This window comes from Tenrec ecaudatus, chromosome 11 (genome assembly GCF_050624435.1).
Source record: "Tenrec ecaudatus isolate mTenEca1 chromosome 11, mTenEca1.hap1, whole genome shotgun sequence".
NCBI lineage: Eukaryota > Metazoa > Chordata > Mammalia > Afrosoricida > Tenrecidae > Tenrec > Tenrec ecaudatus.
The window spans coordinates 64,078,307-64,222,485 of NC_134540.1; the positions used below are offsets into that span (position 1 = coordinate 64,078,307).

Consider the following 144,179-nt stretch of genomic DNA (forward strand, 5'->3'; position numbering starts at 1 on the left):
GAGTATTAATTTAAAACCCAAGTACTCTATGCAGTCCTTTCTCTGACATTAAAAACAACAGTGACAATTCACATGGACAGCTATTAATATGGATACCTAGCACTTATGCGGTGCATTATATAGGCTATCCCAATGATGCTGCCCTTCCAGAGGAGCAACACTGGGCTGGGGAGGTAGTGATTAGCTCAGGGCCTCACATCCAGGGAGCGAAGCATGTTGGACTAGAACTTGGATTTGCTACTCTGACCCTCAGTGGCCTTTGTGCTTGTAGACTTGGGTTTCTGAGGTTTGACTTTCAGGATCCTGGTAAACAGACTCACGTTCCCTGTGGACAGAAGCACCCTTGTCTGCCAGCCACTTCAGTGACCCGTAGAAACGAGGGTTGTCTGAGTCCTAGATCTAACCCCAAAGTACCATTTGTGAGACCACTCTGTTTATGTCCTACATTTTAATATCAACTAAGGCCTTGTGGCCCATGACAGATGGAAACTTTGGAAGGCAGGCACAGTTTCCACTTGATGATTACATGCATTATTGTACCTGTCTCCTCTCTCCCTCACCCTCATCTTCACTGCAACAATCTGTTCTTGAGGTAGTTCCTACACCCAAGCCAGATATGCTCCACACCCAACTTTGGCTCTTGTGTGCTTGTTTGGATTTTCTTCAGCTTCAATGCAAATATACTTTAAGGAGAATGTTTATTCAGTCTTGAGAGGGGCAAAGCCATCACCTGGGTGAGGGCGGCCCTCAGCACGAGGCCTGCGTGGCCTCTGCGGACTCAGTCAGGACAGCAGTGAAAGGTCTGGAGCCATGGTTGGAGGCAGATCAGGACATCACAAGTACAGGTGCTTCCAAAGAATCGGGAACAGGACCACGTTTAGGACACATGCAGCATGTGAGACAGAAGAGCTTACAAGACTGGTCCAGAGCCTCCCGACCACGGCAGTGAGGGCACCACTGATAGGGCGTGGTGCCTGCCGATGGGACCCCGAGTACTGGCCACCAAGGATACACCCAGACCAGCCCCAAAGAGCTTGCCCCTCCCTGGCTGCCAGGAAGGAGCCCTGGTAGCCAAAAGGGTGACTGGTTGGTCTGCCAACTAATTGGTTGGTCTGCCAACTAATTGTGGCAAGGTCTGCCATTTGAAGCCAGCAGCTGCTCCAAGGGAGAAAGAGGAGGTTTTCTGCTCCAGTAAAGAGGTGCCGTCTCGACAAGCCACAGGACACGTCTACTCTGTCTTTACAGGGTTATTATCCCTCAAAACTGCCTGCACACCAAGGAGTTTGGTTTGACTTGGGCAGGGAGTGGGCGGTCTGCCGCAGGAGGGGCAGGGGAATCCACTTTCCAAGGCACTCTGCCTGAAAGGATAATGATCTACGCGTTGGGGTAATGGCAGAGCGAATTCAGTGGAGGCTTAATCTAAGTAGGGACTTTGCAGGCAGATATTGATGTGATTTTAAAAAAAAATCATTTTATTGGGGGCTCGTACAATTCTTATCACAATGCATATATCCATCCATTGCGTCAAGCACATTTGTACATTTGTTGCCATCATCATTCTCAAAACATTTGCCTTCTACTTGAGCCCTTAATATCTGCTGCTCATTTTCCCCCTCCCTCCCCACTCTCCTCCACCTCATGAACCCTTCATCAATCATAAATTATTACTATTTTGTCATATGTTACACTGTCCGAAGCCTCCCCCCGCCTTCTTCTCTGCTGTCTCTCCCCCAGGGAGGAGGCTATACGTAGATTCTTGTAATCAGTTCCCCCTTTCTACCCCACATTCTCTCCACACTCCAGGCATCGCCACTCTCACCACTGGTCCTGAAGGAATCATCTGTCCTGGATTCCCTGTGTTTCCAGTTGCTATTTGTACCTATGTACATCCTCTGGTCTAGCCAGATTTGTAAGGTAGAATTGGGATCATAATAGTGGGGAGAGGGGGTGGGAGCATTAAAGAATTAGAGGAAAGTTGTATGTTTCATTGTTGCTCCCCTGCACCCTGACTGGCTCATCTCCTTGCCACAATGCTTCAGTAAGGGGGTGTCCAATTGCCTACAGATGAGCTTTGGGTTTCCACTCTGCACTCACCCTCATTTACAATGATATGATTTTTTTTTGTTCTTTGATGCCTGATACCTGATCCCTTTGACACCTCGTGGTCACACAGGATGGTGTGCTTCTTCCATGTGGGCTTTGTTGCTTCTGAGCTAGATGGCCGCTTGTTTACCTTCAAGCCTTTAAGACCCCAGACGCTGTATCTTTTGATAGCTGAGCACCATCAGCTTTTTTCACCACATTTGCTTATGCACACATTTGTCTTCAGTGATATCGGGAAGGTGGGCACCCACTGATATGATTTTTTGTTCTTTGATGTCTGATACCTGGTCCCTTCTACACCTCGTGGTCACACAGGCTGGTGGGCATTGATGCTTCTGAGCTAGATGGCTACTTGTTTATCTGAAAGCCTTTAGGATCCCAGATGCTATATCTTTTGATAGCCGGGCACCATCAACTTTCTTCACCACACTTGCTTATGCACCAAACTTTGTCTTTAGCGATCATGTCAGGAAGGTGTGCATCATGGAATGCCAATTTAGTAGAACAAAGTGTTCTTGCATTGAGTAACTCCTTGAGTGGAGGTCCAATGTCCATCTGCTGCCTTACTATTAAACCTATAAATATATGCATGTAGATCTATTTCCCCACCACCCTATATAAATATATTTACATATGCACATGCCTTTATTTAGACCTCTATAAATACCCTTTGTCTCCTAGTTCTTTCTATTTCCTTTTACTTTCCTCTTGTCTCACCATCATGCTCAGCCTTCATTTGGGTTTCAGTAATTTCTCTTGGTTACATGGCCCTTGCTGAATCCCTACCAGGCCTCTCACACCCTTCTTGCCACTAATATTGCATCACTTATTTCTCCCCTGTCCCTGGGTTGGTCAACACTACTTCCTTACCCCCGCCTCCCCATCTCCCATGTCCCCCCAGAACCATCAGTCCCATCGTTTTTCCTCCAGACTGTTCATCCAGCCTATCTTATCTAGATAGATCTGTAGAGACAATAATATGCACCCAAAAAAAAGGCATAGCAAGAAAAACCAACAAAAGAGAACACAATGATGACAACAAAAAAGAAAACCAATGGCCCATAAAAGAATGAATTAATTTTTTAAAAAGATTTTTTTTTAATTTTTAAAAAGAAAGAAAAACCTGTAAATAGATCAAGGTCTGATTTTTGACCTCTAGGCATGTCCTCCAGTCAAGTTTGATGGGGCGCCATGTTCTGGCCCCAGAGTCTGTCCTTTGTACTCCCTCAGGGGCTCCCTGCTCTGCTTCCATGGTTGCTCTGCCACACGCCTTTAGTGGTTTGCCTCGGTGTCTCAGGGTCAGTCTGGACCAGTCCTGATACTGAGTCTCCAGTGTTGTCCCTCTAAGGGCCCTGGGCCAGCAATGGATGGTGTGTCTCATAGTGGGACCAGCTGTATGGTCCACTCTGTACATTGGCTGTTTGGAGTGGGGATATCGTCCTCCAGGTCTGGTGGGCCAGGATGTGCTCCACTCTCTCTTCCTCCCCCTTCATTTGCTCCCGTGTGCAGATATTGAGTTTTTACTGTCATCCATAGCCTTCTCAAACGAGGTGTTCGGCGTTCCAGCTACAATATAAGTTTCAGTGATCACTTTGGGAAAGTGAATCCCCATCTGTGTGGCCTTTTTCCCTCTGGGGAACTTTTGTTTAACACTCAGCGGATCAACCTGCCTCTATCTGAGATACTGGCAAGTTAACACGCGTTTCTAGCCTTGGTGGCCTGAGGGTTAGGCACTGGGACGCTAACTGCAAAGCCAGCAGTTCAAACTCAGCCTCTGCAGGAGAAGACAGGAACTTCCTACTCCCCTTAAGAGCTACAGTCTCGGAAACTCTCAGAGTAAACTCCCGGAAAATCTATAGGGTCACTATGAGTTGGCATCAACTCCATGGTAGTGACTTTGGGTTGTTTTTTTTTTTTTTGCGGGGGGGAGGTGGCGGGGGAGGTGGGTAAAAAATGACCAATTATTCTTTGAACTTGAAAAGAAACATGAAAGGTTAAGACAATGAATGAGACAGAAGTAGAAAGACAAATGTAAGACTTAAAATAACAGAAAGTAAGTAGCTAAAGGGCCACGGAATAAGAAGGTCTATGTAAGTCAAGAAAAGAAAATATTATAGCCAGCTCACTCACTGCCACCAAATCCAAGGCCATTTATAGCAACTGGTCCCATGAGTTGCTGACACTAGAACTCTTTATGGGAATAGAAAGACCTGTCTTCAGAGCGACTGGGAGTTTTGAACTGCTGACCTTGCAGTTCGAAGCCCGATACCGAACCACTCTGTCACCAGTGCTGTCGAAATTATAGTCAAAGTGAGAGTCACAGAAAATAGTTAAAGTAGATAAAGATGTAGATAACGTAGATAAAGAACAATAGGACCCTAGTGAGAAAGGAAGATTACCAAAAAACCCCAAAATACCTAATGGTATTTTCAATTACCTCATATGCATGTGAAAGTTTGACATTGAATAAGGAAGGCTGGAGAAGAATCAATGCATTTGGATCATGGTGCTGACAACGTTGATTGAACAAAAAGATCAGTCTTGGAAGAAGTACGGCCAAAATGCTCCTCAGAAGCAAGGATGGCGAGGCTTTGTCTCCTGTCCTTTGGACATGTCCTCAGGAGAGACCAGTCCCTGGAGGAGGACATCGTGTTGGTGAAGTCGAGGGGTGGCGGCTCTAAAGAGGAAGACCCTCAAAGAGATGGACGGACACAGTCGCTGCAACCACGGACTGAAACGTAACAGCTGTGAGGCGGGACCAGGCAGTGTTTCCTTCTGTTGCACATAGGGTCGTTATGAGTTAGAACCGACCGGACAGAACCTAACCGCAACCCAACAGAGAAATGGGCCGTGCATCGCAGACTGTGTGCCACGTAAGTCCGCAGCAGCTCCTTTCATAGCCACCGCCGCACCTTAGCATCCCAGTCAGCCAGCAGAAACAAGAAGGCATCGTAACCACCCTCCTGACCAGAAGCGAGGAAGCTCTAAAGTGCATCACTAATTCCAGGATTTCATGCAAGCTGCCCAAAGTGTTGGACTTTGAGTTAAAATTGTCCAAACTCTATGTTATTAACTGGGCTTTCCCCCTATTAGTTCATCACAGATGATTCTTTCTACTTATCCTTCTCAATTCCTTTCGATGCTTTGAGAGAAAATACAGTTAAGCCTGTCTAATCAGTAGCCAAGGCCAGAAATTTAATCGAACATGAAGTCTGTCAACCACATCCTGGGTCTGGACATAACAATTCAGACCCTTTAGCATTTCCTGGTTTTACACTGCAGCCTCATACCCAATCCTCCTAACTCAAAGTGTTGGTTCTTGGCTGCAGTCCAAATTCAGACTAAATGGATTCTTCCAATCATTATAATAATTGTCGTAGAGTTAATGAAATGTTTTATGAAGTGTATGCCAAATGCTGTACTCACCATGCGATGCCAAAGACTGCAGACGCTCACAGACATTCACAAAAGCACTATTCCTTAGAAAAGCGTTCCGCTCTGCACTGGTGCAGTGGTCTTCTCCTAAACCGACCCTGCGCTTACATCCCTTTGACCCCAAAGACCACAGACATGGAGGCCTGAGCGATGGCCCAGTGAAGACCGGACACATGGTGCCCAGCTGCCTTCCACGAACAGCGTCTGGCGCCTGAAAAACCTCTCTTGAAAAACAGCAACTGTCTGAAGAACACAAAAAAGATAAGTCTGCTCAGAAGAAGGCATTCTTTTATTGATGAGCCCATTTCAACAGAGTGCATGATCAAAAGTGGGGAGAAGATGGTGGAAGGTCCCCAAGAATCTAAGTGCTTAACAGGACAGAGGCTTCTGTCCAGGGTGCTGACAGAACTCTGGTTTGCATTGCACAAGCGGACTTCAAACATATGTGAAAAGAATAGAATTAAAAGACAAAGGAATTTCCCCATGAACTCTTTGAAACCCATCCCTGTACTTCAAGATCTGAAAAACCAGAGGCACTCCAGTGGAGCTTCCAGGAATGGGCTGATGTGCGCCGGTGGAGGGAGGACACGAGGAGGGGAGGTGGACCTGCGGCTGTTCTCAGAAAGCGTGTTTGCACAATCTGACCTTCTGCTGGAAAAAGAAGCAAGGTCATGTCTGTGAAACACCTGCGCAGGCTATCCCCAGGATAGCGCGTCCATCGGTCAAATGGTGACTCCTGGCCCCTGTGCCACTAACCTTCTCCCACAGAGAAATCCTCCACACTTGTCTGTGTTTGGGAGCAATTTGTAACCCCTTTCAGTTGTGCTATAGCCCTCAAGGATATTGCTTTATAAATCTTTCTGCTGACACTTTCTTGCTCTTTGATTATTTTAATTTTTTTAAGGAGCAGATCAGAATGCATAGAAAGAAGTGCTATTGCTTGAGGACCACCCGGAGTGGCATTGGCATATTTTAAATTTACATATTACAAAAATAAACACATCACTTATTAGATGTCCCGTTATCTGACATTTCACATTTACAACAATAGTCAAGACTCTCCTATCCCAGCATTTTGTGCTTTAGAAAATGGCATCTGGCAGTAACACATGTCCAGGCGCCAAGAGAGATGCAGGCTGTGACGGTGAAAGATGTGTGTCATTTTGGCTGGGCCACAATTCTCACGGGGTTGGCAATTGTGCAGTAATGTCATCATTCTCCACTTGGTTATAATGTGCTTATCCTCTACTTCCACATGATGCTATTTTTTTTTTTGCATAAAAACCTGGTCATTGGAACCTAACCCTGAGTGATAGTTAGGCTTTATGTCAACTTGGCTGGACCGGGAGTCTCAGTGGTTTGACCTCGTTCAATGCCTTCCTGCCCCACCCCCCATGATGTAACCTATCATAATATAATAAACTCCATGCTAGGAATCTGCAGTGAACAGCCAAGGGGAAGTGAGAGGATTCAACCCCCTTCATCAGATCATAGCTCTGATGAAACTTCTTTGGGGGTGTGGTCTAATTATTATATAAGTAGATACTATAGAAAGTTTGTGTTGGGCTGAGATCCACATGGTTGGCAGTTTAAAACCACCAGCTGCTCCAAGGGAGAAAGACTGGACTTTCTATTTCCATAAACAGTTACAGTCTTGGAAACCCCGCGGGGCGGGGGTGGGTGGGGGGGTTGGGTACATGTCACTATGAGTCAGCATCGACTCAGTAGTGATGAGTTTGGGGTTTTGGTGGTAGAGAACTTGGTTGATCTGGCTCCTGCATCTGGCTCATCTGGCTCTGGTTCTTTGGGCTGAGCCAATGGTTCGCCACATTCCCTGTCAATCTTGGGAGCCATCAGCAACCCATCATCAGACCTGCCACTTGCCCTGCTTACTTGGAATTCATTGGCTTCTGCAGTCACAGGCCTGACCTTCTGACCTTGGAATCATCCATCGGTGCATTGACGAGTCTGTGCTTCTCCTACTTTGTCCTCCTGGTTAGTCGGCCCCTGCAGCTGCATGAGTTGACAGAAGCCTCCAGCTTCACACCTGACCCATGGACTTCTTGCTACAAGTCCAGAATGGACTTAGCCATTTTACAATTTCTTGAGTCATTTTAAAATGATAAACCAGTGGTCCGTGAGTGCATATAATATGTATATACACACATAATATATAACATGTATTTTATTCATATCTACATATGTATACATACATGCATACATGATATGTCTGTGTGTGTGTCTCACAATGGTTTTGCCTTTCTAGAGAACTCAGCCTAACACAGTCTATCGGGTAACAAGTGGATACACGTCACACACTGCCTTCCTCAGCACAATGCTATGTGTACATAGCTAATCTTGGTATGCATGACTGATGATACATTGTAATTAAAGCCACTTCTTAAGCTATAGAATAAATTAATTTGCTCAGAACTCATTCCCTAAGGGTTTTTGAAGAAGTACTGTACCTTTTCTATTATTAAGGGGACTTCAAAGAGTTTGTGGGAAGATTCCATTCTTTTAAGGCCATTTTTCCATGAACTTTTTCAACTCCCCTCGTCCATATCGGCAGATTTTCCTGCCCTGATGCACCTTCCTCTCTGGAATCCTCTTGACCGTAAACCATCGCTGCAGCGAACATGCACGAGGGCATGTGTGCTGCGGATTATGCCAGGCTCTGGTGATGCCATCCCAACAAGATGCAACATATCCCTGGAGTGTAGCTGCGGCCATCCAAACATTAAATAATGCCGGGTCCTCTTTGAGAAGAAAATCAAAACTACAAATATGTACTAAAGAAAACCAACCCACTGCCATGGTGCATTCTGTCTCCTAGAGACATGGATAGAATTGCTCCCAGGCTTTTCGAGTCTGTAAGTCTCTATGGAGGCAAACTGCCACACCTCTCTCCCACGGGGACTGGGGAGTTCTGACCACCACCCTGTCAATGAGCAGCCAAGCACCTCACCACTGCCATAGTCCAGGGCTCCTGCAAAAGTCCGTATGTATTTACCTTGATAAAGCAAATCCTAATAAAAATGCAGTACTAACCTGAAACAGCTCAGTCGATACAGAGCATGTCCAGGCTCCTGAGGGAATCAGAAGTGGAGGAGACCGTGAGCACTGTTTCCTAAACACCTCTATTAGGAGACAGTTCACAGAGCCTACAACTTAGCCTCTGGGAGGGTACAGCTCACTGGCTTGGAGTGCATTCAGAGAGCTGTGCATCCGTCTCCACAATCAACTTCAGAACGTGTTCATTACTCTGAAAAGGAAAACCCTGATGGTGTCGTGGCTACACAATGGACTGAGATCCCCATGGTCTACAGATACAAGCCACCAGCAGCTCTCTTATTGTATATTGCTTTCCCCTTCGCCCAAGTTAGTATGTGTCTACCCCGAGAAGTACCATATGATCAAGAACAGTGGCACCAAAGGAAGAAGTCCAATTTGCGCTGAAAGCCTTAGTCAAAAACAACCCTTCAGGAATTGCTGGAATGCCATTGAAATGTTTCAGCAAGCTATTAAGTACTGGAAGCACTTGCTTGTCTGTGCCAGGGAATTTGGAAGATGATTATTTGGCCAACCGGCTGGAAGGCATTCACATTTGTATTCATGCCAAAGAAAGGTGACTTAGCAGAGGACAGAAATTATTTCTAAAAATCAATATCGCATGCAAGACAAATTGTGCTGAAGGCAATCCAGCAACAGTTGCAGCAGCACGCTGACTGAGGATTCTGGCCGGATTCAGAAGATGATGCGGAACAAGGGATCTCATTGTTGACATCAGATGGCTCTTGGCTGGAAGCAGAAAATATCAGAAAGATGTTTCCTTGTCCTTTTTGACTAGGCAAAAGCATTCGACTGTGTGGATCATAACAAACTATGAATAGTATTATGAAGAACAGGAATTCCAGAACACGTCGTTGTGTTGATGCGGAACCTGTCCATAGACCAAGAGACAGAACGAGGCTTTAAAATCAAGGAAAGTGGCATCAGGTTTGTGTGCTTTCTTCATACTTACTCCATCTGTCTGCTCCCCTGCAGTTCAAGAACCTGGACTAGATGAACAAGAAGGCATCAGGATTCGAAGGAGGCTTAATCAGCAGCTTGCAATAGGCAGATGACACAACCTGACTTGCTGAAGTCAAGGAGGGCTTGAAGTACTTGCAGATGAAGATCAAGGACTGTCCTTGGTGCTGGTGAAGAATGTTGAAAGTACCCTGGGCTGCCAGAGACTGAACAAATCTGTCTTGGAAAACGTACAGCCAGAATGCGCCTTCGAATTGAGGATGGCAGTACTGGATCTCACACTCACATACATTGAACTTGTGGTTAGGAGAGACCAACACCTGGAAAAGAACACCGTGACATGGATCCACACGGCGGCTATAAGAATAGGCTCCATGATTGGGAGGGTGGGGGAGGGCCAGTCAGTGCCTCACGGGGCCACTAGGCGTCAGTTGATTTGACGGTACCTGCAGGCATTCCCATCCCAACACCACCTCCAGTTAGTAATGTGCCTTTTCTTCCCCTCCCACCCTCTCCTTGCCATGAAGCGGATTTCTACTCATAACAACCCTATGGGACAGGTTAGAACCTCCCTGTGAGTTTCCCAGACAGTAAAGTTTACGGGGGTAGAAAGGCTCGTTTTTCTCTCTTGGAATGCCTGGTGGATTTGAACTGCAGACCCTGCAGTTAGCAGCCCAACACGTAACCCATGGTGCCACCAGGCTCCTCCCTGCACCTCATTTCATTGGGGGAGTATACCACAAGTTATCCACTCCACCTTAGATGGGTGTTTGGGGGGTGGTTACCAGTTTGGGGCTATGAATATTCTTGTTCTTACATTCGATGAATTTATGTATCTATTTAAAAACACTGCTATTGAGTCGATCCCAACTCAGCATCGACCGGTCAGAATAGAACTGCCCTGTGGTTTTCCGATACTGTAAGTCTCTATGGAAGCAGACTGCCTTACTTTTCTCCCATGGAGTGGGGCAGCTGGTGGGTTTGAACTGCCAACCTTGTGGTTAGCAGCTGACCGTATCCCCCACTAGGTCACCACGGCTCAAACACCTACTGGTACCTCACAAAGATTCCCAAACCTCAGTGGCATAAGACAATCACCATTTTATAATACTCACGGAGTCCGTGAGCTAGGAATTTGCCCAGGGCACGGGGGTATGGTTTGTCTCTGCTCAGCTGCGGGCGATTTGAATATCGGGGACCTGGGAGAATGTGGAGAATTTTCCACTCACGTATCTGGTGTCTAGGTTGGAGTGCCTGACTCATGGTGCCCCTCTGTACAACGGAAGGAAACACACTCCCTGGTCCCGCGCCATCCTCACCACTGTTGTTAGGCTTGAACCCATTGCAGCAGCCACAGTGTTAATCCATCGTGTCAAGGGGCTCCATCAAGTGTCTGCAATAGGCGTGTATTCTTTGTCTAGGACTCACCACACTAGCCTACCCTCAGGAAGAAATGAAACATGTGCTTTTGTGTTTTTCTATAATGGTACAAATGATACCTGTACATACATCCCCAATAATACTGCCGCCGGGTTGATTCTGACTCACAGTGACCCTATGAGACAGAACAGAACTGCCCCTGTGCGTTTTAGAGACTATGACTCTTACGGGACTAGAAAGCTCTGGGAGCTTTGGCCCGTGGAGCTCTGGGATGCCGGGTTCTGGTGAACTAGTGACTCTCAGAGTTGAGTCCTTTCATCCCCTTACAGACGGGTCACAAGGAAGAGACGAGCCGGGTCTTTAATGAGCCAACTCCTCTAGTTCTTTAATGCTTTCCCCCTGCCCCTCACTATCATGACCCCAATTCTGTCTTAAAAATCCAGCTAAGATAAGAGCTGGAAACACAGAGAATCCAGGACAGATAAACCACTCAAGACCAGTAATGAGAATAGACATACCAGGAGGAGAAAGGGAAGGTGGGGGGCAGGCGGGGGGAAAAGGAGGAACCGATCATAATGATCTACATATAACCCTTTCCTAGGGGGACAGACAACAGAAGAGTGGGTGAAGGGAGGCATTGGTTAATGTAAGACATGAAATAATAATAATTTATAAATTATCAAGGATTTCATGAGGGAGGAAGGGAAAATTAAATGAAAAGCTGATACCAAGGCCTCAAGTAGAAAGAAAATATTCTGAAAGTGATGATGGCAACAGGTGTACAAATGTGTTTGACACAATGGATGGATGGGTGGGTTGTGATAAGAGATGTATAAGTCCCCAAAAAATGATAAGAGAGATCAAACATTACCAATTTAAAAAAAGAAATTGAGTCCTTCAGAGGAAGAGCTGTGTCAACTCGGGCGGGTGGTGGACCCCATTTCAGCCACTGCAGTGTGAGGTCCAGGCCAGCCGGAGGAGGCAGTGTCTCTAAGCACCAGCTGGATCTCTGGAGACGTGGTGGGAGGAGTCTCTGCAGCAAGGACGTGGGACTGAAAAGGGTCATTAGAGGTGAGTGGATGGTGTGGATGACCCCCAAGGAAGATTGTACAGTGAGCAGAAGGGAGGATGGTCGATGGTAGAAATTGGGGGAAGAAGGGGGGGCGGAGAAGTGGTCTGAGAAAAGGGTGTGGGAGGCAGCTGGGGGCTCAGAATGGGTCAGATTCAGGGAAGGGATGGCTGGTGGGAGACGCTGGGTGCTACAAATCTGGTGGGCACTAGGTGTCGCCCTGACCAGTCTAATGCTAACCCAAACTCCTATTTCTAGAGGGTTTATCTATTTTGGATTTCATGCGTCGAATGAACTTAATTTTACAAATGAGCACACTCAGGTCTACAAGGTGAGTGAGATAAACTAAGACCGTAATAGTAAGGGGCGGAAAGATGGAACACAGTGCACGGGTCCTGGAATACAGGCGTGGGGCGAAGCGTGGGGGCCCTCGGAGGAGTACTGAGCTCTGCTTCTGACTCAGTCTGCAGCTGTGCTGAGCGGGCTGGGCCCTTCTGTTCAGGCTGACAGCGGTGGCTGTTCAGCCCACTTCCTGTCGGGCGCTCTTGGCTGTACCTTGGCACCCAGTGAGGGTTCTCAAACACATTGCTCTAGCAGTTGGCACAAATCTCCTCTACGGCTTGGTTACCGAGGCTGCTTTTGGAATCTGTGGCCTTCAGAGAAGCATCCAACTAGGCAGGCGGCAGACAAAATGACCTTGTCCCTGGAGTTGCAGTGTAAATGTTGATTAAAGGGGCCACCCTGGGAGAGTGTCCGGGGATGTCCGCGAAGTCTATCTGTGACTTTAAGGGATGGCTGGAGTCCACTCGGTGATGCCATCAGTTAATGAGCTTGACTGCCAACCCAAACGTCTGCAGTTCAAGTCCACCTAGAGAGAGGCTCCTCAGAGCAAAGGCCTGGTGATCTACTCCCCCTAACATCCATTAAATCCCTGAATGGCTGGGAGTCAGAATTGACTTTACAACCATGGTGGGGTGTTTGGGGTTTGGTTTGGAGACGAAAACATGCAACAAGCCATATGAAACCAACTCCTCCTCCTGCAGGCTCAGGATATGGTTGCTTTGTGGGGTGAACCCACAGGCCGAGCAGATGCAGGGAGGTGAACGCCAGGGAAAAGGGCAATTTGGAGCTCCTGGAGGGTGCTAAGGCACCCCAGGGGGCACCACGGTTAAAGCGCTCCGCTGTTAAGAGAGAAAGAAGAGGCAATCTCCTCCCACCGATATTTACAGGCTTGGAGACCCGGGGGAAGGCTCTACTCTGCTCTACAGTCCCTGTGATCAGAATAGACCACACACACACACACACACACACACACACGGTGCCAAGGTACAGCCAAGAGCGCCCGACAGGAAGTGGGCTGAACAGCCACCGCTGTCAGCCTGAACAGAAGGGCCCAGCCCGCTCAGCACAGCTGCAGACTGAGTCAGAAGCAGAGCTCAGTACTCCTCCGAGGGCCCCCACGCTTCGCCCCACGCCTGTATTCCAGGACCCGTGCACTGTGTTCCATCTTTCCGCCCCTTACTATTACGGTCTTAGTTTATCTCACTCACCTTGTAGACCTGAGTGTGCTCATTTGTAAAATTAAGTTCATTCGACGCATGAAATCCAAAATAGATAAACCCTTCAGAAATAGGAATGGGAGTACGGATTCTCTAAGGGTTTGGGAAGAGAGTGGGGTGAAAGAGAGAACTGAGAGCCATGATGACTGTATAACCCCACTGGAGGGGAATGAATAACAGACCTCTAGGTGAACCGATACACTGGATGGGATAAGATATGGACATATATAATAGATATTTATATAATAATAAGAAGAAGCTATGGTAATAAGGGTCCCTGGGAGGTAGGGTGGTAGAGGGAGGGGTGAAAGGGGAGCGAATATCAAGGGGTTCAAGAAGAAAGAAAACGTTTTGGAAAAATGGTGGCATCCATTGTGCAATGATGCTTAATCTAATAGAAATAGGGATTGTTATCATAATGATAAGGGCCCTCCATAAAATGACTTCATTAAAAACAATAACATCAAAGCTGTCGTTGGATTTGATCTCGGTTCCAGGTTTGGGGAGGTGTGGGGATGCTCCTGGAGCACGTAGGTCACAGGGATGCCTGGACTGGCGCAGTCAGCAGTGGGAGCACACATAGGTCCCTGAGCCAGATGGTGGCGGCCACACGAGGACACCCACGGGCGTGAGGGTGGGCAGGAGCTCTGCTTACCACACCGGTCAGGTTGGGTCGGTTGGCCCACAGCGCCGTCTCAACAGCCCACATGTCGAAAATCGTTTCTTTCACTGCTTACCACAAAGTTGCACCTGTGGGTGTGAACCCATGCAATCGTTCCTGTTTTGGTGAGTCTGAATCACAGCGAGGAGGCCTGGGCCCCAGAGGGGTGGGTTTCCGTGGCTGATCTGCCAGAGTAGATTGCCAGTGCTTTCTTCTGAGATTCCTCTGCGTGAACTCGAACTGCCAGTCAAGTAGGCAAGTGCCTGAACTGTGTGCAAGCCCCCAGGGACACTGTTTCAGTAACGACTATTAAATTAAAATGTAAATATGTGACATACTTCACATATCATACCATGCCATCGCTCAGACGCTTTAAGATTTGTGCAATCACCACCATAATCCATCTCAGAACATTTTCTTCACGAACTCATTCTGGTTAGCTCCTCATTGCCCCCCTGCCTCCCCTAGGCAATTATCAGTCTAGTTACTGCCTCAATAGAGTCACCTACCCTGTATTTCATATACGGAAAATCACACAGAACACACACAAGATGCAAACAACACAAATAACAATGACAGGACAAAACAGAAACATCTCCATCGAAAAGCAGAAAATGTTAAAAACAGAAACAATTCTAAAATGAGTCAAAAAGGGCATCAACTGATATTACCTTTTAACCTACTTGCATTGGCCATGATCGACTTCGCAGCGCTCCCTGTCTGATAACCAGGCTATCCACATCCCCTGCCCATGTTCAGAGGGGATTCTCCAGAGGCTTAAACCATGTGGGGACCCAGCAGGTGGATTTGGGGCTTCACTGTCATTCATAGACTTCTGCAAACCAAGGGTTCACAATTTAAGCTCAGACACCATTTCCTCTTTTGGATTTGGATGTTATTTACAACCCTTGGATCACGCTTGCTGGTGTGCTTCTTCCATGTGACCTGAGTTGATACACTATTAAATCTTTTTAATCAAAAAGCATTTTGGATTTCTCCTGCACAGGCTGGTCAGCTGTGGGGCTATGCCAAGGCAAGTTTGTTACATAAAAGAGACCACGCATAGACTTTGAAAGGAGATTGTGTGACTAGTCACCCATGACTTGGAAAGGGTTACAGAGTGAACACCTCTAAATAAATGCTTCTTCCATTTAACATTTAAATATTTTTTCAGGAGCACCCAAAAACAAGACAATAAGGACGGCCCTTTGTTTTCCAGAAGCGTGAACCTGAGTTACACAGTCACACGGCCTTTTTCTTTGATCTTCAGCTGAGCCAGCCAGTCTCCTGCTGCTGTCAGCCCAGCTCTGCCTTCTTCCTGTCAAGGACAGCGCAGGAAGCGGGCGGGGCTGGGGGCGGGCAGAGAAAAGGAGAGGGAAAGAATGAATCATGTGACTCTTCATGAAAAGGACCCTGTTTGGAGAGAAACCCAAATGTAGCATTTCCCAAGCTCTAGTCTTTTTCTTTTTGCAACATTGTTTACGAGTTTATTTTTCTAGGTTCTTTGAACATAGTCTCGGTAAATTAGGCAGTTTAAGGGACAAGGCACAAGGATAATTGGATTTAATGGTATGATTCTTTTAAAGTTTTATTGTGAATTAAGCGACGCTTCACAGAGCAGGTCATAGATTACATGCAACAGTTAGCATACGTGTTGTTTCCATTCCCCAGTGCAATCTTGTGAAAGGACCGCTTGCTCTTTTTTCTGACTCCTTTCCAGCCCCCAGCCCTTCGTGCCTGGGGAAATGCTTCTCCTCTGATCTTAAACGGCTGATTATTCTATATTCTAACGCCGACATGACTTCAGCCCCAGACCTGAAGGGTGAGGGCCCTCGTCTTGGGGGTCCCGTGTATGACCAGTCATGGGTGACCAGTGAGCCCAGTCTTCATGATCTTGATTCTACTCCACATTCCCCCCCACTCCACCCAGGACCTTGAACGTGCTCCTTTTCCGAGCAGGCGGTCGTGGGTGCCAGCCCCCATCTAGCTCTTCTGGCCTCAGAGTCACGGAGTGCGATGTCTGCGTGCACCGTCAGACTGATTGTTTCCATGTCCTTTGATTCTCCGCACTCCTGCTTCCCCCTCTGGACAGGGAGAAATTAATAGCTGCACCTGAGAGGGCTGCGTGCGGAGTTTTGAGACCCTCGGCACTAGTCAGCAAAGTAGGATGCAGGACATTGTCTGTGTGATGCCTAGGTGATGCCCGGGGACCTTGGTGTCCCCCAGACGATGGTGCTGGTTCTGGAGGCCCATCAGCTCCTTCCCTCAAGGTACTTGGTTGTCTGAGAAGTTTTCATGGCTGTGTCCTCTGTACGCTCCTCCACATCCGTGGGCATGTCTGCAGCAGAAGTGGACACCCATGCAGAATAATCCTCTGGCAAACCTGTACATCTGCGTGGCTATGCCCCCACTCTGTCGTCGCACCTGTTCAGCCTGGGTGTCTAGTCAAGCAGCTACTCGGAGCGCGGCCCTGCTAGAGGGTTTTGTGTGACACAGTATTTGCCTCGGTTGCCAAGGCTGCAATCTTCACGGAAGCCGACTGCACCTCTTTCTCTTGGGTTTGGACCATTGGCCTTTTAGTTGGCAGCTGCGCACGTGACCCTCCCCCACCCCACCCCCGGGCTCCTCTGTGCAGAAAAGTCTGGGGGAACCTATAAGGAGACTTTGAAGTGGCTGCAGGCTGAGATGGAAGTGGTTGAGAAGCGGTCTAAACGCGATGGCAAAGTCTCGGGACATTCTTTAAAACGTGGGCCACTCGGAATGAAGACATAAGGCAGTCACGTCCAAACGTCAGGATACGGATCTGCTGTGCACACCGATCGTTGGAGCCAGGCTGACGCCTGCGACCCCTGGAGGAAGTACCTGGCTGTGTAGCCAGGGGCGTGACTCGTGGCTTCTCTAGTGGTTCTACATTGCCCATGTGACTGATGGTGGCCCTGCGCGCGAGAATGAGGAGACAGAGGGTCTGTCCCCGCACCCCAGGGGCCACAGGAAAACCACACTCTTCCACCAAGCCAAGCCATGCGTCGGCATGAAGGTGGACAAAAGTGGAAAGAGGGAAGCCATTGAGTAATATTCCACTCCGTGTTTCATTTTGAGACAAGACTCTCGGTTTAGGCCAGAGGTTCCCACTTAGTTGGCCTACTTCCCCTTTCTCAGAAAGAAAAATTACTCAGCATACCCCCCTGGGAATGAAACCCTTTTGCACTATATAGCCGGCAATCCTGGGTAAAGTGTAGACACCTGCTTTGTTGTTCCAGTACCCCACCAGGGGGCTGCATCACTCACGCTGGGAAACTGGGCTAGGCGGACATCCACAATTTGGCTTTTGGGGAGAAAGTGTGTAGATTCTGCTGTCCACACAGTCTTCACACTTAACACACTGGAAGAGCAAGCACCTTCAGCATAGAACTCCACAGTCAACAGGCCTTCTGTACGTCATGATCTCAAAGACCAACCCCTCCACCCCCAGCCCCAAACCAAACCCAGTTACCGAATCAGTCCTAGCTCAGAGCGACCCCTATGCCTTCCAGCCGGGCATGAGAAGTTCATGACCGGCTATTTTAGAGACTGCTATGCTTGACAGCCACCACCTAGAGACCTTTGTCATCTCGGGTACGCTGGATCAAGCGCCGTATTGGCCAGTTGACCTCCCTAAAGGCACGATCCTGCTCTGGGTGCAAATATCTCTGAGATATTTCATGACAGAAGTTTCTCCCTGGGTTTTGAGTGTTGGTGGGGATGGGGGGCCTTCTCCCTCTCACACATTATTTATACTTTTGTCTTTAACATGATCTCATCCTTACCACCTCAGTGCGCGACAAAGCACGGGAGGAGGGGATGTGCGATGATATAACTGATGCATGGTGTTACAGGGAATGCGGGAGGGGGGCGAGGGGATGTCGGGGGTGGATCATGAGGGCGGGTGCAGGGAGGAGCACTAGAACTGACTGTGATGGCACAACTCACGTGCAAGCCCATTTAACCCTGGGGGAGGGTGCTCTGAGATAACGTGGTGGTGACTGCAATTCCCCTTGGCATAACTGAATGGCTGAACTACTCAGGCAGATGGTATGTAAAGTACACGCCAATAAAACTGTTGAAAAAAGCAAAACAAAACAAAAACCACCACTGCTTAGAGGTCCGGAGACGTGAAACCAGCTTCTTTCTCCTCCGCTGTACAAGGCCTTCCTGGTACGTGGCCCGAACCTCACGCCTCTGACCTGTTCATAACACTGTCTAGAAATGTGCTGTCTTCACATCAGGGGTCTAACTGATGTGTTGAGAGTTAAGGTTTATTGTGCCAACCTGGCCGATAAACACATGTGGGGCTAATTGAAAGGTGGAGAGATAAAAGGCTCGGTGAGCCTCGTCTGTCTAGTTCTCGGGTCTCGTTTTCTGATGGTTGGACCATGGTGCAGCTGCCAGTTCACTGCTTCAGCTTGCAAGGCTCACTTCCTGCAAGACATCCTTGAGAAGCCACATGGACCTACCCTGATGCAACCCTGGGTGCTGGAGCAGCTGTGTGGAGACCTCTGCTAGTGCTGAAATGCTTACACATTCACCGATTTAGCTTTCCTCCTGCAGTCGGCATCATTGCGTGTGTTTTGTGAGATGGAGGAGGACTTTGTAGATCGGTGTCAGACATATGGGCTAATGTTGGACTTGTGGACTTGGGTGGCACTGAGTTGGGATGTTTTCTTCATATGCGCTTAACCTTTATATAAAACTCTATCCATGAGTTTCTGTGGATTTGTTTCCCTAGTTTACCCAGACTAACACAGTGGGCCACGACTTCACCTTCAATGTCAGTATTTCTTGGACCTGATTTTCATCTGAGTCAAAGAACAAAGTTTACGGAGGATGGAGTGGAAGTCCGGGGCTTTTTCAGAGTTCCAAGTCCCTGGGGACAGTTAGTTATTAGTGTTGCCACTATGAAGTATCTGCTGGGTCAGCGGCCTCGTGCGTGCTTGGCTTCTGAAAACCCACACAGCCGCGTTCCCTCTGACACCGTGGCTCCCCACCGGCGTCATTGGGTGGACACGTGATTCTCAAAACGTGACAGAGCGGCAGGTTGTGCAGCACACCAGTGACCCTTTGTGGCTCTGACTTCATGCTGATGTGGACGTTTCCCTTCCCTGATAAAATCGAATGCCCAGGCGTCGGCTCTCTTGGGAAACCATGTGTGCGCTCGATGGCTCTGGGGGGGAAGGGGCTCCGAAGCGTTCCTGGGTCCAGATGGAATGAGAAGGTAAGCAGATCTCCCCACAAACCTTTTGCAGTCCCTTATAGTGCAGAAGGAGGTTGTCTGGCCTTGCCTCTGTGTGCGCTTGGCTCACCCGCCAGCTTTCCGGGGAGCTCCCAGGTTTGCTCAGCAGGGACTCGGCTGCGTTTACTCCTGGGAGTCACTTCAGATCCAAGCACTCGTGATGAAAGCCGAACTACCACACTTATGGCTTTATTTGGGGAGATGTTAATTCCTAGCCCATAAAATTTGTGGATATGTGTATTTAAAGGCGCTCTGGTGGCACAAGGGCTAAAGTGCTCAGGTGCAGCCTGAACCTACCAGCAGCTCCGGAAGTCGAGCAACATGGCAGTCTGCTTCCGCAAACATTACAAACCCAAACTCCACCACTTCAATGCGGACTCACAGCAAAACCCTACAGGGCAGGGCAGAACTGCCCCTGTGAGTTTCTGAACGGTTTACCGGGGGCTCTCCCATGGGGCAGCTGGTGGATTTGAACTGCTGACCTTGTGTGCAGCCCAGTGTGTAACCACTACACCGCCAGGGCTCCCCACTGTGCATGACAGACTTGGAAACCCCCTGGGCCAGTTCTACTCTGTGCTACAGGGCGTCTCTACGTCCAGATGGACCCCGGTAATGGGCGCGTGTGATGCTATTGAATGACAAGATCGCCTCCTGGTTGACTCAGTCTTGTACTGAGTGTCCGCTGGAGGGAGGGTTAGCCAGCCCCGACAAATACCGTGTTTTGTGGATACAAACCCAGGTGGACCTTGGGTTGTGGGAAAGATACGTGGGGCAAGCCAGAGGTTGGGCCAGCTGTCGGCTATCCGGGGCAGGGGCAGAGAGTGAGGTGTCTTTTGGGTGTGCGGATGTACTGAAATGCCCAGCTCGCTCCGATGTTTGTGTTCTAGTCTGAGTGAGCGGAGGGTTGTCACCCGGGTGTCCCTAGGTGGAGGGCCACTGCCTGACAAGTGGGCAGAGCTCTCACTGGCGGCAAACACAGGGCCCTTGGTTGGCGGAAGCATTCCGTCACCCTGCGGGTATGAGATAAAGATGGCCCGGGTGGCCTGCACGTCTTGCCCGCTGCACCAGGGCGCTCAGCTCTCGCTGCACCCCACAGGAAGCCAGCTAAGTGACAGCATCATTCCCTTTCCTCGGTGAAGTGCCCCATTGACAGGCTGCAGAGGACCCCCATCCCTGGACAACAGGCGAGCAAGCCACTCTAGGCAACACCAGCCTAAGAGGCCCTCTCGAGACGGCACTGAGGCAAACTCAACAATAATCCCTTTACACCTAGGAAACTCCAAAGTGCTGGGCGTAGAACGCAGCACCCTTTGTCTCAGGGACCATAAAAAGCTGGGCAGAATATGTCCCATCGCTGCTCTTTCTCCCTTTGGAGTGAAGGTTCTTGGCGACCAGGAAGGCCTCTTTCCAACAAAAGCCGATCAAAAAGGGGTGCTTTTCTATGCGGGGAGGCCAGGAGGGACGGGTGGGGGGTTGGGGGGGGACGAGAGCCATGTGCACAGGAAGAAAATGTCCCCAGGTGGATGGTGGCGAGGACTGCATAGCCCTTCCTAATGTGATTGAGCGAGGGGATTGTAGCACACGGTCGTTACAGCTGGTCTGACAACGCCCGTTTTAACTCAGGGGTCAAATGACGAGACCTTCCTGACCCGCTGAAACCGGTGTTGCCAGGCTTCTTAACAGTCATATCCTGGGAACTGCAGCCAGCATGTTACACTCAGGGAGCAACAGAGGCAGGGAGCAGAATGCGCATACGGGAAGTGCTTTGGTAAAGCACGTCTCAGCCCCACTCTTTTCCTAGAGACATTTAGGGGATATAGTCACCCCACTTCCGGAAGCTTTTGTTTCAAGCGCAACCTAGGTTTTTGGAGAGAAAACACTCGCTGCATTTTTTAATGTAAGAAACGGGGTAAAAAACAAAACCTCACAGAATTTCTCTGTGGCCCAACATTCCAGTGATTAGCATGTTCAAATGCACAGTATGTTTCAGTGCTCCGGGATTGCCTCTCCCAAACCACAGATTACATCTCTTGTCACAGTCTGGGAAGGTACACAGGATTCTAAAAGTGACAGACAGGAAAACCTGTGATCAGAGACCCACTTCTTGAGCACCCTGAGGCGCCTCGAGATCTAGTGACAGCAAACCCAAACCAAACTCACTGCCATGGAGTCGATTCTCTCTCAGCGACCCCTATAGGACAGAGGTGCACTATCCCTGTGGGTTTCCAGGACCACGAGTCTTTACAGGAGCAGAAAGCCTCATCTTTGCCCTGACAAGCAGCTGGTGGTTTTGAACTATGGTCAACCGTCCAAGAGACAGAGACAGTGGGCTGAGGGAGGCCCGTCTCTGACAGGAAACCGCTGACGCTCACCATTTGCCCAGGGGCGTTCTCGGCCGAGAGTGGATCCAGGTGCTTGTTGGGAACCAGTAACCAGTGGTCATGGAGTGAACTCCAAAATGCGGGGCTGCTGTGCTCCAGGTTCCGATGGTTCGGAGTGCCGGTGGGTGGTCTCGAGCCTCCAGCCTTTTGATCGGCGGAGCACTCTGGACGCTGCCCTGCTCAGGGACTCTCTCCAAGATAGGGAGCCTTCCCTCTCCACCACTCCCGACTGGGTGCTGTCTCGTCAGGTTTACATCAACTAGCAGCAGCCACCAGGGAGCGGATTTTAAACGAACTGTATTCTCTTCCCCCAATTAAAAACAAAAACACACTCAAATTAACGAGGCTGAAAGAGCTCCCCCCAAAACCTTTATTCTTTTTCTGACCAGTACACTGCCTGGTACACACACTGCCAGGCAGGCATTCAGAGGGAGAAAAAAAATTAAAACAAAACCAGGCAATTTTAAAGAGTGAAAGGATTTCCTCTCAGTGTTTTTTTTTTTTTTTTAAAAACAAAACAGGATTATTCTTGGAAAAGACTTATTGACCAGCGACTGGACAGTGGAAGTTTTATGTGCCACGTCTGAACAGGGAAATACCTTAGGGTAAACACTCAAGTGCTTTGGAAGGGCAGGAAAAAACTCTCCATCAAGACTTGTTCTACCAGCTGAGACGACCTTGGGGCTCCTGCAGCCCAGGGCAGATACTTCTGTGCAGCTGCCCTGGGTCATTCCTGCAGAACTCCGGGCAGGGCAAATCCCCCTGGACAGGGAACATCTCTGCGTGGGCCTGGCTTTGTCGGACCTATCCCAGTCTTCATGTTACCGATCACACTATCTTCTAAGTGCCTCCAATATCTGCCTCCCCACACAGATCCCTGGAGAACCTGAGCCAGGGACCTGGGCTGTCATCAAGGTGCCACCTTCCCCTCCTCCCCCTGAGTGACCCACCATTCTCTGTGCAGGGCACAGGGCAGGGAGGTGTCACAAATTAAATTAGTTTCTTCAAATACAATAAAACATCAGACCATAAAATTCTCCTTAGAAAATCTGTCCCACACAATTCAGCTGGCAAAGCCAACTTACAAAGGGACTGTGCAAACCGCTGGCCCCCAATAAATAGAAAACAAAAGAATGAAACAAAACCAAAAAAATGTGGGGAGAGCGAACACTTTTTAAAAATTGAGCTTTTTAAAATGAACGGCTAGAAACACTAGCTGCTCGTCCAGGTGTGCTTAGGATGAAATGCACCGGGAAGGCCATTCCCTGGCCCTTGGCGCCAGAGTGGCACTTCCTGCAGGTCTCCTGGGTTCAGAATTCACAGTGGATGCCGCCGCTGAGGTCCCGCACCACGCCCTCCTTGACCAGTCTGAGGAGGAGCCTTGTCTCCGTGGTCACGTTGTGCATGGTCTGGAAGGTCATGGCCGCCATGCACTGGCTGTCGAAGTAGTGCAGAGGTGTTCTGGGCTGAGTGAGGTCATATCCAAAACCCGCCAGGCTGACTTCATCGCACAGGTGTGTGGCCAAGATGACAGCGATGACGCCAATCGTGGGGACGTTCTGAAGAAGGGACAGAAGACAAATACCGCCCACCCCCCCGAAAGAAAAAATTAAGAACACAATCCACAGATTTCCAAGTACTGTGCATGCGACGCAAAGAAATGGAAGCGGCTGTGCTTATAAGCGGCTATGCTTATTATTTTAACGCCACAGACAGGATTGCAGAATGTTACAGGCTGACTCTTAGCCCAACAAGAGGCAGTCTGAGGACACTTCCTGTGCCTAACCCGAGTTGGTCGTTCTAACACCTCTCCCCAACGGGCCCTAAATAGGATGTCTAGAGTCACAAAGCCAGCCCGTTTCCTCTTTCACCTGCTACGAGGGAACTGCCTTCATTCCACACCAAAATGCCTTGTTAGTGACTGTTGTAAGAATAAACTGCTACTCAGTTCCAAAAACCAGTCAATGCCCTGTCAGGTAGAACTTAAACTCACCCTCCTGAGAAGGGCATTCTTCACAGTGCTGCTCGATCCAAAGGGTCATGGAAAACTCCCATCATCATTTAATGCCATTTTACCACAAACTTTTTGAAGCCCCTTTGTATGTACGCACATTGGTTTTTAAAATGAAAAATAGGATCGTATGAGTTTTTTGCTTAATATACTCATCCTGTGGATAAGTTTTCATATCCATGGTTCTTAGTGTGTCCTCACCCTACTTGTGGCAGTTACAGAACCTGGTGTCAATTTGAGGATTAAGAGTATAGGGGTGGAGGGTAGCCTGTCAATCAGGATATAGCCCATGAGGCCTCTGTGTGGGCATAGCCATCTCCTGAGGATTCTGGGAACTCCTTGTATTTCCTCCTCGGAGGAGGGAGACACACACTCTCTCTACTCCCTGCGAGACATCCCTGTGGAGCAGATACATGGAGAGAGGCTGATGGAGCCAGACCTTGGGAGCCGGAGGAGCCATGTGGAGACCCTGCCAGCGCTGAGATGCTTTCACTGCCACTGGATCCACAAGACTTCCCACCCACTGGCCTGTGATCTTCCTGCATTCTGTGTCATTGCATGTGTTTTGTGAATCTGAAGAGGACCTTATAGATTGGAATCGGACACAGGGACTAATATCAGACTTCTGGACTTGATCTGGACTGAGCTGGGCTGTTTTCTCAACATTCAATTGCTGTTATATATATATATATAACTCTTTCTTATACACATATGCATGTCTATGAATTTGTTTCTCTGGTCTACCTGGACTAACACACTAATTAAACCATCATGGTATAGTTAACAATGGTTAAGTATGCGGCTGCTAACCAAATGGTCCCTGGTTTGAACCCACTAGCCGCTGAGCAGGAGAAAGAAGAGGCAGCCAGCTCCCATGAAGATTACAGCCCTTTCCTTTATACTACGCTGTATTCACACAAAGGTGCCCACGTGGCACAGTGGATTACGACCTTGCTGAGCTGCTAACCATAGGGTCAGGGGTTTGAAACCACCAGCCCCTTCAGGGAACAAAGACAAGGCTGTCTGCTGCCCTCACGATTTCAAACCTTGGAAACCCAAAAGGGCAAGACTACTCGGCCCTATAGGTCCCATTGAGTCCATATGACTCAGTGGCAGGGAGTGAGTGATGTTCAAACAGTGCCCCAGGATGAACACGTGGCTGGTTCCAGGTCTTTGTGGCCCCTGCTGTGGCAGAAGTTCTAGAGCACAACTGCTGGAGCCCAGTCCACCCTCATTTAAAACGGAGGCCTGTCTTCAGTCTGTCCTCTAGCTGGATCCAGTGCCAGCTTATCCAGTGCCCCCATGGCCCTGAGGACCCTGGACATTGTCACGCCTGACTCCCTCTGCTGAGAACGTGGGAGCAGGATGCTAGCGGGCCTACGCCCTGCCTTCCTTGTTTTCTGGTTTGGGCTCAAAGAAGGGGACCCTTTCATCATGCGCTCCGTGGGCTCACCTTCTCGGACCCGTTTTGGGAGAAATCGTGGCTCCTTTGATTCCTGTGCCCGTTAACTGGTCCTTTTGTGACATCACCTCACGCGCATGAGAGGTGCACACCGAATAAAGGAGACTGGGCCAGAGTGGACACCTTTGAATTGAGGTTGGGCAAAGAATCCTGAAAGTACCGTGGCCTCGAGGAGGAGCAAACAAACCTGTCTCAGACATGTCCTGAGACGTGAGGGTAGTGAGCCTGTCTCACGTACACCAGGCATGCTATCAGTAGACCAGTCCCGAGAGGAAGACACCGTGCTCGGGGAAGTACAGGGTCAGCGGAAAGGAAGAAGTCCTTCCGCCAGATGGACGGACACTGGTTCATAGGAATGATTCCGAGGATGGCGGAGGCCCCGGCAGAGTGGCATTCTGTTGTGTACGGGGTCCCTAAGCTCTCTAACGGACTCGGTGGCGCCTAACAACAACGAGAAAATTAAAAGAGGTGCTTGCTTCCCGTAAAACACACAGCATGCTTACTTTAATAGCTGAAGCCCAAACCGACCTACATACCGTGGGTTCCTGAGACTCGGGAGCCGCTTGTCCCTGCTTTCTCCCACAGAGCAGCCGGTGGGTTTAAACTGCTGGCTGCCTGGCCCACAGTGCCACCAGCTGCTTTAAACCACATTCCTATGGGAAACTTGAGGCGTAGGGGGAATTGAAGAAACCACCCATCTGACTCTCGGTTGACTCCACAGAAGGATCTAGCTCTGTGTCTGCAGCCTTGACCTGCACCTCTCTCTCAGCTCAGGCTGCTGAACCCACAGTGTGAAAATACCTTGATTTTCTTTATATTTTCGAGTTCTACTTACATTTTAAAGACAGATTTCTGCCTTTTAAAAAGTTTGCAAGACACAGGTCTAGCTATTCAAGCCAAAGTCACCCTCAGCCACATGGTGGCAACACATGCTAATTGCAGGCCAAGGACCTGTAAATTATATCGAGGCAATTCTGTCCCAGAGTAACCCCGTAGGAGAGCTCAGAACTGCCTCTGTGGGAGCTCAGAATGGCAACTCTTCACAGGAGGAGAGCCTTATCTTCCTCTTCACAGTTGACACCACCAGGGCTACAAAATAAAATCACCCAAGAAACCGGAACCTCAATCCACAGACCACAGACCGAATGAGGCAAAAATCTGGGGGCTGGGCCCAGGCACCGACTGAAAAGCACTGCTGTAGGGGTTGTCCATGGACCATCATTTACGAAGTAAGGACAAACATCGATTCTGCCTGCTCACCTGAGCACATGGCCCACACAATTACACTGATGGACCTTGTTTAACGCCCCAGGTGCCTTTCAAAGCCCTGCAGTCTTAGGCACTGTCGAGCCCACGACAGGAATGCCTTAAAATACCATGTCTGTGGTCTAAGTGCTTATGTGCTTAACACAGTGAAGAGATGAGTCACAGGGGAGAAGGCCAATGACAATTAAGAACCCTCCAGCTGAGGTAGACAGGAGCCCTGGTGGCATAGTGGTTATGCACTGAGCTCCTAACCACAAGGCCAAGAGTTTGAAACCACCAGCCGGCTCCAAAGGAGAAAGATGAGGCTCTTTACTCCTGTAAAGAATTAGTCTCAGACACTCACAGGTGCAGTTCTACCCTGTCGCTATGAGTCAGAATTTGGAGTCAAAATAGAGAATTGAGCAGCCAATGGGTGGCTAGCTGTCCCCCTGGGGTATGTCCGGACGTTCCTTTCAAACACAGAGAACGGTTATCTTTCAAGAGCAAAACAGTACCTTCTCTAGGCCCCAGAATGTTGACCGTGGCTCTGAGTACTGGAGGATGTCAAAGGCAGTCTCTTTGATGATCAGCGGGTTCAAAATCCTGAAGTGTTTCGGATGCAGTGGGATTTTTTCTGCCACTTGCTTCCAAAAGAACAATCGTACCCAGAATGGCTGAGGAGAGAGAGCAAATGGTGATCAGGGTGGTGGACATGCTACCCTTGCAGCAGAGGGTGAGAAGGTGGGCCCGCTAATCAGGCCACAGCGTGGGTAGGCCCTACGTGGGCTTGGGGGCTGTAGCTCCCAAAGGTAATTCTTAAGGATCTGGTGCTTGGCATCATCGAAAGAGAGCGGCTGTGGGAACAGTTCTTGCTTGGGAAAACCATTACTCCAGACAGTCTGCTTCCTTGGGCCTCCAGAGGCACCATTTCACGCCGAGAAGAGCCAGGGAAGAGGCCCGATTCCCAGGGCACTCACTCAGGGCTGCAGGCCCCCGCTATGGTCAGGCCCTTCTCCTGTCTCCTCTCTCCACTTACTCCGCTTCCTACTCGCAGGATGCCTCCTAGTAATGGAATGCACGTCACTTCATAGCAACACGAACTACCTCCCAGAGAGGGTCCAGAGACCCAGGTAACCTGTCCCGAATGCAGACTTGGGGATACAGAGTCTCAAGGCAAGTGCCCGTCTATGCTTTTTGCAGACAACTCGGGTACCACAGGGGCACTGGTGGTATAGCGGTTACTTGTTGGGCTGCTAACTGCAAGGCTGGTTTGTTTGTTGAGTGTGTGCCACATGAGTATGGATGCCCACGTATTCCTGAACGGTTCATCTGACTCTGACCTCAGAGCACTGGGCAGGATCGTAAAGCCGCGTGGTCCCTGATCGCAGGATCAATGGAGAGCACTCGTCTTCACAGAGGCCCACTTATCCCAACCAGGGAGCCACCACCACAGGATCTGTGGTCTCTCTCGGAACAGTCCTCAGACAGTATGCCTATTCATCCTGTGTGTGTGTGTATGTGCGCGCACACTATGTTGCCTATTCATCTTGTGTGTGTGTGTATGTGCGCGCACACTATGTTTAATGGCTGTGAAAACATACTTCCAGTGGCACCTGAGAGAGCTGGAACTCAACGGCGCTGCCTTGTCTTTCCAGCTCTGGCAAGTTTTCCAACTTTGATAGGGGGCAGCCTTACTATGCCCCCGCCACTCCCTGTTGGGAAATATTTGCGTTTCCTTCTTGGACATGTTTCCATCATCACACGTCTCAGCTCACACAGGTTTTATAGCACCCGGCAATTTACTGTACATGGACAATTGAGTGACGGGGACTGCTTCAATCAAGTTATGCAACTAGCACCAATGTGTGTGTGCGTGTGTGTGTGTGTGTGTGTGTGTGTGTTATTATGCTTCCACTCATCCGAGAAATCAACTGTCTGCAAATGGCCCCAACCATGTCTGCTTTCGTTTGGTGAATGTGGTGGGGTGATCGGCCTTGGTAATGCAGGTGAATGTGGCGGGGTGATCGGCAGCCTTGGTAATGCAGCAAGTTTGGTCCCAAACCAGACACTCTGTTAACTCAGGATTACAAGATTTACACCTGGCTGGCAGCCGGGCTCTGCAGGCCTCTCTTGGCCAGGCTCTGCAGGGCTTCTGCATGGGCAGGTGGTGGTGGTGGTATTGGGGCGAGGGTTTACCCAGGAGCATCAGACAGCAGCCTGGAGGGCTTACCAGTGTTTCATTCTTTATCATTGCTTGCAGCCAGTTGAAGTCAACGCTCTTAAACAAAACAGCAACAAACAAGTCATTGGAATAATACTCAAGGTCAGACAGCGGTGCACCCTCTGGGTAGGTCATCCTTATTGTGGTTTTATTTCCAACGTGCTCTGAGTATCCCTGAACCGGTGCATGGTTTAACCTAGTGAAATAAAAACAAACAGACGCTGAGGAAGCGAACCTTGGTGCCAACCCCCTGCCCGGCCCCCCCCCCCCCCCTGGCTGTGTTCTCCAGGTCTCAAGGGCTGGGGATGAGGCTCCTGGCTGTGAGTCATCCTTTCCCAGGCCCTCCTGCAGGAAGGTGCCCCTCCGAGCAGCCTCCCCACCCTGCCTTGTCCTCAAACTCAAACACACTGCCAGTCAGTGCTGACTCACAGTGACCCCAGGGGACAGGGTAGAACTGCCCTTGTGGGTTCCAAAAACTGTTAAGGTTTTTTTTAAAAAATTGTTTTTATTGGGAGCTCTTACAGCTCTTACAACATTCCATACATCAATTGTATCAGTATATTTGTACATATGTTGCTATCATTTCCAAAACATTTTCTACTTGAGCCCTTCGTATAAGCTCCTTTTTTCTTCTTAAAATCATTTCATTGGCCCGTCTCCTCCTCACGACCCGTCTGTAAGGGGGTATATAAATGGGTTTGGGGTCCCCAGTCCGCACTCCCCCTCATTCGCAATGATATGATTTTTGTTCTTTGATGTAAGCTCCTCTTTTATCCTCTCCTTTCCGCCTTTGTGAATCCTTGATGAATTATTTTTACTTTGTATTTTATACTGTCTGTTGCCTCCCTTCACCCACATTGTTATTATTCATTCCCTTGGGGGTGGGGGCTGCTATGTATTCAACTTAGTGATGGGTTCCCCCTTTCTCTCCCTTCCCCCTACCCTCATGATATCGCTACTCCCACTACTGTTCCTGAGGGGTTTATCTGTCCTGAATTCCATGTGTCGAGAGCTCTTATCTGTACCAATGTGTGTTCTCTGGTCTAGCCGGACTTGTAAGTTAGAACTGGGTCATGGTAGTAAGAGGAGGAAACATTCGGGAACTAGAGGAATGATGTGCTATACCACACCTTGATTGAATCATCACTAACTTATAACCCTTCTGTGAGGGGATATTCAATTGCCTACAGATGGACTTTGGGTCTCCACTCCAACCCCCTCATTTGCATGAATATAGTTGTTTGTTTGGGATCTTTTGATACCTGATACTATAGACACCTCATGATCACACAGGCTGGTGTGCTTCGTTGCTTCCCTGCTAGATGGCCGCTTGTTTAACCTCAAGCCTTGAAGACCCCAGATGCTGTATCTTATGATAGCTGGGCACCATCCGCTCTCCTCACCACATTTACTTATGCACCCATTTTGGATTCAGTGACTGTGTCAGGAAGCTGAGAATCAGAGTGCCAGGTTATCAGGACAGTGTTCCTGTGCTAAGGGAGGCCTTGAGTAGAGGCCCAAAGTCTACTGCTATCTTAATACTTAACGTATAAATATACGCGCATTGGTCTCTATTCCTTTCATCTTAAATTTATATATATGTATATACATACCTATAGCTATACCTCTATAAGTAGTTTTTGCCTCCTATTTCTTTCCTCTATTTCCTTTCACCTTCCTCCTGTCCCAACATCATGCTCACCCTCCATTCGGCTCTCAGTAATTCCTCTCGGATACATTGCACTTGATTAAACCCCACCAGGCATTACATGCTCTCCTCACTGTCAATTTTAGATCTTGTTCCCTTATCTGAGTTTGTTAGCTCCCCACTCCCTCTGCCTGTCCCCTCCTCTCCCATGTCCCTTCCCACCCAATTGCCAGTCCCACTGTTTTCTCCTTGGGATTGTTCATCTTGCCTATCTTATATAGACAGACATAGGGCAAAACAAAAACAAAACAAAAAAGCAAGTACAAACAAAGGAAAAAACCCAATAGATAGTTCCAGGCAACACTTATGTATGTTTTAACAGGAGAAAGCCTCATTTTTCTTCCACTAAGTGGCTGGTGGGTTTGAACTGCTGACCTTGTGGTGAGCAGCCCAATGAATAATCTACTCTGCCAACAAGTCTCCTGTCCTTTCCTAGCTCCTGACAAATGCAGCTGTCAGTCCACTGGGGATGCCACATCTAATCCTGAAATGTCATGCTATTGCATCTAGTCCTGCTGTTTTAAGCCAATCCAAGCACATGACATCTGGGGCTTTCTCTGGGCACCGGTCAAGGTTCCTTGAAAGCTTCCCACTGTGCTCAGACATCCAGAGGCCTTGCCGCAATTTCAAAAAGGTAATTTGAAAGGGAAGCCTGGACCCAAAAGGCAGTTAGACAGGGTGGGGGTGGGGTGCTAGGAGGATAGTGAGCCCCATATGGACTCTTGTCCTCTCTTTTTGTAGCTTTTCCTTGTGATGTGGGTGAAAAGTTCACAGAGCAAGTTGGTTTTCCGTTCAACAACCCATACACACTGAATTCCATGCCCTCTCTTGGAACCCCCACCACATCATTACACCTTCATCTCCCTCCCTCGGCGTGGTTCCTGTTTCTACCCCTCCCCCTTCCATGGCGCTCAGTGCTTTCAGTGCAGACGCTGCCTTTCTGATCTGGATGGCCAACGGTGGGGCGAGCTCACCTCCTTGGTGCTGCTGTTCACCTGACAGACCGGGTGACTGTCTGGCTGAAAGCTGATCCACAGCAGGGCATCTAAAGGCCATAGACTTGGTGTGTGTGTGTGTGGGGGGGGTACCACTCATCTCTATGGGACCAGTACATAATACTGTAATACTGCCTGGTCTTAAAGCCAGCCTTTAGGGAGACATCCAAACTCATTTTTGGATCCATGGCAGTTTTCCACGGGCAGTTGTTTCTGGAAAACCTTCGGGAACTCTTCGAAAAGTCAGAGCATTCAGGTTTGGGAATTTCCAAAAGTCTGTGTAGTTCTTCGCTGGTTATGCATCTAGCCGATCTTTTCGGTCCCCTGGCCACGTCCTCTTCTAGAGCTTGGATACCGCGCTCCTGGATTTATTAAAAGATGCTATCAGGCAAGACAACTAAATGCAAAGCATGAGCCTCTGCCAGAGTCTTTTCTTCTTCCTTTCTTTAAATAACGGACTTTATCAAGATCAAACCAAACCTACTGCTAAATGAGGAGGCCTGCTCGCAGCAGCGGTGCAGTGCCTGGGTGCTAGCCACAAGGTTGGTGGTTTGAACCCACAAGCCACTTTTGGAGAGAAAGACACAGTTGTCTGCTTCTGCAGAGGTTGCAAGTGTGAAGTCCTAGGCGGCAGTTCTCGCTGCCCTGTGGGGCTGCTCTGAAGACCAGGGTGACAGATGGGGCCTCGGGTAGCATGAACGAGGCCCACAGGCCAAATCACACCTACTGCATCCGAGCGGATTCCTAAGCACGAGCGCTGGCCTGCGGTCACAGCAGAGAGCAGGCTTGTTCCTACAAACGCACCCTGAAGGGGCATGCTGTGTACAGCACGCTCCCAGCGGCTTCAGCAAATGGACCAGAGAGGACATTACAGCCTAATTGTGAGACAGTGTTATCAACGGGAGAATCTAGGAGTTCTTGGTGCTATTTCTGTAATGTTTCTGGCAAGTTTAGAATTCTTTTAAAAGTAACATCAAAAGCGTCTGAATGGATCTTCCTCCCTGAGGCTGTGACTCTGGCGAGGCCACCACCAGAGCCGGACTACCAGCCCACCTGCCGTCCTTCCAAGGTGCCTGGTGCCTTTCCTGGTGCCCACAGGCACAAATCTGCTGGCACTGCCACACCACCTTCCAGAGGATGGAGCTCCTCACCCACACCCTCCCACCCGCCTACTCTCTGCGGTCAACCTTCCCACCCCGGCTGGCAGGGCTCTCCGGACAGCTGGAAACTGCCCTCTTGTTCCACCCACATCCTCTGGTTCCGCCCACATCCTCTCTCCTCTGGCCCAGACTGTGTGCGGGGTTAATCACCTCCCCTTTCCCCTTATCCCGTAACTCCATAGCCCCATCACGATCCCCACATCCCAGTCACTCCAGTGGGTGGGTGTGCTCGTCCCACTCCTGCCCCACGACGACTCGGTCTCTCATATGACATCACAGATAAGATTTTGGAAGCCGCTGGGACCCTTGCAATTGGAACATGGGGCTCTGGCCTGGATGGTGGTCCCCCAGTGCCGCAAGGGCTCATCTGTGACGCAGACGAATAGCAATCCCTTGGCCTTCCTGACCGGGTTCTTTCGAGGCTGGGGAATATCGCAAGTACTTGGCGTGCGATTTGGCCTGTGGGAAGCAGCCAGTGAAAGGCAGCCATTGCATCTCCTCCTCGCTCCAACTTTCACAACTCCTGAAGAAGCCCCGAGTCGACTCTGCCCTTTCGTCCAACACCATCTTGGGGCGGTGGGACCTTTGTCACTCTAAAATTTGGTTCTTATCCAGCTTTTCTCCCCCTTGGAGCCCTGGTGGGGTAGTGGTTATGCATTGGGCTGCTCACCACAGGGCACAAGGTCAGCAGTTCAAAACCGCCAGTGACTGTGGTAGAAAGATGAAGTTTTCTAGTGCCATAAAAAGTTACAGTCTCGGAAACGCACTGGGGCAGTTCTACCCTGTCCCAGAGGGTCGCTATGAGTCACCCCCCCTCCCCCAAAGCTGCTGTTAACAACCACGAAGCATTGACCCTTAAGCTGGACACTGTTCTGAACACACTACACTTCTCAGTTTTCATTCCCAGATGAGACAGGCCCTATCGTTTTCTCCCTTTTAGAGATATGGAAAGTGAGGCACAGGGACATTAGGCACCTCTGCTGGGGACAAAGGCCCTAGGTGGACACACCATCACGTCATCACTTGCAGACTCAACATATCCCAAACGGATCTTGTCATGCCCCCGGCCCTCCCACCCCCTGCGCACTAGAAATCCTGTTGTCCCTCTGACAGAACCACACTGCCAGCGAGGGCAATGTACGCAGCAGGCTAGCTCGCAGACACAACTGCTAGCTGTGACTTCCTCTTGCTGCTTCATACTTCACGGTCTCATTGCTGCCTCCGCCGAGCCTAGGTCTGCACCTCTCGCCACTCCTGCCTTCGAGCAAACCCACATACTGTGGCCCAGCATGCTGCGGTCCTGGTTCTCCTGCCTCTTCAGAGAGAGAAGACCCCAAAACATAGGAAGAGCTTTCAACGTCTCCAAGTATTACGAAAACAACCCTAGCTCTGGGCATTTCTCCAAGAAAACCACCAAGGGGGGTGCATTTCCACAAGGAAGAAATTGAGGGCTTTTCAAACACTCAGCAGTGGGCAAACGCCAGCTACCTTATGCTGCAAGCGCACGGATGAGAACACAGAACACGTTGGCGTTGCCTTTAAAAGTCGGTTCCCATGTAAATGGAGTGAATTACTTCTTTTTGTTTTCCATTTAAAAAAAATTATCATAGCCTTATAAAACCAATCTTTGAACATTTGAGAATAACATGACCTCGTGAGCATGTGTATGGAACAAAACTAGACCCCAAGCCGCCAACAAATTACTCGTGACTGGTCATTTGTGCTAGGAGTGGTTTGATTTTTAGATTCTTCTGAGTTCTGCCCAGTTTCTGCAATGAATACATTCTGCATCTATGATCAAGCCAACAGTTTTTAAGCAGCTAAACCAATAATAACCGGCTGTCTGCTCAAATGCCTTGTGTGGATTTTTGTGTCTGCTACGGCTCCCAACCTCAACCCCCTGCTCTCGGGCCACCTCTCCTCATGGCGACCTGGCAGCAGCCTTCCCCCTTCGCTGGCCTACTTAGAGCGGCACGTCCTCCACAGCCCCGCCTTCTCTGGAAAGGTATTTGCCAATTCTTGCATTCCTTCTAGCACTCCTTAAGCCTAGGTCCAGCATACCACAGTCTGGGGAACCCGATCCTTCCTTTCTTCCCGGTCCTAACTTCACAAACATTAAGTGCTTTGTGGGCAGGGGCCTCGCACTGCTTCCTGTCTCGCTGTATCTGGTTCTATACTGGGCTCCGAGCAGTGAACTTGACGCTACATCAGAAAGGTTGGATCGTGAACACTGTACCTTATCACAACGTCAAACTGGTTCAGGGCGTGACCCAGTTCTAGTCCATTCAGTATTCCGCCGTTCCCAATGACCACACAGCGCTTACAGCTCTTGGCTGCCAGGTGTTCGGGAAAGTTGTGCTCTGGCAGGATTTCCAAGAGGGCCTGGACTTTGCTGGAGAACTTCCGAAATCCAAAAGGAGGGCCATACTTGAACTTGGCTTCATTCGTGGTGGCAGTTGGCCTCACAAAGGGCAGCAAGTCCACACTGTAGCGGTGCCCAAACAGCTGCGCCATGGACGTCTTGGCAAACTTGGGGCGGCATTCCCGTTGCAGGATTTGCTGTGCGTGTCTCTGAGCTCTCTGGAATGGAATCACACAAGCTCGCTTTAAGGAACTCTCAGGCATTAGAAGGACATTCCGCTCATTGATGGCACTGTGTCCTTGTGATGTCTGAGATCATGGCTCCTATCTCCTTTCATTCACTTTTCACATTTTTTTAGAGGGTAAATTTATGTTCAGAAACAGGAACATCATATCTGGGAAAATCAAATGACAGATGAAGGCACTTCACAAGACAATTGTCTCACTCAAGTAAAGCAGGAAGACATGACACCCCCACCCCCAACCAGCCTTCTCCAAATGATTCAAAGAATGAAACAAAACCACCCATTGCTTTAGTGTTTACGGTTTTATGTTCTTCCTATCTAGCAGGATGAAGGAAAGGCTCAATTTACTAGCAGGGGTAATAAGCTTTCTACAGTCTAGAGCAGTGCTTCCCAAAGTGGGGGGGTCCCTGCCGGGCACCATGCAAGGGGGTTGCAAAAGCACGGCACCAACACTTGATGCTGGGTGAAGGGTTAGGGTACAAAGGTTTCACCGCAGGGAGGCACGGAGTAAATTTTCTCTCTGAGGAGGGAGGTGGAAGGCTCAATAAGCTTAGGAATTGGTCGTCTAGAGCAGGGGTCGGCACCCTGTGCTCTTCCAGTATGCACACGTGACTCTGAAGTAGCTCTGAAAAACCTTAAAGGGTCATATCAGATAACGGTGATCTCGCGTTTGTAAAACTTTATCTACGGCTCTCGGGTAATTTTTAAGTTATTGTGAGGGGCAGGATTGTCTCTTCCATCTCAACAATTCGCCGACCCCTGGCCGAGATTGAAGGCAGCTGTACGCATCATCAGGGCATGATGTCATGTGAACAGGTGCCCCTGCCCAGCATGTTGACGGTCTGCACCAGCACGGAACAGCGGATAGACCCAAAGGATACCTGCACAGCTGAGGGAGGCGAGCTGGGGTGGAGGGGACACAGGGCCGATGCCCAGGAGCTTCCCCCCCACCCTCCTCTGCTTGCTGGTTTCTTCCCCTCGCCTGCAGGCTCGGCTCTTCCTAAAACCTCCTCTCATCAAAGCACCATCGTGCGTGCGTGAGGGTACAGTCTTTATTTACTGACTCACATTTAGGGACTCACCAAGCGTCTCAGGCCTGCTCATTATTAATAATTAAGTGGCATTTCTGCTCCATAGCGGTCCTACTGTGCGTGCCAGAGTTGAACTGTTCTTCACAGGGTCTTCAGGGGCCAGATCTTTTCTTACCCCCAAGGTGCCCCTCAGCAGATCTGAACCTACCATCTTCCGCTTAGCGGCTGTGTGCATCAGCCCTCCCGAGGCTCGCCCTGCTTGCTGTGAGAATTAGTGTTTAGCAGCCCTGGTGGCAGTGCGGTTACACTGGCTGGTCACAAGGCCAGGGTCGGGTTGGCCAGCGAGAACAGGTGGCCTCTGTGTTATTTTCCTCTGCATTTGAGAAACACGGTGGAGCAGTTACATTTTATCCGTGTGAGTGTGTGAGTGTGCGCGCATGCGTGTGCGCCGTGGGAACCCCTAGAACTGGTTTATTTGGTGTCACAGAACCTCTGACTGCTTTCAGTACACGATTAGTAAACACACAAAACGAGTTACAGACTCGGAAACCCAAGTGGCTGTTCTATCCTGTGTGTCAGGGCCGCTCTGTGTCAGAATCAACTTGGTGGAAGTGAGTTTGGTTTGTTGAGTGAGTTTCCAGGTTTGCTCGGATTGTGTTATTCCTCAGTGTTTTGTTATTCTTGTGATCAGGATCTTGTGTGCATTTTGAAAGGACTCCTCTAATCAATCAGAGCAGACCTATTTCCTTTCGTTTTAATTAGAGTTTCAAAGAGTTACGAGTGCCTACTGAAGGGTTCCTTGCTTCCATGCTGAGTCTGGGTCTAGTCAACTTCTGAAAAGGGGCGCTGGTATTGCGAGAGTCCCAGAGGTCAGGCTGCCGACCCTCTGAGGGCCCTGCCTCCGGCGACCCTGACAACACCAGTGGCACCTGGCACGACAGCCGCGGTTCCTCATCCAGGTCCAGGGCGGCACAATCAAAAGGGACTAAGCTACCCACAGTGGGCTCTGCCTGGCAAACAGCACCAGTGACCGTAAGTGATCCAAAGGGGGAGGGGAGAGGGGGGAGGAATGAGGAACAGAATTTTAAGTTCCCATGGAATCCAGACTTTCTGGAGTCCCGAGACTGGATAAACCCACTAATTATTGCCCTGAGATCTTTCCATCGTAAACAAAAACACCCACGTCACAGGCAGGCACCACTCAAAGTCCACAACACATTCCAAGGAGCAGGATCTTATGGGAAGTCTGTGAAGACCGAGACCTGTGGGAGTCTAAGTACAGTTGTTCTGGTCGGAGGTCAGGGCTGCAGGGGGAGCGGTGGGAGAGGAAGTGAGTGTGGGGAGCAGAGCATGCCGGGTCCCAGCAGCTCCACTGCAGCTGCCACCTGCCTGGCAGACAAACCCCGAGAGGCTGTGCCCCTGCCTCACTGGCCTGACTCAGACCTCTACGTGGGTCTGCAAGAGTCTGGTTTGGGGTCTCCAAGGCCAGAAATAATGAACCAAGTAGGGCTGCTGCCCCTTAAACAAACAAACACACAAAGACACCTTAATAAACCACGAGGAATAAAGACACCATGGACACACGTACAGACAGACAGACACTGTCCAAGCTCAGTGGTACACACCAGTATGGGAGAGGGGCCTTCAAAGAGTTCATGAAAGAATGGAATGAAAGGGTATTGGGAGTTCCCCAAGGACCTTTGAAATCCCCTCGTGTGAGATCGAGCGGCCGAGGGACACATGAGCGGATGGTCTGGCAGGAAATGGGCAGTGAGCTTATGTTCCCGGGAGCAGCCAGTTAGGAGAAGCAGGGGAGCTGTTCGTACGACTTGACCGGGCTGCACGTGGGCAAAGTGCTGAGTGGGGCCGAAGCCTTCTGTTTGCGGGCATTTTCTACAGCAACACACATCGCATATTCACAACAGGAACAACCCCAGTGTGTCAGTCTGGGTAGACTAGAGAAACAAATGCACGACTCACATGTGCACAAGAAAGAGCTTCGTATACAAGAGCAATTGAACATGGAGAAAACATCCCCGCCCAGTCCACATCGAGTCCATAAGTCCGACCTTAGCCCATTGGTCTGGTACCAGTCTATAAATTCCTCTTCAGACTCACGCAACACATGCAATGACGCCAAACGCAGGAGGAAGCTACAGGCCAGTGAGTGCAAAGTCTCATGGATCCAGTGGCAGTGGAAGCATGTCAGTGCTGGCAGGGGTCTCCACTCACCTCCTTCAGCTCCAGGGCTCTAGCACAGTTCCATGTGTCTTCTCAAAAGGATTGTCTCCCAGGGAGTGTGTGTGTGTGTGTGTGTCTTGCCTCCAGTGAGCTATTTACCTCCTTAGTGGCTTCAAGTGAGGTCATCAAGCTGCGACCTGACAGGCTAAACTCTACCCCTTCACTCTGAAGTCTCAAATGGACAACACACACCCTGTAAGAACACACCCCAGCATCTTAAGAAGAAGGCCGAGCGAGAAGAGCTGTTTCTGCAAAGGGCATGCTCCTGCCGGACGGCCCACAGGTGAAGCTCAGCACTTGGCAGGCACCCGCACACACCTGTCTCTGCACCCTAGGTCCAGGTTATGGGCAGCAACTCGGCGAGAGCAGAGGGTGGAAGAGCACCCCGCACATTGACCTGCTCGTACGCACTTCCTGGGGTGGTGCCAAGAGAGCCCTTGAGGAGCTCCGTGACGAAGAGCAGAAAACGGCAGTAAACGAGCTGGAAATGGGGTAATTTGGGCCGGGGTGAAATTTCATTCCTTTTCCATACTGCCAAAGAGCTCCAGTTCAGGTTTCAAACTTAATGTCCTTGACCATGAACTGTGCACTCTGCTTGGTACTCATCTAACGGTCACCTCCTGTGCCTAACTCACAGCGAGGGCAAGAAATGAGCCCCCAGAAAACAGATGTTGATTTACATGCCCCGCACCAGCGGGGTAACACCACAGCCGTTTCTCCTTTTCCTCTGTACCAACTTGTTTACACAGGCTTGGAGAGAGGCCTCAGAAATGGCTTTCTCACACGGGAAATTGCCTCAACGTCTCTCCTCTCTCAACGCCCGTTAAAACCAAACTCCCACCACTGGGCACATTGTGATCACGGGACCCTACAGGACAGGGTAGGACCGCCCCATAGGGTTTCCTAGGCAACACAGCTTCACAGAGGCAGACTGCCACATCTGTCACCCTGGGGAGAGCTGCCCTCTGGTTTATAGCCAAGCGCCCAGTGTGGCACTGTGTGGCACAGCCTTCCTGTGTCCACGGCTCGGAGGAATAACGCCTCAGGAGAAATGTACCTTCCAGGGCTGCGATGAGCCCAAAGGGCAGCAGATTTCACGGCTAACAGGAATATCACAGCTATGGATTTCAGTGACAGAAATACCCGAGGCGGGAGGTCGTGGCAAAGAGGAATGTTATCTTTCCAGAGTTCAGGCGGAGGCTGCTGCTGGAGCTGTCCTTAGCGCCCGCTGATTAGGTTCCAGCTCCCCGCGACCCCTGGGTTCCGAACGCGCCCACACTGCGCCAGTCCACCCCGCCGAAGGGCTTTTGGCCGGACCCTGCTGACTGAGCCGCTACTGAGCGTGCTGTCCCTCTCCGGAGACTGGTCCATCCTGAGCCCTGAGACAAGTCTCCAGCTCGTTTCTAAGGCACAATCTAGCTGTACCTCGTCCGACACACGTGTGGACACTCTTCCGGCAGCTCACGGCGTATGCAATGTTCCCGATGCATCCATTCTCCTCCAGCCGTCCTCTCACTGCAGGCACACGAGGCGCCGCCGCCACCAAGGCTTGGGTTTGGGCAGAACCGTTCCACGAGGTTTTTGGTCTCTGGGTCTTTGTGAAGCAGCTCACTGGCTGTTCTTCTCAGGCCCATCAGTCCAGAGTCAGAGGCTAAAGAGTCACGCATGTTTGGTCCAAAGCTCGATGAGGTGTTTAGATTATGGTTATGCCTAGGGTTCGGGCTCGATCCAGGGCATGGCTTATTGTGATGGTTAGTGTTTGGGTTCAAGTTAGGCTTTAAGGTTTAGGCTTAGGGTTCGTGTGAGGGGCTGGGCTGGGGCAAAGCCTAGGGCTTGGTCGAGTCTTGGGATTTGAGCGATGGTTCCGTTAGTATTAAGGGGAACGTTAATAGTTTTAGTTAGGGATTGGCTCGGGCGACCCTTACAGCTTGTTCCTGTGTCAGGGGAGGGTTCGTATGTGAGCCAGTGTTCACTGGTTAGCGCCAGGCCTCCGGTTCGTAGCTGAGTATTTAAATGCCTACATGAAGCAGGGAGACCTACGAGACGGTCAGTGGTGTGTGGACTCACAGGGCCAGCCGGGGGAAGGAGACGGGCAGCTAAGAAATGGAGGAAGTGTCCCGAGGCCTATCAAGTATGTCACACAAAGTGTCATCACTCTATAGCCCTTCCCCAGGAGACAAAAGCCAGAGACAGGGTGTCTCACAACTCTGCCCGAGTGAGTGAGGAAGGCCATGCACTGGAAGGGGCGGATGCCTGCCAGGCCCGGCAGACAGGGAGGCGAGGGAAGTCCAAGCAGAGGACAGGCCCTGGGCACATCCTGCCCGAGTGGAGCAGGCAGTTTTGAGGCCAAAGAGGAACATCTTTTGAGGAAGAGGAGGCTCGGGGTCAGCAGGGTCCGTCCTTTGCGGGCAGGCTTTCTCCCAGGAGGAACAGGGGTGACATAATGGTGGTCTTGTAGCCGGTTCGCTCCCTTGCTCGCTCTTGTAAAAACCTTTTTATGGTGAGTCTGGAGAAAGCCCACAGAGCAGATGAGATGAGTTCTTCATTCAACGATCCACACTCATCTTGCCTGGTGCCACCCCCACCATGACCACGTCCTCCCCACCTCCTCCCCCCTCCCCACTGCTTGTCTCTCCCACGCCTTCCAAACTCCACCCTTTCGAGCTCAAGTGGCTGAGCTCCTGCTTATTAATAATTAAGAGACCTGCTTATTACCTGGCTGAAACAGTCAAGGGGCGAGTTCCCTTCCAGACTTGAAGGGGGGGGCCAGGGATTCTCCCGATCTGCATCCAACCTGCCAGCCCCACCCCTCTCCCCCACTCTACTGAGGTTCTCCAGTGGGCCTGCCCACGCTCTGCAGCACCCTGTGGCGGGGCAGAACCGCCCCTGTGGGTTTCTGAGGCTGTCATTCTTGTTCGTTTTTTGTGATTGTATTGGAAGAGTAGTACAATCATCACCACAATCAATTTCAGAACACTTTCTTCTTTATTGTTAGAAACCTGTCACTCTTTACAGGAGTATAAGTGTTTCTCTCCCCTGGAGTGGCTAGTGGCTTCGAAGCACTGGCCCTGCAGTTAGCAGCCCAAAGATTGACCCACCACACCACCAGGGTCACTGTGAGTGGGAATCGACTCAGTGAAAGTGAAGGTGAGTCCCTTCAGAGCGGCTAGGAGACTACTGGCCAATTGTGTCCATGCATCTTCAACCGTCTTCCCTCTACCTTCCTCAGACAGGGAGAGAGCAATGGCTGAGCTCCAGTGGGCACCCATGAGCCTTTAAGATCCCAGCCAGCAAAGCAGGAAGCACATCACTAACTCCTTGGACTGTGCCAGGCCATTGGCCTTGGTGTCCCTCATAAGGCTCTTTCCACTGCCTTGTTTATACCTGGCAACACCACAGAAGACTCAAGCACTTAAAGGTTATACAAGGAGCCCTACTGTGGCAGAGTAGGTTAAGCACTGAGCGGCTAGCCCAGAAGCCGGTGGTTCAAATCCACCAGCAGCTCCGGCTTCCTGCCCCCTTAAAGATTCATGGCTTCAGAAACCACTAGGCATAGCTCTACTCTGTCTCATCGGGTTGGTGTGAGTCGGTGGTGGTGGGTTTGGGCTTTGTCTGTATTTGATCCAGACCAGAGCAGACACCTGGGAATACAAATCAGGCCCAGAACTGTTTTGTGTACATTATCTTTCTGAACTGTTATGCCTACCCCATTACATAGGTGCTGTTACCTACAGTTTTATAGAAAAGCTACTGGGACTAGAAAGAGTAACTTGCCGAAGGTCTTGCTAGTACTGAGAGGCATTCAGAATTGAGCCTGGGGCTGCATGACTCAGATATTTGAGCTCTCTCCTCTCCGCACCACACTGCCTGTGGCTTCTGGCCTCTTCTCGCTGGGTGCTCCTCCCAGGTGGTGAGGTTGGGAGCTCAGCGGCTGCCAAGCTCCAGTCAGGCTGCACCACTCATGAGCTGAGGTGACCCTGGGGACGCTACCCAGTCTCCTCAGTGTCCCCCGCTGTACAGGGTGGTAACAGCAGCGCCCGCCTCCCCAGGCCTGTTATGAGGTATGCAAGTGCCAATGCTGCGAAGGCTCCTGGCATCTAGTAGGCACTTCTGTGAACAGACCAAGATGTGGACCCCAGCGAGCAGCTTAATCACTTCTGTAAGCCAAAGAGAAATGCAGTGTCTTCCAGCAGGCTGGTGATTATACAAGCGGACACATGGTAAGCGCTCAATCAGCACCCGATACAAGCCAGTTATCTGTACCACCACGCGTCATGATTTATACTGCATCCCCCTCTCCTCCCCCACTGGTGTCAACTTGACTGGGCCATGATTCCTCGTGGTTTGGCTGTTCCGTAGTGATACAATCACCTCCATCCCCACCCCCATGATGTGATTAGCCAGTAGGTTATAACAGAATTAGAGTGGGATATATGACTTCCACTCAGGCTGCACCGTCGATCCAACATCAAGGGTGTCTCCCTGGGGTGCTGCCTGCATCAGCTTCTATCTTACAAGGCATAAAAGGAGAGGTGAGCGGACAGAGCAAGCACCTCAGCATCAACAAGAGAAGAGCTGGGAGCAGAGTGTGTTCTTGGACGCAGGCAGGGTCCCTGTGCTGAGAACCCATTAAACCTAGGGTAGACAGATGACAACACACGCAGAGCTCTTCAGGCAGCGGTTCTCAACCTGTGGGTCGCGGCCCCTTTGGGGGGTGTTGAATGACCCTTTCACAGGGGTCGCCCGATTCATAACAGTAGCAAAATGACAGTTATCAAGTAGCAACGAAAATCATTTTACGGTTGGGGTCACCGCCACAGGAGGAAGTGTCTGAAAGGGTCACGGCATCAGGAAGATTGAGAACCACTGTCTTAAGGGAAGCTGGGCCCACAGATGTTGGAAAGAGACAAGGACCTTCCCCCAGAGCAGGCAGAGGGATGAAGCCTTCCTCTACAGACACCACCCTGAATTCTAGTCTCCTGGAGTGTGAGGCCAGTGCAGTGGGTCAGCAGTTCGGAACCACCAGCCGCTCTGTGGGAGAAAGACGAGGCTTTCTACTCGCATAAGGATTTCAGTCGTGGAAGCCCATGGGGACAGTTCCACCCTGTCCTCCAGGGTCGCTATGAATTGCTATCGACTTGAGGGCAGTGAGTTTTCTGAGAAACTCTGAGAGAATAAATGGGCTTGTTAAATTCCTCCCTTTGCAGTATCTCTGTTCTCGCCACGCCAGATAATGAAGGCCTGGGGCTTCTTTATTTGAAACATCAGTTCTGCCAGCGTGGGTGCAGCCAACGGGTAAGAGCAGTCACATGTGCCCGGTGCAATTAGCATTCAGCACGGCAACTGGCTTGGAGAAATACATAAACTAAGGGAAGCCCTCCGAACACACAAGGGCTGCGTGGAAACAGCGGGCTGGACAGATGAGGATGACGGGACCCCTCCCCTCGTTCCGTGTGGACCTCGCAATCATCAGAACTAGCAACAGGGCACAGGACGACAGGCGGACGAGAAGGATTTCTGCCCGTCTCAGAGACAAGCTCCCTGGCACTGCCGTAGCCCTGAGTGCCACATCCGGACCCCTGAGCGCCCTCGTGCAACCTGGACCTCCATGCCAGGGCGGGGCAGCAGGGGGACGAGTGCGGTGGGTGGGCTGCAGTGTGATGGACTTCTGGGGGCTGCCTGTGATGTGCTGAGGCTGCTTTCAGCCTCCTTTGTCATGCTTCACTTGCAGGTAATGGACGGAGATATGGACAAGGGTCTGCTTAGACAGGCTCTAAAGCCTTCAACCAGGGAACTGCCTCACCTTGACACGGTCGGGGTCCACGTAGTGCATGGTCCTCATGTCACATTCTTCAGTAATATAGTTTAACTTGAGGAGATAAAGGATCCACACTCCAAACACAAGCAAGGTACACCTGGGGAGGGGGAAAAGCCACCGACAGTCACGTGATGCACAAGGGCACTCTGGTGAAGCAGGGAATGATGTCCAAGGCTGGCCTGTCATCCGGCACACGTGTAACACCTTACATTGGCCTCGGTGCTGGAAGCGGGTACCATCTCTCTCTGGTCTGCCTTGTGCCTTTGGTCCCAGGAGGAGGCGCCCTGGGGCGCAGTGGGTTTTGGTTTGTCACTCTACCTCACTCACCCACTTGCTAACCACGAGGCCCCTATGGTCTGACCCCACCTGCTGCTCCTGGGAGAAAGAGGAAGCTTTTGGTTCAGTGAAGATTTACAGCCTCAGAATCCCCCAGTGGCATTCTATTAGGATCCCTCTGAGTTGGAATTGTCTTGCTAGCAGTGAATCCTGGTGAACCAGGGGATGCTGACCCCGAGGCTGGTGGTTCAAGCCCACCAGCAACTCCCTGGGAGAAAGATGAGGTTGTGTGCTCCCATGAAGACCTACAACCTCAGAAACCCTATGTTAGGTCACTAGGAGCCCGAGTCAACTGGACAGCTGTGCGCTTCGCAGTTACAAATGAACAACTCTCCCTCCTCAATGGCACCGTAATAAAATCTGAATCACAATAAAAACTGAAAATACTTAAAAATAAATCATCAAGCCCCGGCCATCTTTGTCTCATGAAGAGGTTCTATTCCAGCAACTCCATGAGAACTGGGTTGTGACATGACGTCAGATGCCTTTGTTTTGTTTTGCTATTGTTGCCGTTTACTGTCAGCATCTTCACAGATCTGCTGCTGCTGCTGCTGCGGGGCCGGGGTGGCAGCCACTGTGTCAGTCTGCCTCCTCGAGGGCCTTCCTCGCATGGCTGCCACTCGACGCTACCAAGCACGAGGTCCTTCTGACAGCATGGCCAAAGGGCATGAGACCAAGCCTTGCCATCCTTGCCTCGACGCGGCACTCTGGCTGTGCTGAACAGAATAGGGAGTTGCCGTATGCATTAAAAGGATGGGGGAGGAAATCTCAATCTCTGTCTCTCTCTCTCTCTCTCTCTCACACACACACACACACACACACACACACACACACACACACACACACAATTCTTATAGACTGACTTCCAGGAAGTTGAGAGCCAGGGTGAGCAGACAGAAGAATGAGGTTTAACATCTTCAAAATCTCTGCCATGCTGAAGCTGGTGAAGAGATTGCCTGGTACCCTCCCTACACACCCAGTGCATGTAACGATCCCTTTCTTGAGACTATTTTTTTTTTTAAAGAAAGGGGGAAAGGGTGCTAGAAGGAAGCCAGTATCCACAGCTGCATCGGCCGGGCAGTGTGATCGCATCTGCTTGTCGCTGCACAGGTCTCGGGCCTCAATAAATATGGTCTGGATGACGAAACGGAGGTGGAGGGGGATGGAAGTGTTTATTCAGACATCTCCTTTCTCGTCTCTCTCTCTCAACCCGCTCCGTCAGCACACCGAGGCTTTGCTCAGATGAGCTCTCGATGAGCCTTGGTCCCGTAGTCTCTCTGACCATTTAAGCCTCCCCAACCTTCACCACCTTGACGGCCCTTGTGGCATCGGTCTCCCAAGTCTCCACAGCCCCTCCCGATGCCGGACAGGGAGAGGGAGCCAGAGGCCCGAGGGGCTGGACTTACTTGAGAATGTTCTTGAACAACAAGGGGGGTCTTCTCATCTTGCTCTGAGCTCGGCTGTACCATTGCAGGGACGGTCTTGAGCAGTCGCTCCTCGGGTTCACACGGTCACACTCGCCTGACATCGCTGCGGAGGAAGGGGGAGGGCAGGGTTGAGACGAGGCATGCCATGCTCGCCACACGCCGCTTGTGTAGGGTCCATCGGAACCGCAGAACGCCGCTCGGCCACCAAAAGAAATGCGCATTGATACACGTAGGAACCCACAGCCACTACTGAACGGTCACCTGGTGCATGACTGCACTTCTGCAGTGTCCTTGGATGACAAACGTCAGCAATGACCAGCACACCGGGAACACACAGGCGCACTCCGACCCTGCTCTACAGACCTGCTGCTGTGAGTTGGATTTGAATGGATGGCGAGCAGATCAGTGGGGGTCGGGGGTATGGCAGGAGGGCGAGGCCGGGTCAATGTTACTGTAAAAGGCTACTCCAGGGCCTGGTAGTGATGGGAACATTTAGGATCCTGACTGTAGCCGCCCTCACTATCCTACCTGTGATATCAGACAGCTTTTACAGGACGTTCCCAAGGGGGAACAGCGCGCTAAGGGCCCAGGGGCCCTCTCTGACATCTCCTTGCATGTGCAGGTGAATCAACACGCTGATCAGTGCACAGAGCAGAAAGCCGTGAGGACATGCTTCGTTTAGAAACCGTGTGTTCTCGGGGATGGGGGCCCGGTGACTCTCGAACTCAGCCCACGTTCAGTTTGTAAAGTTCGAAGGAAAACGCCAAGGGGTACCGCAGCAGGAATGGCACGTTTCCGCTCCCCACGCCCCCGTGTCCGGGCCCTTCCTCCTCTCACCCTCGCGTCCAGTGGTCTTTGAGTCAACTGCACTCGTGGCGACCCTGTGTGGCAGAGACCCGTGCGCGCTCCACAAGTACAGTGGCTGCTTTTTCAAAAGCAGACAGACCCCGAGGTGACCTTGAAACATGGCCTTTTGGTTTGCAGCTTTCCAGCCCTTTGGAGGGTAGAAAGAGTTAGGGTCGCGGAAACCCACCGGAGCAGTCTGGCCCCGTCCTACAGGATAGGAATCGACTCCATGGCCGCGAGGTTATTTGTTAGTGTTAGTGCGTCAGCAAAGGACCCCTGGCGTGGTGGGTTTCCTGTGAGGTTCACAACCCCTGGCGTGGTGGGTTTCCTGTGAGGTTCACAACCCCTGGCGTGGTGGATTTCCTGTGAGGTTCACAACCCCTGGTGTGGTGGGTTTCCTGTGAGGTTCACAACTAACTGCAAGCCCCGTCGTTCAGACCCACCAGCTGCTCCTTGAGAGAAGCCAGAGCTTCTTGCTCCTGTAAAGACTGACCCCTGGGGGATCCACAGGCGCACCCCAACCCTGGATTTGACTGGAGGGTAGCGTTGGGATTTTCCCCTTCTCTTTAAGTGTTAGTCGTTGCTGGAGCACAGTTGCACATCAACTGTTCAGGAGCATCCAGATCCAAGAGCACAGACACAATTAAAACCACCCACTTCTGTCTCCTCTTATGGACTTCAAGAAGCCCTCCCTCCTCCCTGGTCACCAGTAGAGCACCTTCAATGGGCCACTCCTCCCCCACCACCAAAAGATGGGTGGAGGGGTGGGGGTGGGGTGGTGGGCAGCACACATAAGCACTTCCCTTTTCCACTGGGCAGGTGGAATCCATCTTTTAGGGATGTGAAATTTCACCCATGAAAACAAAACCCCCAGAGCCCTGGGGGAGCACCTGTGCTGACGGACATGGGTGAGACAGTCCTGCCATCTCCCAATCCAGATGCCTAGTTGTTCGGTCTAATGGCAAACACCTCCACTGACTCCTTCAGGGGCTCCCCACAGGCCCCGTATACCAGGACAGTGGGCAGGGGGCTGGGACGTCTGCAGGTGAGCGGACTTGAGCCCCAGAGTTTCTGGGCTGGCAAGGGAGGGTCCCTGGGGGGCACAGTTACATGCTGGGCCACTGTCTACAAGTTGGCGGCTGGAGCTCACCATCCCAGGTGCCTCAGAGGAAAAGGCTGGTGATCTGCTTCCCCAATAGCCATAGCCTCCGAGAAGTTCACAGAGCAGTTCCACTGGGAAACCAGAGGTCGGCCCTGAGTAAAACTCCCTGAGGAAACCTGGTTTGAGACTGATTAATTGATTGATGACTTATTGTGTATGTGACACACACACAAGAAAGAAAGTGAGGAGCAAGAGAGAGACAGAGAGAGAAAGAGAGAGAGAGAACACGCATCATTTCAAGCAAATCCCCCTGACTCAGGTGTAACTCACCAGGAAGTTCACTGGAGTTTAGGGCGGCGCATCATTAACAAATTTGGAGCCTAAAGGTTTTCTGCTCCATGGACCCACCTATACACTTGGTACGACGAGCAGGGCAGTTGTGCAGGCGTGGCCAGGAAAGCCCAGCTCAAACTGAACCCAACTCACTGCCGTGGCACCCGCCCACTCACTGGGGCCCTCCAGGAAAGGTTAGACCAGTGCATGCGCCTGTGAGATGGCCTCTCTACGGGAGAAGACCTGGTCTTTCTTCTGCGGAGAAGCTGGTGGTCTCAAACTGTTAACCTTGAGGTTAGCAGCCTAACACTAGAATTCACTACGCCACTGGGCTCCTTAGCTCGGCTAACAAGACCTTCCAAATTGTGCTCTGCCCCCAATTTTAAGATGAATCAACATAGCCGTGGAAGCCAACAGAAAGCGCCCTTCCCTCTCTTGTCTGACTGCCTTTCATATTTCTGGCAGCTCAAAATGTCGTTCTAGACCTCATTGGTGGCCCTTGGACTGGAGACCAGGGCAAGGGTTCCCGTAAGCCCTCCAGCTGTGGCCCTGTGCAAACACCTGGCACCATCTGTACCATCACAACAGCTCAAAAACCACGTCCTGCCAAGCGCATTCATCTGCTATCAACACAGGAGACTGGCCCCTGCGCCCTCCCGACTTTCACTTCTGGACTGTGGTCCAGCGTGTGCGCAGCGGTGGGAGGCTGTTTGTTTTCGGGGCCTTCACTCTACACTCGGGAGAACGTAGACACACAGTCTGTCTTGACCCGCGGGGGCTCTCCAGTACAATAGTATTCATTTTAACTTGCTGAAAGGGCTCTCACAGCCCGCAGTGGAATATGCCTCTGTGTGATTCCAGGTGGACCAGAGAAACAAATCCAGGGAGACTCAGATGTGTCTAAGAACGAGCTTTATATACAAGGGCAATTGAACATTGAAAAATGTCTCAGCCCAGTCCAGATCAAGTCCAGAATCTGGTATTAGCCCATATGTCCAATAGCAATCTATTAAGTCCTCTTTAGGCTCACAAAACACATGCAAAGATGCCAAATGCAGGAAGATCACAGGCCAGTGAGTGGGAAGTCTTGTGGCTCCAGTGTGGTGGAAGCATCTCAGTGCTGGCAGGGGTCTCCATGTGGTACCTCCAGCTCCAGGGCTCTGTCTGCCATGGGCCTGTCTCCAGTTGGCTTGTCAACAAGAATGTCCAGCCTCCAACAAGCTATTTATCTCCTTAGTGCCTCCAAATGAGGTCATCAAGCTGTGACCTGCTTGACAGGCTAAAATCCACCCCCTTCACTGGTAAGTCTCAAATTGACAGCAGAATACGTAACTACCATGTCCTTTAACGGGGCACCCAGGACACGTGCGACACCAGTCAGAACTCAGACACGGCTCTGAAGAGGACCGATCTTGCCCAATGAGTCACAAAAATGTCCTGCCCACGAACTGTCAGCCACGCCCTGAATTCTGACCACCGAGCCAGACGCAAGCCCTTCCGGGGCACTTTTTAATCTCAATCAAATCAACCAGCACTCCTCAAGTGTTGCTCACGCATCGCCGTGATCACCCAGCCGCCTAAGAGTCCTTGGACCACATCGACGTCCCGCAGATCTAGAACCTGCCGGCCACTACGCTGGCACGTCTCCCAAGACTGTCTGAAGGAGCAACGATGTAAAGGAAGAGTGCACCCACTGGGCGGGACCTAAACCACCGAGAACAACGAGCCAGCAGTGTCGTCAGGCCTGGCACTGAGAAACTCCGAGATCCAGGGGAAATTGCTACCAAGACACATGGAATGCCCAAGGAGTGCCAGGCCTATGGAAGCTGAAGGAGACAAAGGTATCCCCAGGGCTGACGCCAGTCAGAATGCAGACTCCCAGCCTCAATGGTAACAGACTACCAGTCTCTGCTACAGGAAGAAAACACTACCCGTGCAGTGGCTCTCGGGTCAAATCCGGTGCCCCCTCTGACCCCTCCTCCACCAGTTCCCCCACATCAGCCACTAGGCTGCCTGCAGCTCCTTACATCCACCCACCCCCAAGGGGATTCTCCTTCCTCATTTGCATCCAGGTCTTCACAGGGAAACTCAGCTTCCTTGACCTGCCTCTGTAAAAGCAGCACCCACACCCCCTCCACCCTGCTATTCTCCTTCCTGCTCCACGTCTCTTCAGGATGTACAGATAACGTATTTGCCTACTACCTGCTCTCCCAATAAATTACAAGATTCCTAAGGCAGGGGTTTTGCCATGTCTGTTTGCTGCTATAACCACAGAAAACAGGGCCTGATACATCAGTGGAACTCAGTAAAAATTTGCTGAACAAGGACATGAATGAACGCGCCAGTTAATGGCCTGGCAGATCACCACGGAGGAGCACACCCAACTTAGCAAGATTCTTACAAGAGGCAAACACAAGGACTACTGGGAGCCGCCCCCACGGCACATCAAGATTGGGGATGGGATCAGGAACGGGTGAGTCAACCAGGGTGCAGTACAGCACTGACAAACCTACATTCCTCTGGTTCTTTAAGGCTCCCTCACCCCCCACTATCATGACCCCAGGCCTGCCTTTCACTTTGGGCTAGACTGGAGCATGTACACCGGTACAGAAAAGGGTTCATGACACACAGAATCTAGGTCAGATAAACCCCTCAGGAAATGGGAGAAGTGGTACCAGGAGGGTAGGGAGAAGATAGGGAGAGGAGGGGAGGAAGGGGGAACTGATCGCAATGGTAGACACACACACACACACACACACACCCTAGACCAGCGGTTCTCAACCTGTGGGTCATGACCTCTTTGGGGGTTGAACGACCTTTTCACAGGGGTCGCCTGATTCAAAACAGTAGCACAGTGACAGTTATGAAGTAGCAACGAAAATAATTTTATGGTTGGGGTCACCACCACATGAGGAACTGTATGAAAGGGTGGCAGCATTAAGAAGGTTGAGAACCACTAGGATCTAGGGCTCTAGAGCCTAGAGCAGGGGTCCTCAAACTTTTTAAACAGGAGGCCAGTTCACTGTCCCTCAGACTCGCTGGAGGCCAGGACTATAGTTAAAAAAAAAAAAACTACAAACAAAGCCCTATGCACACTGCACATATCTTATTTTGAAGTAAAAAAAAACAAACAGGGCAAAAACACCCGGCGGGCTGGATAAATGTCCTCAGTGGGCCGCATGTGGCCCATGGGTGATAGTTTGAGGACACCTGGCCTAGAGGGAGGAACAACAGAAACCGTGGGGGAAGGGAGGCAGCAATAGGTGTAAGATATGAAAATAACAATAATTTATAATTTATCAAGGATGGGAGGGAGGGAAAGGAGGAGTTGATAGCAAGAGCTCAAATAGAAAGTAAATATTTAGAAAACAATCATGGCAACATATGTACAAATGTGCTTGATACAATTGATGTATCGATTATTATAAGAGCTGTAAGAGCCCCCAATAAAATGATCTTTTTTTAGGAAAAAAAAAAGATTGGGGATGAGAATAGGTTTTTCAAAGGAGAACCACTGTGGGCGGCTGCTGGGGGTTCCTGGGTGGTGTAAATGGTTACTGGGCTGGGCTGCGGGCCGCACATGCGGAGGACCGAGCCACCCAGAGCGCTTTGAGAGAAGGGTCTGCGATCTGATTCTGGCAAATCAGCCACTGGACACCCTGAGCTGCTGCCTGAATCTTACACCACACCCCAGCCGGAAGGAAGTTACGAAGGAAGTTATAAAAACCCTCCACCTTGCTCACAATGTTCTTTTTGGAACTGTCTGTCTATGGGATCGACAGCATGAAGAGGAGGCTTTCTACACCTGCAAAGAGTTCGTTACTCACTGCTGTTTGCTTATGGGGATCAAGGAGCGTTGGTGTGTGGTGGTTACACACTGGGCTGGGTCAGGCGAGTAGACGAGAGAAACAAATTCATAAATATGAAGAGTAATGGTAAATTAAGAAACATCCTAGCCCAGTCCAGAGCAAGTCCATAAGTCCGATATCAGCCCTATGTCTGATACCAATCTATAAAGTCCTCTTCAGACTCACGAAACACATGCAGTGACGCTGAATACAGGACGATCGCAGGCCAGTGGGTAGGAAGTCTCGTGGATCCAGTGGTGGTGTAAGCATCTCAGTGCTGGCAGGGGTCTCCACGGAGCTTCTCCAGCCCTGAGGCTCTGGCTGCCATCAGCCTTTCTCCACGTGGCTTGAAAATTGAGGCAAGTCTGCAAGTCTCGAAGGACTGCGCCTGTGCCCCGCCTCCAATGAGCTGTTTATCTCCTTAGCGCCTCCAAATGAGCTCATCGAGCCGCCACCTGATTGACAGCCTCAACTCCACCCCTTCGCTCTTAATCCTCACCAATTGACAACAGATTATGTAACTACCACAGGCTGCTAACTGCAAGGTCAGCAGTTAGAAACCATCAGAAGCTGAGGGAGAGAGATGGGTCTTTCTACGCCAGAAACTGACTGGGGCAGTTGTACCCTGTCCTGGAGAGTCACTGAGCAACTCGATGGCAGAGCATATGTGGGTCAAACAAGCAACAGCAGCTAGAAAGATGACACAGGAACCATCAGAGGCAGCGATTTACAATAGCGTGGACGGAAAAATGCGCAAGGGAACTATGGCACAACTCAGAGGCCCATCACTGTCGCTGGGTGGCACATGCATGCAGAAACTCCTATTTAAAGAAGAAACCCCCGCGGAGCTCAGTCCCGCTGTAGCACCTGAGAGGCTGCCACTGGAGAGGAGGGACGTGGTGGGACCTGGCCTGGGTATGCTGCCGGGAGAGCGGTAATCATTGACCATGGCTGCGCCACTGCCACTGCAGGGAGGAGGGCACCGTGATCTGTGTTTGTCTTTGCTGGAAGGGAGGAGGTGAGAAGTGTAGCGTTCAGTGGCTTGGCTGTCGGACACGGGCAACTCGAAACCTCTCAGCAAGGTGCTTCCCTAGAAAAAGCAGCATCGTGAGGAGGGAACATGGCTACTGCACCTCGCCACACGCAAATGTCACGCTTCTCACTCGGCGACGTTCAGAAGAACAGGAACCAGAAACTAACAATCCCTTCTCTTCTGGCTATTAGTAGGGAGAATTAGGAAACTGGAATATGTGAGGGGGGCACTCAAGAAGATAAAAGTGGAGGTGGAGGAATGGAACATGGGGGGCGGGGCTGGGGAGGTGAGGGCATTCGGTCAGGGAGAAACCCCCAAGGGGAGGAGACAGGAAGGAAGAATCGCTGCAGGACATTCTCTTCCCTGGGGCCTGCACAGTCCCGAGGAACTAGCTGCTCCCCAATTCTGATAAGCATATGTACCCAGGGAGTTCTTGTGAAGACTGCCAGTCTCAGAAACCCTAATGAGCAGTCGCACCCTGTCCTGCAGGGCTGCCATGGGTTGGGATCATCTCAATGGCAGTGAGTTGGTCTAAACACGCCAACCTCAATTTCAGCTTAGAAAGCCTCTTCTGAACCCAGAACAATCCCTGTTGTCCCCACTACTTCACCAATGATTCCAGCCAAAGGGACAAGAAAAACAACAATATCAACAACAACAAAACCCCCTCCCTACCATTAAGTGAATACCGACTCATAGCGACCCTTTAGGACAAGGCAGAACCGCCCCTGTGGTTTCCAAGACTGTAACTGGACAGGAGTAGAAAGCCCAGACTTCCTGCCACCGGGCAGCTGGTTTCAAACGGCTGGTCCTGCAGTTAGCAGCCCAATGCGGAACCACAATGCCAATGGGTTCCCAGGAACACAGAAGACTGTTGGAAACAAAGGGCATCTGGGGAGGGGAGGGGAGAAGAGACTTCCAGTCCCGTAGAGCCACACTGTTAATGATCTCCCATCCCACTTTCTGCAGAGCAGCCCTGGTGGCATGGTGGTTATAAATGGAGCAGCAAACTGCAAGGTCTCCAGTTCGAAACCACCAGCTGCTCCGAGGGAGAGAAAGATGAGGCTTTTTACACACTCTCTCTCTCTCTCTCTCTCTCTCTCGTCTCGGACACACAGAGGCAGCCCAATGGGCTCGCTATGGCTGTGAATAGATTTGATGGCAGTGCCTTTTTGAGAATCTTTAAGGGGGGCACCAATGGGTTACCTGGGCTGCAAACTGCAAGGTCAACAGTTTGAAACCCCCAGTCACTCAGGAGGAGAAAAGTGAGGTTTTCTACTCCCATAAAGAGCTGCAGTGTCAGAAACCCAGAGGACCAGGGTCCCTGTGAGTTGGAACTGCCTTGCTGGCAGTGAGTTTGAGCTTTTCGGGGCGCGGCAGAGAAAGCTAACTCAATTCTGGAGTGAGCTCAGCCTTGTGAGAAATGAGCTCAGCAGGGACTGAAGAACCCCACTGGTCAAAACATCAAGCAGGGCAGAAATCCGGCCAAAGGAGTACACGAGGGACAAAGAGCAGGCTGGCTGCTCCAGTGAAGACCACAGCCTCGTGCGGCTGTGATCTCATTAACACAAAGACAACTTTTATTTCTAAACAGTCTGACACACAGGTGCTTGGGTCAGGATCCCAGCGCATATTGGGGTGTGTGTGCAATATTTAATCCCTCGCACTCTGCACAGCCATCACATAATGAGAAAAAGCAGGCAACTGATCGCACGCTATCTAAAGCCCTCGTGCAAAGTTCTCCACCAATCCCAATGTGGCCATAGAGCCAAAGGAAAACTTTCCCCCCTCCTGTTCCAGGGTCCAGTGCAGGGACACGTGGCATTCAACCATCATTAATCTGAAACCGTTCCTTAGTCCTTCATGACCTTGGCATTTCTGAAAGGGACAGGCCAGTTATCCCGTCACGTCGTCCCTCGTTAGGGGCTTGCCTAATGTTTCTTTGTGATCAGATTCCTTACGTGTTTTGGGCTGGGCTAGCACAGAATTCTTGACCCCCCTGTTCAGCTAAGGAGGGGCAAGTCAGGTTCCTCCAATCTGAAGTTAAATAAGTAACTTATGGGAGACACATGGGGACTATGCAAACATCCTGTTTCCTCATCAAAGCCACCTGGTTTAGACCCCCCAGGAGGAGTCCAGAAAGCAGCCTTCGGGCATCAGAGGTTTCAAGTTGGGCTGTCCACCGCAACTTCAGCAGTTAGAATCCACCACTTGCAAAAAATGAGGTTTCTCTGCTCCTTTCCAATTGAGGGTTTTACTATTTTTGAAAAAAAAAATTGGTATTGAAATTTTATATCTCCATATTTAGTGTTTTTGTTGTTTTAAGTAATTTTTCCCCAAAACCATTTTATTAGGAGCTAATCCAGACATCGTACCGTCATTCCACAGTTCAATCCCATCAAGCAGTGTTGTATAATGGCTACCACAATCCGTTACAAAATATCTTCTTCCTCCTTGAACTCCGTGCTGTTAGCTCCCCCCTCGTCCCCACCTCCTCCCCCCAGGCCCCTGGAACTCTTACTCTACTTGTTGTCTCTATAAATTCATCAATCCTGGGGAGTTTTACTTTGCTGTTGTTGTCACTTCTGTGGGTTTGTTGTTGTTTTTTTTTTTAACGTTTTTCTGTATATGAACTGATCCAGGATAGGTAACTCTATAGAGACAGTACTTGGAGTAATGGTTTCTTGGGGGGTATGGCAGGGAGGGTGGGGGGAAACGGCGTTACTAACAATGCATACAAGAATGAAGAAACTGTCCCAAAATTGATTATAGTGATGATTTACAACTCTCAATATGACTGAACTACCGAAGTGTATCATTTGTGAATTATATCCCAATAAAGCTGTTAGAAAAAAATTGTTTTTTTTTGTTTTTTTTGCAGTCTCAGAAACCCACCAGGGCAGTTCTACTCTTGTCACTATAAGTCAGAATAGAGTCATGGTGGGGATTGGGGAGGGGGGTTTTCTTGAGAAAACCCTGGTGACATAGGGGTTAACCGACGGTGTTAACCAAAGAGTTAGAGGTTCCAACCTACCAGCCGCTCTGTGGGGAAAATGCTGGGCAATCTGCTCCTGTGAACAGCACCTCCAGGGAAAGGCCCCAGGGCAGCTCTGTTTCACCGCATGGAGGCTACAGTGGGGATCAGCCAAAGGGGTAATGAGCCTGGTGGGGTTGTGCAACAACAGGGACAGAAGCCTGTGGAGACGACAGGATTTTTACATAGGGCTGGATGAAGCAGTAGCTGCTAAGCAAGAACTAGCCCGTGAGACCCTAGAAGACTTGGTTCATACGCCCCCCACCCACCACCATTTATACTCACGCTCAGCTATCAAAATTCAAAACCCAAAAACTCTCTCTAGATTTGTCTTCAAATCTGGACATCAGAGACAGGAAGAGAAGGACAAGGCTCCAGGGGAGAACATGTGTGTGAAGGGCGCTACTGTCCCTCTCGGTCTGTCATCCGAGGTCGCTCTAGAGGATGACGGTCTCACAAGCCCACCCCATCGCTCCTGGATGCCAGTTCTCAGGGGGCTACACTCAGCCGTGAGCGGACGGAGCTATATTGGAAACCTCAAACTGCATCTCGCTGCGCCTTATACCGAGGCAATGTAGGGCTTAGGAACTCCGCTTGGCTGATTCAAGAAACATTTGTAAATCACAGAGGTGTCACTAAGTGAGAAACTTTGGAACACAGCAGGAACAAAAGCAAGGAGAGCAATGAAAATCACTGCTACTGTTCTCCCTCAAAGAAGCTCGACCTGCCGGTTCCTAAGAATGTCCTACAACTAGAATCATTCCAGAAGCACCAGGACAGAAGTTAACTCATTAACTACAATGGCTTAACTGCCTTGGGTTTTGAGCCTTGAGTCGCTCCTGGAGACCCAGTTGAGAAAGGCTGGTCTATATAATTTACTTTGTTTAGCTAACAACATTTTATTTTTTTAATCATTTTATTGGGAGCTCTTACAGATATCTAACATTCCATAATTCAATCACATCAAACAGTATTGTACAATTGCTACCACAATCCGTTCCAAAACATTGTATTTCTTCTTGAACTCCTTGGTATCTAGCTAACAACATCTAAAATAAGCATTTCACCTACACCTTCCTTACACCATGCGCTTGACAATAAAAAGAAATAAGAAACAGCCCCTATCTTTAAGTGCATAATCTTGCTGCAATTAATTATTGCTGCAAGTGAATTATTTAACATGGCTCTTCTAGCCGTAAGGGAACCCTGGTCGTAGAGTGGTTACACATTGGGCTGCAAACTGCAAGGTTAGCAGTTCAAAACTACCAGCCACTCCTCGGGAGAAAGATGGAGCTTTTTACTCCCATTATGAGTAACAGTATCAAAAAAAAGGGAAACAAACAAAGAGTTACAGGCTCAGAAACCCACAGGGGCAGTTTTCCCCTATCCTGTCAACTCCATGGCACTGAGTCTGGTTTGGTTTCCAGCCATAGCCTTTGTTACTCCAACCAGCTGCCCTCCGTTTTCCTGATGGGTGTGGGCAAGAAGTGGGGGCAGATACTGACTGTGTTATACGATGTACCTGTGATTGACTGTTAACCTCCCTGGCGGTCTAATTATGTCAGTAATTTTGTACCCAAAGCGGTACATGGTTTTGCATCAAATCTGTTGTTTTATATTGTATGCCTGTCCTTCTTAAGAAATTACTCATTTTAATCTCTCTAGTAGACATTCCAGGTATGAGGAAGTCAGATCACTTTGCAATCACAGCGGAGGACACTGCTTGACCGGGGAGCAGATAAGGGACTTCTCTGCAGTGTAATCCCAAGCATGGCTCGGGGTTGCCACTTCTGACAGTTAACATTTCTGACAGTTAACATTTACCCCGAGCCACACTTGCGATTACTGCCAGGGAGGCTAATATCGTCAACTGTGATGATCATCCTGCTGGGTATAAAACGATCCATCTCAGAAGCAAGAATAGGGACCTCATTACCAGCAAGAGAGATGAGGCAAGCTGAACATGTCTTGTGGGATATGAAGAGACTGTTCCCAGCTCATCTCCCCCAGATATATATGACAGACCGAAGACACTGCTTGCAACTAATGGTAAATGACTGTCAAGTTATCTCCCTGAAGACACCAGCCATCCAGAGCAAGCAGACCCTATTGTCTGTCCTGCCATAGGTGGGGCTCACTCCCTGCTGTTAGGGACAGTGGATTGCTTCCCCTGAAAGCTTAGACTCAATCAAGTCTCCAGTTCAAGGACAATCAAGGATGCCCTTGAATCATGAATCTAGGATCTGCCGATCTTGTCACATGTATAGCCTTAATCCCTCAAATGTACACCCCTAGATTGTCCCTCTCCCCTTACTGTATTACCTATAGTACAACCCCTTCCTGTGATATATGTCTTTCCCTGTAATTAGGGGGCTCGTACACCCCCAAAAGATATATAAGCCTTGGTTAATAATAAATCTCTCTCCTGCCCTCTCTGCCCGCACTGTGCGCAGGCCTGGTTGTTGAGATCATGGCCGTCCAGGAGGTAAGCATGCTTCCATTAAATGTGTCTGACTTCTTTATGTTACTCTCTCTCCCATCTCTCCCATTTCTCTATGACTTTACAATACTCTTTATATAGCTTAACCGGAAAATTGCGGTTACTGAACCCATGATTAGTTGTGGAGGGCTGGCTTCCCCCAGTGTCTTTTGGACCATGAGATCCCTGCACAGTAAACCTTCTGGAGCCAGAAGACAGTTGCAACGCCAGAGGAGTGAGAGGCGCCAGGGCAGTGGACTACCTAGGCCACAGAACAAGTAAAAGCTGAGAGCTCTGTGGCAGGAGGCTGGCTTGTGGAGTGGGGTGCCTCTTTGTGCTTCACTGGGGAGCTGGTTTTGATCACTCATGAAGTTGGAGCTGAGTGCCTTCAGGCTAAGGCTTCAATGGAATAATAAGCCTTTTAGGCATTTATTGGCGGCCCTAAAAGAGCTTTGTAACATTGGCCAAGCAGGACAGAGACTAGGTCAAGAGAGAGACTGAGGTGCAGAGAAAGGCCTGCCTCGGGCAATGCAGATAAGCACCAGTCCCGACTGAACTGTATCCTGAGCATTTCTCATCTGAATTGCAGCCCACACTGTGAGCAGCTTCTTTGAGCTGGTGCTAAAACAGCAGAGTGTCTTAGGAGGGGGATACCTGACTTCTGCCTTGTGGCAGTCAGCCTTAGGGCGGGCGTGGGGGCGGTGCTGGAGGAGGACAGGTGTGGTCCCACATGTTTCTTCCAGTGCCAAGGAGCCTTTGGGCACCCTGGGTAGGGAGCCCCTGCTCCATCACAGGAAATGAGGGGGGCAACAGGGGTAAAAGGACAGTGAATGCACTCTGAAAGGCTGGCTGCTCGAGTGAGTCTACCTCACCGTGCCTCAGACGACCATGGTGACTCATGGCCAAGCACATGGACCACTGGAAACCTTCGAACAGCTTTGCTCCGGCACATATGACATCACCAGGAGTCAGAGCAGGCTCAGGGACCACTGGTCAAGACTTCAGAGACACAAGCGCGGGGCAGGAATCACAGATAAAAGAAGGGCTGGTTGGAGACCCAGAGTCACAGCTGGCTCGTGGGGGCAGTGAGGAGTGCTGGTTCCTTCGAGAGGAGGTACAGAACCTGAGCAGAAAAACAAGGAGGGGCCAGACAAGGGAGGAGGAGGAGGAGGAGAATGCCACAGAGCTCAGTGACCCGGGATGGTGGCTCACACAGCCTGCATAACAGAGTTAGGTGGCTGACTGGGGTGGGGAGATCAGGGTATCTGCAGGAAGGTTTTGCAAAGCTGCCCCTGGCCTCCGAGGGGCCTAACAGCAGAGATAGTGGTATCAAACAAGACAGCAGCGGGAGGAAGCGCTGACCCCAAGCTCTAGCTCAGGGAGGAAACCTCCCCAGGCTCACCCTCCCCTGTGGGTCTCACCACACGCCATAGGGTCCAGCTCCCTGGCAGTGGACGTGCACGACAGCAAATTGAACATGCAGGATGTTTTACAGTAAAAGCAAGCAAACAAAAACACCTCTAAGGCAAATAAAGTAAAACCTAGTGTTTGGGCCGGGTCCAGACTCGGCAGCCCCCATCTCCTCTCCGGCTCCTCAGGAGGATAGAACTTCAAGATCCCCATTTCCAGCCTCTCCGGAAGACGAATGACCTACTGAAGTGTGCATCTTCTGCCCCAACATTCCAAGGGGCTGATCTCCCCAGACCAAGGTTGTACGGTCCCTGTCCCTGTCCCAGCATTCCAGGGAGCAGGTTGGCAAACAACAAAGGCACTCCCCACGGATCGGATCGCATCCTGGCTCAAGGTCCTGCAGCTGCAAGCAAAAAATCTTCCTTCTCGAGCCCCGTATCTCTCCCACCACCTCACCGACCAGCTGCGATTTCCCTGACCCAACCCATTGGGTCTCAGAAGCGCCCAGGAGCTCCGGATGCTCCGGTCCCTCTCTCTGCTCTCCCGTCCCTCCCGGGAGCTCTTTCCCTACCTTAAAAAAGCCGTTCTTAACCTCACGTTCTCGGTCTCAATTCTATCTCCGTTCTGTGTCTCAGTGCTGACCTCTCGCCTACACCTAATTCCTCAATGGAAGGATTCCCTGATAGAAACGAGAGTCATTGGACTGAATAAGGAACACTTAACAGAAGAAAGAGAAAGCCGCTTGGCTTGATAGTGTCTACTCTGGGCACCAGCATAGACGGGTTCCACACCAGTCTGAGAGGGTCTCCCAGACTGAGGCAGCATGCTGGGAAACGAGAGACACAACCAGGATGATGGGAGAATGTGGATCAGAATTCCCAATCGGCCCCCACCCTGGCTGAAGAGAAAGGGTAAAAGTTTGGCGTGTCGAAGAGGCATCACATCCCCACGAGCCAAAGAAATATCTCCCAGCGAACCATACCATCAAGTCCACTCCAACTCACCCTGCAGACGCGAGGGGGCTGGACTGCAGCTCTGTACGGGCCTAGAAAGCGACATCTTTCTCCCCAGAGTGGCTGAGAGTTTCGAACCGCTGACCTTGTGGCGAGCAGGCCAACACGTTATCCAGTGCACCACAACGGCTCACTCTCAAGTGCAAACACAGAGATGGGGAAAACTGGGATGTCTTCAGGTGAGTTGTTTTAGCTGTTGAATACAGGGATAATATCTAATGTGTAAAGCCCCACCTAGCTCACAATCAAGTGTTTGCAAAGAAACAGCCTTTTTCATAAAGCCCTGGCAAGTGGTGTCCGGGGAGGGGAGATGGAAGAGTTACTAAGTATTGAAATCTCTTGTGTACTCAAAAATATAGGAGCAGAGGAACCAGGCCTTCGGTAAATCAATTGGGGGTGGGGGGTGGGGAGAACAAAACACAAACAGCAGAGGGACGGTAACTTGGAGTAACCTGAAGGGGCAGCGGGGCCGGGGCGTGGAGGGGCTAAGGGAGGAGGAGGAACTGCACAGGAGATCCAAAGTAAGTTATGTTTGGGGCACTTGACATCAGAACCCATGCGACATGTCTGAGTGTCCACACCCAGCAATGCGCACTGTAGGTCTGTAAGAGGCATGACTAAAGCCCGTGATTTCTTTTTACTTCTCTCATCCACGCGTCTCTTAAACAGTTCACTTCATAAAAAGGTGGTAAACCAGCCTGTGGGGAGACCATATTCCTGGGCCAGCCCTGCTAAGTGCCCCCAGGCATAGTAGTCTGCAGTACAGATATAGTCCCTCCCCCCAAGTCTCATTTCAAGGGGCAGTTTCCCCTTAGGGAGCCCCAAGTGATGTAGGGGTGTATGTTGGGCTGTTAGCCACAAGGTCAGCGGTTCAAAACCACCAGCCACTTCTGGGGAGAAGGATGGGACTTTCTATTCCTGTAAAGAGTTTCTGTCTCAGGAACTCACAGGGGCAGCTCTGCGCGGTCACTGTGAGTCAGCGTCCACTCACGGCAGTGAGTGTGGAGTTTGGGTTTGGTGTCTCACTAGGTTAAAGCACTGGATTGCTAACTGCACACGGTGGTTCACACCCACCAGCCACTCGGTGGAAGAAAGCTGAGGCAGTCACTGGGCTTTAGAGTCTCTGAAACCCTAAGGAGCCCTTCCACTTTGTCCTGTACTCTACCAGTTGGGTGGTGTGGGGGTGGGGATGGGGCATCTCGCTGTAAAAAATACAGACAAGTAGATCCATCACCAGTCGAATTACCCCCACACCAACGTATTTCTTTTCAAAGCTATATATTTAATTTTTTTTAACAAAACAACCTTATCATCTTCAAAGTACTCTCCATTACACTTAATACATTTGCCAAATCTTCTATTCCATTTTTACAAAAGCTTTCAAACTCATCTGTTTGGATGGCTGACAGTATCTCCCTCGGTTTTTTTGTTTGCCTCATTTTTTTCCCTTCACCTCTTACACATCATCAAATCCCTGTCCTTTCAGCTCCCTCTTGATTTCAAATATATTGTACATATGGGGTTCAAGAAAATCAGATTCTGAAATCAATTTCATCTGTTTTCTTTTTAAAAGTTTTCATTGTGGCTACTAACACAGCCTTACCCGCCCCCCCCACACCACCCCCACCCCCACCCCTTAAAAAAAAAAAAAAAGAAAGAAAAAAACCAAACCCAGTGCTGTCCAGTTGGTTCTGAGAGCGACTCTCTAGGGCAGAGTACAACTGCCCCATCTGTCTTCAGTTCTGTCTTCTTGAAAGCAGACAGCCACATCTTTTGGCAGATCCTTTTGGCCGGCAGCCAAGCACTTGGCTACCACACCACCACGGCCCCATTCAGCCACTCAACTCAACTGCTACCAACTTGACTCTGACTCACAGTGACCCTATAGCACCGAGTAGAACCGCCCCTTTTTCTGAGGGTTTCTGACGCTGTAAATCTTCATGGGAGCAACAAGCCTCACTTTCTCCCGAGGAGTGGCTGGTGGTTTCAAACTGCTGACCTTCTAGTTAGCAGCCCAATTAAAAAAGAGTCCCTGTGGCTCTACACTGGGCTGGCCTGGAGGAAGGCTAAGTGAGCAGCCTACAGCAGCCGAGTCCTGGATGACCGAGAGCTGGCCTGCTGCTGCTGCTAAGCAGAGGCGCGTACTGGGGGCAGCCCTGCGAGGGGAAGCCCCACAGCCCATCCTAAGTGGTCTGCTGCCGGAGTTTAGTTAAGACCGAACAGGATGTCAGTGAAAAGACAGAGAAGTGAGGAGACAAGCAGGATAAAAAGAGAGGAAAGCCAGGGAGAACAAATGCTGTCCAAGTAAGAGAAAACCACCCTGCTTGGAACTCCATACCTGTTGGCCTTGCATTATGGTCTTTAAATACTAGTTATATCGCGGGCACTGCAAATAAACAAAACCAAAAAAGTACAAATTGTTGACGGGAAAATGAAAGCCCCCAAAAAGGGACAACTATTCCACCAAAGTAATTGTTTTCATTTAATTTAGTTCTATCAAATTTTTCCTCTTTGGACAAATTGAATCATGTGGCCTGATAGTTAGCTATAATAATTCCAGATGGTACCAAAAGTGGAGGGGGGGGGGAAGGGTGAGGCATTCACAGATGTGGAATTTGGTGAACCAGTCAGTAACTTGACCTTGGATCTTTCTCCATGTCGCAACTGGAGAGGCAAAATGTCTAGTGTGGCCTCAACAGCCCAAAGGAGAAGAACGAGGCTTTCTTTCCCTCTAGGATTCAGGGAAGTTGTTGCAAGTAGAAATCAAAGTCCACAGGCCTGTCTGCAGCAAAAAGCACCAGGAACAGAGGTCGAGCCAAGCAGGTTAGCAAGAGAAAACCCACTCCCTTAGAGTCTGTTCCTCCAATTCACAGCGACCCGAAAGGGTGGGTAGAACTGCCTCTGTGGGTTTGAGCCTGACCTTTTGGTTAGCAACCCCATGCTTCACCACTATGCTACCAGGGCTCCCTGGCAAGGGAGATGCTCCCCAGTGTCAGCAGCTCTTAGAGAAGATAAAGGCGCTCTACAGCCCAGGTTATCCTGCTGCCTGGTCCAAGGATGGGGAGAATGGAGGCTGAGCGGTGTCCACACTTGCGGCGACTTCACGGGGTACAGTCAAGCAGAGACTGATCTTGACTCCTGGGACCAAAGGCAAAGCTGTTTCCCTTCAGTTTCGAAGGAATCACACTTGTAGTTCCTCACCTAGGAGACCGAGCCACCCATCAGCTAAGAACAAAGGGCGATTAGTCCCCAGCTTCCACAGTGGATCCCAGAGCTGAGCCTCCACACCCCTCGAGGCCCAGTCACCCCCCTCCTAACTACAAGCCCATCAGAACTGCCTCTGTTATACACTACAGCACAAGTACGGCTAGAAGAGTCATAGCCAAATGCTGAGGACTGGCCACATGTCCATCGGTAAATATGTGTCTAGTCACCCAAAGGCCACTACCAGCAGCCAGGAGACAACGCCACAACCACAGGTAGCATCGCGATGAGTCTCGGCAACCTAACTGAGGCCCAGGAAAGAAGGTCCAGGAGGATTCCATTTACAGAAAGGACGGACACAGGAAGGAAGTCGGGTTGGCGATTAAGCTGGAGGAAGTGGTGCTGGCAGGGAACACCAGGAGAGCTCCTGGAGCTGCAGCATCTTCTGCTCCTGGGTCCCCGTGCCGAGGAGATGGCTGGGCTCAGGTGGGAAGACCCACTGAACAGTCCGAGGCTTATGGCATGCCTACTTTGCTGGTCTGTACGCCGCCATGTAGCAATGTTTTTAAAAAAACTTTGTCCAGTGTCAGACAAGCATGGTCATGTCTGTGAACTCCTCTAACCTCACACCTCCATCCTGCTCGCTCACACACCTGGGGGCGGGGGGCGGGGGGGGGGGGAGCCCTCCCTGTGCTTGGGTTAAGCTGGCTCTCCTTGCAGAAACCTCTGGCCACCGATCCATGGGTATGGCTTCCTCCCATACCAGGCTGGTAACTGACTTGCCCTTTGGCTAACTTATTCTGCCCATGTGGGTCGATCCCTGGCTTCTCCTTCCTTGGCGGTTAAGGAGGTCACAGTGTCATTACCGCGGGTCCCAGATATGCCCAGTGTGGCATTTCTGCTGAGGCTTCCCAGTTGGACTGAAAACCCAGGCAATGCCCTCTGGGAGGGCTCTCAATCCTGGGTGGTCTCTGCAGGCAGCAAGGAGTCAAGCGTTCTCAGGAGCACAGGGGAGCAACCCTTCCCCCAGGCACTGCTGCCTCTGAGACACACACCTCAGCCCCTCCCAGCCACAGAAGCCCCCCAGAACATCATGGCCCCTCTCCTCCCTCGTGCCTGCAGCCTCATCACCGCCGAGTAGCCCAGCGAGAAAAACTAGAGAAGCAAATCAAGGGCGAAGGCATTGGTTCTTCACCAGTAACTGTCCGGGATACATGCTTAAAATGCACCGCTGTTCTATTCTGATGGAAAAACAAGAACAACTCACTGCCATCCAGCGAATTCTGACTCTCAGCCATCCTACAGGATGGAGCACACCTGCCCCTGGGGGGTTTCGAGACGGCAGCTCTTCACAGGAGTAGAACGCCTCATTTTTCTCCCTCGGAGTGGCTGGTGGTTTTGAACCACTGACCTTACGGTACCAGGTGACAAGTGGGTGGTTTGTGCCACATTTACAAGAACCTTGCATAAGGTGCAGGCTGACAACAAAAGCACCATTGCAGGCCTTCACACCCTTCGATGGACCCCCAGCCCCTGAACCAGAACTCCGTTCGCACCTTCCATTCCATCTCCCCTCCCACGACCCCCGCCCCCCTGTTTCTTTTCTTGCCTAGAGAAGAAACAGCTACAGATCATAACCAAGAATACTCAAGTTTGCTTTGAACTTTCAGAAACTGCAGCACCCCGTCTATACACGATACACAACCATATAGCCCTCCTGACATTCTGGTGACAGGACAGTTCAAATTCATTTGTCCACACGGACATCTGGAACTCAGGTATCTCTGACCTTGCTGCCAGAAATAACGGAAAACCTTCCTTTAGCCGTCAAGCTTTCAGGATTACAACGTCCTGGTTGTAGTTGAACCTGGGTCCCTTCATTGAATAAAAATGATTTCTCGCCCTCGGTTTCAGGGCACAGATTATGGCTGTACACGAGCATCAGCATGCCTAAAGGTCAGCAGAGGGTAGCTGGGGCTCCTTCCTCTTTGTGGTCCCTACACCTGGCCACACAAGGAGCAGGCAACCCACCTGCGCCGGATAAAGCATGGCTGGGTAAACCCATTTTCTCTTTTAAGCCAACGATACCTCTTTAAGCAAAGACCATGCATACGCAGGCCCTTCTTCGTTTGAAGAAAAAACAAACCACAACAGAAAACCACTTTGTGGTCAAGGCCACGGAACCGAGGGTCTGGAAGCAGGGTCAAGCCTGGAGTACAAACCAAAGCTTCCGAGATCCAAGGGTGAAGAGCATAGGCCAGCTGGCCCCGCTGGTGCAGGATAAAGGCAGCGACCGCCCTCTCCCTCCTCGCGGGGCTCCGGGGGGGGGGGGAGGAAGGGGGGGTGGGGGGCGATGCCTGACCCCTTGCATTACTTACACATTAAAGGCGCACAATGAATGCATTCCTTGTCCAGCCACTGATCACAGTTCAGGGGGAAAAAAGATAATAAAAGGACGTGTCTCCTCCGCAGAGCTGACCGCACAGAGTGGGCGGCGAAGGTCACTGGCAGGTTTCTACCGGCAGACCCCGCCACACCTCACGCCTCAAAGGACGCGCAAAGGTGGATGCGGTCGGAGGTCTTGGGAGCCAAGACTACTCCGCAGGAGGCTCCCCTGGGCCCCGGCGGGGGGGCGAGCGAACTCGGTCGTGGCCGCTCAGAAGCTCCAGCAATGAATTACACCCCGAGCCGCAGCGGCAAACACAAAAGGGGCCACTGCGGCAGGAGAGTCCCCCGGCCTCCCGCCGCCCGCAGCGCCGCGATGCTCCCACACCTGCGCGCGCCGGCGACCGCCGGGCTCTCAGCCTCGGCCGGCCCCGCGCCCAGCGCGTCCGGGGGCGCCTCCCCCCGGGAACTGCAGGCGCCGGCTGGGTGGAGCCGCGGGGCCGGCGGGCGGGGGCTCGCGCGGGGCTGCAGCCGCCCCCTTCGGGTCCTCCGCGCGCGAGGCGGCGGGCTGCGCCACTTACCTCGGCCGGCAGGTGCCGCCGCTGCCACCGCGTCCGATCGCGGCTGCAGGGGACGCCGCTCCGCGCCGCCCGCTGGCCTCGTCCGCATACCAGGGAGGGGGCCCCGGCGGCCCACCAGCCCCGCGCCCCGCGCCCCCTGCCGCCCCGCGCGCCGCGCTCCAGCCCATCCAGGCCGGGCCGGGGCGCCCCTGCAAGGCTGCGGGGGCCGGGCCTGGGGCGGGCCGCGAGTCACGGGGCCGCGAGGACCAATCGGAGCTCAGCCCCGCGCCGGGCCGGCCCCCAGGACCCCCGCCCTGCCGGTTGGCCGGCGGGAGCTGTAGGATCGGAGCCCCGTGGGCAGGGTGGGCCGCTTGGGGCGGGATCCCAGGCACCCGGGGTTCTTGCGAGCTCCCCGCGGGCACCCGGCGAAAGGAACGGAAGGTTTTGGCGGCGCGCAAGAATGGTGATGCGGAGCGGGTGGACAGAGGGGCTTTCCGTGGTCACGTGCTTCCTTCCCCAGCACAGCCCCCACGCCCAGCCCAGCCTGACTCTGGCCCGAAGTCCCCCGGGGCCTTCGAGACTTTCGCGACGCCAGTGCCGCGGGGGTGTCTGCAGAGCATCTGAACATCACATGGTTTCACGTGTTGGAAAAGGAAGAGAGCGCGCGCTAATTATCCGGGATGGAACAACTCAGGCCCAGAAAACTGAAGTGAGTTGCCCGGGTCGTTGGGGCTTTTAGTGGCAGGGCCAGAATCAGAACCTGGGCTCGGAGTACCCACTTCCAAACCTCCGAAGCCCCTCTCGATTCAGGGGAGATAAGCCATTTAAAAAAGCATAAATATAACTGCAATCTAAAATTAACTCTATTCAGGGGTGGGGGAGCTTAAATCACCGACACATGCCCAACACAGTTGAACCAGCAACTTTCTGTGCCTTGGGACTGACTTGCTGGCGCCTCAGCGGAGCCAACCAAGTGGGTGTGCTTTCAGAATTGCCTTTCAGGTTGACAGTGTCTCTTGACTTTGTGCCTGGAACCCAGGTACAACCGGGAAAGGATGATCCTAGGCGCTGAGACAAATGCCCGAGAGCCTGTCACCCTGCCACAGCTTTCACATGACAGCTGTTTGGGAGCTGTCTCATTTTTCCCCGCCCCCATCCCCCCTCCCCCGCGCACTCCCCCGCCGCCAGGGAGGGCACAGAATCCAAAAGCAATCTCACTGCCATCATCAAGTCCATGTGGACTCAGAGCGCCCCTTGTACTACAGGGGAGAACTGCCCTCATGAGCTTCTGAGACTGCAGAACCCGTCAAGGGAGTAGGAGCCCCTCCTCTCTCCCAGAGAATGCAAGGCTTTAGGGAGCAAATCTATATAGAATATACCTATAATCTAGCAAACAAAAGTCAGAAGCGGAAGCTGGCTGGGGGTGGGGGGGTAGGTGCGGCAGGAAGAGGGTAGAAGGAATTTTACCGCACAAAATAAAGCAGACTACACCACAGCGTTTTTAGAACACTAGAGGGAAAACTGTCAGTAGGAGATCTGAATCCAGTGGGCCCGCCAAGGTGGGACAGGCACGGCAGCTGCTGGGTCAGTGACAGCTGCGAGAAAAATGCTGAGCCAGGCGCCTCCTAAGCCCCTCTTGGAGCCTGCCCCAGCCCTGCCTGAGCCACCAGACCATCTTTATCTCTCCGCTCCAGGCCGTGTTCCCTCTCTTTCTCATTGCACCCGGAAGCCACCTTACCATCATCTGGCTTGCTGTTCTGTCTGCTCTCCTCTTCCAGAGAACCAAGTCCTTCTAGCGCTGCGGCAGAGCCTGACTGGGAAGAGGGGGTGTACAGAAAGGCTGGGACAGAAAGGGAACTTGAAGCTGCCTTCTGTCCTGGTCTAAAGCTGCGAAGGCCGCCGTGTGCTCACTCCCTGACTGATTGCACACCATTAACATCCTCTTACCTATGGTAGGAAAGAGGTGAACCCACTTGAAGGGTAAGAACCCTTTCCACCAGCCACACACTCTCCCCTTAGCTCTAGGTCTGGATTAAGACAGCAAACCTTGTCTAAAATTAGGCTGGAACCAACCAGGCCAGGAACTGGTCTAAGAGAAGCTTCTGGATTCTGGCTAGCAAAAGGATAGGACAGATTGTAAATCTGATTTTGTGATTCTTTGCCACGTTCTTAACTCACTACCTGCGTCCTTCTGATGTCTGGCCCTGTGGTTGCTCTCAGCACTCATTCCACCTTCCTGTGTGGAGCGTCCACATGTGGTCTGGGTTATTTTGCCACACTCTCGGCTCTGTGGGTGGACACTGATTGGTGTAAGCCGGTGGTTCTCAACCTATTGCCTATGAACTCCTGGGGGTTCCTGAGAACCTTTCAGGCAGCCTGTGGAGTCAAAACAATTTCAGAATAGTCTGAGGCCCTATTTCCCCTGCCCCAGATGGTGCAAAGCCATAGACAGCCCTGCCGGGACCTTCACGAAGCAAGTCAGCGGCCCCACACAGTAGTTGTTTTCGTCACCACCACCACATAGGGTTAAAATGGAATCAGAATAAATCCTGTTTCACTTACGAATGTTCTTCTGCAGTAAAAATTAGTAACTTTTTTAAAACCTCAGCCCTGAGTAATTTTCACCGTTTTATGTGATCACGTGGAGCATACACAAAAAGCACTTGCTCCAGACTGCAGTGGGATGGCTGTCTCAAGAAGCAGCCTTGGACTTGTAAGCTGAACTAGCCACTTTTTATTCTCGTAGAATACCACGGCGACGTGAAAACGAGAGCTGACAATGCGGTGTAATCAGATTGGAGCATTTGGCAGGCTTTTTCTTAAAAATGAAAGAAGTGAAATGGACACCTTTCAATAGTTAGGTTAATTGTGCCAACCTGGACAATAAGAACATGTGGGATTAATAAAGTCGCAGTTTGATTGGAGGACAAAGAGATAAATGGCTCAGCCAGCCCCGCCTCTCTCTTCCTCTCTGGTGATCAGACCAGCGTGTAGCTGCCTTAGCTGGTTTTCTGCCTCAGCTGAGGTTCCTTCAAAACCTGCTTCATCATGCTACTGATGTATACATCACTTGAAATTGAGGCTGTCGGACCCTGTCATTCTTGTTTTGCTTGAGTTCTGGGACTGCTTTGATAATCTCCTGAGCTGCTGACTATTGGTGACACACCCTGCTGTTTGCTGCCTGTGGCTGGACTGCCCACATTGCCCCCAGGGTAGTCTCAGCTGTCTGCTTCCTTGACCTAGGACCCAGCAGGCCTTCTGAGTTGAAGGACTTCAGTATATTAACTGTTCCATGGAAGTGAGTTGAGCTGAGCCCTCTGTGTGTGGACTAATTAGTTGTTCTAGTCCTTCATGCTCTATCTGTACACATATATATAAATATATAATTTATTTATATTTATATATAAAATCATAAGTGCCTTGGTTTTGTTTTTCTAGATAACCCTGCCTAACACACACCTCAAAGAAAACAACCGTGAGTTTTTGCTGCTAATGAGCTGGGGGTTGGGGATCGGAATCAATTTTAGCTTTCAAGATAAATTTAGAATTTTGGAAAACTTGCATCTGCCACTGTGAGTTTGGCAGCTACCCACTTAAAGACTTTCCTTGTGGAATCTACAATGATATTAATATTATTTGGGGGGATAGTATATAATGAAATATGTCCGCTTTTGGAAGATCTCCCTTTAGCTAAGTGAACCAATGTTTTTCAAAAGATTAGTGCAAAGATGTTACAGAACAATGCATGCCCAAAGGTTCTGTTAAAAGTGCAACAGGGACAATGGTGTTTATTTATGTTAAGGTGATAAAATGTTAATAGGTACACTTGAGATTCCACAAAAGAACAGGAGAAGAGCTAACTAAGGAACTAACAAGGAAACCCTAAGGCTATTAAAATACTCCTCCCTTTTCCAATCCTGCACCATTGTGAAGGCAGGTTTTCTTCATATAGGTCAATCAAAACTATAATAGATTGAATGCAGAAGCATCTACAAGAATCCAGCTACCTTCTATAAAACTAGACATTAAATAGACTTGCAAAATATAAAGCAGTGTCATTCTTTACACTATTTTGTGTGTTGGAAAATAGTTATTTCTCATCATTATGCTAATATGTAATGGGTTTGCTATTTTCAGTTTGTGAATACTTCAAAATTCTTGTTCTGCTTTCTAATTGGGTGAATATTTATAGATAAAACCTACATTAAAATTACTGAGTTATTTTAAAGAGCATAAAGGGAGCCTAAGGCCAAAGAGTTTGAGGTCAGCTAGTCTCAGCTACCAAGAGTAGTCTAACCATCCTTGCTACATAACGTGCTCATGGGTGGCCATCAGAACCAGCTTGATTCAACCAGGAATTTATTAAGCGATAGGGAAAAGATGCCTTCATTTCTTACCAGGTAGCAGCCAAGCATGGAGCCCTGGCATCACCATTGGATAAGCTGTTCATCTGGTGAACTCTAAGGTTGGTGGTTCAAACCCCTAAGTCCATCCACAGAAGCAAAGGGAGGCTATTTGCTCCCATAAAGCTTTGATGCCTTGGAAACCCTACACAGGGTCACTATGGATCGGAATAGATTCAAAGGCAATGGGTTTCGGTTTTTTGGTGGGGAGCCAAGCAGTAGGCAGCCTTCAGAAGCTAACTAAAAGGGGGCCATTTTGAACAATTTTGGGACAAGAAGAAGAATTTACCATAGAAAAAGGGTAGATGCTGTGCCACCAGAGGAGCGGGCTTAGAAAGAACCCGTTTCCTTAACAGTGTGGTTCATATCAGATCAAAACAGTTACAGAAGCAGGTAGCCTCGTCTTTCTCCGGTGGATGGATTGGTAGGTTTGACCTACCAGCCTTGCCGTTGCGTTAGGTAGCCGGGCAACAGCTGGCCCCACAGCACTACCACGACTCCATGTTGGCTGCCGCCTGGCAGGAAATGGGCGCGTCTTTTCCCCATCCTGGGAACTGGGTAGAACGGTCAACGGGGCTACAGAACTGGTTTGATTCATTTCAATCAGATGAGTCAATGGATTCTCTTGTGAGTTAAACTAGCTGGAATCAGATTCTCTGCCGCAGGCAATGTTAGGCACCTTAAACAGTTCACCGTGCCTGTTTGTGTACATTTTTACTGAAACAGGTTGCTTGAGGCCTCAGGATCAGACTCTTTTTAAGAATTTTATTGGCCCTTCAACCTCATATTACACAATGGCATAGTTCAATCACACCAGGAAGAGTTCTGCACTCATCACAATCAATTTTAGAACATTTTCTCCACACCCCCGTGCCCCAAGGGTTCAGTTGCTGTGGAACATAGCCCGAGATAAGCCATTTTGTATCCAGAGAAGCAGGAGCAGGCATAATCTAGTTTTCAAAAAAAACTCGGGGGTTGGGATATGGGAATATGACAGTTGTTCAACCCTGATAAGGTTCTGAAAAAATAAAGAGGAAGGGTTAAAGAATAAGGCGATCACAAACAGACCCTCACAGACGAAGGGTTCAAGAATAAGCCGACCACAAACAGACCATTGCAGATGAAAGGCTCAAAGCTAACCGCAAAAATTTGCTTCTGTCTCGGCTTTCTTGCACAGCTAAAGATCGCTTCCTTGTATAAAGGTATAAAAGAGTATTGCTCATACGGTTCGGGGCCGCTCTCAGGCCAAGAGAGTTGGTCCCTGCGCAGGCGTGCAGTAAACTTCTACTGCACTGACTTTTAGTTGAGTCGTTCCTGTCTTGCCAACGTACAACATTGCCTTTAAAATGAGATGTGTCATCACCATCAGTTCTAGAGCTCCCACATAACCTTGTTTGCTCCCCCAACTCCTCACTCTCCCTGTCTCCCACCCTAACCCCACCTTCCCTATAAACCCTCCCGTCGATTCTTATCTCTATGTCTCTACTACGTCCGTGTGTCATCAACTGGAAAACCCAACAGAAACAATAAAAGACAAAACAAAAGTGGTAGAATAAGAATAAAATTACAGAGATTAAAAATATAAATAATGAATAAGGAAAGACTGTGATGAATATTTTAAAGGCCAGGGAGGAAATTTTTGTCATGGAACAGGCAAGAAATACTTGCACTTAGACCCCCAGAGCAATTTTGGACTGGGTAAAGTGGGAGGTCAACTGACCGAGTCTCCAGTTCGAGGCCCACCCACTTTCTCCGGCTCACTCATCCAGCATTCATTATTGCTGCGTAGGCTAACCTCTGGCAGAGTGAGAACAAAAATCACACAGACAAGACGGGTCAAAAGGGCCAACATTTTGCCCCCCAAACAATAAGGAATGTGGACGTGTTCTGTGTAGCAAGATTGTAGAGAATTTTGATTTTCCTTTGCTTTTGTGTATTTCAGGAGCCCAGGTGGCTTAGGGTTACACACTGGGCTGCTAACCTCATGGGCAGAGGTTCAAAGCCACCCACAGCTCCTAGGGGGAAAGGTGAGACTGTCTGCTTCCAAAAAGATTTATAGTCTCAGGAACTGCCCCTTGCTCTATCTTATAGGGTCACTATGAGTGATACTCGACTTGGTAGCAGTAGGGGTTTGTAGATTTCTCAAATTAGACAATATGAGCATATAATGCTTGCATGTTGAAGAACAAACAAAAACCATTTTTTCAATCACTGGGTAAAGGTACAATCTTAGAGAGCAGGTTGGAAATGAGCACCTGCTGAGTGAGCCCGGGCTCATAGGCTGAAGTGGTGGCTGTTAACAGTTCTGAGTCACAGCTGTGAGCGATGCAGATGAGAGCCGAAGCAAATCTTTCATTCATTTACCGTTTTGCCAAGAATCAACCTCAAAGATTCAAGAGGAAAAACAAAAACCCCCAGTGGGTTAAAGAATCATTTCACCCTGTGCTGGATATTTGCAGAAAAAGAAAGAAAAAAGTCAATGGGAAGGTTATGTCATCACCAGGAAAGGCTGAGGAGATAAGATTGAGTGAAGGAAGGAACCAAAAAGGACAAAGGTCACAGACTGTGTGCGAGCCACCAGGGTGCGGACAAAACCGAGGAGAGAGCTTGGAAAAATAAGACTGCTCTGGTGTTAGGGAGTGTGAGTGGTCTTTTCTCCTTCCTTAAAATAGCCTTTAAGGGGCCAGACTGTCTTCTGCAATAAATAAAAACAAGAGGGCTTCAAATGATGGAGGGCTCAAAGGACTCTCCATATGGACTCTTTTAAAAAAATCATTTTATTGAGGGCTCATACAATTCTTAATCACAATCCATACATACATCCGCTGTGTCGAGAACATATGGACGTTTGTTGCCATCATCATTCTCAAAACATTTGCCTTCTACTTGAGCCCTTAATATCTGCTGCTCAGTTTCCCCCTCCCTCTCCACTCTCTCCTACCTCATGAACCCTTCATAATTCATAAATTATTATTTTGTCATATGATATACTGTCTGACGTCTCCCCTCACCCTCTTCTCTGCTGTCCCTCCCCCAGGGAGGAGGCTATATGTAGATTCTTGGAATCAGTTCCCCCTTTCTACCCCACATTCCCTCCACCCTCCAGGCATCGTCACTCTAATCACTGGTCCTGGAGGAGTCATCTCTCTTGGATTCCCTGTGTTTCCACTTGCTATCTGTACCTATGTACCTCCTCTGATCTAGCCAGATTTGTAAGGTAGAATTGGGATCATGATAGTGGGGGTGGGGGGAAGTATTTAAGAACTAGAGGAAAGTTATATGTTTCATCGTTGCTACCCTGTACCCTGCCTGGTTCATCTCCTCCTCACAAGCCTTCAGTAAGGGGTGTCCGGTTGGCTACCATTGGGCTTTGAGTCTCCGCTCTGCACTCACCCACCTTTTCAATGATATGATTTTTTTGTTCCTTGATGCTTGATACCTGATCCCTTTGACAGCTTGTGGTCACACAGGCTGGTGTGCTTCTTCCATGCGGGCTTTGTTGCTTCTGACCTAGATGGCCACTTGTTTATCTTTGAGCCTTTAAGACCTCAGATGCTGTATCTTTTGATAGCTGGGCACCATCAGCTTTCTTCACATTTGCTTATGCACACTTTTGCCTTCATTGATCGTATCAGGGAGGTGAGCACCCACTGATATGGTTTTTAACTCTTTGATGTCTGATAACTGGTCCCTTCTGCACCTTGTGGTCAGACAGGCTGGTTTGCTTCTTCCATGTGGACGGATGCTTCTCAGGTAGATGGCCTCTTGTTTATCTTCAAGCCTTTAAGACCCCAGATGCTATATCTTTTGATAGCCATACACTGTCAGCTTTCTTTGCTTACGCACACATTTTTCTTCAGCAATCATGTTGGGAAGGTGTGCATCCTGGAATGCCAATTTATGGGCCCAGCACGCTTCCGCTGCGCGACTCTGCTATCTGAATGCCAATTTAATAGAACAAAGTGTTCTTGCATTGAGTAAGTGCTTGAGTGGAGGCCCAATGTCCATCTGCTGCCTTAGACTAAACCTATAAATATATGCACATAGATCTGCTTCCCTACACTCATATAAATATATTTACATATGTACATTCCAGTCTTTGGACCTCTATAAATACCCTTTGTCACCTAGTTCTTTCCTCTATTTCTTTTTACTTTCCTCTTGTCCCACTATCATGCTCAGCCTTCATTTGGGTTTCAGTAATTTCTCTCGGTTACCTTGCCCTTGATGAATCCATACCAGACCACTCACACCCTCCTTGCTACTGATTTTGGATCACTTATTGCTCCCCTGTCCCTGGGTTGGTCAGCACTACCTCCTTGCCTCCTCTTCCCCCTCTCCCATGTCCCCCCAGAACCATTGGTCCCGTTGTTTTCTCCTCCAGATGATGCATCCAGTCTATCTTATTTAGATAGATCTGTAGAGATAATAATATGCACCAAAAATCAAGTCATAGCAAGAAAGGCGATAAGTGAGAACACAACTATGACAACAAAAGTAACCAATTACCCATAGAAGAAAAAATTAATTAAAAGAAAAAATTTAAAAGAAAGAAAAACCTGTAAATAGACAAAGGTCGGATTTTTTACCTCTAGACCCTGTGACACTGAGGCAAACCACTAAAAGCATGCAACACAGCAACCGTGGGAGCAGAGCAGGAAGCCCCTGAGAGAGTACTAAAGACAGACTCTGGGGCCAGAGCATGGTACCCCACTGGACCTGACTAAAGGACACGTCTAGAGACTGTTTCTTAATCCCTGCCAAATGGCTCTCAATCAAACACTAGGACAGAAGGGGTGTGTCTCCCACCACCCCGTCCTGTCCCAGGGCCTGGCATCTGAAGCTGGGAGGGCTGACTTGGGTGGGCTGCTTTGTAGATAGCCCAAAAGGAAAAGGGGAGGCTGGGGATGTGGGAGGCTGCAGGGGTCAGTGCTCCCTCACCTCCTCAGCCCACCTTGTGGGATTTTTCGGATTTAGGCTTGGCTTCCTGAGGCTCTGTATTCACTTTCTTCTCCTCCCCACTCCCACCATATCCTCCGGAAACCGTCTTGGGCTCCTGCCCCGAGGGGCTGGCACACAACTGCCAGCCACCAGAGCACAACCTCTGTCTACTGCTCTGAAGCACAAAGGAAATCGGTCCCTGGAGGTTTTTCTAGGAATGTTTCCTGTGAGCACTCACAAGAGAAGCAGAAATAAAACAAACAAAGGGAGAAAGATGTTACAAAACATCACGGGACTCTGTTGGCTAAGGGCAAACCCTGCGGAGAAAAATGTTCTGCGCAGACCAGGTTTCAGGCACACCTTCAAGCCCTCATTCTGGCCATCCTTCACCCATATCTTAATTGCCCAGACATCTCTCTGGAACCTATTACATGACAAGCATTATGCTATTGGCTTTACAAGAATTAGCTTACCACTTTACAAGTTCAATGCTATTCTGATTCAAATACTGACAACCTTCTTCAAAGAATTGCAAGAACTGATCACTATGGAGAGAGAAGAAGCCCAGAATTAGCAGAGAACCCTTCAAGAAGAAGGACACAGTTGGAGGACTCGCCTTGCCTGATTTTAATGCCTATTACACAGCTACAGTGGTCAAAACAGCGTGGTACTGGCACAATGACAAATATTCAGACCACTGGAAAAGAATAGAAAACTCAGGGGAAAAAAACCATCAGTATATAGACAACTAATCTTTGACAAGGGTCCCTGGGGTCTTCAAGGCTTGAAGGTAAAGAAGCAGCCATCTAGCCCAGAAACAACAAAGTCCATATGGAAGAAGTACACCAGCCTGTGTGATCACGAGTGGTCGAGTGGACCAGGTATCAAGCACCAAAGAACAAAGAATTATATCATCTTGAATGAGGGGCAGTGTGGGGTGGGAACACAATGCCCATCTGTAGATAACTGGACATCCCTTGCAGAGGGGTAGTGGGGAGGAGATGAGTCACTTAGGGTGCAGTGTAGCATCAATGAAACACAAATTTCCTGTAGTTCTTAAATGGTTCCTCCCCCACCCCACACTATCATGATCACAATTCTACCTTACAAACTTGGTTAGACCAGAGGATGTACACTGGTGCAGATAGGAACTGGAAACACAGGGAATCCAGGACAGATGAGCCCCTCAGGACCAGTAGTGAGAGTGGTGATACTGGGCGGATGGAGGGAAAGTGGGGTAGAAAGGGGGAACTGATTATAAGGATCTACATATAACCTCCTCCTTGGGGATGGACGACAGAAAAGTGGGTGAAGGGAGACATCGGGCAGTGTAAGATATGATAAAATAATTTATAAATTATCAAGGGTTCATGAGGGAGCGGGGAGGGAGGGGAAAAATGAAAAATGAGGAGCTGATTCTAAGAGCCCAAGCGGAAAGCAAATGTTTGGAGAATGATGAGGGCAATGAATGTACAAATGCGCTTGACACAATTGACGTATGTATGTATTGTGATAAGAGTTGTATGAGCCCCCAATAAAGTGATTTTAAAAAGAGAATTAGCTTACCTTTGCAATACCCTTTTAAAGTAGGGACATACTATACCCCTATCTTATAGAAGGAAGCTGAGACTTGAGAAATTTAGAGATGTTTTGAACACTGCCCAAAATCAAATGGCTGTAGGGAAATCCGGTCTTGAGCACAAGCAGCCCAGTCCCAGAGGCATGGTCCTGGTCCTCAGGGATCTCAGCTCTCCCTGGAAAGCTAGCCACACCAACAAGCAGACACACCCCTGCCACAATAGGACCCAAGGAAGCGGTGACTAGATTTGTCTCAGAGCTTAAAGGACACTTAGGGAAGGAGTGAAACTTGGAGTTGACATTGAAGGATAAAGTAGATATACCCAGTAGCAGCGGTGTGGTTTTCCATTACTGCATAGTACATCACAACTAACTGAGAAGCTGAGACGAAATTATTGTCTCACAGTTTCTATAGACCAGAAGTCTGAGCACAGTGTAACTAGAGTCTCAGCTCGTGTATTAGTCCAGGTAGACTAGAGAAACAAGTCCAAGGAGACTCATGTGTGTAAGAGAGAACTTTACATCATAGAGCAATGTACATTGAGAAAACATCCCAGCCCGGATCAAGTCCATAAGTCCGATATTAGCCCGTATGTCCGATACTAGTCTATAATTTCCTCTTCAGATTTCAAACACATGCAATGACGCTGAATTCAGGAAGATCACAGGCCGGTGGGTGGAAAGTCTTGTGGGTGCAGTGGTGGTGGAGTCAGCTATTTATCTCCATAGCAGCTCCAAATGAAGTCATCAAACTGAACCTGATTGACAGGCTAGACTCCACCCCTTCACAAGTTGACAGGAGATGATCTAACTGCCACAGCTCAGGTGAGAAGTATCTGGTCTCTCCCCTAAGATACCTCCGTGATGCGATGCTGTTCAAATTCCATTCATTTGAAATGAGAGTGTCAGAGGTACTGCTCTCATCTGGATACTAACAGAATTTGTTGGTTCACTGGTTGATGGAATAATTTAGATCAGTGGTTCTCAACCTGTGGGTTACAACCCCTCTGGGGGTTGAACAACCCTTTCACAGGGGTCTCCTAAGACCATCAGAAAACACATATTACCAATGGTCTTAAGAACTGAGAAACCGCTCCTCTATCGTCTCCAGGTGGGTCCGCCCATATGTAAATAAGCCCTCATAAGAGTGCCCGGCGTGAAGACTGTTACCCATGCTGCACCACGCTTCAAGACAAGTTTCATGTGTCATCAGAAAGAAATACTTCACGACATATAATTACATATTGTTTTGTGATTAATCACTATGCTTTCATTATGTTCAATTTGTAACAATGAAAATACATCCTGCATACCAGATATTTACATAACAATTAATAACAGTAGCAAAATTAGTTATGAAGTAGCAACAAAAATCATTTTATGCCCTCCCCGAAAAGAATTTGTTTCAAAGGACGACATTGATTCTGCAGCTCCGGGAGAGGGACATATCTGATCAGAGCACACGGGAGCAGATGAAGGGGCAGGAGGAGAGAGTGGAACACAGCCTGGCCTACCAGGCCGTGAGGATGATGTTCCTGAGTAGAGCAGCCAGTCCACAGAGAGAACAACATGGCTGGCCCTACTATGAGACATGATTCCCCTCTGTGACTAAGGGGGATACAGGGGACAGCACCGGAGACACAGTGTGGGAATTGCACCTGACCTGATCCCACCACACCGAGGCAAATCACTGGGGAAGTGCAGTGGAACAGCAAGGGAATGGAGTGGCAAGGTCCCCAGGGAATGCTGAAAGTGGACTTTGGTGCCAGGGCGTGGTGCCCCAACAGACTGGACTGGAAAACGCTCCTAAGGGCCAGCAAACAATCCTTGAGTGAACTACAAGCTTTTCTCTTGTGAACTGTTTTGTTCTGTTCTCTGTCAGTGGTTTAGTTTTGTTGTTTTGTTGTCCGGTTGCATACTGTTGCTTTGTTTTCCTCTGTCTTGTTTTCGTGCATGTTAGTGTCTCCACAGGTCTGTCTGAATAGGACAGGCTGGATGAACTACCTGGAGGAAAAACAATGGGACAGACAGTTCCGGGGGGACTTGGGGAGGGGTAGGGGGGTAAGGAAGTGGTGTTAACAAACACAGGGACAAGGGAACAACATGGAACCCAAAATGGTAGTGAGGGGGGAGTGGCATGTCTGGTGGGGAATGATCAAGGGTAAGGTTGCGTAGAAAAGAGGTATAGCTGTAGCCCAGGTGGTGACGGAGCATGGTAGTGGGGCAGGAGGAAAATCAAGGGAGATGGAGGAAGGAGCTGGGAGTCAAGGGGCATTTATGGAGGTCTAGACAAAGACATGTACATGCAAACATATATATGAGGATGGGGAAATAGATCTAAGTGTCTATATTTATAGGTCTAGTATTAAGGTGGAGGAAGGACCTTGGGCCTCTACTCAAGCACTCCCTCAATGCATGAATACCTTCTTTTATTAAATTGGCACTCTATGATGCTCACTCTCCCGACACAACTGCTGAAGCCAAAGCGGGTGAACAAGTAAATGTGGTGAAGAAAGCTGATGGTGCCCGGCTATCAGAAGAGATAGTGTCTGGGGTCTTAAAGGCTTGAAGGTGAACAAGCGGCCATCTAGCTCAGAAGCAAAAAAGCCCACATGGAAGAAGCACACCAGCCAGTGCGATCACGAGGTGCCAAAGGGACCAGGTATAAGGCAACATGCAAAAAATAAGATATATGTATATGTATATATATATATGTATGTATGTGTGTGTGTGTATATATATATATATATATATACCATATTGAATGAAGGGGGAAGAGCAGAGTGGAGACCCAAGGCTCAAATGTTGGCCACTGGAGATCCCCTCAGAGAGGGGTTTAGGAGAGGAGATGGGTCAGTCAGGGTGCGAGGTAGTACTGATGAAGAACACAGCTTTCCCCCAGATTCTGGATGCTTCCTCCCCCCAACTACCATGATCTGAATTGCAGGACTGGATAGGGCAGAGGTTGTACACTGGTGCATATGGGAGCTGGAGGCACAGGGAATCTAGGGTGGATGATACCTTCAGGACCAAGGGTGTGAGGGGCGATGCTGGGAGAGTGGAGGGTGAGTGGGTTGGAAATGGGGAACTGATTACAAGAATCCACATGTGACCTCCTCCCTGGGAGATGGACGGCAGAGAAGGTGGGAAGGAAGACTCCGTATAGGGCAAGACATGACAAAATAACAATGTATAAATTACCAAGGGCACATGAGGGAGGGGGGAGCGGGGAGGGAGGGGGAAAAAAAGAGGACCTGATGCAAAGGGCTTAAGTGAAGAGCAAATTCTTTGAGAATGATTGGGGCAGGGAATGTATGGATGTGCTTTATACAATTGATGCATGTATATGTATGGATTGTGATAAAAGTTGTATGAGCCCCTAATAAAATGTAAAAAAAGAAAAGGAAAAAAAAGGAAAATGATTAGGGCAAAGAATGTACAGATGTGCTTTATACAATTGATGTATGTATATGTATGGATTGTGATAAGAGTTGTATGAGCCCCTAATAGAATGTTTAATAAAAAAAGAGGATAAAAAATCAGTTTATAGTTGAGGAACTGTAATAAAGGGTCACGACATTAGGGAGGTTGAGAACCACGGAGTTACATCCTTGTGCTTATAGGACTGAGGTTCAGTGGCATCACTGGGGGGTGGGGGGGCTGGTCACCCAAGGCAATAACTTACAATGACATTACCATCACCACCACCCCACCATGAATTTCCTCCTGTACCAGGCCATACAGACTCTTTGGCAATGTTTATGATGAAATTTAATTATGAATAATATAAGCAATAGTTTAGAAGGCAGACAAATGTTAAGTAAAACTAAAACATTCACTGCCATTGAATCAATGCCAACTCATACCAACCATATAGGACAGAGTGGACTTACCCTGTGTGTTTCTGAGATGGTAACTCTTGGTGAGATCTCCCGTGGGGAGGCTGATGGCTTTGAACTGCTGACCTGGTGGATCACAGCCCAATGCATAACCACTACACTACCAAGGCTCTTACAACTCAAGTAAAGGGGAAGATATTACCCACCAAGAGGGCGACTTTGGGGAGGAATGGACGATGGGAATAGGACAAGCCATTGGGAAATTTGGCGAGTACTTGAATAGAAAAATGATGATCTAACTAGGGTTTTTACCTAATTCACCATACAAAAGGTTTTTGTTTTTCAATAAATAAATAAATAACGTTCCTGAGTAGAGCAGCCAGTCCACAGAGAGAACAACATGGCTGGCCCTACTATGAGACATGATGCCCCTCAGTGACTAAGGGTGATACAGGGGACAGCACCGGAGACACAGTGTGGGAATTGCACCTGACCTGATTCCACCACACCGAGGCAAATCACTGGGGGAGTGCAGCGGAACAGCAAGGGAATGGAGTGGCAAGGTCCCCAGGGAATGCTGAAAGTGGACTTTGGTGCCAGGGCGTGGTGCTCCAACAGACTGGACTGGAAAACGCTCCTAAGGGCCAGCAAACGATCTCTGAACTAACTACAAGCTTTTCTCTTGTGAACTGTTTTGTTAGAGATAGTGACTGGGGTCTTAAAGGCTTGAAGATAAACAAGCGGCCATCTAGCTCAGAAGCAACAAAGTCCACATGGAAGAACACACCAGCCTGTGTGATCGAGTGGTCCCAAAGGGATCAGTTACCAGGCATCAAAGAACAAAAAATCATATCATTGACCGCACACCTCCATGATAGGATCGCTGAAGACAAATGGGTGCATAAGCAAATGTGGTGAAGAAAGCTGATGGTGCCCGGCTATCAAAAGAGATAGTGTCTGGGGTCTTAAAGGCTTGAAGGTGAACAAGCGGCCATCTAGCTCAGAAGCAAATAAGCCCACATGGAAGAAGCACACCGGCCAGTGCGATCACGAGGTGCCCAAGGGACCAGGTATAAGGCATCATGCAAAAAAAAAAAAGATATGTGTGTGTATGTATGTGTATATATGTGTATATGTATATATGTATGTGTACATATGTATATATATCATATTAAATGAAGGGGGAAGTGCAGAGTGGAGACCCAAGGCCCAAGTGTCGGCCAATGGAGATCCCCTCATAGAGGGGTTTAGGAGAGGAGATGGGTTAATTAGGGTGTGAGGTAGTATCGATGAAGAACACCGCTTTCCCCCAGATCCTGGATGCTTCCTCCCCCCAACTACCATGATCCGAATTCTACCTTGCAGGGCTGGATAGGACAGAGGCTGTACACTGGTACATATGAGGGTTGGAGGTACAGGGAATCCAGGGTGGATGATACCTTCAGGACCAAGGGTGTGAGGGACGATGCTGGGAGAGTGGAGGGTGAGTGGGTTGGAAAGGGGGAACTGATTACAAGGATCCACATGTGACCTCTTCCCTGGGAGAGGGACAGCAGAGAATGGGGGAAGGGAGACTCCGGATAGGGCAAGATATGACAAAATAACGATGTATAAATTACCAAGGGCATATGAGGGAGGGGGGGAAAAAAAAGAGGACCTGATGCAAGGGTCACGACATTAGGGAGGTTGAGAACCACGGAGTTACATCCTTGTGCTTATAGGACTGAGGTTCAGTGACATCACTGGGGGGGGGGGGCTGGTCACCCAAGGCAATAACTTACAATGACATTACCATCACCACCACCCCACCATGAATTTCCTCCTGTACCAGGCCATACAGACTCTTTGGCAATGTTTATGATGAAATTTAATTATGAATAATATAAGCAATAGTTTAGAAGGCAGACAAATGTTAAGTAAAACTAAAAAATTCACTGCCATTGAATCAATGCCAACTCATACCAACCATATAGGACAGAGTGGACTTACCCTGTGTGTTTCTGAGATGGTAACTCTTGGTGAGATCTCCCATGGGGAGGCTGATGGCTTTGAACTGCTGACCTGGTGGATCACAGCCCAATGCATAACCACTACACTACCAAGGCTCTTACAACTCAAGTAAAGGGGAAGATATTACCCACCAAGAGGGCGACTTTGGGGAGGAATGGACGAGGGCGTAGTAGTTACTTAGCTGCTGGGCTACTCGCCACAAGCTTGGCAGTTCAAACCCATTAGTCACTCTGCTGCAGGAAGACAAGGCTTTCTGCTGCTGTAAAGAGTTACATCCCCCAAACCCATATGGACGGGCAGTTCTGCCCTGTCCTACAGGAGTGCTGTGAGAGTTGAAGGAAAATAACATGTGTTTATTATAGTTATAAAGTACTTAAATGTAATATCCCTCAGGTTGTACAAATAGTATCCACAAAATTGTTTTGTAAAATGTTTCGATATTAAAAAACAACATTATTAGTTACATTATTAGTAACTGAGTGGAATTTCTTAAATTGTTGCTTCCGTTAACTATGTCTTTGTTCTCAACGAAGTTATTGATAACGGTTCACGAAGACTGATTACCATGATATTTCAGCTAAGACACCAGAAAATATGACAAAATTAGTGACGACAGATACTGGCAGTCATGCAAGCAATAGCATGCGTGGAGCACAGGCCACGAACCCACGTGACTTGAAGTATCACCATGCTTGGTAATAATGACTGCCCAGACCTGGGCGCATCAGAAAAGCTAATTGGCATACAGTTTGAACCACGTAGGTATCATTGATACATTGTTTACAGAAGATGTTGTTTTATAACTATTTCAAAATAAATAACACCCTCAAAACTCATTGCCATTGAGTCAATCCTCGCTCCCCACCCCTGTGGCATATCTTAGTCCTAAAAGTAACAGCCTTTCTTTTCAGTAATCTAAGGAGGTCTTGTGCCACAGATTTAACCAATGCAATCCATCTTTTGATCTCTTAACTCCTGCTTCTATGAACAGTGATTGTGGATCCAAGGCAGACGAAACACCCCAACACTTCCATCTTTCCCCCATGTATCATGATGCTATGTATCGGTCCAGTGGCAATAATTTGGGTATTTTTCACAATGAGTTCTAATCCACACTGAGGGCTGTAGTCCTGATCTTCATCAGCAAGTGCCACGCGTCCTCGTCATTTTTGGCAAGCAAGGCTGTGCTTTCTGCATCTGGCAGGTCGTGAATCAGCCGCCCTCCAGTCCTGATGCTGCGTTTCCCTGCTTAATTGTTCAGCACACAGACTGAACATGTGTGTCGGGAAGACCCTGATGCGCACCTTTCCTGCTTTTAAAGCATGCACTCTTCCCTCGCTCTGTTCGCACAACTTCCCTTTGATACAAGTGCACGTTCTGCAGGAACACAACAAAGTGTCCTAGGACCCCACGGAAAGGCCACAACATGCATACTTTACTGGAAGCCAGTCAAGATATCGCTGCGTGACTTTCTGTTCTTCAGTCATCCAGAGAAAACCTCCCGGTTTTAAAGGTATCATAGTAAGTCAGACCCAGCCATACACTCTATTTTAATGTCAGCTGATTTGGGACTTGAATGACATCTACAAAGTCCCATCACAACCAAATCTATTGTTGTGTTTGAGCATCAAACCCAAACCACACCCACTGCCACTGAGTCAATTCCAACTCATAGTGTCCCTGGAAGACAGAGGCAGACTGTCACACCTTTCTCCCAAGAAGAGTCTGGTGGGGACTTTCAGTGACCAAATGCCTAACCACTCTGCCATCAAGGCTCCTTGTGTGTCACCAGGGGAATTTGAAATCTGGAAACAACAAAGGAAGGATTGGTTGTTGAAAATACAGCCTTAGTGACAGAAACAAAGCCGGAGATCACATGAGAGAATCTTGCAAGACCAGTGACTTGTTAATTGCAAATACTTGGTTTTTTCCCAACAACAGTAATAACAGCTGTACAGGTGAGAGTCATCAGGTGAAATATAGAGGATTCATATCAACTGCATATATGAAAAGAGATGCTGGAGAAACATGGCATCATCCATGAAAACCAGGCCAGGGACCGACTGTGGACAGGCCAGCAATGGCTCATATGCAACTTCAGGTTGAAGTTGAACAAAATGAAAACAAATCCATGAAGAAAGCAAAGGTTGTTTAACAGACAGGAAAGGAAGAAATGGCCAAAGTGGATGTCAGAAGAAGCTCTGAAACTTGCTCTTGAACAGAGAGTAGCTAAAACGCCTAGAAGAAAAGGAGGATTCTGTGGGCATGATATTGAACTCCACAGGAAGCATCAGAAGAAATAAAAAAGAACAGGGCTCTAAAAAGCTGGTGTTCTGGTTGTGCCGTGGCTCACGAATGGGGCCGTTAACACCAAGGTCAGCAGTTTGAAACCATCAGATGTTCCTCTGGAGAAAGGTGAGGCTTTCTACTCCTGTTAAGATTCACTCTTGGAAACCCACCGGGACAGTTCTACTCAGTCCTACACGATCATTATGAGTTAGAATTAACTCCGTGGCAGTGAGTTTGGTTTGGGTTTGTTACTAAAACGTATTGGCCAACATTCAGCCATTTCAAGAGGCAGTATATGTTCAAGAACCAGTGTCCCAGGAATTGAATTGTTATTGTATTGTATTGAAATGTTACAAAAATCTGATGCAGGGCTGGAAGCACATACAAGCCAAGAAATTGGGAAGACAGCAGACTGACTGGTAGAAATCCAAATGTGGGCCCATTCCAAAGAAAAGCAGTCCAGCGGAATGTAGAAATTATCACACAGTAATATTAATATCCCATGCAAGTAAAACGTTGCTGAAGATCATCCCCAAACAGTTGCAGCACTGCATCTACAAGGAGCTGCCAGAAATTCAAGCTGGGTTCAGAAGAGCAAGTGGAAAGAGGGTTGTCATGGATGAGTTACATGGATCTTGGCTGAAAGCAGAGAAAACCAGAAAGATAATTGTTTTATTCACTCTGCAGATAGTCAACTGTGTGATCATAACAAATTATTAATAACATTGTGAAGAGTAGGAATTCCAGAACACTTAACTGTGTTCGTGTGGAGCCTGTGCCTAGACCTTGAGGCAGGCATTCAGACGGAATCAGGGGATAGTGTGTAACCTAATCAATCCATCAGTCAAAAGGGAAGTTCCTTGGGAAGTGGCCTTCCTCCATACTGTAAATAGATATTACATTTGGGCATTCTTTCCCAAGTCTGCATTCTTCCTGTTGCCTGACCTAAGGGTCATGGGAAACAAGACTGAGGAAGCCTCCATCCTGATGCTTTCGCTGCAGACTTTGGACTTTCCATAGCCCACACAGGCCTGTGAACCAGCAGGGATCTCCAGCCGACCTCCTGACCTACTGATAAGATGTTAGTCCAGTGATTCTCAACCTTCCTAATCCGTGACCCTTTAATACAGTTCCTCATGTTGTAGTGACTCCCAACCATAAAATTATTTTCCTTGCTACTTCATCACTGTAATTTTGCTATTGTATGAATTGTCATGTCAATATCTGATATGTAGGATGTATTTTCATTGTTACAAATTGGACACAATTAAACATAATTAAAGCATAGTGATTAATCACAAAACAACATGTAATTATATATTGTGAAACATTTATGTGTTTTCTGATGGTCTTAGGTGACCCCTGTGAAAGGGTCGTTTGACACCCCCCCCAGGGGTCGTGACCCACAGGTTCAGAACCGCTGTGTTAGGCTTTCCAGGTCCACAATTGTGTGAGCCACTCTATTGAGCTCATCTGTCGTTCCAGTGTTTGAGCCTCTTGTTGCAGCCACTGTGTCAGTCCGTCTCGTTGGGGTCTGCCTCGTTGGTCTGCTTACTCGCTCTATTTTGTCATCAGGTCCCGGCTCCTCCTGATGAGCTATCCAGAGTCCTAAGAGCTGAGAAACACGAGACCTACATCTTCGCCAGTGATCACCCACGCATGTTGTGTTTCCATGGGCAGTGCTTTCCCGAGGTCTCAATCCCAGGTAGCGTATCTCTGGAGACTGTTTTCAAGGTCCTGGTCCAGTGTTGTGGAAGGACCAGACAAAATGCCACTGTCGAGGGTATGAAGAGGGCCAAGATCATTCTTCAACTTGAGCAGTAAGAGCGGTTTCCGCAGGCGTGTTGAGATCTCCTCCAGCCTCTCACAAGGGAACATTCCGGCTTCCACAAAAGCTTTCGAGACAAGAGAGCCAAGGCATGTTACAAGAAAAAGCATGTGTAAGACAGCGGGGAGAGAAGGTTTGGAGCATTGAATCCCAGCCTCAGGAATGCAGACTGCATTCTTCTGGCAGCAGGAAGCCATTTTTATATTACAAAGGGATCTGATCAGCTGCCGGGGGACCTGGCAGGTAGGTAGCTGAAGTGAAGGGAACAGGCTGGCGCATGGGAATCTAGAACGCGTGGCATTGTAGTGACTGGAGAGGCCCAGGCAAAGGAAAAGCCACAGCTCAGCTCTTGCCACTTCCTGCCATGTGGGCGTGCGCACCTGAGTCCCCAGAGCTCACAATTTCCCAAAAGAGTGAATTCCCTTGGTTTTTAAGGATTAGCAATACATCAGGATAGTTTTGTTTTGTTTTTGGCTGACAGGACAGAGCAGCAGAGTCCAACAAAACTCTCTGGTCTGGGAAATGTTGGACTCTGATCAAGGTGATGGGGAGATGATAAAGTTCAGCATGATTCTGCTGACATGGAAGAATGCAAATGATCAGGTTCAGAGCCTGGCCTCATGTCTCTGCTGCTTCTTCAAACACTAGTTTGTCTGATTTATTAAAAAAAAAATACTTTATCCAGGGATGCCTTCATCTTCCCAAGTGGACAGTTAGGTCCTCAGAGGCAGGGACCTCGTCTTCTGTAAACATCCCACAGCACAGCATAGTAGGGTGAAAAACTTAATGAGCAATTAGTCATGTTCCCCCTTCTCTCCAGCCTTTTCCTCAAAGACCTGGAGATCCTGTTTCCTCTACACACCCCCTCTGGAGGTTGTTTGTGGTTCTGTTGCCTCGGCTGTAGCGGGTGGAGCAGTGCGGTAGTTACAGAATCTCCTGTGGATTTGTGAAGGGGTGGAGTTTTGCCTGTCAATCAGGTCACAGCTTGATGGCCTCATTTGGAGGCACTAAGGAGATAGATAAGTAGCTCGCTGAAGGCAGGACACACACAACTCCCTGTGAGACATGCCTGTGGACAAGCCACATGGAGCTATGCTGATGGCAGCCAGAGCCTTGGAGCCATGTGGAGACCCACGCCAGTGCTAGGATGCTTCTACTGCCTCTGGATCCACAAGACTTTCCACCCACTGACCTGTGGTTTTCCTGCATTTGACATCATTGAATGGCTCCATGAATCTGAAGAGGAATTTATGGAATGGTATTGGACATATGGGCTAATATCGGACTTTTGGATTTGATCGCAACTGGGCTGGGATGTTTTCTTAACATATAATTGCTCTTTTATACAAAGCTCTTTCTTATACACATATGAGTGTCTATGAATTTGTTTCTCTAGTCTACCCAGACCAACATAAGCAGTATTGTTGCGGGGTGCAGGGGGCGAGTTCCTAGAGAGCCGAAGACTTGTGTCCAAACCCTAAATCCAAACCTGCCATTGAGCCCATTTGTAGGACAGAGAGATCATCTCCCAGGGTCGCCAACGCTGGAATCGCCATAACAACCGGAATGCTCTCAGAGGCAAGGATGGCAGGACTTTAATCTCATGGACTTGGGCTATGTTGTCGGGGAAGACCAGACCCTAGCGAAGACCATCATGTTTGGTAAAGCAAGGGGCAGCGAAAAGGAGGAAGACCTTCAACAAGGTGGGTTGACAGAGTGGTTGCTCACCGGGCTCAAACATGAGAACAATTGTGAGGATGGTGCTGGGCTGGAAAGTGTTTCCGTCTGCTGTGCTTCAGGTCGCCATGAGTCAGAACTGGCTCAATGGCACCTACCAATGACAACAATCTTCATGAAAGTAGAGTTTGCCACATCTTTCTCAGTAGGAGCGGCTGCTGAGTCCCCATCGCTGATGGGCTAACAGTTAAAACCATGACCTCACCAGGGCTCCTTGGCCTGAACTGCCCCCAGCAGATCGTGGGAATATCCGTGGACGTCCCTGTGCCTCAGCTGGGCAAGGAGTTGGAAGTCTTGTGGTCAAGATTGTAGCTGAGCATTGTGTGCTCATGAGCCTCCCATGTCCAAAGCCAGGCCTTAAGGTTCATGGTAACAAAGGCACGACCACCAGCCATTGAATAGCCTCGGGTTCATTTCCTGGCACACCACACAGCGTCTCAAGTTCTTCTACCACCATCTGAGAGGCTGGAGCAACTCCATCGGGGATTCATTGTCCTCTGGTCAGCTGAGCACAACCAGATTTAGACAGGAAGAGTGTTTTGGAGCCTATGAAATGTTTCTCTACGAAATAGCTGGAGGTAGCAGGAGTACCACCAAGAATGGAAGTCGAGGAGGGCAAGGGAGTTAGTGGGATCAGAAGTAATCATTAGGGACCCGTCACCTCTGTGTGTCCCAGAGGTCCCTCATCAGTTGTGGTCATTTTACTACTCAACAAAGAAATAAGAATCAGCCTTTTTTCCCCATTTCCTCTGCCCTTATAATGATACACGATTTGACTGAAGTGTGAGAGAACTGCCCCAAAGTTCAAACCATCCTTAAGCATCCAGCACAAGGACGGGTCTCTGAATGAGCCGACCAGGTAGATAGCCAGGTCACGAAACAAGCACGGCCTGCATTCCAGAAGTTCCTTCCGGTCGCCATCCTTGTCTGCATCCGCCACAGCAGCCACTCATCTGACACCCACACTACGCTTGCTTTTGAACCTGATGTAAAGAAACCCTACTGGGTGCCCTCTTGGAGTCTGCTAGCTGTCAGCCGGCACTGAGGTGGCAAGGGTCATCGCTGCCGCTGCATGTGGCTTCAGCCTGTTTATTTTGTCTACTGGCGCAGGGACAGATCCAGCACAGGGTTTGATCCCCTTGCTGCATGTGCGGGGCTACAATACATAGTGGTGCTGTGAATTGTCTTGGCCATCTCTTTTGGTGGCCTCGCGGGCTTTTAAAAATATATATTTTTTAACCTTCAGGAAGAGGAAGAATGTGGGAAATGCAAATAATCTAGCTGGCTACATTCTTCTTTATTCCTTTAAATCAACATATAGCTTCAGTCAGTCTGCTATCTGTGTTTAAGATAGCCCGGGCCCTCTTTCTGATGCTCTGTCTGGGGAAGCTGTTCTCTAGAGACGCCCTCCCATTTGCATTCTGGCTTTTGGCTTCTGCCAACAAGACCCAGGGTGCTCAAAGGTCGGTGCATTTCTTCCTCTGCTCTGCATTCGCCTCTCCCAGCTGCAGTCCACGGTGACTCCACGGTCTGTGGGAGGCAGCTCCGGCCAGGCAGCCCTGCCCTGGGCTAACAGCCTTCTTCCCTCGTCCCTTCAAGCCCAGAGCTGAACAGTGTGTAGTCTAGCGGTTGCAAGTCCCTTTAGCCACACCCACCTCTTTGTAAACTGTCCTTTCTCCATGGCCATTGCTCACGAGATGACTGACACAGAGTGACTTCACGTACCTCAGAGTCGAGCTGGGCTCCAAAGTTTTCAGGAGCTGATATTTTCAGAAGTGGATTGCCCACCTTTTTTCACAGGTGTCTCTGAGTGGGTTTGAAACCCCCACCTGCCAGTATCAGCCAGTCCCATGAGCCATTTACACTCTCCCCTCTTTAAGCCCCGCCTCAAACTCCTACCTTTTCCTGATGGACTCTGATGGATTCACAGCCAAGAAGCAACGACAATAGACATATGTCCCCTGCCTGTTCTGCACGTGTGCTCTTGAAGCCCAGGAGGGAACTCCCTCACCCAAGGTCCCCCAGCCTGGGCGGGAGGCTCCCTCAGCTCAGTGCTTTGCTCACTGCTGAGCCTACTCCTCAGCTGAAACGTTCTGTTCAGGGCCACTACTGTGTGCGAGAGCTTCAGGATTGCCCGTGTCCTTAGTAATCTCTCCCTAGATACTTCCTCCCCCACCCCCATCCATCCTAACCTATCTTCTGGTCAACCTTCAGATCCAAGCGGGGATCATGGCAGCCTCCCTCTTCGTTCCTCTTTTCCAACATTCTCCTATGCCACACACCAGCCATCCAGATCCTTTTCCCAGATGTTCCTGGGGTTTCACCTCCCTCCTTGGATTAAGGGTCATTCCTGGGAAAGGCCCAAAGGCCCAGTCCAAGCATCTCCTCTGCACACCAGCTGCCTGACTTAATCCCTCTAACCACGAAGAACCAGGGCCTCCCCTATTTTTCCAAGGCATGCTGCCCCCCCCCCCTTCACAGCAGTTGAAGTGGTAGCTGTGATGTCTGGGTCCCTCTGCCTCTAAGAAGCCCTGGTAGAGATGTGAGTTAGGTATACTAAGGTGACCAGATTTTAACATCGGTCAAGCGGGACGCCATTGATAAAACTCGTATCCTGGCGAAATAGCCACACGGCAGCCCAAAACCGTATACTCTAGCTTATCAGGACTTTTTTAATACGCTGAAGGATGTGGGGAAAATTGTCAAAAATTGGGACTGTCCCGCCAAAAGCAGGACATCTGGTCACCTGCAACGTCAGTGGTTCAAACACACTCCATGGGAGAAAACCCAGGCTCTCTGGTCCCATAAGGATTTACAGTATCAAAATCCCTAGGGAGCAGTTCTACTCCGTGTGATCAGGTCACTAGGAGGAGGCAGCTACTCAATGGCAGGGAGTTTGGGTTTGGTTTGGGTGGCTGCCTCTCTGATCATACTGCGATTCCCCTACCCCCCTTTACATTCAACACTCAGCACAGAGCCTGGAGTTCCAGCTGTCCACAGTGGGGGAGGACTGAACGGCATTCATTGACCTGTCAGGAATACCAAACGATGCAAGAGATTCTGATGGGCACAGACGAACTCCCCTTCTGGTAATATTTGGCAAAGATTCGCTTTTAAATGATAGGCTGGAGACAGTGTGGGTAGAGGTGGGATGTGGGAGAGCTGCTCCTCCTAGCCTCTCCCACCACCCCTCTGAGGCCCAAGGCCAAGGGCTGAGCGAGTGGCTACCCAAGGTCAGAAGTCTGTGAACTAAGGCCCTTAGATGGGTCACATTGGCCGCTTACCCCTTGGTTGAGTCATGGTTCGGGGCTAGGCACAGTGCACTTTGGCGTCTCAAAGGGGCCCATCTCCAAAGAACTGTTGACTTTTGTTCATAAAGATCAGGAGGTCCCGTCCTCTGCAGGGTGAGTGAAAAATGTCCCATGGGCGATGCTGGGAGAGTGTAGGGTGAGTGGGTTGGAAAGGGGGAACTGATTACAGGGATCCACATGTGACCTCCTCCCTGGGAGAGGGACGGCAGAGAAGGGGGGGGGGGAGGGAGACTCCGGATAGAGCAAGATATGACAAAATAACGATGTATAAATTACAAAGGGCACATGAGGGAGGGGGGAGTGGGGAGGGAGGGGAAAAAAAAGAGGACCTGATGCAAAGGGCTTAAGTGGAGAGCAAATGCTTTGGGAATGATTGGGGCAGGGAATGTATGGAGGTGCTTTATGCAATTGATGTATGTATATATATGGATTGTGATAAGAGTTGTATGAGTCCCTAATAAAATGTAAAAAAAGAAAGAAAGAAAATGATTAGGGCAAAGAATGTACAGATGTGCTTTATACAATTGATGTATGTATATGTATGGACTGTGATAAGAGTTGTATGAGCCCCTAATAAAATGTTTAAAAAAAAAGAAAAGAAAAATGTCCCATGAGTTAGACACCGTCCCTTCTGGCCTTTTCCTCAGTGCTCAGATCTCCCATTGACCTGATGACCCCTGGGACTTTGGCCTGTGTCTAGGTGGGTCATTTGGTGGGTGTACAGATCCCCCGAAGCCCTTACATGGTGACCTGAGCCATGGTCAAAATCAGAGGGGGAAAAAAAAATCAGAGGGGAATCTCACAAGGACTGGCATGACAGGGCAGGCTCACATGGAGGAGCCAAGAACTAGTAAGGAAGGCTTGGTGCTGGATTGGTGCCTCTGCAGAGAGAGAGGAGGAGGGTCCAGGTACTCAAGCAGGCTGCGAGAAGAACAACCTTGGATTGGGAGGCCCTGCTTCCCTCCCAGGCCTCTCCCTGCAGGGGCACCTGTGCTCATGAAAGGACAGATGTCTTATCTATGCAGGGAAGGTCTTGTGCAGAAAGCTGTTGGGTGGGTGGGGGGTGTCCAAGGGCAGAACCCTTGCCAGAAAGCTCCGTCTCATAAGCCTCGTTCATTCATTCATCAGCCCCTTGGTGCACTGGTGATGTCCAGCTGCTTCTGCCCCTGCTGAGGGAGACACAAACCATGCTTCCCTGCCTGCCCGTGTGAGGCTGCTTAAAGGGGAGCAACCTGCCCCCAGACGCCCAGAAACGTTGTGAGTTGAGTGACCTTCATCCTCTGTGCTGTGGAAGATGGGCGGCGCTCCTTTGGACAGGTTGGCACCTCCTTCTCTCTCTTGCTTAATCCTTGCTCCCACATTCCATCGGCGTTCTTGTTTCTCATCCCACGGCCTAATCCCCCTGTTTTGCAATCTCCCATTCCCTGTCTTTCCATAAGAAATCCAGACAGGGGTTCGTCTGGATGAGTGTCTCAGTCAGCCTGAGTGTGGCTCTGTCTGTGCAGAAATAAATGAAGTCTTCCCTCAGTCTAACTCAATTCCACACAGCACTCCCCTCTGCAAACTCTCTGCAGGCTTCTCATTATCTGCAGAATTAAGTTTTGCCTCCTGAGCCTTAGAGACCTACTGTGGTCCCTGGGGCAGCAGCCCGTGCTAACCCAGAACAAGAGGCATCATTTGCATGACTGATGGTGTCTTGCTGGCCCTGGGGCCTTTCTCAGGTATCTGCTGGGCCCATATCACCCTGGCCTATTCTCTGGCCCAATGCCCTCTGACGCTTCTCTTGGATGCCTCACACTGTTACGTCTCTAGACGTCTGTTATCCTACTTTCCATTCCGCATTCCTTCATTTCCTCTTCAAATTCTCACATGTAATGTATGCAGGGGAGGAGCTTGGTGCTGCTGCTCTGTAACATCACAGGATGGCTTTGAACCTCCCGCCCCCTTCAGTTAGCAGTCTGACGTAAATCTTCAGTATCACCCAGGGGCCCTAAAGGGGTTCACAGGTAGTGAGAACTTTCCCACCACCACCAGCAGCCTGCTGTAGTCAACCCCCTGCCCCTGGTCTCTCCACGGGGCTGTGACACTGTGCCCTGTAACAATAACAGGCAGCTCACCCCCCTGCCGGGTCAGGAACGGGTGCCCTGTAACAGTAACAGGCATGTCAATCCCCCCCCCCCCCCCCCCCGTCAGAAATGGAAACATTTAAAAATTGCAGCCTGAAACAGGTATAGCCCAGCCCAGGATGTTTACGCTCCCAGAAGCAGCCTAGCCTACCTACAGTCTCGGTTGGCAGACCACTGGGGACAAACTGACCTTAAATGTAGAATTACTTTGGTAGACTTAAAAACTGTTTTGCTTCACTTTTCTGAGAATGCTTTGCCAGTTTCACACAAGAACTTGCCTTCCCCCTCCCCTTGCTCGGCAAGACGCCCCATAGAGATGTATAATAACTTCCCTTTGAAGCTGTTCGGGGCTCTCGCCTTACAGACTGAGCCTGCCTCAGTTGCTGGTGAGGGCCCAGATTCGAATCTGTCTGAATAAAGCGTTACTGTTTCCATCTGTTTCAGTGAGTGGTCTGGGTGAGGGTCTCGCTCGCTAACAGGGGCCACCCCAAGACTCAGATTCAGATTCAAGGACGAGTCTGTGTGAGCACAACGCATGGTTGTTTTTACTCGACTTTGCTCTCTAAGCAGCAAAAAATGGGGACGAACCACCATGCTCCTTGTCACGCTCACGCCTCCTGCGGGCAGGCTTGAAATTCAATCGTCTTGGCAGTCTGGGTGGAGAGGCAGAGAACTCACCCCCAGCCACGCCTACAGCCATAACCGGCTTGCATCTCATTAAAAATCAAAGGCTGTTCAAACTACAACTATTGGGCTCTCTTTGTAACCGCAGGGAAAGAAGGGGAGTCAGGAATAGGAGGAGGACGCGGACTGTGCGGTCTCATTGCCTCTGGACCATGCGACCAGACGGGCTGCTGCAGCACTCCCGTGACCAAAGGGTTTGAGCAAGCGTTTAGAAGCCTCCTGCCCAAACGGGAAAATGCAGAACAGGACTTCACATCCTCAGGGACTCCAGACTTCCGGGAACCAGGAAGGTTGAATGAACTTCAAAAAGTATTGCCTTGAGAGGATCTTCAAATCTTATCCCAGAGAGCTCTTAAAGAGAGTTTTCTTAAAGCAACAGTTTAGCTTAACCTGTTATATACCTACCGTATAGACTCGTATAAGCCGAGTTTTTCAGCACAAAAAAATTGCTGAAAAACTGGGGCTCGCTTATACACGGGTCAGTGGTGCCCCAGCGAGGTGTAACATCTTGCGGGTGATTGCCGTTCCTCCGCTGTTCATTCAAAGCCCCGCTGACACTGCAGGGCTTTGAATGTTTGTTTACTCACATCTAACCAATCAGCCGTCCTATGACATAGACGGCAGAAGCACCCATAGTGATTTACTTATGCCCGGCAGCTGAACTGGTAAAGAGGTGTCTGTGACTGCGCTGCGTCTCTCCCCTCTGGTCTCAGTGTTAATTCACATCCTGCATTTCCTACCCTAGGCTTATACTTGAGTCAATCAATTTTTCTGGTTTCCCAGGTAATAATTAGGTACCTCGGCTTATACTTGGGTCGGCTTATATTTAAGTATATACAGTAATTATTATATTTTAATTATCTTAGATATAATTATTATATAATATATAATTGTTATATATGATTATTTTCTTATAATTATATTGTGTATGATTGTTATATATAATATATGGCAATTATATATAATTATATATAACTGTTCTATATTGTTTATTACCGGCTCTCCCTCGGCCCCAGGAACAGCGAGGCGGCATCACCGAAGCTGTAAAGAACAAAGGAGTTAATTGACAGGCTCGAGCTAGGGTCCCGCGCTCCAGTGCACCAGTGCAGCGGTGGCCACCGGGGACAAGGACCCCCTTTCTTTGTAGAGCTGCCTTCTTATACTTTTCTGCAGGTTACATAAGTTGGGCAGGCTCCCCACTCCCTTTCCCGCCCTCTCTCTGGGTTCTTTGGCTTCTTTCTCTACGGCTGATTGTCTTTGGCTTCCGAATTGGTTGGTTCAGGTCTTGAGACAGTAACGCCAGATTGTGTCGGCTCTGAATTGGCTGTGACCAGCCTCGGACTTTCCAGCTGCAGTCGGCGTCGAAACTCAGGCCTATTTCAGGAGGTTCAGCCTGTTATGGAGTGGCTGCCCCCCTACATATATAATTATATATCTTATGATTGTTATATATAATATTATATTTATAACATTTTAGATATAACTGTCTTCAGTTATATATATGCCTTGATAGATATGTCATCTTCCTTGAGCATAGTGATTTATCCACCTGGGAATCAAATTGACAACAAAATCTTGGAAGGTTAGATAGGAGCCCTAGGGTGCGGTGAAATCAGGCACACCAAGCAGGAACAGCTCAGACCAGCCCGGTGAGCATGCTTACACAACCCAGAGAACATAGTCGTCATAAAATCGTACAAACTGCTGAATTGGCCTACGTTTTGTTGCTATATTTTGAACAACAACCAAACTAAATAAGCTTCTTATTAAGAAAATAAATGAGCATTAAGTGGGCTCTAGCTCATGGTGACCTCATTGGTTTCAGAGTAGAATTCTGCCCCTTGAGTTCTAAAGGAGTGGTTTCTTAATAAGTTAATCACGAGGCCTTTCTCCCAAAGGCACTCTTGGTGAGCTTGAGTGCCCAGCCTTTTGGTCAGCAGCAGCTTCTGCGTTGTCCCTCCCCCAGGAGTGTGCCTACACTGCACTCTGGAGTTCCAATTCTGTTTGGGGGTTGCGGGTGCATTAAACACTGGGCCCACCCAGGGGAGCCTGCACTCGCTCCTGTGACAATGATCCTGCCGTTCAGGGAGCCTCAGGACTCCCTCCGCACCATGGGGCCTAAGCCCCGTACTTCCTGCGTGGCTAGCCCTGAGCTGTGGTTCTTTCTCTGCTCCTGGGTCGCACGGTCCAGGAGTCTTCCATTTCTACCCACCTGACGGGCCACTGCCTGTCTCACCTAAAGAGCGGTAAATGCAGAGATGTTTTTTTGGGGGGCTTTTTGGCCCCAAACCTCTATCCCGCAAGCGGGGTGGAACTGCCTCTGTGGGCTTCCGGGTCGGCAGATCTCTCAAGAAGTAGACACCACCTACAGCTTGCTTCCCAAGCGGCCTGCATGCTGGGCTGCCCTCCCGCAGGGATTCCGAAATTTCCAAACCAGAACTCAGAGGACAAGCTTGTGCCAGGCTCTCCCGCTTCCCTCGGAATATCCCTTTTTATGGGTTGCTCTTTCTTACGATTGTTAGTATTGCGATAAATAGAGGTCTCACAAAAACCTTACCATTCCAACGTTCTTCCTGTGTACCTCTCAGGGACAGGAATAACGTTTCCACAACGGCGGGGTGTCCTTCTTCCACTGGCACCTTGAGCGTGTTCCCCTGATTCCTGAACGTTCTGAACAGAGCCTCGGTGTTCCCTGAGCAACGAGTCCCCCCCCCACCTCTCCCCTCCCCTCTCCCTGCACCCCAACCACTAATCAGCTCTGAGCTGCAGGTGTGTGCTTTGCCTTTGGAGTCTCCCTTTCTGGAGACTCGATGTGGAGGAGGAGAAATCAGGAGACAAGACTTCCTGGGTAGGGACTTGGCATCGGAGACAAGACTTCCTGGGTAGGGACTTGGCATCGGGACAGGAGTGAAAATGAATGGGTCTTACACAAGTTCTGCCTCGGAGAGACTGGGCCCACTGAGTAACCACACTAAGTGGGACAGAGAAAGAGAACAAGCCGATTCTTAGAGAGCTGGTGATCGGAGCAGCCGCCGAGAGCTGTTTAGCAAGTGCTCAACTTAATTTCAGTTCCCAAGCGACCTTTGTACGAATTCTTCTAAAAATATTATTAATCAGATAGTGCCTATAAACTACAAGGCCCAAAGCACATAGCAGGTCACCAAAAGTCATGAAAAAAAAACACCCAAAAGTGCAGTGGGTGCATTAAAATAATTCCGTCATCTTGACACCTGTTTTCTGGATGTCTGCCTCTTATCAGTCTCGCGCAGTGACCAGGCAGGCTACAGGGTCGACTCAAGCCTAAGCGCGGCTCAAATAGTAATCCACATGCCCAACCATTTGGAGCCTCAGGCAGCAGGTAAAGCATATGGGAGAAAGAAACACAGTGATGTACAAATGCTAAGCCCAGGGGAGGATACTCATACACCCTGACCCGAATGGGTCCAGAGCCTTCTGGGAATTCTGGTGACACCCCTTTCCCTTTCCACCTGCACACACTGGGGGAAGGCTTAAGAGCAGGCAGTGTGGTGGGGAGTGGGCAGGCAGCAGAGGCCGGGGAGCAGTGTCGGTCTAACTTCCAGGAGCCCTGGGGGTGCTGTTAGGTGGGTGCGGATTGTTAACCACAAGGTCAGTGGTTCAAACCCACCGACTGTTCCACAGGAGAACTATGAGGCTATTTGCTCCCATAAAGATTTACAGTCTTTGAAATCTATATAGGGTCTTTATGAGTCAGAATCAACTTGATAGTAGTGGGTTTAGGTTTGGTCTAGCTTCCGGGAGGTCGTGGGTTACGTAAATGACTAAGTGCTCACGAACTCAAAGCATGGCACTCTGAATCCACCCAGAAGTGCCTTGGAAGAAAGGCCTGGTGGTTTATTTCTGAAAAGTCGGCCACTGAAAACCCTGTGGAGTACAATTCTGTGGAGTCATCATGAGTTAGAATCCATTTGATGGCTTTGGGTTTGGGGCTTAACTTTCTATTCCTGAGAGAGAAATATGGGGCTTTCTACTTCGGTAAAGACCTACAATGGGCGGTCCCCCCTTGACATTAAAAAATATAAACATAAAAAAAAGAGCTACAATGTCAGAAACCCATAGGGGCGGTTTGACCTTGTCCTACAGGGCCAGGATGAGGCTGCATCAATCGATGACCCTGCGTTTGTTTGCTTGGTCCTACTCCTGCTGCCCTTTCTTTCAGATGGGGACACAACTAACCGAGCCCTTCACACAGGCCTCCTATGCCCTAACTGCTAGTCCCCCCGCCCCACACACAACCATTTTTTGGGGAACAGAAGTAGTGCTACCAAGGGGTTCAGCTCTCCTCCCACAGAAACAGCAGGTGTTTTCCTTGGCCCCTGCCCCCAAGGGTCCACCTAGAGTCAGAGACCCCTTTCTCCTGTTCCATTCCCCCAAAAAGTTCTATCAGGCCTTTTTCTGATATAAGACAGCTGGTGCCACACCTGAGGGAGAGGGAAGACCCAGACGGGCAGCCTGAGAGTCACGTGCTGTTCTTTGCTGGCCTAAGACTGAGTGCACAGCTGTGAAAACTCACTTCTTCAAAGAGTTGCCTTTATAGAGACTGGTGGAAGCCCCGAGACTGGGGGTCCTCCTTACTAGTCAGGTCTGCAACTGAATTTATTTCATGACTCAGTTTTCAACCAAACAACAGACAGATCTATAAGTGGGACAAGACTAGAAGGATATGCACAACTTTAGAATAATGAATCACTTGAGAAATAAGGGTTAATTTGCCCCGGGATAAAGTGCAGAAGGCAGGAGCAAGTAAGAAAGAAGTGGGAATGGAAGTGGGAAACACGGGGAGAAGGAAGAGGGCTCGGCAATGCTACATTGTGCTGATTGCAATCAATGAGATGAAAAAAAAGTGTGTGACTTGTTGAAAGGAAAATTGATTTGTCCTGTAAACATTCACCCACCTCACAGTAACAAAGTTCAAAACACAGGGAGTCAGATTGCCGCAGCTTATTCTAGTGAATCACCTTGCTAAGTCATAAGAAGATGAGGTTATGGCAAATTTCCAAAAGGTTTGGCCAGTCTTTTGGTGAAATAGCCTTCCTTGTAGCTCAGTATTGCCACTTTGCTGCATTAATTCCCATTAGGAATGTCAGCAAGCATTGTTGGGGGACAGGTAGCCCAACATTAGCACCAATTATGCAACTCCGGCGTTTATTCCTGGAACAAATAACACAGCCATTTCCAGTGTTGCCACCCTGTCTCCGTGAAGATCGCTTGAGTGTGGTCTTGGCGCACGTTAAAAGTCCCAGCTGATTTCTAAACATCCTTACAGCAAAGTGATAAAATAGTAGGCTGCAAGTTTCTTATACTGTTAAACATTCACCAATCCTATGACGCAAGAGTTCCATGTACAGACATTTACCCAAGACACATGAAAAAGTAGGTCCCACAAAGACTGTTCCTAGCAGTTTTATTCTTAGTCATCGAAAATTGGGAAAACCCAAATGTCCAGAAACAGAAGAATGGCTACCCACACGGTGGACTAGCCATGCAGCGGGAAATTGATCAGCAGTGAAACTGAAAAGGCTGCCAATACATCCGACATAGATCCTCCTGACAGATAATGTGCTAAGAGAACAAATTAGACATGAAACAGTACACACAGATGACTCCATTTCCACGAGGCTCCAGAAAAGGTAAAACCAACTGAGGGTGAGAGAAAGCCGAACAGTGGGCAACGAAGAAGACATGTCCAGACGATGGGAAAGCTTTCTATTGCAAGTGGGAGGGCGAGACGATGGGTGCCGGTGGCTGTCAATGCTTCACCCCTGCAGCTCAGAGTTGAGTGTGTGTGTGGCGCTGTGTAGACACAAGAAGCAAACCTACTGCTGTGGCGTCGACCCCACTCAGAGCGATCCTCTGGGACAAAGGAGAACTGCCCCACAAGGGCTCAAAGTTGTGAAGCATGGCAGAGGGAGCCTGCTTCAGCTTTCTCTCTGAGAGCAGCCGGTAGGTTGGAAACACTGACCTTTGGGTTGGCAGTCTGAGGCCCCACCAGGACTCCGATGGCAACATAGAACAAGACAACAACAAATCAGGTCATTCTCCCATAAGCCACTAGAACACATCTAGGAAGCCAGTGCCCAGAATGTTCATGGAGGCTCTGTGAACTTCAGCTGGAGACGTGGCTTGGAACCTGTGGTCACAGCCGACAGACACCTTCCTTTTCTGTCATCAGGCAATCAGCCCTGAAAGGACTGTCTGAAAACAGAGCACGAGGCTGTGCAAAGAGAGCTGCGGTCCTGCTGAGTGAAGCGCAAGTGTCATTCTGAAGCGTTTGGTGTCAAGGCCCCATGATGACTCTTAGTTGAGAAGCAAGGATTGTCCACACCTTCCCATCTGGAGTCCGATATTGGTCAGATGAGCACCCACCCAGCCCTGCAGAGTTTGAAGAGCCCAGGGTCCCCTGGATGCTGGAGGGGGAGGAAAAGCTCTAGGCTGGAGGCCCATGGCTGGACTTTCCTGTTCAATAACCTTTACCCTTAGTCCTCCCACTTGGAAACCGCCTACATGCAACAACCAGAGAGAGAGTGTGATGAGGGCGTGGACAAGACGCTGTAGCCTTTATTCCAATCCCTCCTGGAGTTCCGAGAAAAGGATATTCAGTGTGACACCTCCTTGACTTAAATCCCCCACAATCTCCTGTCCCTGCCAAGAAGGGCAAACGTCTCCCTTGTGTTGAAGGCCTAGCTTTGTTTCATGTGGCCAGGAACTGGCTCCAGCCACGAGTGTTTCCCCATGTGCGATTGAGCAGGCTCATTTGGCACAGAACTGTCCTGGGGGGCGGGGGGGGGTGGAGTCAAATTAAAAAGCACACAATGCTTCATCAGCAGCTGCAAAGGAGCATGCGTCCATTTCCCTGCAAGTTGAGGAGTCCAGCTAGCTGGGACCACCATGTGTGTGTGTGTGTGCGCATGTGTGCATGCGTGCGTGTGTGTGTGCGTGCGTGTGTGTGTGTGTAGGGGGGTGGAGGTTGAGGGATATCATTGCTTCCTCTTCTGTACTGTCAGCTGCCGGATTATCCCAGGCAGATGTGGTCTCCTGTCACCCTGTCCCCTCGGATGACACATGAAATGCACTTCAAGGACTTATCCCTTCTATTATTTTCTCTCCCTGTCACCAGCTTTTCAGTCTCATCCAGGACACTTGTCTCAGGGCCACCTTCATCGCAAACACACACACACACGTACACACAAGCTCTCCTACACATCACATCTGTGAGGAACAGACACCAAAGCACACATGCATGGTAGGAGATCTTCAAAATATTCATGGAAATGTGTATTATGAAAAACCTATGCTGGATTTCAATTTATTTTTCCATCGTAATAAACTCGTACGATCTTGGTGTCACATGTCAGAACAGGATCTGGCTTGAGGCACTAAGAAGAAGAAGGCATGTTTCTAAGGAGTACCTATGAGAGCAACAATTCAGCTAAACTGGGAGCAAGCGCAGACACCTAACTTAGGGTGAAGCCTAGATGGACGAAGGGTGACATCACTGATGCTTTGCAAGGAGTTTATGGGGCTAATACCTGGGGCAGTTAGGTATTAGGTCCACTGGACACTGCCAGCTAGGAGCAGAGTTCAACCTGTCAATCAGGTCACAGGCGGATGATGCCTTTATGGTGAGAGAGAGAGAGACAGACAGAGAGAGAGAGAGAGAGAGAGAGAGAGAGAGAGAGAGAGAGAGAGAGAGAGAGAGAGAGAGAGAGAGAGAGAGAGAGAGAGAGAGATTGATTTTCTTTTAAGGGAGAAACGGAAACCTTCTCCCTCTCTGCTACTTCACTTTCCTCCTAGCTAGGACCCCTCTGGGACTCTGTCTGCCTCCAGGGGGGACCCCATGTGGGCTGCTTCATTCTGAGAGATTTCAGTGCTCTGTCAAGTTTCCACTGCCCTTGGTCTACGCGACTCTGCACCCACCAGCCTGTGATCTCCCTGCATCCTGCTTCACTTTTCTGTCTCACTGACCTGCAGCCTAGTGAGTCTGGCGAGGGTCCTGGACTTGCAATGGGTTGGGCTGGACTGCCTTCTTAAGATGAAGTTACTTCTTGAGATAAAGTTCTTCCTTATATACACATCCATGTAACAGGGTGGTTTTATCAGACAGCCCAGCCTAACACGATAGCCTAAAGACACCGGCAGCTGTTGAAATGTATAACTTGTTATAAGAAGGTACAAGATGCTGCTGAAGATGAAGCCAGTGTGGCAGATCATTCACCTCCATTTGTAAGGGAAAAAAATTCATCTTGTGTATGCCCTCATTGAAGAAGATCGATGATTAAAAGCAGCAGTGATAGCCCACAGCATACCCATCTCCCATCTCTGCTAATTCCTTTTACACGATCCTGACTCAAAACTTAAAGTTGAACCAACTTTTTACTCAGTGGGTGTTAAAAATGACCCCACCCCACCCCTGCCCGCATCAGCTGCAGACAAGAACAGAGCTTTCCATGGAAATTTTAAACAAACGGGATCAAGATCCTGGAGGATTGGGGGAAAGAACTATAACAGGAGATGAAACCAGTATGATTCAGAAGACAGAGCACAAGCCAAAGAAGGCTACCAAGAAGTAAAAGTCAACCTGCCAAAGCAAAAGGGCAGTTCAAGAGCAAAGATCACATCAACAGTTTTGAGGGGATGCTTGTGACACTTTGCTAGTTCACACTCTGGAGGGCCAAAAATAACATCCCTTTGCCGTGAGGCTGTCTTGAGGAAGCTGGCCAAAGTTTTGAGCAGAAAAACCCAACCCAGCCTTTTCTTCTGGGAGGATGCAGATTAATTTCTCAGCTGCAAGGCCTGCACTGGTCGCCCAAGCTGCTCAGTGGCCCTTCCACGTAAGCTACACGGACAGCAGGTATTCTGGGAATATTTTTCGCTCTTTCAGGAATTGCAAAATTCACTCATAGCACCTCGTGGGCATGTGAGGCACCATAGAGAGCAAAAACAGATGACAGCGTGTCGCCCTCTGTTGCCTGGCACCTTTTCTGTTTGCATTATTTGTTTGCTTACGGAAGTCACAAAAGCAAGGGACTAAAATTGGAGTATTTCATCAAAATTATAATGCGCTTCATGAAATGACTAGATACACATTACACTGCGGGTCCTTAGAATACGCTGTTGAGCAGATGAACATTAAAAAAGAGTAAGTCACCCCTCAGGAGATGAACAACAGAAACGTGGGTGAAGGGGGACAGCGACCGGTGTAAGATATGAAAGCAGTAGTAATTTATAATTTATCAAGGGGTCACAAGGTGGGGAGGGAGAGAAAAGAGAATTGCTGGTACCAGGAGCTCAAATGAAAAATAAATGTTTAGAAAATGATGATGGCAACATATGTACAAATATGCTTGATGTTATAGATGTATGGAATATTATAAGAGCTGTAAGAACCCCCAATAAAATGATTTTTTAAAGAGTAAGGAATGTAAATGTGTAATTTATAGCAGCCCAATTTAGAGAGAACCCTGATTACAAGTTCCATCTTAACAACCCGTTCACTGAACTCAACAAAAAATTAAGTCTCGGTTCTGCTAAGCTGGTGTGAACCAGCTGAATCCCCGCACTGTCTTCCCCAGAGCAGAGAGTCTCCTCTCCCCCCTATGGAGTAGCTGCTGGTTTCAAACTGCTGACTTGGCTGCAGAGCCTACTCCACCCCCAGGACTCCTCTTGATTAGGTAGCTTATAGTTCAATGGATGATCCTAAAATTATTTGAATAATTCTTAGGTCGATTTTTATTGGCATGACACGCTACCCTGAATGTACTATTGTGGCAGGGGATAAAGAAAGCAGGGGCCAAAACAGCAATTCCTGGAGGATCTCATTCATGTTAAATGATTCATGGTTAACTCTGTGGATAGAAGGCGCAATGTTTCCTACGACAGACAACGCTTCCAGGGTGTGGCCTGCTTCTCACATAATTCTGGAAGGAATTATGTTAAATGAAGTATAAGGTTTGAAGTGATTGTTACTTTCATATTTATATTTTTGTTTTGTTTCAATCTACTTATAAATAATCATAATTCAGACCACCGATACAGCCAGCTCTTTTTTCTCTTTTTTTAAATAGCCTTTTTATTTCAGAATTGTTTTTGATTTACAAAAAAATATATAAAGGTAGTATAGAGTTCTCATATGCTCCATACCCAGTTTCCTCTATTACAAACATCTCACTTCAGTATATTTTTCATAATGAATGAGCCCACATTAAGACCATCCTTTATTTAGATGTTCTTAGTTATTAATGAATATCTTTTTGTTTGTGTGTGTGTTTCAGAAACTCGTCTAGAAGAGCACATGATTACATTTGGTCATCGTGTCTCTTTAAGCTTCTCTTGGCTTTCATGATTTCTGATGGCCTGAATAATTTTGAGTAAGGGTCAGGTATTTTGTAGAAAGTCCGTCCTTTGGAGTTTGTCCGAGATTTTTCCCTCATAATTAAGCTAGAGTTACAGGTTTGGGGAGATATGATAGTTAATGCTTGTGTTAGTCTGGGTAGACTAGAGAACCAAATCCATAGACTCATATGTGTATAAGAGAGAGTTTTAGATAAAGGGTAATTGTACGTTAAGAAAGCATCCCAACCTAGTCAGTCCAAGGCCATAAGTCCGATATTAGCCCATATGTCCAATACCAATCTATAAAGTCCTCTTCAAACTCACGAAACACGTGCAATCACACTGAATGCAGGAACATCACAGGCCAGTGGGTAGGAGAAGGTCTTGTGGATTCAGTAGAATTGTAAGCTTCTCAGTGCTGGCAGGGGTCTCCACGTGACTTCTCCAGGTCCTGGGTTCTGGCTGCATCAGGGGAGGTCCATGTGGCTTCTACTCAGGGATGTCTTGCTGGGAGTCAGCCAGTTAGTTGAGTCTCCAAGGAAGTGAGCAAAGAGTCTCTCCGGCCTTCTCCAGCCTCCAAGGAGGAAAAAACAGATTTCCCAGAGTTCTCAGGAGAAAGCCATGGCCACACAGTGGCCTCATTGGCTATGATCCAATTGACAGACTAGACTCCACCCCATTCACTCTTAATCCTCTCAAGTCCCAAATTGACACCAGATGATGTAACTACCACAATGCTTTATGTCAACTTGCCTGGGCCAGGGTTCTCAGTGGTTTGGCAGCTAAGACCTAGGGTGTGGCCTTGTTTTTTTTTACCAACATTAGGGGATGCTGTGGAAAAGTTTGCTTGGTTCTTTGCTAAGGCTGGGTACTGCATCTGACTTGCTGATCTCTGATTCTTTGTACGTAAGCCAGTGGCCTGTTGTATTACCTGCTGATCCTGGTGTCAGCAGCAGCCTGACATTTCACCTGCTGGCCTTGAATGAATTCGCCTCTGCAGCCAGAAACCTTTGGTCACCAACCCCTGTAGCCTGACCTCTTGAACAAACTCGGAGCTTGTCTTCCTCTACAACTGCGTGCGACATTTCCTTGATGTAAACCTCTCTCTAAATATAGATCTAAGCTTCACTGGTTTGGGCTTCTCTAGAAACCCAAGCCTCAGCCAGAGAGCAAAGTGCCATTCCAATCACATTAGATCAAGGTTACATACAGTCGACAAACTTACTGATGCTGCTTGTGATCTCCACTGCAGGGGCAGTGAATTATTTAATGTGTCTCTTCTAGGCAAAATCTCTAACTCCCAACAAACAAACAAACAAATGACCTTTCCCTGCAAGGGTCTGGTGAGGTAGGGGAAAATTCTTATGGGATTCGTCTGTGAGTGATTGTGGAAACAGGATTTCTGAGCCCTCTGAGCAGCAGGGGGAGGGGATCTCACTACCCGCAAGATCCAAGAGGGGAGTGTATCCTCTGGAACCAAGCTGCCTGTGCAGTAAACCTCTTGGAGGCAGAAGACAGCAGTGCTATCAGAGGGGCAGAGTAGATCCAATAAGCAGGACATGGAAGAGATTGGCGGACTTTCCAGCCCACACAGCAAGTAAAGTGGAGTGCTGCTGTGCAGGAGGCTGGCTGGGGGAGTGGGGTGCCTCTGGGGAAGCTGGACTTGCTGACCCAAGGAAGTGGAGCGGAGTGCCTTTGGGCTGAGGCTTTACTGGAGCAAGGTGACTCTGGGCACTTAGTTCAGGAGCTGAATGCCGTTGGATCGAGTGGTATGTCCCGTTGAGTGTTTATTAGCAGACCCGAAAGACTTTGTAACATCCTGTTAAGCAACTCAGCCCTGAGTATTTCCCCTGACATTACAGCTTGTCGATTCCTTAAAGGACCTTTACATCGTGAACTTTTTTCTGTGAGTTCTGTGAGGCCATAGCAACAGCTCTGAGAACTCGGAGATACCGTAGAAAATATGAATGTCGACATTTTCAGAGGGTATGGAAGTTTCTCCTCATTCCCCCGTCCACATAGTGTACACTTTGGAAGACAGTCCCTATGCACGACCTACGTTAAAGGAGTGGACAGTTATGTTTTATTTCCTGATGGACGAAGTATCTACATAAATCATTCAGAATCCCTCTACATGGGAGATTTAGCTCTTCACACTCATGTATTTATTTTGTCACCCAACAATTGACTCAACCATTACTTTACATGATTATCTACTCATTTTTAATATCTACTCAGTTATTATTTGTGGCCATTTATTTTGTACTTTGCCCTATAATTTAATACAGTTTTAATTACTTTCTTGCCCAAATCATCCCAGCTCCTGGCCATTGGGAACACTTTCACTTGCTTCCTGTGCCCGTTGACACCCCCTCTTCAATGTGGTTCTTTGTTTTTTTTTTTTGTCCCCAGCACATCCTGGCTTTCTGGCTCTGTAAGATGCACCAGGCTGGGTTGGAAAGGGGGAACTGATTACAAGGATCCACATGTGACCTCCTCCCTGGGAGATGGACGGCAGAGAAGGGGGTGAAGGGAGACTCCAGATAGGGAAAGATATGACAAAATAACAATTTGTGGTTTATCAAGGGCTCATGAGGGAGGGGGCAGTGGGGAGGGAGGGGGGAAAAAAAAGAGGACCTGATGCAGAGGGCTTAAGTGGAGAGCAAATGCTTTGAGAGTCATTAGGGGAAAGAATGTGCGGATGTGCTTTATATAATTGATGTATGTATATGAATGGATTGTGATAAGAGTTGTATGAGCCCCTAATAAAATGTTAAAAAAAAAAAAAAAAAAGGATGCACCAGGCTAACCTTGTGTATTTCCTGTCCCAGTTTCTCCGGGAAGTTCTTGCTCCTTTTACTGCTATGAGGAGCCAAGATCTCGGTACTAAGCATGTTCCTTGTTACTAGGGTAATAAAAGCCCGTTTTGTTTGGAAAAAGCTTGTGGCATCAACAGCCCATCATGCAAATCATGAGGCCCAGTAGCAGAATCAAGGTTCTTGTTCAGAGACAGTTCTTGCTGGGGTTCTGTGCCGGGAGACTCGTAGAGCAAGGCAGGAATCAGTCTGGCCTTGGTCCGGACGCCAAGCCAGTGCTCCTCCTCAAAAGCAGGAAGGGGGGTTGTAGGGATGGAGACCAGTGTTCGTTCTCATCCCTCAACCCCCAAAATGGAAGCTCGGCCTAACTTCATCCTCTTGAGATGCTGGGGGTCCCCTCTCCTCACCCTAATACTCTTATCCCAGAGCTCATGGTAGGGAAGCTCGGGGATAAAGTCTGGGTACCCCAATTTCCTCTGGGGGTCCTGGTCTCCCAGGGCTCCTCCCATCTGGCCAGGCAACACTTTGGGTGATCTTGTGGACCGTGTCTCTGTGTCTGTCTGTCTGTGCCTCAACCCCACTCAAACCAAAAGACTCCATACTCACTTCCATCGAGTCGATTCGGACTCCTATCTGCTACTGGTAACACAAGACCCAGGGCCCTCCCCACACAGAGAAGGCAAGGATTGTTGGCCTTGACCCCAGGCTGAGCCACGTCAGAACCAGAGAGCTGCTGGCTGCTGAGACCTGGCTCTTAGCAGACTCGGGGTGCATTCTTGGGAGTCTGTGTTAGCTGTCCTCTAGAGCAGGATTAATCACGAGGTGTCGAAGGGATCAGGTAACAGGCATTAAAGAACCAAAACTCATATCATTGAGAATGAGGGGCAGTGCGGAGTGGGGACCATCTGTAGACAACTGGACACCCCCTATTGGAAGGGTCGTGGGGAGGAGATGAGTGTAGCAACGATGAAACAACTTTCCTCTAGTTCCTGAATGTACCAACCCCCGCTCCCCACTGTCATGATCCCAATTCTACCTTACAAATCTGGCTAGACCAGAGGATGTGCACTGGTACAGATAGGAACCAGAAACACAGGGAATCCAGGACAGATGATTCCTTCAGGACCAGTGGTGAGAGTGGCGGTTCCGGGAGGGTAGAGGGAAGGTGGGTTGGAAAGGGGGAACCGATTACAAGGATCTACATATAACCTCCTCCCTGGGGGACGGACAACAGAAAAGTGGGTGAAGGGAGACATCAGACAGTGTAAGACGTGACAAAATAATAATAATTTATAAATGATCGAGGGTTCATGAGGCAGGAGGAGTGGGGAGGGAGGGGGAAATGAGGAGCTGATACCAAGGGCTCGAGTAGAAAGAAAATGTTTTGAGAATGATGATGGCAACAAATGTACAAATGTGCTTGACACAATGAGTGAATGTATGCATTGTGATAAGAGTTGTACAGCCCCCAATAAAATTATTTTTTTTAATTCTTGGGGGAAAAAGAGCAGGATTAAGAGATGTAGAGCATAAAAATGTAAGACCTTCTTCATATACTAAAAAGAAAAGACAGAATTCTATGTTTACCTGAAAGTAAAACATAACTATGCAGCCTATCTGTCACTCGGTCACTTGACAAAGGCCCAGCCAATGACCGTGGGCACGCAGAGGTCAGTCCAGAGGTCCAGCACCCGGAGGCACCTCAGAAGAACACCCTGGGGATTGATTTCAGAAAAACCGGTCATCGAAATCCCCACGAAGCATCGGCTCTGCAAACCTCCACCCGATTCCCAATAAAAAGTTAACAAAGACATCCTATGGCGCAGAGTTCTCCTCTGACACACTCCGATGGGCTTGCCCGGGGCTGGGACCAGGGACTCCCACGTTGGTTTGGGTTAATCCCAGGATCGTCTCAAGCCCAGGCAGAGTCAGGGTGACTTTGTGCCCAGGACAGGATGTCTTTCCAGAGCCACTGAGTAAGTCCTCTCTGGTCCCGATAGTTGGCCAAGGTCTTGATACCATACGGCAGACGCTTCTCCAGGTGGCAGAAGATCACCAGCAACGCGTGTGCACCTCCTCTGGGCGTGGACTATAGGCAATGGGCCGCACTGGTTAGCCGTAGCCTCAGCCCCAGGCACGCACCGAGGGCTGACTAACACAGTGATAACCAAGGGCAATGTCCAGGAGCTGAGGCACAAAGCCTAAAGGTCTGTAAGAGCCAAAGGCAGTGCCTGGAGGGAGGACCAGGTGCTGCTTTGCTAGGTCAGCAAGAGCCGGAGAGCCAGGAAGGATGGGGTGTGTTACGGGACCGTGGAAGTGGGTGACCTGGATGGTTTGGGCTGATGGAGTTGTGTCCTTTCCTATTGTGGATGTCAGTGAGGGTGGGACGGCCCCTCTCGCCCTCATTGTTGTTGGCTGTGGCCTGTAGACCGTGGTTGAGATCCACAGCGCTTCTTTCAGTGGCTAACTTTTGGAAGTTGCCAGGCCTTTCTTCCTAACCTGTCTTAGTCTGAACGCTCCGCCAAAACTCATTTGTCTTAGAAACACAGTCGGACAAGTGGTGGCGGCTCTTGAGGAGCGCGGGCCAGAAATGGGACTCAGATCTTCCACAAGGGAAGGTGACAACTGTCCTGTTGAATCGCCATGCCCCTCATTGTGATCCCATCAGAATGACCGCAATGAGGCAGTTACTTTTCCTGATGAAGCATGCCTAATTAAAATGTATAGTAGCCCGAGTGGCACTGGGGGGGGCATGAGTTGGGCTGCTATGGGGGAGGTCAGATGCTCAGAGGCATCTTCCTTGAAGGCAGTCCCTGCCACACTGCTGTCTCCCCACACCTCAGGGTGGGCTGCTCCCTGCTGCTAGAGACAGTGGATTAATGGTCTCTATCAGTTGAGCCAGGGAACAGGCCAAACTGATCTGTGACCTCCAAGGTTAGGCTGCCATCCTGTACCTAGGATCCGCCCATCTTGTCACATGTATACTCCCAACCCCCCTCTTCCTACTGCATGTATGTCCCTAGACCACCCCCTCTCAATACTGTATTACCTATAGCACAGCCCCTTCCTTACCTGTAATGAGGGGGCTTGCGTGTCCCCAGAGGATATAAAAAGCCTTGGTCAGCATTAAATCTCTCTCTCCCTTCACGTGGACCACCAAGCGGGGCTGAGGTGAGCATGCTACCGTGAATTGTGTCTGACTCCATTTATTTCAATACTTCTATCTCTCATGCTCTCTATAACTTTACTATAATCTTTACTTATTATCGCTGTACAATTGCGCCTACCGGACCCGTAATGATGTGTTAGGGGTTGGCTTCCCCTGACAGGCTGCTAACTGCAAGGTTAGTGGTTTGAATCCAGGAGCCTTTCCAAGGGAGAGGAACGAGGCTTTCTGCTGCCAGAAAGATTGACAGCCTCAGAAACCCCCATGGGGCAGTCCCACGCTGCTCTATAGAGGTGCTACGAGGCAGAAGGGACTCAATGGCTGTGAGTTTAGAGTTTAATTCAAATGAAAGCAAGTCATTAAAGTAGGTTTGCTTGGTGCCGGGTTGCCACAAACCTTCAATTTGTGAAAACGAAACAAAACCGTAAAATGTAATACAAAAAGGTATGCCCGTGTCACGAGAGGATCACTGGACCCTTCCCCGTTGGCCTGGACACTGCCTCAGAATCGTTCTCAACACTCAGCACTACTGGATATATCAAGACGGCATCTTTGCTCCATCTTGAGCTTCTAGCTGTGTGGTCTGTCCTTGTCCACTGCCATGCCCCTGTACTGCATCTACTGTGGGGCCCCTGCAAGCAAATGGCCTTGTTCTCATGGGCATTCTTATTAGCTTCGTTCTCCTGTCAGATGGGGCTATTGTAGCAAATACCCCAGTCATTATAATTCCCGTCCCACTGCCCCCAAGGACAGCCCTGCCCGAAAAACAGGACGCCGCCCGCCAGTCCCACGGGCCAAGACAGGCAGAGTATGCAGTCAAGGTCGGGCGAGTAGGCCTAACCGTGTCTCCTACCAGCCGCCTGATTCTCGAGACTGGAGGCTGACAGCACGTTTGGTTAGCCTTTCAAATGACCGAGGGAGCAAAGCGCCGCCGTCATCGCAGTCACACTGTGCTCAGTTGATCTGATTAGAATCCAAATGTGAAATGTTACAGCTTTTAAAATAAATTGTGGCACCAATAGACACAACAAACTCAATGCCACCCCAGCAATTTCTCCATGTTCAATTCCGTGACATTGCTGTGTTCTTCAAGCTGTGCTATCTGTATGACTATCTTTTTTTGCCAAATCAATCTACCACTCTTACCATAAACCCAGTGAGCCCTAAGCAAAACCTTCCTCTCTCCATTTCACAAGCTGGGGTCTCTAGTGAAGCAAACCAGTGAAGTTCATGTTTGCATCTATATAGAAAATGGTTTATATCACAGAAATGGTTCATAGAGTTGTGAGACAGGCAAGATCCAAGTCCATGGGTCAGTGGTCAGGCTGGGGACTTCTCCTGACCCCTGTAACCTCAGGGGTTGATGAATCCAACACCTGCACATCAGACAACAGGCTTCTGGCTTCAGGGGCAAAGAATCCAAGGTTGGCAGGTAAGAGGGCAGACTGCTAATGACTCCCAGGATTGATAAGCAGTAGACGGCTGGATCAAGTCTAAAGACCCAGAAGTCAGAGGCCTCGTGAGATACAGGATCCAGGCCCCGAAAAGAAAGCAAGCTTTTCCACACTGTCCACTTATATGGGGAGCAAGTCACACACACCACCTTCCCACCGCAACCCAAAGAAACTTTCTGTTGTTCTGCTGATCACAGCAGATCCATGATGGGGAATGACAAGCTATTGACCACCAAACCATTGAGAATCCTAGCCCAAGCAAATTGATGCACAACCATAGCTATCACACTCCCACTCACTCCTTGCCATCCTGGCAACCACTTATGAGCTTTGATTTCTATGTATTTGCTTATTTCGTGTCAGTGGGATCATGCAAGATCTGTTCCATTGCAACTGACTCGTTTTGTTTAACATGATGGTTGTACTGTACATCCATGTTGTGGCTGACATCAGGACTTCAAAAATATGGCCTGCTTCTACGCTTGAAATTTCATCTCAACTGTGTCTGCTTGGACTCATATGAATTACTTGAGAATTGCTGTGTGCTCACAGTGTATTTGTTCTGGCAACTTTTGACCAGGTTTTTCCCAAAGGCAGCAAAGTTCTGGAGAAAACAATGGAGTGAATGCGCATTGAGCTGCTAACCACAAGGTCAGCGGCTCAAAACCACCTGCCGCTCCGTGGTAGAAAGATGGGGCTTTCTACTCGTGTGAGAATGTACAGTCTTGGAAACTCACAGGGGATGTTCTCTCCTGTCCTATAGGGTCACGATGAGCCCATTCGGCATCGATTTGTTGGCAGTGAACTTTGAGCCATTGGGGTGAGTGTTGCTGCTTGCATGGACACAGTAAGCTCCGTGCCTGCCGCCGAGAATGTGCTCAAAGGAAAGGAGCAGCGTTCGTTGTCTATTAATTTTTAAATATATTTCTCTTAAATAATTTATTTAAATTTTGTTTTTATTTAAGTGGGTGCACTTATTTTTAAATAATTAAGTTTATCATGTTGTTGAAGATATACACAGCAGAACACACCTCACCTCAATCGTTTCTGCATGGAGAGTTCGATGGCACTGATGATGGGCTTTGAGCTGTACGACCATCCACACCCTCCTGTTCCTCCTCCACTGACGTCACTCAGTGCCCCCGAGTTTCCTGCCCGATTGCTCGTGTTACTGTTGTCCATCTGATCCCGTACAGATCATCTTAGGACAATAGTTTCAGGGGTTCACCCAGCCTCTCCGGCTCCACCAGGTCTAAATTCTGTGAGAATTTTACATTTCTGTTCTGAATATCCCCCCTTTGGATCAGGATTCTGCTACAGACTCTTTGATCAAAATGCTCAGCAAGCTTAGCTGGGAAACGTCCAGTTATCCTCTACTGATTTTGACCACATTTTATTGCTTTATCTCTGAGCCAAAGGAATTAGAAATAACCATTAACATTCACTCCTGAACTCAAGCCTCCTACGGGAAGTTCTAAAATTGTTGCCAGGGTTTCTCCGTGGTATTTTGAGCCAGATCATCTTTGCCACTGGGTGTTTAGAAGCTCAAATAAAAACAGTCTCCGGAGATTGCCAATGATCCCCTGATAGGCAGGAAGATTCAAAATTACCGCCAAATAAGGACCACTAATCATTGCCAACGCCCATCTATCAGCTGTAGCAGAGGGAAGCAAATTCTCCAATCAATGGAAACTGTCTTATAAAGAAGGGTACCTGATACGCCATCGGCCTTTCTGTTCTGCTCCGGCCATCTGCCTGGTTCAGGCATGTCCGGATCAGACTGAAGCTGGCTTTGTCAGTGGGGTGCTGTGAACCAGGGAGCCTGGCCTTCCAGGAGTGATTATTCCCAACAGGGATGTCAGCCCAGTCCTTCAGTACAGAATACCTAGAAGTGCCAGATACTGTCTGATAAGGGCATCCTTCTACATGAAGGACTGAAGGAGTGTTTGAGTAGATGCAATCCTCCAGGGCCCAAGGAGAGAAACCCCAAAAAGAGAGGTCAGCAGGGGCAGAAGGCAAATCTCATCCAGATAACATCTGGCAACCCCAGGAGATGAGTCTTTTATACCGGAAACAGGAAGCAAGCTCTAGAGCCTTTGTGTGATGGGAGAGCAGATGACAGACTCCTCATGAAGCCAACATAGCTGAAGGGTAACATTCTTGTGAGTGAATTAGGAACAGGAAAAAAATAAACACCCTTCAAAATCTTGTCTAAGCCCTGACTCTGGATGGAAGTGAAAAAAACAAAAACAAGCTAACAACAACAACAACAACAAAAAACCCTTCGCTAATAGACAAGCCAGTCAGGGTGCAGTGTAGCAACGATGAAACATACAACTTTCCTCTAGTATCTAAATGCTTCCTGCCCCCCCCCCACTATCATAATCACAATTCTACCTTACAAATCCCACTAGAAGAGAGGATGTACACTGGTGCAGATAGGAATTGGAAACAACACAGGGAATCCAGGACAGATGAACCCCTCAGGACCAGTGGGGAGAGTGGCAATACCTGGAGGGTGGAGGGAAGGTGGGGTGGAAAGGGGGAACTGATTGCAAGGATCTACATATAACCCGCTCCCTGGAGGACAGACAACAGAAAGGTGGGTGAAGGGAGACTTTGGATGGTGTAATATATAGCAAAATAATAATAATTGATAAATTATCAAGGGTTCATGGTGGGGGCGGGGAGGAAGGGGGAAAATGAGAAGCTGATACCAAAGGCTCGAGTAGAAAGCAAATGTTTTGAGAATGATGATGGCAATAAATGTGCAAATGTGCTTGATACCATGAATGAATGTATGCATTGTGATAAGAGTTTTATGAGCCCTCAATAAAGTGATTTTTTAAAACCTCCTCTAATAAGACCTAGCCATGAACTTACTCTCATCTGACTTAGGCTATAATTTATACACTCCTGGAACCCCCAAAACTCAAAACCCCAAAACCAGTATAAAAAGATTCTGGTGTTGCTAGTGCCCCAAGCACCCGATGGAAGACACGCAGGTGCTCCTGGAAGCATACGCCTGGAGTCAGGCTTTCAAGCCTCCCAACAGATGAAGTCCCAGAAAAACGAGCCAGTGGCACGGTCATAAACCATACAAGAAAGGAAGCCACTATTGGTTAGAATCTGAAGGAGAAACGAACTGCGGGATTGGACGCCCAAGACAAGTGCTGTGTAGTGAATGGCTACGTGAGAGAAAATAAACACGTTGAAAGAAAAATAAGAGTTTAGAGGAGACCCTGACAGAGAATAAGAATCATCAAAATTGATCCAAAAAACAGAGGAAATGCAAGTGTTATTATGTGGAAATGACATGTTTGTGAGTATATAGAACACACAAAAAATTCTTCAAAAATATACAAATTCATAACTGAAGTTAGCAAGATGGTGGGGGTCCTGAGCCAAAATGTAATTATCCATCGTGCCCAGGATAGCCAAGCCAATCTTGAAAAAGAACAAAGGGGGGGGGGCGGAATTCAGGTTTCCCAAATTGAAATTTTACTACAGAGCTTCAGTCACCAAGACAGTATGGTGTCGGCATAAGGATAGTCAGATAGATCAACAAAATAGGATGGAGAATCACAGAAGTACACTCTCACATTTATAGTCGGTTGATTTCCAACAGGGAGATGGTTATATTTTACGTCAACTTGATGGCACCTGTGTGGTGGCAGGAGTGGAGTCCATCTCTCAGTAAAGTCACAGCCGATGGTGCTCCCGTGGGGTGTTCCCTTCCTATAGGAGGGGCACTGAGCTCTCTCAATCTTGCTCTTCACTTTCGTGCTGGACAGGGCCGTGTGTCTCACATCTGGGGCCAGCGGACCATGTGGCCTGACGAGCCTGGGAGTTGGGGACACACTGCCATGCTCCTATGGACCTTGGATCCACGTGACTCTGCACCCACTGGCCTGTGACTCCCGCTCCACCTTCCTGCTTCACCCTTTGGCAGCTGCGGGAGTCTAAAGGGGGCTCCAGCTAGCATAGGACCCATGGGCTTCAGTTGAACTGGGCTGGGTCGATTTCTTGATATGAAATTCTTCCTTGATATACATTTCTTTCTTATACATCTGTGAGTGCCACTGGGTTTGTGTCTCTAGAAAAGTCAGCCTAATACACCAAAGGAGACGGAGAGTTTTCATCAGATGGTGGTGATGGTCCCACGTGAAAGAGTGGAGTCGAACCCCTCCTTCCCACTATAATGCAAAAATTAACTCAAAATGCATCGGAGACATGACCCGAAGAGCTCAAACCCTAAAACTTGTAGAAGAAAACACAGATCTAAATCTTTCTGACCTGGGATAAGGCGTGGCACCAAACACACAAGGGATACAAGGAAAACCAGACAAACTTCATTTAAGTGAAAAACACATTGTGTCTCATGGGACATGAGCAAGAAAATGGTAAAAAACCCTCCAAGTGGGGGAGAAATTTTGAAAATCATAGCCTGGCAAGGGACTAATAGGTAGAACACACAAATAACTCCTATACCTTAATAATAAAAAGCTAAATAATCTCATGTTAAAAATAAACAAAGAATCTGAACAGATGTTTCTCCAAAGAAGCTACCAAATGGCCAACCAGCCCACAAAGATACTCAGCATCCATCCTTAACTAGCAGAGAGATGCAAATCAACACATATATGACCACCTCATTGATGATCAAGATGACACCTACAGGGTAGTGGGACAGGGGCAGGGAACATGGTCTTTGCAAGGCAGTTGAACAGCCAAATAGACAGGAAAAAAATCTTGACCTTGACATTATATCATTCACATCACTCACTTCCAGATGGACAGTAGGCTGTTACCTCCTTCAGGTCCCCATCAGCCTTCCTAATGCCATGACCCTTTCATACAGTTCCTCATGTTGTGGTGACACCCGAACCATAACATTATTTTTGTTGCTACTACATCAATGTCCTTTTGCTACTGTTATGAATCAGGCAACCCCTGTGAAAGGACCATTCAACCCCCAAAGGGGTCGCAACCCACAGGTTGGGAACTGCTTAGAGTCTAATCCAAAGTCAAGAATTTCTTGGGGGAGCCCTCTGTTATGGATCGGGAAAGGCAGTGATAATCATGTATGTTGTTCATGGCATCATCGCTGCCAATGACTGAAGATGGGACTGGAACAAGGGCCTGGCCATTTCCACCCAACGAGCTGCCCTTGTTCTCGAGTTCCCTGCCAGGCCGTCGGCCCTGCAGTTTGAAGTACTCCCTAAGCAGTGTTCTGATTGCCCTTGCCCTCACAGGTTGACTTCCCCGAATGAACATTTCGTGCTCGCAACTCAAATCTCAGAGCCTGCTTCCCAGAGGGTTCAGAGCATTTCAGCGTGTACCGAGAATAGATCAAGAGAACTTTTACAAATCAGTACGCAAAGGGGCAGCCGCTCTAGTTAAAACTGGGCAGAATACTGGACCAGGCCCTTCATCAAAGAAGAGCTCCAGGTGGACAATAAGCCTGTGAAAATGTGCTTGTGTTTTCATTTCTTAGGATCGCGGTAGCAAATCACCACCGCCTTGGTGGCTTAAAACAGGAAGCCACAGAGGATGATGTCAGATATAAAAACGATAATCTGTAACTTATCAAGGATTCATGAGGGAAGAAGAGTGGGGGAGGGAAGGGGAAAATGAGGAGCTGATATGAAGGGCTCAAGTAGAAAGAAAATGCTTTGAAAATGATGATTCAATGTATGTACAAATGTGTTTGACACAATGGATGAATGTATGGACCGTGATAAGAGATGTAAGAGCCCCCAATAAAAAAAACAAGACAGGAAGTCCTTGTGGCATAGTGGGTTACACAGTGAGCTTCTAGCTACAAAGCCAACAGTTTGAAGCAGCTTGCTTGCTTTGAGGGTGAAAGATGGGGCCTCGGGAATCCCACGGGGTCAGTTCTCCTCTGCCCTGTACAGTTCATGCCCCTTGGAATCAACTTGATAGGATGTGTTTGGCTTGATTTGGTGGCTTCAAACAACCGCCATTTATTTTGTGATGGTTCTGGAGGCCAGAGCTCTGAAAGCAGGGTGCTGGCAGGGCTGTGCTTCTGACCGAGGCTCTGAGGGCAGGTCTGTTTATTGGCTCCTCTAGCTTCTGGTGGACGCCAGCACTCCTTGGTGTGCCTTGGCTTGTGGTTGCATCACTCCAGTCTTTAGGTACACGGCCGTCTTCCAATTTCTGCCTCTTTTTCTTAAGGCAGTGGTTCTCAACCTTCCTAATGCCATGGCCCTTCAATACCGGTCCCTGTGTTGTGCGGACCCCCAACCATAAAATTATTTTCGTTGCTACTTCGTCACTGTCATGAATCAGGCGACCCTGTGAAAGCATCATTTGACCAACAAAGGGGTCGCGACCCACAGGTTGAGAACCCGCATTATCCACTGGGGACTCCAGGATAATCTTCCCATGTCAAGAGCCTTCATTTAAACACATCTGTAACAATGTTACCAAATAAGGCAACGTTCACAGGTTTCAGAAATTAGGACCTGAAATCCTTGCGGGACACCACTTAGCCAACTGGAGCCTGTGTCATCAGCCATCAGGGAACCTCCAAAGCCCTGCAGATTGAATTCACAGTGCAGCAGCACTGTACATCCACCAATTAGCTAGACCAACAAAGAGATGTCGACTCTTGGCAGGAATGTGTACCAACCAGACCTCTCTGGTATTGTTTGTGTGAGTATGAATTGATAGACCTTGTAAAACGGGTTGGCCACCCCGGCGCTGAAGACACACAGACCCTGTGAACCAGAAATTCTGGATTCAACTGTGAGTTCATTTTACAAGACGGCTGCAAATTCTCTGACTCTCCTTTTAACATGAGATCGAGATCTCTGTCTGCAGCCTTTCAATCTCAGAGGGCTTGTGGCCATTGCGGCTGACTGAGCATGGTGGAGGTGATGCTACTTGACTTCTGAAACTAGACAGTAAAAGGCCTTCCGCTTTCCACTTGGCTCACCAGACTGCACACACTTCGAGCCCTGTGCTTCCATGTAAGGAGCCTGGCTCCACTGAGGTCACCAGCTGGGAGGAGACCAAAAGCCACCTGAAGAGGCTACAGATGGGTACTCTGGTATATGCCAGGATGCAGTCTGCCTGAGCCCAGCCTTCAGGTCGCTGGAAAAGGACATCATGATTGGTATAGTAGAGAGGGGCAGCAAAAAAGGGAAGATGAGCAGAAATGTGTAAGACGCCTGATAATTTTCTTTGGAGAATAGAGGCCTTTTGTCCGTAGACCAAGGATGTCAAACTGGTGGCCCATGGGCCACATGCAGCCCCCAAGGTAATTTTTTGTTGCCTGTGATACTCTAAAATAAAAAGAAAATAGAAAAACTTGTTATGAAGAAAATAGTGCTTAGGGGAGATCCAGGCAATACCGTACACACAATTCCCTCATTAACCCTTTGAGTACTGAAGACGAATAGACACGTGGTCCAGTGTGCCTTTCCTGGGAGCCTTTGGACATGTATAAACATGCTGACTCATTTCTGGCGATGTTTGGAAGCGATTTGTCTGCCACTCTCAGTGTCGCGTCATGTAAACAGATCCCACTAGTGAAAAGGTTCGAAAGAGCACTCTGGGTTGTGCTGTTATGAATCATACCTAGCGGCAGCGCTAGTTAACATTTTTAGAAGGAAGTCATTGTGTGAGAAACTAATTTCGTCCATGAAATTAAATAAAATGACATACAGCTCGAGATTAACTGATAAACGTCTATCTGCCTTAATGAAGATTGTCTGTCCTCAGTCTTTGAATCCAGAGACTGGAAAACTAGTAGGAGGAAAGCACTGGCAAGTTTCAGGTAAAAAAGAATAATTTTAGTTTCATAAATACATTAAATAAGATAAATGTTTAAATAAAAGCAATGATATAGTGTTTTAATGATCCTATCCAGATTCCTGAATCCTCACTTCAAAATATAAATTTAACAAATTTGTCAATGTTCTGTGGCCACGTGAATCTTGCCTGCTGCACCGAATGGCCCGTGTTTTAATTGGGTTTGACACCCCTGCTTTACACTACTCCACTGACCGGAACGCAGGTGTGATGGGCGGAGCTCCAGAGCCAACTTGGACCTGGCAATTGAGCCAGAAGTTTATATCCAGGGAATTTCTCACTCAAGCGTTAAATAGAGGCATGTTCAGGCAGAGCTCACCACCAACAGAGAGAATCCCAAAGGATATCCTTTGGGAAGAATTAAAAATGATCCCCGGAGAATAAGCTTAGGTGAAATAAGGTGTGGTAGTTATATAATTGTCCATTTGAGAGGATTTTGAGTGAAGGGGTGGAGTCTAGTCTGTCAATTGGATCATAGCCAATGAGGCTTCTGTGTGGGCAAGGCCTTCTCCTGAGAATTCTGGGAAATCTGGTATTTCCTCCTTGGAGGTGGGAGACTCTCAGCTCACACCCTGGGAGACATAGCAGCTGGCAAGACACATGGACCCACCCTGATGCAGAGACCCCTGCCAGCGCTGAGATGTTTCCAATGACACTGAATCCAAAGGCTTTCTACCCACTGGCCTGTGATCTTCTACATTTGGCATCATTGCATGTGTTTCACCAGTCTGAAGAGGACTTTATAGATTGGTATCAGACATATGGGCTAATATTGGACTTATGGGATGTTTTCCAGCCAGCCGGGTGTTGTTGCCACCGCTGCCTGTCCTGCTTAGCAGCCGACTCATCTAATCTGCATAGGAATTTGTTCATAGGTTTTTTTTTTAACTGTAGTCCGGCCCTCCAAGTGTCTGAGGGACTGTGACCTGGCCCCTGTTTAAAAAGTTTGAGGAGCCCTGATGTAAGTCATTGATTAATAGCATTAGTGTCACACCCAAGTAAAATTTGGCTGAAAATAATTAAAAAAGTGGTTGCAGCAATATATCAAACTGGAAGCTACCAGAAATCCAAGCCAAATTTAGAAGATGTGTAATGAGATACAAGCATATCATTGCTGACATCAGTTAAATTTGGGCAGAAAGCAGAGAATGCCAGAAAGATGTTTGTGTTTTATTGACTGTGTTAGCTCAGGATTGACTAGAGAAACAAATTCATAGTCACTTATATATGTATAAGAAAGATTTTTGTCTAGACCTTCATAAATGCCCCTTGACTCCCAGCTCCTTCCTCCATCTCCCTTGACTTTCCTCCTGCCCCACTACCATGCTCCGTCCCCACCTGGGCTACAGCTATACCTCTTCTCTAAGCAACCTTACCCTTGATCATTCCCCATCAGGCCTGCCACTCCCCGCTCACTACCATTTTGGGTCCCATGTTGTTCCCTTGTCCCTGTGTTTGTTGACACCACTTCCTTACCCCCCTCCCCCTCCCCCACCCCAAGTTCCCCCGGAACTGTCTGTCCCGTTGTTTTTCCTCCAGATAGTTCATCCAGCCTGTCCTATTCAGACAGACCTGTGGAGACACTAACATGCACGAAAACAAGACAGAGGAAAACAAAGCAACGGTATACAACCAGACAACAAAAACAAATCACTGACAAAGAACAAAACAAAACACTTCACAAAAGAAAAACTTGTAGTTAGTTCAAGGATCGTTTGTTGGCCCTTAGGAGTGTTTTCCAGTCCAGTCTGTTGGGGCACCACGCCCTGGCCCCAAAGTCCACTTTCAGCATTCCCTGGGGACCTTGCCACTCCATTCCCTTGCTGTTCCGCTGCACTCCCCCAGTGCTTTGCCTCGGTGTGGTGGGATCAGGTCAGGTGCAATTCGTACACTGTGTCTCCGGTGCTGTCCCCTGTATCGCCCTTAGTCACTGAGGGGCATCATGTCTCATAGTGGGGCCAGCCATGTTGTTCTCTCTGTGGACTGGCTGCTCTACGCAGGAACATCATCCTCACGGCCTGGTGGGCCAGGCTGTGTTCCCCTCTCTCCTCCTGCCCCTTCATCTGCTCCCGTGTGCTCTGATCAGATATGTTCATCTCCCGGAGTTGCAGAATCAATGTCGTCCTTTGAAACAAATTCTTCTCGGGGGAGGGGCAGAAATCCACTTAATTTTTGGTGCTGGGCCAGCCTCCCAGACCTCTCCACTGGTTCCCTACTCCACGCCGGGATATTGCATTCACACCTTGCGACACTGGGTTGAAGTCTGGTCCCACTTTCCCTGTGGAGACATAAACAATACCCTCCCCTTGGGTGGATTAGTTTCCTTTCCCCACCTCCTCCACCATTGTGTAGCACCGATGAAGAACACAGCTTTCCCCCAGATCCTGGATGCTTCCTCCCCCAACTACCATGATCCGAATTCTACCTTGTAGGACTGGATAGGGCAGAGGTTGTACACTGCTGCATATGGGAGCTGGAGGCACAGGGAACCCAGGGTGGACGATACCTTCAGGACCAGGGGTGTGAAGGGCGAGGCTGGGAGAGTGGAGGGTGAGTGGGTTGGAAAGGGGGAACTGATTACAGTTCCATATGTGACCTCCTCCCAGGGAGATGGAAGGCAGAGAAGGATGGGGAAGGGAGACTCCGGATAGGGCAAGATATGACAAAATAACAATCTGTGGATTATCAAGGGCTCATGAGGGAGGGGGAGCGGGGAGGGAGGGGGAAAAAAAGAGAACCTGATGCGGAGGGCTTAATTGGAGAGCAAATGCTTTGAGAGTGATTAGGGCAAAGAATGTACAGATGTGCTTTATACAATTGATGTATGTATATATGTGGATTGTGATAAGAGTTGTATAAGCCCCTAATAAAATGTTTAAATAAAAAAAGAAAAATGTTTATATAAAAGAGCAATTGAATATTGAGAAAGCATGCCAGCCCAATGCAGATCAAGTCCATATGTTCACTATTAGCCCATATGTCCGATACCAATCTATAAAGTGTTCTTCAGACTCACGAAGCACATACAATGACGCCGAATGCAGGAAGTTCACGGGCCAGTGGGTGCGAAGTCTTGTGGATTCGGTGGCGTTGTAAGCATCTCAACTCTGGCAGGGGTCTCCACGTGCTTCTCCAGCTCCCAGGGATCTAGTGTAGTTCCCTGTGTCTTGTCAGCTTCAATGTCTCCCAGGGAGTGAGCTACGAAAGAGAAAGTGTCTCCTGCTTCCAAGGAGGAATACCGGAGTTCCCAGAATCCTCAGGAGAAAGCCATGCCCACGGAGAGGCCTTTTTGGCTGTGACCTGATTGATAGGCTAGACTGTACCCCGTCCCTCTGAATCCTCACATTGACACCAGATTATGTAACTACCACATTGACTATGCAAATTATTTTACTATGAGTTCAAAACAACGTATGGATACATTGTGAGGAATGAGGATTCCAGACGAGGTATCATCGCGTGCAGAACGTGTACACAGACCAAGAGACAGCCATTCAAACAGAGCAAGGTCTGAATGGTCTGAAATCAGGAAGGTGTGTGCAAGCGTTGTAACTTATCACCATATTCATTAAGTCCGTATGCTGAGCAAATGATCTGAGAAGTCGGGCTAGCTGAAGAACTCAGCATTAGGGTGGGAAGAAAGCTTAACCATCCGCAGAATGAGGTCGACACAGTCTCGTCTGCTGAAAGTCAAGATGACTTGAAGCACTTAGTGAGGAAGATCAAAGACTACAGCCTGAAGTAGAGAGTATTCCTCAACATAAAACTAAACAAAAAAAATGAAACTCACTGCCATCGAGGCAATTCTGACTCATTGTGACACTAGAGGACAGAATCGACTGCCCCTGTGAGTTTCCAAGACTAAATCTTTACGGGAGTAGAAGGCCTCATCTTACTCCTGCAGGGTAGCTGCTGGTTTCAAACCGTTGATCTTGTGGTTAGCAGCCCAACACCAACTCACTACACCACCAGGGCTCCTCCTGCCATAGCACAGGAAATGAAATCACAACTTCAAGGGAAAATGAGATTGAATCCCAAATCCAGGGTCTTGGGATGTAGCATATTTCTCCTTCCAAAGCAGTCATCTGCCAATCTCCTGACTGCAGCTAAAAGGCAAGTGAAACAAATCCTCCAGCTACTTGATAGCTGGCCCAATGACAACGGAAGAAACAAGATACTCCATGCAACCTCTCATTTGCCCAGGGGGAAGAGAGGATGCAGAGCCAAGCGGGCCTGGTCTGTGCCACATCCTGCTTCATGGGGCAGGGACAGGAACAGCCCCGGGTAAGGCAGGCAGTTTCTGGATCCAGTCCAATCGCCCCTTATTGCCAGGACACCCCTTGTCTTGGGATTTCCATGGTCACTCCGGACAGGAGTATAGGGGAAGGCTCCCCATCTCCCCATCTCCAGCTATTTAAATGACCACTTCTCTAAGAATAATAGGGGCCCGGACTTGTCCTGGAATTTGGGCAATCGCAGGCCGTTGTTTGCTGAGCTTGGGGTTCTCTGAAAATGTAACTTCTCCACAATCCTTTTGCGTGTTGGCTGTATTTTATTTTCACAGACTCTGGGAAGAAGTAACGAACTCCAGACATCTACTTCTGGTCATGGTCCCTGAACTGCACTCACCCCTGTGGCTCCTGACCCCCAGCAGTAAGGATTGCCCACGTAGCTTTGGGCTCAAATTGAGCGCTTTCCCTCTGGGCTGGAAATAGGAAGCAGAGCTGCGAGGATCCCGGCTTCCAGCCTGCCTCCTGGTGCATTCTGGGAAAAGACAACACGGATCCACTCTAATCACAGACAGCTCCAGGGATGGATCCAGCTGTAGGTGTGGCTGGATCTTGGGGCTCAAATGATGCCAACCAGGCTTTGCTTCTTCTCCCATCCTGCAGCCCTGCTGGACCTCATGCTAAGGGAGTCTGTGTGTCCATGAGGAATCAATGGACACTTGGCAGCCTCAGCTCCACACCCTTCGCCATGAGCCAACATCAAAGAGAACAGACCTCGCTCCACAGCCATCCGAAGCACTCCTCCGATTGGCCCCGGTCGAAGGAATTTCTCATCCCTATGGCCAGGTGGCTGGGGCATTTTGGCCATCTTGAGTCAGGTGTCTTCGCCAGTGGTGATGGACGGCAGACGGTGGGCTGTGCACCATGTCTGATGGCTCTGTGGGGCTCTCTGGAGTGGGGCAGACATTCTGCAAGAGCAGGAATATTGAGCAGGCAACGATAAGGAAGATTCACTCCAGAGCGGAGCACTACGTGCAAGCCACATCTTAGGCTGACACCCAGGAGTAACTCTGAGACTGTTTGGGAACCTTTCTTCTAAGGGCCGTCCAAGCTGACTCTGAGTTTCCTGAAGACAAAGGCCACGAGGGAAACATGGTTACTGAGGTCTCCAGCCCCAGCGGAGGGCCAAAGTGCTTCCCAGGGCCTCTTCCATGTCCATGGAGGCTTACTCGCTCAGCGTCTCTGATCCCATGGGCTACCTCTGTCCGACGCCACGTGCCTTCCAGGTGTGAAGCACAGCCCTTCAAACCTGTGACTTCTGCAGGAGATCCCACTCATGCAAAGTAGGTCGTGAAGATGTTTACAGGAAGCTGGGCTTTGGGAGCATGGAGGGTGCTCTTCAAAGGGAAAATGGATCAAAACCAGACCAGTTGCTGCTGAAGGAAGTCCTCGTGTGTAGAACTGCCCTTCAGAGGGTCTTCATGGCTTGATTTTTCTGAAGTAAAGGGTCACGTGTTCTGCTGAGCTGTCTGTGGACTGGCTCAAACCAACAACTTTTTGGTTCAAAGTTGGGCACCTAATCACTGGCCCTGCCCAGAAAGTCAGACTGCACTTTGGCCTGGCTGGCACCAGGATGGCCTCCTCTGACCTTCATCCCTCTCGCCATCTTGTAGGCTGGCTTCCCAGCCTTTTCCTAATTTCCTTCAATTTCTTCTCCCTTCCAAAGGCCAAGTTTCCCTCCTCTCTCAGGCAGAGCCACTTACGTATTGTCTCTTGTTTCTTTGTCTTCCGAAACACCCAGTTCTTGCACTAGAAGCTTATCAAGATGTTCTTTCACACATTTGCTGTGCGTTGAGGAGATTAAGTAAGACTTCTCCTGGGAAAGACTCCGAGATCGGGGGCGGAGCTCTTACGGGCTGGTGATGAAGCTGTGGAGGAGGTAGAGACCTCCTGAGCAAGACTTCAAAGCAGAACAAATGATTTGGGGGACTGAGTCGATCATGGCAAAACCACAGATACTTTCCAGCTACAGGGAAATAGCTCAGACTGGTCTTTTAAAGAATTCTGGCTCCTCAGAGACCCCAAGCCCATCTGTAGACAACGGGACATCCCTGGGTCACAGGAAGGGATGAGTCAGCCAGGGTGCAGTATAGCACTGATGAAGCACACAATATTCCTCTGGTTCCTGAGGCTTCCTCTCCCCCACTGTCATGACCCCAGTGCGGCCCAGACCGGAGCATGTGCACAGGTACAGATAAGCGCTCATGGCACACGGAATCCAGGTTAGATCAACCCTTCAGGAACAGAAATGGGAGTAACAATACCAGAAGGGTAGAGGGAAGGTGGGGAGAGAAGGGGAGGAAGGGAGTACTGAGCACAATGATCGACACATGACACACCCCACCTCCAGGGGGACAAACAAAAACCATGGGGGAAGGGAAATAGCGGTCGGTGTAAGATATGAAAGCAATAATAATGTATAGTTTATCAAGGGGTCACGTGGGGTGGGTGGGGGAACAGAGGAGCTGACATGCCTGGTTTGACATGTTGGGGCTCCTCGGGGTCTGTGGTTCACTGGCAGGTGAGTGTTATTGGGTTCCCATTGAGTCTACTTGGCTCACAGAGACACAATAGAACTAACTGCCCAACAAAACACCCTCCTCTAGTCCGTTGTCCTGGCAAACCTCCCAGGGATAACCTTTCTGTTAGGGGTCTTAAAGGCCATGGATCCTGAATGGGATGCACCAAGCAGCCTTTTGGTGTGCTGAGTGGGACTTCCAGCCCAAGAGATCTTTCCAAAGAAACTCCACCCCCAAACCTACCCCTACAGACTCCGACATTGGCCTTCGCTTTATGACCTCTCGGGAATCTGAGCAGCCTGCACGAGCAATTGCGGCCCAATGACCTCATTAGCAGAGAGGGGGATGGGCTCTGAACCCAGAGAGAACCCGCGTGCCCTTTCCCTCCCAGACCTGCGTTCCCTTTGTCGGCTGGTTTGTGTGTCTGGCACAGCTGGCCCTCGGTGGCACTTGCACAACTTCATTGTATGTTGGTCTTTCTGCTCAGATAACCTGACCCAACCTTCCGACGCCCCTCTCCAGACTGGCTGCAGTGCACACCGGCTTCAGGCAAGTCTGCCCTGGAGGCTGAGGGCAGCCCTTCTCCTTGTCCTGCTGGTCACCCCTCGGTACCCATGAGGTACGGCCTGAGGTGAGCCCTTGGCTGTAGAACCGCCGCGACTCATGGTGAGAAGCTTCTGGGAGGTGGGTCTTCCTCCTGATTTGTTTTCTCTCTTCCCAAATGGCAAACCCTAGTGCCAAGTGCAGCAGGGCTGCCTCAGGAATGCCCGTGCAAGGAGAGCGCTTCCCACTGAGCCCTACCCATCTCTATGCCTGAGCTTCCGTCTCCACCCCAGGGGAGCCCCCTGCTCCTGCTGCTGAGGCCAGGGCCATGGTGGGGCTTCACGTGGAGTGAGTCCCGGGACGCGTGAGGACCAGCCTAAGAGGGAAAAAGAAGCCCCTGTCTGAGGTGCAGGCTTCCTGCGCTCCTCTTCGGTTTCTATATCCCCTTCCCCACCCCAGAGGGCACCAGCCTCTGAGCGACCTCCTCTGAGATTGCTGGGCTATACACCGGCTCTCCCAAAGCCATAGGCAAGGACGTCCCGGGGCCATGGCAGCAGAGGCTCTTGGACCCCGGAGTGGGAACCTCACGAAATGACCATTGATTCCGGCTTCATGTCTGTGCTCGGTCATCCAACCCACATGGAAGATCCACTTCTCCGCCTGCCACCCAGACCCCAGCTCCGACACGCCGCAAGACGCAGAGGGGTGTAGAACACCGACAGCGTGCACATGCACAGGTCCCTGGGTGGCACCAACACTGTGTGCTTGAGTACTAACCGGAAGGTTGGCGGTTCAAGCCCACTCCAAAGCACCCCAATTGAAAGTTCTGGTGATCTGTTTTCATAAAGCCAGGAAAACTGTGTAGGCTTCGTTCTACTGTAACACACGGGGGGTCCCCCCTGAGTCTGAATCAATGGCAACCAGCTTGTGTACAGTGCTTGGCTGTTTACAGGGCCTGGCACCACGGTTGCTCCATTACACAGGACAGCCCTCTGTAAAAACAAAAACAAAAACGGTTGTCACCATGTTACAGGGGAGGAAACAGGCGGGGCGGGGCCAAAGGCTTGCCCAGTACAGAGCTGTCTTGTGCGGCAGGGTCGACACCCTGCCCACATAATCTGGACCACATGGGGTCAGGCCAGAACGTGTCTCTCTCTCTTTCTCTCTCTCTCTCTCTCTCTCTCTCTCTCTCTCTCTCTCTCTCTCTCTCTCTCTCTCTCTCTCTCTCTCTCTCTCTCTCTCTCTCTCTCTCTCCACACGCGCCTTCCCCAGAGCTCCCTTCTCCCCTGACCTCCTCAGCAGACCACACAGACTTGCCACCTCCAGACACAAGCCTAAGCAGGTTTGTGTTTACACAGCCACTGTGTGCCTTACTCGCCCTTGGCCTCAGGAAAAGAATGAAGGAATGCGGGGCAGGAGCAAGGCCGCGGTACTGTGGGCACAGGGCGGACAGGACTGACGTGGTGGGGCGGGTAGGAGCCAACTGAAGAAATACCCTGGGAACCCCATCGGGCCTCAATTGGCTACACAGGGATAAGGAGACCCCAACTCCACATCAATCGGAGGCCACTGGCCAGGAGGCAGAGAGAGGTTGGACGTGCATTCGCCCTCCGTCCTTCTTTCCTTCTGTTCTCACCCAAACGCCCCTCCCACGGGACTCGACTTCTCTGCTGAGTTCGAGAAGCCCTTGTCACGGCACCCAGACCTCACAGACAGCATTCGCCAGTGTGTGGGGTGACTAGAGAAGTTCGCAGACCAGGGTGAGAGAACAAGAAGGCGCGTCTCTGGTCCCTAGCAGCACCTGTCTTCGGCTGCTCTGCTCCAGGAAGCACCCCCACTGCCCCGCCTTACAGCCCCCTCCGCTCTGTCTCAGGGTCCTGGTCGCTTCAGGCAGGCATCTTGAAGGTGCTCGGGTGCTGTCTCTCCTTCCTTGACGGTTCCGGGAATTCCCTCTTTTCCTGCTTCTGGGATGCCAGGAGAACAGCAAAGCTGACCAACCGCTGAGTGGGAGTCCTCTACCCCTTACCCGCATGTGCCACCCGATCATTTGGTGGGGACTGCAGAGAAATGCAGAGAAGAGCCAGTGTAAGAAAGCTCATCTCCCACAACAGCCTGTCCTGGGGAGCTGAAGTAGCAGCTGCCCCGAAGTGGTTAACCAGTCAAGCAAAGGCTGCCACGATGAAGAAAACCTCAGAGTAAGCCTTCGACACGCTGGCTCGCAGTCAAGACCTTCACAGAGGACCGATGGCGGTTATCCCGCATGGTTTCAGGCTGGAAATGCAATTTTCACGGCCCCCAAGTTGAGTCCAGAGCTGTCTCTGCCCCAGGAGAAGCCCCAGGGGTGCTGTCGCTTGAGCATCTGACTGCTGGCACCCACAAGCCGCCCCACGGGAGAAAACTGAGGCCGGCGGCTCCCTCACAGCCTTCCAGCTTCTGAAAGTCAGAATCAACGTGACGGCAGTGGGTCTTTTGGGTTGGGGGTTTGGGCCCTGCCTGAGACCAAAACTGACACTTAGACTTCTTGGCGGCGCCATGATTAATCTCTTTTCTTTGTGTTCCTCCGCTTACATGTGAGGGATGCTTTGGGCTTGCGCTGTCGTGCTCAGGTCCAACTCACACTGACAGTTACATGGTCTCATGAAATCCTTGAAGCCAGTCCACAAGATTGGGTTCTTCTTTCCGTTGTGCCGATGAGATTTAGCGCGATTAAGCCGTTTGACCAAACTGCCGGTTGTAAGTGGTTACCCGCAAAACTACCCAACTTCACCCCAACAGACCTGTCCTAGCCCCACCCTTAGCATTTTCAGGGTCTTATTTGCATAGACATGTGCGTATGTGTGTGCTTAATAACGCTTTCAGAGGATGTACAAGTCTGGACCCCCATCCTTGTAGGTAGTCTTTTTCAATCTCCATCCTCTCCGGAAAGGAAGCTCCATCCTCTCAAGACCATAAGACTCTTCAAGGCTTGGCAAGGATTTGTATCTTCTCTGGCTGAAACTTGCTCTCTCAGCACCTTGATCCCGGCTGGCTGGACTGGAGTAGCTAGATGTTTTGTTTAGCCAACGGGTCTTCTCATTCCCCTTCTGCTGCTAACAGTGTCCTTCATTTTCTCTCTTAGGGAACTTCCCTGCCTCTCATCTTAACTCACATCACTCAACTGTTGACCATGTTTCACCTCCATCCCCTACCAAGAGATGAGAGACGAGTCACTGAGGCTTCACCAGGCAGAGGGTCCCGGTCTTCCAACCATCACGACAGCTTCTAGGAAGCGCACATGGCAGGGTGATGCACTTCCCTGCCCAAGCAATGTTGCTCTGGAAATGCTAAGCAAGTTCTGACATCTTTTTTCATCTGCCCAATTATTTCCATAAGATAAATGCCTGCTTTAGAATGACTGAGTCATAGATAGCTACACTTTGAGTTATGGTACACTTTGGAAGATTGTTCTACAGATAGATTGTTCCAACGATATGTGAGGGTCTGCCTTCCCCACCCTAGTGCTGCCAGTCTGTAAACACTTGCACCACACAGTGCCTGGTTCACTCACTCCTTCAAGTGAGGGGGGAATCAGGAGGTGACCATCCACTTGAGGCTATACAACAGCGAAACAAGGCTGGGGCAAATCAGTGGTTCCCCCACAGGAATGAAAGAAGCTTTCTGGAAATTCAAGCCAAGACCAGAAGAGGGGAGCACCTACATGGGGGAGGAGATGCTGGTAGTTCTGTTGGTGAGCATGGTGGGTGATTGGGGAGAACTGACCACACAGCAGGAAGGGATGCTAAACAATGCGTGTAGGGAACCTAGAGGCACTATGGGCCCGATTTTAGGTTCCTGGGTAGACACTACGAATTCATTTCTAGCTTACCTTCGAGGAGCCACACCATGAACTGAGCACCACAATGATCATGGAAGCTGACCTGGCAGGCAGCCCGGCATAGCACTGGGGCTACGCCAGAAGGACTTGACAGAGAGCCGGATGACCTGAGCCCAGCCTCGAAGCTGCCTGCACCCGTGGACTGAAGGCTGGAGAACTTGGATGGGAGAGGAAGCATGTACCTCAATGCCCACCTTGCAGTGACACGCCAGGTTGCGATTTGTTGACCAGGGATCTGTACTTAGAAGAACTGATCCAGAAAGGACCCCTGGCGTCAGTCCCCATACTTAGGATCAACGGAGCCCAATCGAATGGAAGGTCAAGCTGTGTAGGACAAAACCTCGTGGGAGGCGACTCGAGGTAGAACTGTCCTCACGAGATTCCTCATAGCGACAGTGTCAGCAGTGCTGGGTCATTGGGAACATTGGCGATAGTGCAATCAACGTATACCCCAGGGGGGTGCGTGACAATGCTGTACTTCTTTGTTTTTATGGGGTTTTACTTTCCTGCTTGGAGCTTGCTCTTCTTTCTTTCGTGTGTGTGCATGTGCATGTTCTGTTTGGTTGGTTGCTGGTTGGCTTATGGCTGCTATTGGTACAGTTGGTCTTACAGGGTTGTGATTTTGTCTTAAAACAACCACCAAAGTAAACCGGAGACGTGCAAACCCTGTGGACAAACAGATGAAGTCTGGGCTCCTGCTTAACTCTAGTCCAATTCAAGAAGTTAGTTCTGATAATATGGCCCTGCTCAATACTCACCATCATGAAATGACCACTGAAGACAAGGGTGCTACAGCAAAGTATGGCGGAGAGAGCAGGTGGTGCCCTGCTATCAATCAGAACAGTGTCTGGGGTTTTATATCGTATTCAAACAAGCAGCCTTGTAAGCAATGAGTTAACTAAGTCCACACGGAAGAAGCACACCAACTTGTATGATCCAGAGATGACAATTACAACATTAGAATATGGCAAAGGGAGAAGTATCAGAGCTAAAATTATGAACACCCAATTTTTAGAAGGCTATGGAGGACTATGGGTGCCCCTAACCCCATCTACAGACAGAGTGCTGGCGGATTCCTTCCAGCCACAGGCAAGGGTCTCAAAGAGCCTGACTCTCAGGCAGGGACCATTGTGCTGGATTGAACTCCATACTTGCCAGTTGACCTCCCTGTAGACCTGAACCTGAATTAGTTCTGGGTGCAAGTATCTCTTACTTGTTCCATGACAGAAATCTCTTCCCTGGCTTTTTGAATTTTGATGAGGGTCTTTTCTTTCTTACTCATTATTTGTATTTTTGTCTTTATATATATTTTTTATCCTTATCACTTTATTTCGATTAAAAATGTTTTATTGTTGCTGTTGGGTTTCCCAGTTGGTGATGCACAGGAGAAGTGGATGCTTAGTGATAATAACTGATACAAGGCTTGATAGGGGAGACAGGCTGGGGCAGGGTAGGTGACAGGGAGGGAAAGGGGATTCCAGGAATGAAAATGAAGGTGGGTGGGGGGAGGGAGCACTAGAACTGTGCTTGTACAACTCATTTTAAAGGTGATTTAACCATGGGTATGGGGGGATATTCTTAAATTAGGTGGTAATGATTGTACAATTCCCCTTGATATGATTGAACTAGTGAATTATAGGATATATAAATTATGTGCCAATAAAACTGTTTAAAAAAGAAATGAAAAGTACTTTGAGTATACACCAGGAAAAAAATCCAACAACATTTGCCAATCTGATACATGAAGCTGTTGAACTCTGTCCCCAATTCTGAGTCTCCACTCGCTTCATGTTCCCACATGCCTGTCCCAAAAATTACTGTGACAGTGAGGCTGTGTGTCAACTTGGCTGGGCCATGACTCCCAGGGGTTTGGTCGTGGAGGCTTAACTCATAAAAGGAGCTAATGTGATGCTATCAGCTCCAGGGGTGGGGGGGAGGGGGGAGGATCTTCTGTGAGCAGCCACACAGGGGTAGGAAAGTCAGGGTGGGTTAAAATCACTGCCCTGGGGTCCATTCTGACTCACAGCAAAGTGCAAGCCCTCAATCAGGTTACAGACCTGATAACAATTGCAAGGACATTTCCTCAGGGGTGTGGTCTACTACTCTTTAAGCAAACTGTAGGAAGGCTTCTCCTCTTCTTGCTAAGTTCCGAGTTGTACAATTGACTCCTCGACCACGTTCCTGACAACCCTGCGAACTCTCAGCAGCCCGCCATATTGCCAACCTTGCATTCATTCAACTCTGCAGCCACATGTTGACCTTGGATTCATTGCTTCCACCTCCTCCAGCCTGCAGTCTTCCTGTTTCCCTGTTTGTCAGCCTCAGCAAGTCAGGAAAAGACTTTGGCTTAACATTTGATTCGGGGCCTTGAGCCAGATGGATCTAACCACTTCTACCACGGTGAGATTCTTTCTTGATATAAAATTCTTTCTTGATATAAAATTCTTTCTTGATATGTCTATAGACCTGTCACTAGTTTTGCTTCTCTAGAGAACCCAGACTAATCTAGTTACTGCCCCTTCACCTTGCTTCTAAATTCTGGCCTGAGCCTTTGTCTACCTTCACTGGTCACCCCACCCCTAAGCCTCGTTCTATTAGACTGACAAGCGGGCCTTTATCTCATACACCTCCCTTTTCACTTCAAGCTCTCTGCAGGTGCTGAGGGCAGTTTGGGAATGCAGTGATCGTTTATTGAATGGGTGAGTGGAGACTCTTCTGTGATCCACTCATCCTTTGTGGACTCAAATGACTAGATTCAGGGTCAGCCTGAACAGGTAAGCGCTGCAGAGTATCAGGTCTCAGGGGCCCCGTTGTTCTAGTGATTTCACTGGATGCTCTGAACTAGGACAGAACCACCCCCACTGCAGGAGTAACACCCAACCCCCTGGAGCTCCCCGGATTGACTGATATCTGTCAAATCTCTCATGGGCAATCAACAGACACAGTCAGTTCTTAATCTCGAGTAATGTATCATGCATATTCGAGCCTAAACTAACAAAAGAAGGATTTTCAGTTGAGCTAGGACGGCTAGCAGGCTGTCACATGGCATGGATGAAACGCAATCCTTTGGGGAAAGTGGAGTATAATGTGGAATGGAGCCGCTTGTGAATGTTTTATAAAAGAGGTGACTGTTTTATGAAGAGCAAATGTCTTGTTATCTAGATATTTAGCATACTAAAAGCCAAGCTGGGATTTGCACTGCCCCGGGCCATGAGTGCTCAGGGCTTTGGGGAGGAGTTTCAAATCACCCACAGTTCACCTGGCAGCAACTCAACTCCACCCTGTCTGAGTGTTGGACGCAGTGTTGCAGCGCAGTTTCCCAGGGGACTAAACCCCGCAAAGCACATCAAATGAGTCGTGTTTCTCTTCAGCAGAGCAGGGCTCCAAAGGGTGGTGCCGGCTAGAAGACGGGGCTCTGGCATTCATCCCAGGGAGTTTGATCCAGATTTTGAAAGGGGACAGAACTCAGGTCAATCGAAGGGGGTGGAGTGGGAAGTGCAGTCCGGCAGGGTGGGAGAAGAGTAGGGTCCTGGCACCTCCCAAATGCAGACCCAATAAACCAAAACCAAACCTCACTGCCATTGAGTCAATTCTGACCCACAGCAACCTTAGGGGGCTTCCCAAGAAGGCCCTGTCACAGCTTGTTGTTTTGTTTGTTTGTCTGCGGTCATTAAAATGCTTAGATGGAAGTAAAGGACGCATGTGTCTGGCAGCATGGTAGCGAACTGGGCAGCCTGTGCGTGGATTCAGATCTGACAGGCCTGAACCGGTCAGGAAGACAGGAGGACCGTGGCGGTGTGTGTCGAGGCTGGCCCCTCTTGTGCCAAAAACAAACAGAAAGCTCCTCCTCTGCGTGACATGCACCAGGCCGTCTGCCAGCTGCTGCCTGTGTTGTGGGGACACCGCATCTGCCTCTAAGCCCATCTGTCACTCACTAGCTGAGGCACCTTGGGCCGGCTGTTTAGCTTCTCTCAGCCAAGGGGATTTTACATGTTCAAGTATCTGGTGCCTGAGGGACGTTCGGCTAAAGATGGGTTACACATCCGACTGCTAACTACAAAGTCAGCCGTTCAAGCCCACCAGCTGCTCCTTAGGAGAAAGACGAGGCTTTCTATCCCCACTAAGAGCTAGTCTCTGAAACCCACAGGGGCAGTTCTCCTCTGTCCAGTAGGGTCTCTATGAGCCGAATCAAGTCGATGGCAATTGGTTTGGTCGGGTTCGGTTTGGAAGGGACACTCGACATAAACTAACTCTGGCCTTTGGCTCTGGTTGTAAAGGGCGGGGCAACACCAGTCTGCCTTTGGCCTTCAGACACAGGAGAGGGGTCCCGGAGTCCCTGTCTGCCAGTTCTCTGCATGGAACATTCAGGAAGTCGGAGTTCAGGTGTGACCTCTCGATCCTGTTGAGAGGATTTCTATGTGGGTGCCCCAGTTGTGGGTGACTCGGAGCTCTCCAGGGGGCCTCACCTTCTTGATGACCAGCCTCCCTTCACCCAGACCCTCTCCCTTGTGCTCCCCACCCATGCCTCCGGCCCCTTCCTTGTTCCTTTTCAAGCCTGGCCTTCAGGTGGCTGCTGGGTCCTCCTCGGCCATTTGGCTTCTTCCATGGGTGAGTGGGCAGGGGAAGGACAGGAGCGGGCTTGTGAAAAGTTACTTTGGATTTGGTTACCCGTCGTCCTTATCACCTCACCCTCATCCTTATCGTCCGTTAGTCAGATAGGTGACCCATGGAGGGTAAACTTCCTGCTGCCACACTTATAACAAGGGCTTGCGTTTCCTTTCTAGCCTCGCGTTGCGCGCAGAAGGCTCAGCAATCGCCAGGCTCCCAGGGAGAGCATGCAGACGGGAAGGGCACTTGCTTCTCCGTGCTGTTATGACTGCTGGCTGTTTCACCTGAGGCACCTTGATAGCTACTCATAGAGTCTCCCTGTGGGGATTTTAGATTCATTTGAGCTCCTAAGGACCTGGGCTTCCAAAGGATTTCATCACAGACGACAGGAGCCCCTTGAGGGCATGGTTTGTGTGGCCCGTCCACCAGGGGCCACTCGGTTCCACCATCACTGGGGCTGGGGGGGGGGGCGGGCAGGGGGTGCTTCATGGACCTGACTGACCCCACCGGATGCTGCGGAATTAGCCCCGCCTTTCCTCAACAACACCCCCCCCCAGTACACTTTAATGTCAAAAGTCGTCATGCATGATCAAAACACACACTGGCTCAGAGACTCTCCAAGAAAACGTCTAGATCTGATAGAGAAATTTAACAACACTGCCGGACACAAGGGCAAGAGACAAGACGCAGTAGGGTTTCTATGCACCACCAGAGAGAAGTCTGAAGGAGAAATTGGGGAAATGATTCTACTTACAATAGCATCAAGCAAAATCAAATACCTAGGAGATGAAACATTTGTACAATGGAAATTGCAAAACACCACTCAGAGTTAAGAAGACTTACGTAAATGGGAAAAGGTCCTGTATTCCTGGATTGGAAGACTTCATATTGCAGAATATTAATACTACCCAACATGGCTTATAGAGTCAATGAAATCTCAGTCAAAATTCCAACACCTTCTTTATAGAAATGGGAAAAAGCAATTCATAAATGTAATGGCAAGAGGCACCAAGTACCCAAAACGATGTTGAAAGAGAAGAACAACGTAGGCAGACCAACACTTGCTGACTTTCACAGAGATCCTTCAGCTGCAGTAAACAAAACAGCCAGTGGAATAGACCTGGGAGTCCAAAAATAACCTGACCCACCTGCGGTCCTTGACGAGTCCGCTCAATGAGAGCAAGAGCCTCTTTAGTAAATGGTGCTGGGGAAATTGGATTTCCACAAGCAGAAAAATGAAACCGGATGTATGCTTCAGACCACACACACTTAAAAAAAATCTCAGTGGATTAAGGACCTCACTGTAAAAACTAAAACCGTGAAATTCGTGGGAAAAAACACCAGGGCAAGCCTGTCGGGCCTGGCTTTGCTTTCAAGAATGGATTATCTCATACAATAGCAAAAGCACAATGAATGAATGAATGGATGGATGGATGGGTGGATGGGACCTGTAGAAAGGAGGAGAGGATATGTGGTGCTCTCTAACTTCGTGGGAGGGGAGAACCACCATCCGTACCAGCCAAAGCTGAGTTCTATGAGGTGACATTTAAACATTCTCTTCTCTCGCCAACCTTTCCACTCATTCTGACACCACCCAGCACTCCCATGGCTCTCCAACTCGGCTGGGTTTGATGCTTCGCTGCAGGGGCCACACAGGGCTCACAGCTGATACAGTTATGATGCTAACCAGGGAATCATCGGCACTCTGTGGGATCAGGATCGACAGGCTATCCGTCGCGATCACAATGAGGCAGCGCGTGTGCAAAGCATCCTGTCTTCTGTACAGGACCACTCTCTCAGCGCCTCCCTGCCCTCTCAGGGCGGGCTTCCTCGCTTGCTCCTTGGCTCTGTGTCCTGCTCTGCCTGGCCTTGATCCTACTTGGACAAGCATGACAAAGCTCTGGGGCACCACCAGTAAGTGAGGCAACTATTTCCCATTCTAGTTAATTGGCCTAATAATATGTTCAGTGCATCTGTTTTGTTTTCAGTGCATCTGTTTATCTCCTAGTTCCTGCGGTCATCTAAGGCACAATTGTTCGGAACCTCCTGGAGCGATAGAGACTCAAAGAAAGGAGGGAGGATGAAATGTGGGACTAGTCACCCCCAAGGACAAGAGCCTCCTTTGTCATGGAACTGGACCAAAATGGTGCCCAACAACCACTAGTGAATGTTTTATAAAAGAATCCTAATCCACAGGGAAAAAATGCAGACGGAGTATTTCAAATTCCCATGGAATGTAGACCTCCTGGAGATGAAGCCTGCGACTATTGCCCCAGGGTCACCTTTAACCCCGTCTTCAAACCAGACTGTAGTCAAGCTTAACCAGTAAAGACTGTCTACCTTGAGCGTGGCACGTTTATGAGAGCTATCGCTATGGGATCTGATGGACCACAGTTTACACAGGGACCTTCGGGGGCAGGGAGTTTTTGTCAGCGGGGAGGAGCAACTCCAGGAGAGAGGATGAGAATGGTTTCAGGGCTCCAGCCTGCCCCCCCCCCACCCCTGTGCCCTCCCTGCCTCTCTGTTTCACGGACAGCCATCTATGACAGCTCCTGCCTCTGCTCGCCCCAGTTCAGAGGACCCCAAACTCATTGGGTCAGGGAAAGCGTTCCGGAGCCCTTGCCTCCGGCAGCAAATACTTCCCTTAACCAAACTTCATCATGGGCAGGGAGGGCTTCTCTTTATTAGCTGGCGCCCTGCCCAGCCGGGTCCAGTGCCAGGGTGTGGTTGGCACGAAATTAAGTTCTGTAATGTATTAGTAGCAGCGTTCCACTTAATAAAAGCTCCCTCGGAACACACATGTTGGAGAAGAGCAGAGGCACGTTCGCGCTCAGAGGCCAAGCAGAAGCCGGGCAAGCAGTGAGGGGCAGGGTGCGTGTTTCTCTCGGGGCTGCAGGTCCTGAGGATGGTGAGGAAGCGTGGCTAGGGCGAGAAGACAGAGCGTTCCCTCGGCTCATTCCACACACAGTTTATCGATGTTGCTCTCGGCCCTGCAGTTACAGAGCAGAGCGACAGCGGCACGCGAATCTAAGGCTCCCCTAAAAATTATCCCCAAAGAGAGTAGTCCGATTGGAATCTTTAGGCTTCTCCATTCCTTCCATCTTCTTCCCGCTCTTTCACAGTGTCCCTCTCATTCCTTTTGTGTATATTAACACTCTCTGGGGAAGGCCCCTCACCCTGAAATGACCTCAACCAAGGCTCCTAAAACCAAACCCACTGCCATCGAAAGATTCCCACTCCCAGAGCCCCTATGGGAGCGAGCCGACCTGCTCCTGTGCGTTCCTGAGACCACAACTCTTTCGAAGAGTAGAAAACCTCATCTTGCTCCACTAGAGAGGCTGGTGGTTTTGAACTGTTGAACTTGCAGTTAGCAGCCCAATGCATAACCCACTACTCTACCAGGGCTCCTCCAATCAATACTGTAATAGGTTTATTTTGCCAACCTGGCCAATAGAAACATGTGGGCAGAGATTAAGCAGGTCGCAGTTTCATTGGAGGGGAGAGATAAATGGCTCTACAAGGCCCACCCCCTACTCTCTTGCACTCTGGTGATTGGACCAGCGTGCTGCTACTTTAGCTAGTTCTCTGCCTCAACCTGTGTGCTACACTACCTGTGGGCCAAGCCAACCCATGGATCTTGTAGCTAGAGCTTGAGGTTCCTTCAAGACCTGCTTCACCACGCTGCTGGGTGTGTACATTGCTTGAGCTTGAGGCTGATGGATCCTGTCGCCTTGCATTGCATGAGTTCGATATCCCATCAGGCCTGTTTGCTAAACCCCCTTGCTGCTGACTGTTGCTGACCCAGCCCTGCTGTCTATGGCCTGTGGGAAGACTCTGCCGGCTTGCCTGAAGGAAGACTCAGCTCTTCCCTTGACCTTGGACCAAGTCGCCTCTCAGTTGGCTAACTCTCAGTATATTTACTATCCAAGAAAGTGAGTTGAACCGAGCCCTCTGGGTTGCTGTGTGGACTCATTGGCTGTTATATTCCTTCTTGCTGTATCCGTGGAGTCGATGCTGACTCACAGCAACCTATAGAACCAGGCAGACCTGCCCCTGTGGGAACCTGAGACAGTCCCTCTTTACGGGAGTGGGAAACCTCGTCTTTCTCCAAGGAGAGGAGGCTGGATTGGGACTGCTGACCTTCCAGTTGGCAGCAGGAGGCTGAATGCACACAGTGGACAGATAGAGAATGACGAAGTGGTTCTGTTGATCTGGTCATGGTGGGTGTTGAGACAAGTTCCAAACCCTGGTCCATCCCCAGCCTCACCTCTTGTCCCCGAACTTCCTTCACCATCCCAGGCGACTTCCTGCTAGGCATTCTGGCATGCTCTTCCCTGATGCTGGAATCATGGTCTCGTCTTTTGAGTCCGACAAGGGTCTCACCTGAACGACCCCCTCCCGCCCAGAAGAACCCACTGCACCAGCTCTGCACACCCCCTCCTAGCGTTCACCAGGCCCAAGAGACAGCCTGTCTTCCTCCAGGCTGCGAGCTTCTTACAGACTTCACGGCGTTTCCCCTTGTCCCTAAGTAGATGCTCAACAACCATGAGCGTGTCTGTGAGGGGTGGCTCAGACATCTCGGACTATCACGTAGCTGCAGGTTTAAGCAAAACCCAAACCAAACTCACTGCCATTCAGTTGATTCCAGCTCACAGTGACCTATAGGACAGGGTTTCAGAGGCCATGAATTTCTAACAGGAGCAGACAGCCTCATCTTTCTCCTGAGGAGCAGCTGGTGTGTTTGAACTGCTGACCTTGAGGATAGCAGCCCAAAGACTACATCACTGACAAGGCATCCATGGAGGTGGGGGTGGGGGCTGCCATTGATCGAGCAGTTGTTTCATGTAAAATATTTCATCTACTCATCACAAGAATACCTTATGGGTGTGGAAATGACCTAAGTGGCCATCAAGAGAAGGATGGAGTGTTTTTCAACTGTGGTCAATCTGTCCGTGTGGTGTCTCAGGCTCAGCGTCAATGGAAATGAAGGCCTGACACAGGCTGTAGCATGCAGGGAGCATGTTGAAAACATGCTGCCGAGTGAAGTCAGCCAGCCACAGTAGGACAAATATTGCATCCTCTAAAGACCAAAGTGGCTTGGTGGTGGGGTGGGGGGGTGGGGGCGGGTTTGGGAGAAATAGAGAGCCATTGTTTAGAAAGCACTGAGTTGGACGTCAACTTGGCAGTGGATTCTGGTGGTCATTGCACAACACACGTGGTGGGGTGAGTGCCACTCAACTGTGCCCACTAAGAGCATGAGACTGGCAACCGTCGTGTTGTACACATTTATAAAATCCAAAGAGAAGTATGATTTGTGGGGAAATTCCATTACCTTTTGTTTCCATTTTTCCATGCACCTTTTTTTCTTAACACCCCTCCCACCCTACCCCCCACCCCCACATACCTCCACATACTTTTTGAAGCCCCCTAGAAGAACCCTCCCCGTGTACAGGTAGGAACCGAGAACCATGCCAGTAGCCACACCCCACTGACCTTTCCAGCTGGGACAACCTGTTCACTGGAGGGCAGCCTCTCTGTGGTCACTCTCCCATGGTCTCTCATTTCCCTTCATGCCCACATCAGCTCCAAGCAGAAGTAATATAGCCCAGATTTTACAGAGGAGGTTAACCAAGACTTCCTCCGAATGGCAAAGCCAGGCCCCTAAATGCTGCCATCTCAGGCAGAAGGAAGACCAGCTATGAGGGACACCATCCCTCGGGAGAGCATTGTCTGGGGAACTGCCCCCCCCCCCCAACCCAGAGACCTTGGTGCTCGCTGAGCCTTCCCGCCCTCCTTTTCCTCTGGGCCCCAGCTTGATCTTCCAGGCACCATTCCAGGGGACCGTTAAGCCTTCAAAGCGAGATGCTGGCCATAGATTCCTGTCTTTAGAAGGCAGGGCTGCACAGTGCCCAGCTGGGTTACACGTGGTTCTGCAGCCAGGAGGAGAGCAGACTGTGTGTGGTCCTCCTCTCAGGTAAGCATCAGCAGCTTTCCAGGGGCCTCACCTGCCCAGGTCGCAGCCCCCAAAGGAAACAAAGGTTCTCAAAGTGATGGAAATGCACAGGCTTGACTCCTTAGAGTTGAAAAGAAGTTTAAATATATATGCATATACTTATACAAAATGTATATAAATGTGTGTATATATAATATATGCACATAGAAAATATTTTAAATGTGTATATATATGTATACATACATGTATTAAGGAGCCCTGGTGGCATAGTGGGTTGCACATTGTGCTGCGAGCCACAGGTCAGCAGTTCAAAACCACCGGCAGCTCTGTGGGAGAAAGAGGAAGCTTTCTACTCCTGTCAGGAGTTGTAGTCTCAGAAACCCACGGGAACAGTTCCACCTCATCCTCCAGGATCGCTGTGAGTCAGAATGGACTTTGGAAGTGAGTTTGGTTTATGCATATGTGTGTAAAAACATATATTGTATATTATATATACCTATAGTTAAATACCTACACAAAGGACCTTCAAAAAGTTCGTGGAAAATTCCTTTTTTTCCAAGAACTTTTTGAAACTCCCTGTGTGTATCTCCATGTGTGTGTGTGT

General features: G+C 49.4%; 1 protein-coding gene and 1 long non-coding RNA gene across 4 annotated transcripts; one reads left to right on the forward strand and one right to left on the reverse strand.

Annotated features, from left to right (window-relative positions):
• Window positions 1–22,226: 22,226 nt before the first annotated feature.
• ST3GAL5 (ST3 beta-galactoside alpha-2,3-sialyltransferase 5) lies at window positions 22,227–69,270 on the reverse strand. Of its 3 annotated transcripts, none has more exons than XM_075563095.1 (7): window positions 69,136–69,270; window positions 46,130–46,253; window positions 44,373–44,484; window positions 34,928–35,271; window positions 28,838–29,024; window positions 27,123–27,281; window positions 22,227–23,448 (listed from the first exon to the last, which is right to left on the reverse strand). In XM_075563095.1, the coding sequence occupies exons 2-7, from the start codon at window positions 46,249–46,251 to the stop codon at window positions 23,200–23,202; spliced, it is 1,173 nt and encodes a 390-aa protein (XP_075419210.1). In that variant the 5' UTR covers window positions 46,252–46,253; window positions 69,136–69,270; the 3' UTR covers window positions 22,227–23,199. The 3 variants fall into 3 exon arrangements, with proteins under 3 accessions (XP_075419210.1, XP_075419208.1, XP_075419209.1); XM_075563093.1 differs by lacking the exon at window positions 69,136–69,270 and adding an exon at window positions 67,419–67,575; XM_075563094.1 differs by lacking the exon at window positions 69,136–69,270 and adding an exon at window positions 66,831–67,215.
• On the forward strand, window positions 67,698–96,973 carry LOC142461308 (uncharacterized). Its single transcript, XR_012786884.1, has 4 exons — window positions 67,698–68,106; window positions 88,033–88,162; window positions 94,462–94,650; window positions 96,232–96,973. It is a non-coding gene; the product is annotated as an uncharacterized LOC142461308 (long non-coding RNA).
• The last annotated feature ends 47,206 nt before the right edge of the window (window positions 96,974–144,179 follow it).

Excerpts from the sequence above, each read along its gene's own strand:
- ST3GAL5 (XM_075563093.1), bottom strand. The coding sequence starts at position 67,506 with ATGCGGACGAGGCCAGCGGGCGGCGCGGAGCGGCGTCCCCTGCAGCCG. Across the intron at positions 46,254-67,418 it reads GGCGGCACCTGCCGGCCGAG|CGATGTCAGGCGAGTGTGAC; the intron begins GTAAGTGGCGCA and ends CTTCCTCCGCAG. Across the intron at positions 29,025-34,927 it reads CAGTTTGACGTTGTGATAAG|GTTAAACCATGCACCGGTTC; the intron begins GTACAGTGTTCA and ends TTATTTCACTAG.